This window comes from Halichoerus grypus, chromosome 14 (genome assembly GCF_964656455.1).
Source record: "Halichoerus grypus chromosome 14, mHalGry1.hap1.1, whole genome shotgun sequence".
NCBI lineage: Eukaryota > Metazoa > Chordata > Mammalia > Carnivora > Phocidae > Halichoerus > Halichoerus grypus.
Window position 1 is genome coordinate 40,839,769 of NC_135725.1, and position 144,179 is coordinate 40,983,947.

At 40.2% G+C, this 144,179-nt stretch overlaps 2 long non-coding RNA genes across 5 annotated transcripts in view; both read right to left on the reverse strand.

Annotated features, from left to right (window-relative positions):
- LOC118541934 (uncharacterized) overlaps positions 1–460 on the reverse strand; it is a 119,438-nt gene extending 118,978 nt beyond the window's left edge. For all 3 annotated transcript variants that reach the window (XR_004920335.2, XR_004920332.2, XR_013444009.1), the window contains exon 1: positions 280–460. This is a non-coding gene — a long non-coding RNA (uncharacterized LOC118541934). The remainder of the gene's footprint in view (positions 1–279) is intronic.
- Positions 461–30,493: 30,033 nt separating this feature from the next.
- Positions 30,494–88,407, reverse strand: LOC144380103 (uncharacterized). 2 transcript variants are annotated; one of them, XR_013443914.1, is made up of 3 exons: positions 88,240–88,407; positions 87,878–88,163; positions 30,494–30,709 (listed from the first exon to the last, which is right to left on the reverse strand). It is a non-coding gene; the product is annotated as an uncharacterized LOC144380103 (long non-coding RNA). The 2 variants fall into 2 exon arrangements; XR_013443915.1 differs by lacking the exon at positions 30,494–30,709 and adding an exon at positions 80,303–80,423.
- Positions 88,408–144,179: the final 55,772 nt, after the last annotated feature.

Here is a 144,179-nt window from a genome sequence, read left to right on the forward strand (position 1 = left end):
GTTGGTTCCATTTTATCAGTGGGCAAGTTGAGACCCAGGAAAGCTAAAGGAGTTATCCAAGATCACCCAGCTGACAGTGGAGGGTCCCACTTTAGTTTTCTGATCTCACCATCAAAATGTTTCTTTTCCAATCCATAAGGACAATTTTGATTTGAAACAGTTCTGAATTTGTCCATGCCTTTTCTCACTCACCTCTCCACCCCACATCCGTTCTCATGATGCTTCACATAACTAGTTAATGATCTCAACATTTAAGGCTGGAGGAAGCCATCCACTCACCTGAATCCCAGAAGCACTAACACTGCATTAGAATCGTCTGCAGAAACGGCCAGCCCTGTGGACTGGCTGAGACCTCCCCTCCCTCTGTGTGGGTGTGAAACTCCAGGCGAGGGGACCTCTACATTTCTGCCATCACCAGCACCAAGCCCCACCCTCTGACTCCATTATACAAAAAGCAAACACAGCGCTGACCTCCTTTAATGTGAAATCCCCACTCCAACCAGCTCTGACAGCAAGTGGCCTTCGGGTGCCCTGCCTGAAATAAATGGGACTGGATCAACACACTGGCCTTTCCTGGCACCCCAGAAACCAGAGACATTCCTCCCCCAGGAATTCGTGTGCAGCACTGAGAGCATGAATCTTGGATGCCTTTTCAGAAGGAACCACGAGCCATTTATTCTTAGTCTAAAATTGGCAGCCTTTACGTTTCGGGGAATTTTTAATAGGACTAGCAGAGAAACCAACATTAGGGATTATTTTCTCAGTATGGGGTTAGATGTGTAATGCATATGTTTGCCCTGAGGACCCTAAACCACATACTATAAAACTTTGTTAAAATGCCTTTCTCCTCCTCAACTATTAACATTTTCCTGTGCATATTGTTCATTTGTAACAGTCCCAGCCAAAAGGTTATAAAGCTACGTTCCCCCACAGACCATTATTTTTGTGCTAATTAATTAGTGAAACCAATATCTCAGATATGAAATTCCCAGCTCCAGTTACTCAGTTTGGCTAAAAATCTGCTTTTCTAATTATTGACTACTTTCTGCTACTTTAGGTCCACCACCTAAGTTCTTGGACAGAGCTAGCTCCTGGGAGCTGGGGAGATCTCCAATGGCAACAGAGTTCCACATTCAAGGGGGGAGTGGGAGGAAGGGACTGCAGCTGTCAGAGTCACTGAGGATTTGGGAGGAAGTAAGTAAGAGGAAGAGAAAGAGGAGATTTGCAGGGCCGACTTAAAAAGGAAAAAGACCTTTTGACAAAATTTCAGGGAGGTGTAATCCCCTAAAATTACTAATACCCTTACACTCTTAGAGGCAACACAGTCTTCAAAAGGTGTAGATCAAGGGAATAACGATTCAGACTCCCCTGGAACAAAATCTGCATATATATTGTCGTGTTCTTATGCCCTTGATTGTTTGGTTTCGTTCTATTTCTGAAATCCTGGAGCTGCCTAAATTTTTGTGTCTCATTTGATAGGAATTTAGGCAGATTGTTTTCTCATTACTCTCAGTATTTATCACTTACGTTGCATGTCAGGGCTTTTGAATCAGACAAGAACTTTGTAGGGGTGTGAGGGGCAGCAAAGAAGGGGAGGGAAGGATTTGCAACGACGTGGATGGAACTGGAGGGTATTATGCTGAGCGAAATAAGTCAATCAGAGAAAGACATGTATCATATGACCTCACTCATATGAGGAATTCTTAATCTCAGGAACAAACTAAGGGTTGCTGGAGTGGTGGAGGGTGGGAGGGATGGGGTGGCTGGGTGATAGACACTGGGGAGGGTATGTGCTATGGTGAGCGCTGTGAATTGTGTAAGACTGTTGAATCACAGACCTGTACCTCTGAAACAAATAATACATTATATGTTAAAAAAACAAGTTAGTAGGAACAGAAAAATGAAGGGGGTGGGAATCAGAGGGGGAGACGAACCATGAGAGACGATGGACTCTGAAAAACAAACTGAGGGTTCTAGAGGGGAGGGGGGTGGAGGATGGGTTAGCCTGGTGATGGGTATTAAAGAGGGCATGATCTGCATGGAGCACTGGGTGTTATACACAAACAATGAATCATGGAACACTACATCAAAAACTAATGATGTAATGTATGGTGATTAACATAATAAAAAAAAATAAATAGAAATAAAAGTCATTACCAAAAAAAAAAAAAAGAAGGGGAGGGAAGGACAGAAATGACACGGTCTGAGCAAGAACAGTCAGAGACAAAAGCCATGGAATTGTTTCGCTAAGGGCTTTTCCTCCAGAATCCATCGGACTCGTCAATGTTTGGTGGCCTCCCTGCACACATCTAACTCACCACTTGCCAGACAGGGCCCTTCAGCTCCAGAAACTTCGTAAACTCACACTACGACTTATGACAACCAGTTCTCCAATACTCTGATAAATGAATCCATTAGCGGTAATAGCTAGCAATCAGTTAAAGGTAAACTCCTCCTCTCCCTCACTCCCAGCCGGTGTCTCTGCTTTCAAGAGAACTTGGAGAGTTTCAGTCAAGGAAAATAACTCAGGTGTCATTTGAGGCATCGTGGGAGAAATTCTCTCATCATTTGCATTTTAAGTAGTTCCCCAATTTTTATTATTGTACCACCAGATGATTTTGTCCTATTCTATTACAGGCTCAGTATTTGTCTTTAATTCTTTCCACTGACCCTGATGTTTTACTGATGTGTATTTCATTGTGTGATAGCTAAGCGGTTTATTAAATGGTCTCAGCTAGGTGGGGTAAACACATGCTAGGGTTTTGTTTTTCACCGATCACTTTCTTCTCTGGTAAAAGAAAGAGGTGTGAGAAAGAGAAGTTGGATGGCAATGTTTTAATGTTTTCAAGACTAACGGACAAATTAAGTGTTAGACAAATGAAGCACTATAGTCCTTTCATCTTTTAATAATAGCTACTGCTTCTTTAATAGATCTATAGAGCAAGCACAGCTACGTACAGTATCTCACTGAATCCTCACAACAACTGTATGGGGTAGCGACCGTTATCATCCCTATTTTACAAATGAGGGAACCAAGGTGCAGGGAGGTTACATAACCTGCGGGAACATCCAAAGCTGATACACAGAAAAGCCAGCACGCATACCCAGGCACTCGGATTCAGAGCCCGTTTTCTTAATCTTCAGCATATAATGTCTCCCTATTAAAATATAACAGAAAAATTAATTTGGAAGCACCTGAAAGATCACAGGCTACTAGGTAAAATATTATTTGGTGAAGAAGATAAATGCATATCTTCTAATTTATTTCCTTCAGATGAATCTGTTTCTCTTCCACTGTATTCTGACATTTGCAGACGTAGCAGAATCAAAGATTACTGGGTATTTGTCTGTGGTAACATCAATTTTGAGATGCTGGACACTCTACCAGTAAGTGAACAGCATTTTACTTTTAATGATATACTAACTAACTGCATATTGCGCTGCTTAGAATGCACGTTATTGGTGAGAGGCCACCGGGCTATCAAACCGAGTTCTGCAGGGGCTGTTTCGCAGCCTGATACTTTCCATCATTGTTTTAAAAGTAATAATGTAAGGGCGCCTGTGTGGCTCAATCGGGTAAGTGTCTGACTATTTCAGCTCAGGTCATGATCACAGGGTTGTGAGATCGAGCCCCACGTCGGGCTCGGCGCTGGGCATGGAGCCTGCTTAAGACTCTTTCTCTCTCCCTCTGCCTCTCACCCCCAGCTCATTTGTTTTCTCTCTCTCTAAAAAAAAGAAAAGAAAGTAATGTAGAACATTCTCCTTATATTTCCAGTGACAATAAAGGGGATATAGAAATCATATTTGAGTCTTAAAATGACAACTATGAAAGAATGAACAATTATAAAGCAAAGGCTCAAGAACTGAGTTGTTGAAGTAAATGCAATTGCACATACGCGAATTGTTTTGTTCAGTATAGCCCATCTCAGAGGAGAGGGATACGGCAACAATTGCTGGAAGAATGTTTGCTAGTAATTCATAAGAAGAAACACAGCCCTGGTGGTCGTTTCTCATCAGGGAGAGGGAGTTCACTTGAACAGGACATTGCTTTTCCCAACAAAGGAGCCACGTACCCATCTCCTTTCAATGCTAGAACATGGGGCAAGACTCTCCTTTGGCCAGAACCAAACAAGGAGAACAGAGCACTTGCATTGGAGAGAGACAGATAACTTCAGGCTTTGCAGATAGAAGAAGAAGCCATTTTACAGGGTGATACAGTTGGATAATAGCCAATATCATTCTAGAGAGGCGTCTCTGGCCATGCACAATTCTGAGGGCTTGAAACATACTAACCCCTTTAATCTTCTCAATAATAGGAGGTATTAGGGAGAATTTCTATCCCCATTTTGCAAAAAAGTTAAGTAAATGGCCCCCAGTCACAGAACCAAGATTTGGATCTGGAAAATCTATGCTCCTAGCCACAATATTATGCAGCTTGTCAGGGAAAAAAAAAAAAAGGTTCTATTTTAAGTGAAATTTTGAACTAAATATGAAAGCCCAGTGGACATAAGCAGAGAACATGAACCAGGTAAAGCATTTAGAAGATCAGCACATCCTAAAAGAAGAAGTGAGATCTGGATGAGAACGAACAAAGCTATCTTCTTACCTTGTGTAAAAGTTTTGAAAAACAATTCCTAGTTCAGAGGTGACAAAGTGGAAGTGAGGAGAGAAAGGGAGAAGTTGGCAGGGGGAGACATTAGAAATGAATATCAGAACTTCACAGAATAGAGTTTGCAATATGCTGGGCAGAATTATATTTCAGGAAACCATATTTCGTGTCATCCATAATTCTGTTCTCGATAAGTCCCTTTGTTTTCTGAATAAAATGCTGAGATATGATTCCATTATTTCAGGAGATAGATATTCAGGCTGGGAAGACCCATGTGACTCTTGGTGGTCATAACTGGAGAGCTCAAGCATTCAGCAGTACCCATTAGGGAATGTGGCCTCAACAGGACAGTTTCTCTCTGGTTGTGCTCTGCATTTTAGAAAGTGACTCAAAGATCTCCTGTCATAATAGCTAAAGCTTAAAACACGCCAACAACCAAAGCCCAGGGGTTGGGGCAGGAAAATCATTTTGTTCCTTGTAAGGCTAGATGGGATAATTAAGTTATAAAGAACTCAGAGGTGCCGGCGGGAACTATCAAAATCATAAACAATGATTAAACAGAGCCTAAAAAGAAGCAAAAACCATCAGGCTTTCTAAACAGAACAGTAGGCTACAGAGAAGCAGTCTTCACATGCGAGAGCAAACATGAGGCTTTAACTGGGGAAATTCAACTTCAGGGTGAATTCCGGACTCCAGATTTTATAAAACACTGAAAGACATTTCAAAAACAGGTAACGGAATTTCCAAGTCTGTGACTTTTTAGTTTTGATCTTTGGAAGTAAAGAATACACTGGCCTGGGGTGGTTTTAATGCAGTCTTTCTTGGCAACTGGGACTTGCTTGGCTGGTGTTTCGGGGTTTCAGGGTCCCACGAAGGAGGACCACGAGGGGCCCTAACTCCCGCAGTGAGTGTGGGCTCACCCCCTGGAAGCTCCTGGAGCCATCATCGGAACCCCAACCAGTGCCAAGAGCAGATTTTTATTTTCTGTAGCTGTCAGTAGAGTCCTGTGTTCCATACATGTAAACGAGGCTTAATTAGGACTTTTATTTGGAAAAGAAAAAAAAATTGGTTCTTCGGGGAAAAGATTTCTAAGGACCTCCTTCAATACTGTATAGCACAAACACAGAACATGCCATATGAACCCCACTTGGGAAATTCAAATAAGGAGCTTTAGAAACATAACGTGATTTGGCAAGAGCGTGATTTGAATGTGGTTGTGAGGTCCCACTAGCAACATATGCTTTTACTAAGCTGCGCTATTCCTTTCTTTCACAGCCGGAGCTTTTAAAACGTTACTTTATATTTTCTACGATTATCATTCGGAACCCAAAGTAGTTAACTCTGAATAAAACTATCCTATTATGAAATTAGAGCCTGTCCTGAAAGAGAGGGGGGGAAAGATATTTGAATTTGACCCCTTTCTCTTCTCTCCACCCCCTCCAAATACACTCACAAACACTGAAGCAGTGTTGGGCGGGGGGGAGAGGGGGGAACCGAGGGGGAGAAGTCTGCTTATGATTATAAGTTGAACTTTGAACTGTTCCTATTGTTCCTGCCAAGGAGTTTTGAATGCTAATGTAAAAAGATATATATAAAGTTAGATCTGCTAAGGTATTTTAAGAGTCTACTGTAATGCACCAACCTTTTTTTCCTTGCTTCATTGTTAAAGATAATATGCCCATCTAACAAAAATGCTTTCAAGATGTAACCATATTTTGAAATGAGTATCATAATACATCCTTTGCAAGCCTGGAATTTGGAAACAAAGCACTTGCTTTAATCTGTTTTTCTTCCTACCTGATGAGCAGAACGACAATGCTGCTGGAGAAGGTTTAGACATGTCCCCAGTCTCCTTTGCTTTTTTTCCTCTTTCTTCATCATGTGGAACCTGACAACCTTTCTTTCTGAAGCTACATAAATTAGACAGGGTGAAGACTATCAGCTCTCATCCTAGCTCCCAGACAAGCCAAGACAAGAAAGGATATGCCGGCTGACAGACAGACTTCCAGTTTTTCTGCTAACCCGGTAGAGTGGTAAACTCCCCGTGCTCTCCTCGCCACTGAAATCACAACAGAGGCTAGATCCCAGGCTTTCTTTCCTTTGTCTCCCTTCCACGTAGTTGAGAGGATATTTCATGTTATGTAAAAAAGGACGAATGAGCCAAATGTATCGTCTCCCTTGTGAATCCCCACCCCATTTCACAAAGGCTCCTAGGAGGATCACCTCCCGCGTCAAGCTTACCTGAGAAATCTCAGCACGATTGAAGTGACAAGCCCTGACTGAAGTGACTTCGCTGGTTGAAATGGTTTTCAAACTGAAATGGGCTGATTTTTCCCTGCTGAGGTCTGGGTCAGCAAAAATCATTTGTGCTTTTTCAAAGAGGTCGAAAAACAGGGACAACCAAAGAAGAAGTAGGTCTCAGTTTTGCAAAGGGAATGACACATCAGTCTAACCATCGGATAAGGGGAGATAATCAGTGATGTTTCCATGATAGGAAAAGCCCCTCAGGACTCAGCGAGTAAGAAGGCTCCCGATATATTTTAACTGATTCTGGATCTCAGATCTGTCTTTGAGAGCGAGGTTTCCGTGCGGGCCTTAAGAAAACCTTAATTTTCCTAAAAGAGGTTTTGGGTAAGATTTCAGGCCTTCGGAGGACAACTTAAGGATCTAGTTTATTCATAGAAAGCATTAGTCACCCTGAAAAACTTTCCATTGTCAACACCCTCAGGCCTCTAGAAAGAAGATCAATGTTATGAATTGCAAAGCCTACCAATCTTCTCCAATACTGTACAACATTCCATTAGGGGAAACCTGATCTCAAACAGAATAAATCTCTATTATTTCCAACAGACGTAGAGACACACAGATGGGGAATTTCTAAACAATTATTTTGGGGTCTTGGTGTTTCTCTTCTGCGTTCTGCCCCATTAATGGTGGTATCTAGATTCCAACAAAAGCCCCCTCCATGGGAAGCCTAGGGTCCCTCTCCTTCTAGGCAGATTCAAAATGCTGGCAAAATTATTCCAACCTTCTGGAATTTAGCAAAACCACTGCATTACTAGACAGTTATGTATGCAACAGCGTCTAATTGGCTAACTGTGGGAATAATAGATGGACAATTGTTATAGTTACATTCTGATGAAATCTGGATCGATGTGGCTTAAATCAAACAATATGGTGACCCTAAAGTTAATGTTTAAAAACAAATAAGAAAAAAAAAAAAAAGGAAAACTAGTACTTACATACTTTTATCCCCCCCCCTTCTTTTCTGTGTACATTAAAAACGAAACAACCAAAAACCACTCAGGGGCGCCTGGGTGGCTCAGTTGGTTAAGAGTTGGAGTCTTAATTTCGGTTCAGCTCATGATCTCAGGATCCTGGGATCGAGCCCCGCATTGGGCTCTGAGCTCAGTGTGGAGCCTGCTTGAGATTCTCTCTCTCCCTCTCCCCTCTGCCCCTCCCCCTACTCTCTCTCTCTAAAATAAATGAAATCTTAAAAAAAAAAAAAATTTCAGTTTTTCACTCATCTGAAATGGTATAGGTTAGAGAAGATTTTGGAGATTTTGAATTTGAGACAAAAATACAGTTAACATATATTAAATATATTAACTAATTTACATATATTACCAAACTTCGTTATCAATACAAGTGCAAATAGTATCCCTATTCTACACATGAAGACACTGAAGCTTAGAAGTTTAAATGAATTAGTCAACGACATACAACCAGGCAGTGAGAGAGCGATATCTGAATCTAAGGTATCTTTATGCCTACTTAGACTCTTAAACAGAGTGACCTGGAAATTGTGCAGAGAATGAAGAGATTGAGAGAAGAGATTGAGAGAAATGTTCTTGCCCCTCTTTGCTTTTATTACTATCTATAAAACATGAAGTCTTGGAGAGATTAGAACCCTGGACTTGTGGACTACCCCCTAAGTGATATTGTGTTATAATTTATAATTTATAATAGCATTTTCCATAGCACCTTTGTGGCAGAACTGAACCCAGAAGAGGCAGAAACCTCTTCCTAGGAGAGTGGCGTGGGGCGGGGCGGGGTGGGGGGGGACCAGCAGAGTCAAGGACACAGTATATTGCTCTGGTCTTCCCTCCTTAGCATTCCCCAAGATCCCACTATTAATGTCACATTCCCCAGGGTGGAAGAGAAATGAGTTTTCTGTCCTTTCCATCAAAATATCATCACTTTCTCCACAGAAATCAACCTTTAGTAGACACTTGCTCACCATTCTGGCCAAATGTAATGAGAAAAAAAAAAAATCGGTGGTAACAAAATAAAATTAGAATGTGTCAAGAGTCAAGAAAGTGTCTGGCTTAAATTTCTGACTCCTATTTTTCCCTTAGCAGAATGTTGTGTGTTCAAAGTTCCTGAGAGCCTTGTGTTGAACGTCCAACAGAAGTCACTCTTCATATGTCACTACATCCGAAACTGGTAGGGAAAGCTGAAAGAGGGAGGTTGAAAAAGAAGAAGGAGGAGATGACGCAGGCATAAGCATCATCCTGATGAGTTTATTGAGATCCTACCAAGACATAGCACCGTACAGAAGAAGAAAAATGGGTTTGAGAGCACTAGATGCAAGTCCCAGTGTGAGGGTCTAGTAGACATGTGCCATGGGGCACATTACTTCACCTTTGAACATCAGTTTCTAACTTCAAAAACAGCGAATGACAGAGGCTAATTTGAAGAATTGTCCGAATGGAACCAACTTGCCCTTTCCCTGTGTGGGGAAGACTGTCATTGTCACTGATATCCATTGTTTCCATAGTAACTGATTTGGATTGTAACTACTCACCTGGAAACTAAATTTCCCACTGACCCTTTGCAGGGAGGTGTGGCCACGTCAGTGCCTTCTTGCCAGTGGAACGTGCGTGAAAACGATGCGTGCTTCTTCCCAGCTTGATCCAAAAATTTGCCTGCACACCCCACCACCACCACCCCTTCATCCTCCCTCTAGTTGCCACTGCAATGTACAAAGTAACCCTGAGGATGACAAAGTTGCCATTAGCCTAGCTCCCTGAATAAGAGCCTCGGGAGGAGGGTTGATACTTTCCAAGAACTCTTTTGAGGCTAAATAAATAAGGGAGGGGGCATTTTCCCTTAAGAAACTAAATTTTCACTGAGTCTGTCTTACAGCAGCTTATCTTAACTAATGTACTCAGGCAATTCAAGGATTACAAATAGTAGCGTCTAAAGCCTAACTCCTATTTTTAGGAGTTTGCAATCTAGTTGAGCATTTAAGATAGACAACACAGGTATCCGTAACCCAAGGTAAGTTTGTGGACAAAGGTTAGCTAAGGGTATAGAAAAGATAATGCTATGTGTTCAACAAAGGATTCCATTTTTCCTTTGACCGACAAGGAATTCTAGATTTCCTAGCTCTCTTTGTATCTACATAGGAAAATGTGACAAGTTACAGCCAATAGAATGTAATGCCAGTTCCAAGCCTGGCTCTTCAAACACACAGTAAAGTCCTCACATTGTCACTTCTTGCTATCCCAACTGTAAAAAGTCCCCCAGAGGCTCTGAGGTGAAGGGGTTGCCTTGGTGGAAGGCCCCTACCACCTCCTCATGGAGCAGCACACCCAACAGAGCCACCTGACCATGAGGGTTGGGGCTGGCTCATGCCTAAAGGATAAATTATCTTCACAATGTGATAAGCCACCAAGATTTGGGGCTCTTACAACCATCAGCCTGACTAATACAGTGATGTAAACAAGTGATCAGAAAAAAAGAAGAAAGTCCTTTGTGCTTAGGAATGATGGGAGGTTTCTTCAGGAGTTAGCGTTTGAACTCATGCAGTTAAGCAGAAATGAGGGAAGAGGATGGAAGGTGAATGTATAGTTATCGAGTTCAGGTTTTATTTGTGGTAATTTTCCCAACTTCTTCAGACCAAATGCTTAGTAGGTAAAGTACTTTTCCTTGAGTCTCAGATGTTTTCAAGCCAAGAAATCTTTTTTTTTTTTTTTTTCAAATGAAATCTCACATAAAATCCTGATATTTAAACAGATAGTGGTGGAGTTACTCTTACTGAAGTAAGGACAGGGCTCTGGTAGCTCTGGAAGGTAGACACGTTCCTGGAATCTTTCATAGTGCCCACATATCCCCAGATCGCTCCTGTGGAACCTTCAAATGCCAAGGAACAGAGTCTGAACACCACTCTATCAGACTACACTCAGATGTAATCTGATAGCCTTGTTCTAACTCTTCTTGGGGGATCACAGTATGCAATGAATTATAAAAGGTGCAGCAGCAAACTTTGGCATTTATCCAAGTACCTAGAAGACAACACCCTAAAACAATTCCATCATCAGAAGTAATCTATTTGGGATACCCAATCTATTTCTCTACTCTGTGCTTTCTGCTTTCTAAGGATAAAATTTTTTTTTTTTTTTTTTTTTTAAGATTTTACTTACTTATTTGACAGAGAGATACACAGCGAGAGTAGGAACACAGGCAGGGGGAGTGGGAGAGAGAAAAGCAGACTTCCTGCCGAGCAGGGAGCCTGATGTGGGGCTCGATCCCAGGACCCTGGGATCATGACCCGAGCCGAAGGCAGATGCTTAATGACTGATCCACCCAGGCGCCCCAACTAAGGACAAAATTCTGCATGATTCTTTTCTATGAAAATGATCACTGCAAAAGGACATTGAAGTCCTCTCAAAATCAGCTGGTCTGTTATAAAATAAATAAGTCATGAGTCATGAGCATGGCAACTATAGTTCATAACCCTGCATCGGCATACTTGAAAGTTGCTAAGAGAGTCAATCTTAAAAATTCTCATCACAGGTGAAAAATTTTATAACTATGTATGGTGAAGGATGATAACTACACTTACCATGGTGATCATTTTGCAACATCTACAAATATTGAATCATTATGTTGTACACCTGAAACCAATATACTGTTGTATGTCAATTATACCTCAAAAAACCCCCACTGGTCTGGAATATAATATATATGAACAGAGTAGGGAGAAGAATTGTTTGATTTATGCTTGCTTCTTGTCCTCTCTTCTGAATTTTCTGAAAACTTTGTTGCTATATATCTCCTAAATATGTATAGACTATTTCGTTTAACCAAGTGGATTTTCATTTACTGGTTAAACTGAACCCATGAATTATGTAAAACAGAGGAAGAAACCAAGGTGAAGTCAGTAAATGTTGCGGGTAGAACTTGAACCCAGGGCTCTCTGTATTTATTCAACTCAGTGGTCCTCAACCCCCCACCCCCTCACCCCCAGCCAAAAAGGCTCATTCTATTGGCATTTACCCATCTCCACGATGATGTTTCTCTTGCTCATCTCACTTTTCTGGGAACCAAACAGTCTGGAAGCAAGTATTCTTATCTATAGTAGAATATAATAATACATCATTGATGGTCTCAAGAATGACACTGACTATGGGAAAAGATAAAATACATTATGCCTGTATTCTCAAGGAAGGGAAAGTTATATGAAACACATTTTAGAAAGTAGCTAAAAATTTAGCATTTCAGAAGAAAAGCTTCTGTTCCTTGAAATTCACTTATATGAACTTTATGAACCTCTTTATTGCCTAATGGCATGTAAATGAATTATATCCTTTTTTCATAGTAACAATAATAATAGTTGTCATTTATTACTTGCCTACTATTCATGAAGCTAGACATTAACCACCAAGCTTTACGACAACTCCAGAATTAAGTATTAATATCCCTGATTTACAGGTAGAGTGACTGAGGTTTGGCGAGAATGTGTCTTTTCCAACTCCACCCAGCTGCTAAGCAGTGATGTTGGTATTCAAACCCAACTCTTTCTTATTCCCAAAGTTATACACCTTCCAACAAACCACAGTTGCTATAGTTTTTTTCCACTCAGGCAGAAATAGGTTTTACAGGTGCTCATGCAGCTCTTTTGCAAAACACACAGTAATATTTAAAACAAGCCTGATGCAGACCTGTGTGGCATCTGTGACAACTGTCTGAGTGAAATAAGCTCTCTCATCTGTCAACGTCAAGAGTGGTGACCAGAGGCCCAAATGTGAAAGCTGAGAAACACAAAAGTTATTCCTATCATCATTTGCTGATGTGCTATTGCCATAAGTCTCCCATCCCACCTCTAATAGTTTTTAATATCCTGAAGTTATTCAAGAGTGTATTGCATTTTTAAAGTAAGAGTTCTTGGCTACGCCTCCAAAAGTGACTCCACAGAGCGAGTAACCCACAGATGTCCTCCCCAAGTTGATACCAGCTGTTTGTCTCATCATTCCACAAGGCGCATTTGGTTTGTTCCAATCCCAACATTTCCTTTTCACCAATACTGGGTTTCTTTCTCCTATAGACCTTACTCAAAACCCTGCCCCATCTTACATCTAATTTACACCAAACCCTCCCAATGGGTTCTAGGATTTAATATTTACCTACAGGCCATATTTCAAAAAAATATGTATGTCGATAGGATAATTCAGTAGTTTCCCACTCCTGAAATCTAAAGCTGAACAGTTGAGATAGACTCTCGCTGACAGTGGTTCTTTGTATGGCGTTGGAATTGGGGGCTTCTATTTGTCCACACCCTCAAGTGAAAGCTTTGGATACTTCAAAAGTGACCTTTTAAAAGTAGTTTGGCCTTCTGAGACTCTGATAAAAACTATGATTCCTTTCCCCAGGAAAAAAGATACACAGGCACCCAAATTTTTGGCAACACTTTCCGGGGACTCCCAGAACCATGGAAGTTTCTAATCCTAGGTTAAGATCTCTTGCTTTGAAAGGGAAGCTAAGACAAAACAACTCCCATTATCCTTGTTATGTTGACATCAAGCCAGGGAATTAGATTTTTTTTTTTAAAGGAGTGACCTATCAATGAGAAGTTTATGTGGTATGATGCTACACAGACCAGTTATCACAAGAGCCCCCCGGAGGACTGGGTATGTACCCTTCTCGGCTGGAAGCCTTCCATACCAGTTCAGATGGCAATGGTCTCTGCCCCCTGGGAGGCTACCTGGCATGTTTGAAAGACCATTCATTCATTCATTCACTTCACAGATCAACTAACGTTTCCTAGGCACAAATCCACCAGGTGTAGGCAATATATTGCGGAGGAAAAGACGAATAAGACAGCCCCTGAATAAACTCTGTTACCAGCTCTCTTCTGCTGAACCTGTTTGCCCAGCCTTACACCCACCCCCACTACAATTTTCAAACCAAGAAATATATCAAATTTCAGTCACATGAAATAAGGGCAATCTTGAAGGTTAAAATTCTTTTGTCACATATGGATCAAGTCAAAGAAGGCTTATTCATTTCCCTGCGACCTACTGCACCTAGGAAGGTGCCATGAAGAGAGCTGGGAAACGGGGTTGCGTCAGACCTATGAAGTCAGTGGTGGGTATGGAAGTCAGGGAGAACAATAGCTCCCATAAGCCTCAGTGCTTTGATGAGATCGAGGCAATTGACCTAACTATTCACATCTAGATATGGATCTGGTTATATTAGGCAATTATATAGGGTAGCTTATTCTTCTTCAATAACAGTAGCAATAACTGTTCTGTAATTTATGGGACACTTCCTATATGGACGGCACTGTGCTAAGTAAGTGCTTTCCATGAATCATCTAATTTATTGTCTACAACAACCCTAAGGAGACACCAATTTTTTTTTTATTTTTCTGAATTTGCAGACAAAGAAACTGTGGCTTAGAGAATTTAAACAGGTTTGCCACGGTCATAAGGATGCAAGTATTAGAAGGGACTCAAACCCAGAGCAGTCTGACCCAAAGTCAGTACTCTCATCTACACCGCTACAGTAATCTTCAACCCTCAGCAGAGCCCAGAGGGAATACAACAGCAAGCAGGTAAATTTTTAAATGATCAGTTGAGCATAGAGGAGGAAAGCCTAGATATAAGAGTTACCTATTCAGTGTATGAATATCCATATGTACAGAGACATGTGTAAGCAGGATGGAGTGAGGGGGAGATTCTGGAGATCTGAACGCCAATACCACACAAGCTGTTAACATCTGGAAGTGAGTACAGCCACAGAGATGAGGTGACAAAAAAGGACACAGGGATGATCCTTGCACACACACATATGCGCGCGCACACACACACACATGCAAACTTCATCCATCTCACAGTTGTGCCAAATGATATGCCCTTCAAAGGATAAAAGTTATGGGCATCTTAACATCATCCATGAGAAAGGTCATTTTGAGATGTGTCTGCGGTATTTGGTCACCTGTAAGATCAAGGCCCCTCCATCCATACTGTCAAACTGTAGCAGACATAGCATGACTCTCTGCATCTGAAAGACACGACTTCTAAATGAAAGTGTTCTCCAAATGTCATCTAAAAACACAAATACACAGTTGCCCCTCACCATTGGATAGAAACCAATCCTTCCTGTATATACTTTAGGAAAGGATCAGTAAATAATATTTCAGAAAACAGACTGCACTGTTAGGAAATAATCTAGAAACCCCAAAATATTAGAGAACAGTGTTTATAACTAAATTTGAGAGAACAAAGAAGGCACCAAACTGCGGTATGTCTTTTTTTTTAAGAGAGAGAGCACATGCGCATGTACTAGCATGGAGAGGGGGAGAGGGAGAGAGAGAATCTCAAGCAGATGCGAGGGACTCAATCTCAGGACCCTGAGATCACAGCCTGAGCCAAAATCAAGAATCAGATGCTTAACTGACTAAGCCACCCAGGCTCCTCAAACTTAACTGAGACTAATAGTGGGTTCGGATGCACCAAATAGAAAATTGTCTTGAGCACATTTTGCTCTTTCTCACTCCAGCTCCCATCTCTGGGTCCCTGTAAACTCTCGGAAAGGGCTTAATTCCATTCACACTATTTTAACTTCACAACATACTCCTTATGTCCACAGCCTAAAACTGAGATCATAAACTACAACTGTGTCTCTTCAAGTCTCTCCCCTTCTCAGTAGCACTGTGCAGATCACATTACTGTGAAAACTAAGGAATACAGAGAATTTGGGGGGGAATACTCATTCTAATGCCAGAATCAAAACAAAGCAACTTATCCCTGGTAAACCACCCTCAGTAGTGACAATGGAAATGAAGCTGATTCCTTGGTGAATTCCTCAGGAAAGATCAAGTCACAAAAATTAAAATGGTAGCCTTAGGTACTCTCTGCAAACTGAGGCACCTCTGTTAAATGTAGGGCTTCTCATTTGTCAGTTGGCAAAAGGCTCTAGTCAAAGACCTCAGTTTTTTCTTTCCATTTCCTAAAATAAAATACAATACATAACACTTAATTAACATTCTTTGTCAATGTCTTTCCTCCATCCTAAGGGTAAAGCTATAATCTTCTCAACTCCCCTAAGCGCTGTTAAGGCTGCATGTACCAAGTTGGAAAGGAACTCTTTGTTTGGATGTAATAAGTGAGTTATTGCATGTTAAATAATGATCAAAATGCTTATTAAAACCTGCTTAAGGAATACAAGTCATATCAATTGCACAGCTTTTAACCCTCAGTAATTATGTCATTTGTAATCAATTGCCTTTTTCATTAGTCATATTATTATATTCTGTAGCTGGTTTCTATTACATAATTGTTTATCCTCAATAAATATGTTTTAATAAGCAGTTGTATTTATACTCCATGAAATAACAGTCTTAATTAATCTAAGTTGAATACTCATTTGGGAACTTAAATTGGAAGTCTTGCCAAAATTCTGTAAGCATGATTCATGTCAAGTTGAATAACAAAAGGTGTGCAATGTGCTTAAAAAGTACATATTACAGTGACTGCATTTCACAGGAAGGTGGTGGAGTGGTTATTTTTTATCTTTAAATCTTGTAACTTTTCAAAGAAGTAAGATTCATTTTTTTAAGACCTCAGGAGAACATCCCTGGAAGTTCCCTGTATGCTCCTCAAAAGGGATGTATCAATAAAACAAGAACCTTTTTGCTTAGTTTTGGTTTCCCTATGACCAAACTAGACAAAGCTACTTTATAACAGACAAAAAGAGAATGGCGTTTACCACATGCTAGTTTTGGACAGCATCATTTTAGCAGAGTTAGAGGTAAAATATCAAATTTCATTTGACGGAGAAATGTTAAGCAAAGGCAAAAGTACATGGTTCATTTTCCAGATTCTCAAAACTGTTAGACTGAGTTGTCTAACTGGCCAAAGAGATTAATCAGAAAGCACTTTTTCCGGTAACTACACTGACTTTTCTCAGACAATCCTAGGAAATTAGAAACTAAACTCTAAAAGAGTAAAAGATGTTTAAAGAAGGAAAACAGAAAAGAAACAAAAGACACAGTATCTAATTTTCATTTTTCATCAGATAATCAACCCCTTTTCTCCTGCACTCTGAAGAAGTTCAGGACATTATGAGATGAGGAATGTTCTAGAATTACTGAACCAAAAAAAAAAAAAGTCAGAGATATTCCCATGGGGAACACAACGTTAAGTTCATTTGATACGTATCATACATACATTGACTTAGACCAATTACATGCAGCTGATAGCAAATTCAGCCCATGGGAGACCTTGAAAGAGTGGACCAAATGACCAAGGAACATGACCTGACTACAGAAAGGTTTGCCCAGGTGTGCAAACAGGCTAGGTTGTGGGAACACAAAGGTCTGGGCAGAGCAGAAGTTCTTGGGCAGATCCTTCAGCTCTTGGAAACTCATTTTTAATAGATGGCATTTCTCAAACCCCTTAGTGCATGGGATTATTGCTTTTCAACACATATTTTGAAAATCTCTAGAACCATCAAATAACTTTCAGTGATTTTTTTGTAAGGTCATGTTAAGGTTAGCATAAAAAGAGGACCACCCACATAGCCAAACTGGCATGTCTCTTCAGTTTTCATTGTCAAAAGGACAAAGGAACTGTTTTAATGAAGTGTTTTTCAGTTGTCTTTTGTTTCATATTTTACACAGGAAAAAGGAAAATGTTTCCTCAGTTCAGGGCATCTGAATCATATTTCCAAGGGGACAGGCATTTTCAGGACAGTAAGTACTAAATTATAAATAACTTTCAATAAATTAACTGTAGTCTGGCTTTTTTTTTTCTTCCTTGGAAACATTTAGCCTTCAGAAGACTTAATTGTTCTTCAAGATAAAACGACAGTTGCTTCTAAAGTATATAAGGCAATTGGGCATATGTCAGTTACAAAGCAGTGACGAGATAATGTGGTACAACATACTTCGGCAAGAAACTCCACTGAACCAATGAATGCAAATGTATTCTAGCTTTCTGCCTCTTGTCAACTAATCCAACTTGCAAAACTGGACGAGCTCTCTATTAGTGGTTTGAAGACCATAACAGTTCTTGTTATAATCCAGTGCCATCTCCCCACAAGTAGAGTGAAAGACAAATGAGGCAGTTATGCTGATAATCAGAGGTCAGAAAATCAACTGGGACACAGCTGTCTAGAGATTCCAGGTAAACAAATTTAGGTTCTGTTGTCTTCACTTAAGTGTTCCTTTTTCTGTTTACTTTTCATCACAGATAGGACCCAAAACATTCCACAAAAAGAAACAAAATGAATCCAATGGTCTGTACTTTCCTAGTTATACATAGTCAAATGGTTGGAGTTAGGGTCTATTTACACACACACACACACACACACAACCATAACTCCAATTTGCCCATCTTCCTCAATTCTGGGGAAAAGTGATTTTAGGAGCACTTCATCAGGAGTTGGAGATTTCTCTTATAATCCTGCCCAGAGCAGGAACATTTTCCAAAACATAGGCCCAACGACAGCAGTAATTAAGACAGAGAATTAAACTGCTTATCTTGAGATTTCAGGAATCAAAGGGAGAAATATTTTTGGACTGGAGACTTTGTCTTACTCTTCAAATCCTCTCAACTATAAAAAAGAGGTAAATAGAGGCCCACCTATAAATTAGTCACGATTGGAAGCCTCTAGAAGTAGAGAATGGAGGGAGAAATTAAACTTAGTCTTCCCTTCCCTTGTAGAAGGGAAGACTTCTGTGTTATTGTTTCGAAATATGTTTACAACTGGCTTTTTCCCAACTGTACCCTCATTTCCCTTTCATGCCTATAAGTCAACCCAATCATTTTTTTATACTGAAATTTTAAAATGTTTCCAGATACGGGCAAAGCTCTTACTTAGGAAGGAGAGATGGAAGGACCCCTTAGGAAGGGGTGGGGCAAATTAATTCCTAACAGAATGCAGAAACACACAGAAATAGAAACAGGAGGAATATAGGAAAAGGCAGGGTCTTGGGCATTTCATAGAGGGACTCCACTCCCTAGATCCTTCCAGGACTTTCTTACCAGGGTGACTAGAACCGGGAGTCTTGTTTCATTCATCCTCTTGCCTCCACCAGCAGCTAAGATCTAAGTCTAGACACTTAATGAATATCTGGTGAATAAATGGACACAAGAGTGAATAGAATGGCAAATCCCATAAAAGAAGGTGGAGGAGAATTAGAACTGGAAAGGAGAAAGAGAAGAAGACAAAAGTCCACCTTGCTCCCACCAAAAGCAGGAGATCTGAGAATAGAAATGGATTCTCTTGGCACCAGGCCATAACACAGAGTTTCTACAGCCTAAAGATCAGCACTGCACCCTCTTGTTTCTTCTCCCACTGCCCTTCCCTTCTTTCCAAACTCAGGAAGTTTGTAAAAGTATGTTACTGCACAGACCACCAGGCAAACGGCCAACTGTCCTCTGGGGAAAGCCAAGCCTAAATCTCATTTTAAAAGGATACTGATTTTATTATGGCCCTAGGTTACCATAAGCGGAGAATATACATTGAACTTGCATGTTCTCAAACATGTGCAAAATTTGTACAATGATGGAATATGGATCTTTTCAACCTGAAATTTTCAAGTCATTATGATTCTATGAGTCCTATTGTCAAAATAATGAGATTACAGAGACATATACCATAGGGCCCTTATCTGCAAAGTCCTCTCTGACTTTTTTTAGCTAGATTACAATCACTTCCATCCTCTGAATTCCAGCCACACTTCATCTATAGGTTCATATAGCCTTGCCACTTTCTGCTGGGTATTATTGTTTTTAGCTCATGTCTAATCTCAATTAGAGGCATGTTACTTGAGAACATTATGCCCCACAAAATCTTTATGTGCCTTATTCAGTCCTTGCTCCTTAGACTCTCAAAATTTTTTGTTTGGTTATATCAAGTGAGTAAATCTACTCTGATCATAGTTCAGTTAAACTATTGGTCAAAAGTACCCCCACAAAGCTTTTACATCCCAAGATGTTTAGGATTAATTGTAATAGTTATCTCCTCTCAAGTATTCTTTTTATATTCTGCATTACACTATACACCTTATTTGGCATTTTCTCCATTCTAACCCCCACTAGAACCCTATCACAGGTAGTATTATCCTTTTTACAATTGAAGAAGCTGAGGCAGAAAGCATGGATTAATTCTCCCCATTTACCCTGCTAGGGAATTGGGAAAACTGGGTTTAAACCCAGGTCAAGGGGTTCCAAGTTCCATGCTCAAGGCCATTGTAGATTCTTACATCCTAGTCAGCAAGTAAGGCCTTCCCGATCTTTATTTCAAGAATCATTTTTTTAGAAAGAACCCAGGCACAGTTTATACACAAACTGGCCAGCAGCTATGGTCTGAAAAAGCAAGATTCTCCCTCACAAAAAGAAATAAGTTCTTTAAATTCCCTGAAAGCTCCTCCTCAAAAGAAGTGCCAGGACCTTTGAAGGGAGAGTGACAGTAAGTCAGATTTAAACCCAGAATGACCTGGAAGCCCAGATTGACTACAGGCTCCTGTGATACCCAAAAGCCTATTGTGCTGTTAATTTATCGTCTGGGAAGTTGAGTTTTTGTTCTTGAACAGGAAAAGGACTTCAAAGTTTCTGCTCCTACTGGAATAGATCTTTCATAACTCAATTTACCCAGATTTATTTTTCATGAGGTATGAACTTTTTCTTCCAGGGAGATTATTTTTCAACATTTCCTTATAAGTAATTTTCTTAAAGAAAAAATGCAATTAAATATTCAAGACCTTGACTGTTGTGTAAGAGGAATGTATGCTTAAGTGAGGGTAGTCTACATTTAGGCTCACGATTAACATTGAAACACAACAGGTATGAATTATTACCTAATCATTCATGCTCTAACGTGTCTTCCTGCTTAATTAGAGCAGTAAGTCCTAGGATTCACTGGGGTTTTTTCCTGACTGACATCACCCTTCATTCTTGAAGCAAGATACTTACAAAGAAATCCTCAAAACAACAATGGAATATTCATTCATGTGCACCAGCTCATCCCCAGGTGTTACTTAGGAAATTTGCAGCCCTGGGAATCTTCTTTGTCCTGAAAATGCCCCGTGGGCTGCCATTACTTTCCTGTCCTGCATTCATAGCTTAGGGTGACTTAAAGAACAGAGGGGCAGAGATGTTGGTGGAATTTCAAGGAGGTTTCCTTGGGATGTGGTAATTTTTTCCACCTTCTTCTCTCCTTCTGCCTTTGCACTCAGTCCCAGGAATTACCTAGACCCTCTGGCTTTTTCCATCAAAAATTGTTTTTCTTTCTTTTTTTTTTTTTTAAGTCCTTTTTGGACTCAGATCAGAGTCTGGAGGGTTGCTTCTTTTGCATTTGAGGAGTGAGAGGTTATGTTGACATTGGGGGCACTGGTGAACACATGAAGTGTTTGGGGTTTGGGGTTCCTTGGGAGATTCTCTGAAAGAACATCACCCAGGCAGCAACACAGGTAGCTTGGAGGAAAGAGGAGGCTATGAAGAACGGCATGAACACCATCAAAGGAAAACTGATCTCATAATAACTAGAATAATATAATTTTTGAGTGTTTACTATGCGCCAATCACTGTTCCGGGTTCTTTCTTCTCTTACCTCCTTTAATGTCAGTCATAACACCTTGAAGGAGGATGCTTGTTATTCTCCCCTTGCAAATGGGTTAAGTAATCTGCCAAGCTAGGATTCAAACACCAAAGTAGAGTAGGTGCTGTGTTAGAAGTATTATCTGTTTGATCCCTTTCATTTACTGTCTCACTGACTCAGGAGAGGAGGAAGGAAATAGATGAAGTATGACATGAAGCCATCTCAGTTACTTATTTCTCAATTTTTCTTTCTTTAAATTTAGAAACAGTCTCCTCCCTTCCCCCCTGCCATGGCCTCAAATGGCTAGGATAACTTTTATTGAAGAGACGTATGTTTTGCTTTCATGAAGACTAGAAATTGCCTAATAGCCAAGAAATAATAGATTATATGTTCATAAAGAATCCCTAGGATTCTTCCCTTGATGGGGTGCGAAATAATTGTCGGACAACGCTTAATGGCTCCCCTTAACGTCAGCATGAGACCTGAAGTTCTGAACAATGTTCTTCTGCCCATCTTGCTAGGAAGGATGATAAAAATTGAGGGCTAGAAAGGCACATTTTGAAAGGTCAGCCAACTAGTCAATCACTTAAAAAAAAAAAAAAAAGAATCAATCAAACAGCAAGTGCTTTAGAATCCTAGTAAAGTACAAAGGACAATTCTAGGCTTTAGGAAAGAGAAGGGGGAAAAAAACATTAAGAAAGGAAAGAAAGAAGGTAGAGAGATGGGAAGGAGAAAAGGAACAAAGGAATGGGAGATGAGAGAGAGGAGAGGAACACTTTAGCAGCCTCCTTAGGCAATTGAAATCCCTCTCCCGTCATCACTTCTTCCTTCACTGAAAATTACTTTTTTTAAGATTTATTTATTTGAGAGAGAGAGAGCAGGGGGAGGGGAAGAGGAGGAGGGAGAGAATCCTCAAGCAAACTCCAGGCTGAGCAGGTAGCCCGATGTGGGGCTGGTTCCCAGGACCCTGAGATCATGACCTGAGCAGAAACCAAGAGCCGAACACTCAACCCACTGAGCCATCCAGGCACCCCTCGCTGAAAATAATTCTAAAAAATCCTGCATTATCCTTATAAATTCTGTTGTGATATTATAGATGTTACATACTTCTTCGGCCTATTATCAACAAAGATAGCTAGAGAACAGAAGACAATAGATGCAATTAGCCTTTGATCTTCAAAGATCACTATAAGTTCTCTGGAACCCATGTTTCAGCTAAACAGCCCTAGGCTGCCTTGAAAATCCAGTTTACTAAGTTTTTATAAATCTTTCAGTTATGTTTTTTAGTCATCTCCCTAACATATAATGATTCTTTCCTTTTGTGGGCATGTTCAGTATTGACACAAATTAGATCCCCAGGAATCTCACTGAGGAGGAGTAAATGACAAGATATCTTCTATACTAAGGAGATAGACTGTGATTTGAAGTTCAATAATTATTTTGTGCACTATTGCCCTATGACAAAAAAAGTCAATATTTTTCTATTTATGTTCCTTTCCCAAAAATTTTTCTCTGAAGTTCAATTCAAATATCTGTTGAGGTGGTCTAAAAATGAGACGAAAATGGGAGAGCTCATACAGACTGTCCAATCTCATGAAACAAATTTTATCAAGAAGGACCCATGTTCCTATTTACTCAAGACAATCCCAGTTTATCTCTGTGCTCCTGATGGAATTTTTAATACGACCTCCTTTCACTCCCAAACATGTCCCAATTTGGATGATAACTTTCATGGTCACCTAGAACATATATCTAAATATATGCATAGAAGAAACACATTTTTTTACTGCAGCAGGAAAATATGAGTGCCTTAGACTCAGTACTTGTTATGTGATCTTACATAATTTATTACCTCTCTGAGCCTCAGTGTCCATGTTATAAACTGGGAGTTGTAATTATCCCCTTAAAGTGTTGTGTGAGGATCCAAAAAGACAAGGTCTATGAAAATGCTTGATAGATCGTAAAGCTCTCACAATTGCTGGCAATCATTGCTCTGATTTAGCGTTCTATAAATTAGGTGTAAGATAGAACCAAGAAACTACAAAAACTGAAGACCTGGGAAATAGGACTTCATAAGAAATAGTTGAATCTATCTGACTTCAGACTGGAACAAGAACAAAAGTCTTTATGTTCAATTTCTAGGTCACCAACCTGGCCATTTAGAGACTAACAAACATTAACACACACACACATACATACACACAATCTGTTGAATGTTCTACAGGCTACATATTTTATCTTATGTCATTTATAATATATTCAGCCCCATTTTACAGATCAGGAAACAAAGTTGAAGTCAAGAGATTTTCCCAAGATCACACCTGTAAAAAGAAAGTAGAGTTGTATCTTGATCCCCTTCAGAATGCATATCTGGAAAGAGTTCATTTGTTTAAACCCTGTTGCTGTGATGTGGTAACATTTAATTTCCTGATTGCCCTTGTATTCAGAGATCAAATTATTGGTACATTTAAATTAATCTGAAAGAATAAAGCGAAGGTGATCCTATTACTACCTTCTAGGTATTTGTACTAGGCCATATTTTGATAATAGATTTAATCAATGGTGTTGTTTAGGGTACTTTATAGAAGGATTTAATAACAGATTTCTATTTCTTCTCATCTGCCATGAAGCTTTTAATAATATGAGATGTTTTTGCCATTGGCCCTAAGAGTTGATTTCAATAAAGCCAATGAAATAAGCCCATCTACTTAACTTAGCATTAGGAAAGCTCAATGTGTTTTGTGTTTCTTTACCTGTTCAAACAGGTTAGCAGATAGGTGACTTATCCGTTTTTTTGAAGAGGTTGCTTATTTGTTGCAATCCAACAGTGCAAGTCATTGTGATCCTCTTTTATTCAATCGGTGCTGTCAGGAACTTCTGAGCAATAAGTGAACCAAAGCAACAAGGGTCCAACTTGCTTTATTTTGGTCAGCAGGCCAAATGTAAGCCAACTGTTAAATGTGTTTTAAAAATAAAAGGCAAACAAACAAAACAAAACGAAAAGATTTAAAGATCATGAAAACAGTCTCCTTTCCAAGCTTTTAAAATTATTTATTTTGAACTCTGAGGATTTTTTTTTATTTTATTTTGATTATGAATTCTTTCTGCTCAAGAACAGAGCAGTAAATTTGGCTCAATGTCCCAAAAAAGAGCAGAATTTTTGGCACTGAATCATTATAACAACATAATTTTCCAGCTCATGCCTACTCTTTATCTAGATTAGAGAAGCATTTATTTTTACAGCAAATCTAGGTTCTTTATAGTGAGAGGTGGTAATACTGCATGATAAAGAATCAGTCTGGGGATTAACCCACTAAGCACGTGGCTTACAGTGAGTAAACTGGCAACTTGGGAACACAGGAGAATCTTATGGTTTATACTTAGTGATTTTCTCCTGTCATTGTTGAGTTGACAGGACTCAAAAAGTGGAAAAGATACACAAATATAGGTTCCAGGGACTTAAACCAGAAGAGCTCCTGGAAATAATGCTAATAATTCTCCCTTTGCTTCTTCATATTCTACAGCCCTTCTACAAGTCCTGATGATTCTACCAAAGAAGAAGTGCTGTTTGAATCCATCCCTGTCTTTACCCTTCCTCCAGATACTCCTCACAGGCACTTAGAAATCACTGCCACACCTTCCACATGGTTTCCAAAACACTCATCTCTCTGACCTTTAGTCCCATGGTTTTCAAACTCTTTTAAGCTATAGAGATGATTCGTGAGTCTAAAATTATATGTGGATGCTCAATGTGGGGGGGGGGGGGTGGAGAAAAGAAAAGAAAAGAAAAAGAAGATGCTTTGCTTGAAGGAAATCCAGAACCTGGACCCAAGAGTGTTTGAAAACCAAAGTTCTAATTCAGTTCATTTTCTAATCCTAGTGTTGCATCAAGAATAATCTAAGAGGCATAAGATTAGGGCCTGCCTGTGGCCTGCCCCCCATGAGTCCATTCAGTAGGGTTGGGATAGGACTCGGGAACCTGCATTTTTAACCAACATCCCCAGGTGATTCTGATAGATCTTGTTCCAAGCCCATTTTTGAGAAATATTACCAGTTCTGTCTAATCTCTGCATCTTGATCTCATCACCACTGCTATACTTAGGGAATCCCACTGGCATCCCAAATATTAACTTCAGGCAGATAGGCTAGACAGTTCAAAATCTGACCTCCACCTGCCTCTAACACTCTCTGCACACACCTCCACTGGGCCAGATTTGTCATTCTTCCTTGAGCCCAGCTTGCCCTCTCATACCTTGGTTCCTTTTTTACTTACCTACTTGGAGTATTTTCTACTCCAGGGGTAGATTTTCTATTTTTAAGGCCCAGTGTAAATATTGCCCTCTCTAGAAACCCTTCTCTGATCTGGCCCCTTCCAGAGTTAATCTATCACTTCCTCTTCTGGCATATTCAATTTATAATAGCTCTTATCACTTTGTACAAAAAAAATTATGTTTTTCTCCTCGACTAGACCATGGGATCCTTGAAGCCAAAGATATCATCTCAATCATCTGCATTTCCAAGGCACAGCAAAAATTTTGGTATATGGTAGGAGATCAACAAATATTTGCCAAGTTAATTAAGCCATCATTTGTGTCATATGATAGGATAGTAGATAAAGAATTGGAAAGGTATTCAGAGGAGTTGGGTTCCTTTGCTCTTCTGCCCCTTCCTAACTTTGTACGTGCAAGAAAATGGCTTTATGCCAATAAATTTGACAACTGACATGAAATAAATAAGTGATTTCCTGGAAAATCACATTTCAAAAACTGACAATGAAGAAATAGGAAAAATATGTGTATATGAATAGCTATCTATCTATGAATGAATGAATAGACATATCTGTGAGGGAAGTTGAATTCATAATAATTTTGAAAAACATTCCCACAAAGAAAATTCCAAGTCAGGATGGGTTTTTCAGAGAATTATATCAAGGACCTGAGGAAGAATTAAAAAGAATGTTACACAAATTCTTTCATAAAATAGAGTTTTGAGGAACTCATTCAAATTCATTTTAATACCAAAACCTAAAAAGACAAAACTGAAGACAAATAGGATGAGATATACACAAAAATGTTTAACAAAATATTGACATTAATCCCAGGAATTTTTTTAAAAAGTGAATACATTATGTCCATGTAGTTTTGTCCCAGGAATGCAAGATTAATTAACACTCAAAAAACAAAACAAAAACAAAAATCTTTATACACAATATTTTTTGACTGAGGGAAAAAACTATGATTACTCAAAAGATGTCCAAAAAACACTTGACAAAATTCAACACCCATTCAAGATTTAAAACTCAGAAAACCAGGAATAGAATCTTTCTCTGATAAAAGACTAATAAAAACCTACAGTTAATAAAACTAATGATAAAAATTGAACAATTTCCTTCTAAAATTGAAAAAAAAAAGGCAAGAATGTCTTCTCTGACTGCTTCTATTCAACATTTTACAGGGTAAGAGAGAGGGGTTGGTAGGGACAAATAGAGGAATCAAGATCTGCAACATGTTTATAAATGCTAAAGCCAGATGACAACTGTTGATGACAGTGACCCATGTTATTCACCCTACTTTTATGTATGTATACAATTTTCCATAACTGGGGGAGGAAAGCTATTCTATAGAAAGAACCAGCTTTCTTCATTCTGTCTACTGCTCCAATGCCTTCACAAAGGCTTGAGTTGGGTTTTGAATGATGGAGAAGCCTACACAGAAAAAATTGAGGACAGAAAACGTTAGGAATAGAATAGAAACAAGAACAGACTCTCTATGCTGTAAAGGTAGATGCTGTTTTGAAGATGATATGAGCTGTGAAAGAGAGGGAGAGATGTAAAGTAAGTTTAGAAACATTGGGTTGAATTCAATCATTAAGGACCCTGAAAGCCTCACAAAGAACAATACAACTTCTTTTTCTGTATCCAGACTCCACCTTAATCCATTATGGAAGTATTTACTGAAGACCATCAAAGGCTCAAGGAACAATTTAGATCAAACACCATAACAGCAAATATCATTAGAACAAAAAACAAACACACAAACCTCTTCCCCAAAAGAGCCTTCAGTGTAGCAAAAACCAGATTTAGATCTCATCTGTTATCGGTAACTCTTCATTCAACAATATTTCAGTATAACCAAAACTTGAACTTCCTTTGGGGTTTACTGTTTCTGTGGCTTGTGTAAGATATAATAACGTCAAATCCTTGCAGATTCTAAACTGACCAGGATGTAGCAGGATTCATTTGGTGTCCCAGGAAGAAGTTTCAGGCCCGACAGCCTAGAAATGGAATTCCATGACTTTCTGCCATAAATTTAGACAGTTATTTAACTTCTCGTGTGTAAAATGGAAATGATAATGCCTCTCTCAAAGACCAGCATACTTAAATGAAGTAAAATATCATATGGAAAGTGAACATAAGGAACTCAGCACAGTGATTGGTCCATAGAAATGTTTCCATTTACTCTGACACAGTGTCTAGAATTCTGCTTCATTGTCACATCTGAGAAGCTGCCTGCCACCCAGCTGCCTCCCACAAGGAATAGTGGGACAGTTTGATGGCAATGCATCCATGGAACCCCACTTGTTTTTCCTTTTTTGGAATGTCCCCACACTGCTCACTTGCCCCCTGTAGCCAATCAAGAAAGGCCAAATTTACCTGAAGGCCAATTACGAAGTCTTCTCCACTTCCAAAATCCCATTCTAATAGAATGCTTGCCAGTCCCAAACCATCTCAGTATTTCTTCTTTTTATTCTTTAGAACTTACCCCCCCCCCTTTTTAATACCTTTGTACACCTGCTGAAAGTTGTGACTACAGATGAGTTCTCTTAATGCAAGTTTCTGAATAAATAACCTTCATTAATTTTGTCCCAGACGTAGTTTTGTCTTTATTTCTTCCTGGCTCTGAAAATCTGGCTATCACACTGAGCACCGGATCATGAAGTGAGCTCTCCAGGGCAATACCACTTCCACTGACAGAGGTTCTGAAGTCAAACAAGCGTCTGAAGTTTGTTTGACAATGAACCCTACATGTGTACCACATCATGGTGGTTATTAGTATATTGAAGGCCTGGAGTGAAAAACCCTTGTGTTTAAGCTGATAAGATCCAAGTTTCTTCCACACACCAGGGAATCCTTTCTTGTCTTCCTCATAATGCTATAGCAGAGAAGTCATCAACCTCCTCATGGTGTGGTCACTGTCACATGGCTTAGTAATGTACCCAGAGGCTGCCGACTAGCTAGTGAGAATAGCAGGGATGCACATAAAGGAGAAGACAAGTTCACAGAGAAGGAAAGGGAGAAGGGAGAGGGGAAAGACAGTGGAATGACAAACAGCTAAGGCATACGCAGGAAGAAATAATATTTTGGGAGAAATTATGTCTTTTCATTCAAAATCCTGTTAGGTTCAGGGGTGCTGCATTGGAATCATTGAAATGTCAGTTATTTTAGGCCAGCAGAAGTTGAGCCGCCTTCTCTAATCTTTCTTTTGAACTAGGTTTTGGTCATCCTTTTGGCCTATGTGAGGATACATTTCAAATTAGGGCTTAAAAGTTGTCTGGCTTTGAAGAGCACTTAAGCTTACAAAAGAAAGAAATCGGTACATTGCAGTGTCAAGCTAAATAGATGATTTATTGACATTTTTTCAGAACTACTCTAGGTTATTTTTTGTGGCATGTATCCAAATGGAATAGCACCAAGGTGTTTATATAGGCTCAATTTCTACACTACTCCAATATCTGCCGTGAAGTATTTTTATGGCATATAACCTTTCCCTCTAAATGAGGGTTTGGTCTTCCTTTAAGTTGTAAATTGATCAGTGTCTGAATATTTGAGGAATTATAGTTGTACCCAGCAACTTGCATGGCTGGAGGCAAACAGGCTGACAATTACTTTGCATTATTCTACTTGGGACCAATTTCGGAGGCCGACTAGCTGCCGCGTGTATAGGCAAGCGTAAGTGAGACTTTCACTAGGTTGCCTCAGGGCTTAAGGTCTTGCCCAACAGAAGTGTCCATGTGACTCCACTTAGGATCACTGTGTCCCTCTGTGCAAGGACTTCTCTGCACAAGTGTGCTAGAGTAGAGGGCAAGAGGTAGGTAAATCCATATCACCTTTTTGCCAAGGCATTTGTGCACAGGGCTGCATTTGCCCAAATTCATCAACTTTTCCAAATTTGCACTTGGGTGCCGTACCCATGAGCAGCAGCCTAGCTTCCTTTCATTCATTCATTTATTCATTCATTCACTCAGTCTTTTCTGAGCATCCCCTGAGGACAAGTCACGGTTCTAGATATTGCAGACGATAAAAAGATAAAACAATCCAGTCTAGAGAGATTAAGCATGTACACAAATATAAAGTAAAAAAGGATAAAAGGAGCGCAAATGAAATACCAGGGAGCAGGTTCCAGATTTGGGGTCCCACCTCTGGATTCCTCCAGGTGGGCGCCTTCATTTTCACTACTTCCTAATCTCTTTTACTTTCCTGCCTTGGACAGGAAAGTACTTTTACTTTTCTTGCCTTCTCCTTACTTATCATACCTCTGTCCTACAACAGAGAGGAATTATATACAGTGCCTTGTGACCCACACCAATGGCCTGCAAACTTCTGTAAATGGTCAGACAGGTAATATTTTAGGCCCTGTGGTTTACAACTATTTACCTCTGTGGTTATAGGCACAAGTAGCCACAGACGATACATAAACAGAGGAGCACTGCTGTGTTCCAATAAAACTTTATTTATGGACACTAAAATTCAAATTTCATATAACTTGTAATACTTGATGAAATATTATTCCTCTGGGTTTTTTTCCCCCAACCATTTAAAACGTTAAACCCATTCTTAGTTCATGGGCCGTACTACCACAGCCAGCAGGCTGGATTTGGCCCCTGGGCCCACATTCTGTTGACTCATAGCCTAGAGCATGTGTAGGGTAGGGAGTAGCCCCCGGAGCCGTTGATATGCAAGCAAGGTGGGTAGAGGCAAGAAGAACGGAAGGGTGGTGGATAAGACAGTCCAATATAGAAATCTGGGAAGTTAAATCTTACAGTACCTTGAGCAGGGCTTCTGGGATCTTTATGGATGCAGAACTGGTGCGGCAGAACAGGCTGACTTTATGTGAGCGCTGGTAACTTGTCATGAGATGGGTTCTAAGTTTGTACAGCAACGAGTGTCGGCTGTTCACCAAAATGTCTCCCTCTTCCTCATGGTCATGCAGATAGGCTACATTTCCCAGCCACACTTGGAGTTAGCTGTGGCTGTGTAACTAGGGCTAACTGTGGAATGTAAGCAGAGGGGAGGGAAGGGGAATTGTGCCTTAATATGAAAAGCAAGCACAGATTTTTTTTTTCTTTTACTTCAATGAAGCATTCAAAGAGCTTTACTTTGGGACACACATGAGTATTTCCCAACTAAACAGGCTGCAAGCACAGGAAGAAGGAAAGATCTATAATACATATAACTAAACTATCCAAAAAAAAAAAAAAACTAAATATCAGGTTTTCACTGTCTTTAAGTCCTTATGGTTCTGAAATTTATATTCTAATCTTAACTGTCCATTCTTCATTTTCATGGATGTGAAATCTTAGGTTCTCATAGGACTTGGATGTCATCACATCCAGCCTCTCACCTTTAGAGAAATACATGCTGCCATTATCGATAATAGAATCCTTTACACAAAGAATTCTGTACCCACAGTCTTCTCTTCACCAGGCTAAGTAGCCCCAATTCCTATAGGAATTTCTTGCAAATATACTTTAATCCGTTCATCTTTTTCATTTTTCCTCCAGTTGTTCACTCTTTCTCCGGTTACAGGGTTCAAAAAGGGACATGAGAGTCTATATAAAGACATAACCAACAAGGCCAGCCAGGCCTCTATATAGACAGAGTTGAAAACTGCCACCCTGGTTTGATTTGACATGCAGAAAAGCTCCTGGTTCTCCTCTTCTCCAGCCCCACTCGCCCAGCCAAAAATAGCTCCCCTATCTTGCCTGCCAAAGCTGATTTTCCCATCAGTGGAGAGCCTTTGGGAAAGTGCAGGGGAGAGGCAGCCTGATATTTCTTAAGAAAATGTATTTGGCTCTATGCTGGATACATTATATACATTATTTCATTTTTTTTAAGATTTTATTTATTCATTTGAGAAAGAGAAAGAAGAAGCATGAGCGGGGAGAGAGGCAGAGAGAGAGGGAGAAGCAGACTCCCCACTGAGCAGGGAGCCTGACGTGGGGCTCCATCCCAGGACCCTGGGATCATGACCTGAGCCAAAGGCAGATGCTCAACCGACTGAGCCACGCAGGCACCCCTACATTATTTCATTTAGATCTTACAAGTAAGTATCTTAAGAAGTTATTAGTGTATATAACATAAAGGAGACAATAAGTATTCACTAAAAGATAAGAATACAAACTCTCTGGTCTGACAGATCTGGGTTTGAATTCAGGCTCCAGCATTCCCCGTCCATCAGACCTTAGCTAATTTGTTTATCCTCAGCCTTTAAAGGCTCAGGTCCCACCTATATAGATTGAGACCCACTGCATAGCATGTTGTGATGAAAAACTGACCTAACATAAATGCGTAGCCCAGTTCCTACCTCCTGATAAAATATTCAGGATGCTTGAGCCACTATTATTATTAATCCCATTTTTACAGATAAAGAGATTGAGAATCAGCAAAGTTAAAAGAGTTGCCTCACGGCACAGAACTAGAAAGTGGTAGAGATAGAATCTGAACATAACTTTGCCTCCAAAACTTGTGTTCTTTCCACTACTGTTTCCAAAAGACTTCTCATAAGCTCATGTGAGTTGCCTAGGAGAAGTCCATAAGTTCTGCCACTATAATTTTAGACTATCCAACTTAAGAACCCAAGTATGTAGTCTTGAAATGACATAAGCAAGCAAGTAAGGAGGCAAGCCATCGGAGCTGGAGAGAATGAGTCAGAAGAGAAGGTTCCAAGAAAATGTGTTACGAAAGGGAGGAGGGAAAGAAAAGGGCTTTGAGGGAGCTAGACCATCCAGGGCCGCTGGTCAGGGACACTGAGAACATTCCCGAATTGAGCACCAAAGACTGGACAGGGTGGTGTTGAAAGCCGACTCACTCATATCACAACACGTCTGACAGTAACTTGAGAGGGAGATGGGGGAGTTCACGCTCTGACCAGCACCTGCCTCAGAAAGTGTCTCAATTTTTCAAATGGTAAGGGAGAAAATTCTTTAAGAAAGGGAGAGCGTTTGTCAAGGAGAAACAAGACTAAGGGAAGCCTGCAGGTGAGCTTACTTGATTCGGTTTCTTAGGGTTCTCAGTCAGGCTAGAGGTCACATTTCGAGTTGATGTGTGTTTTATGCCTCATAGTATACCTTCTATATTCATGTAAAAGATAGTGATGAAATTCGTGACTCCAAAGCTAGACATACAGGAGTCAAATCCTGGCTCCTTCACTTCTGGCTATGTGATTCTGGACAAGTAACTTCCCTGTCCTCCCCACGTTTCTCATCCACCAAATGAGGATAATAAGAGTACCTACCCCATAGGGTTGATTAAAAATATATGAGCACATGGCAGGGATGTCCACTATCACCACTGCTATTCAACATAGTACTAGAAGTCCTAGCCACAGCAATCAGACAACAAAAAGAAATAAAAGGCATCCAAATCGGCAAAGAAGAAGTCAAACTCTCACTCTTTGCAGGTGATATGATATGATATGATACGAAAACCCAAAAGACTCCACCCCAAAACTGCTAGAACTCATACAGGAATTCACTAAAATGGCAGGATATAAAATCAATGCACAGAAATCAGTGGCATTCCTATACACCAACAACACAGAAGAAAGAGAAATTAAGGAGTCAATCCCATTTACAATTGCACCCAAAACCATAAGATACCTAGGAATAAATCTAACCAAAGAGGCAAAGAATCTGTACTCAGAAAACTATAGAATACTCATGAAAGAAATTGAGGAAGACACAAAGAAATGCAAAAATGTTCCATGCTCATGGATTGGAAGAACAAATACTAATGAATATGTCTATGCTACCTAGAGCAATCTACACATTCAATGCAATCCCTATCAAAATACCATCAACTTTTTTCAAAGAAATGGAACAAATCATCCTAAAATTTGTATGGAACCAGAAAAGACCCTGAATAGCCAGAGGAATGTTGAAAAAGAAAAGAAAAGCTGGCGGCATCACAATTCCGGACTTCCAGCTCTATTACAAAGCTGTCATCATCAAGACAGTATGGTCCTGGCACAAAAACAGACACAGAGATCCATGGAACAGAATAGAGAGCCCAGAAATGGACCCTCAACTCTATGGTCAACTAATCTTCAACAAAGCAGGAAAGAATGTCCAATGGATAAAAGACAGTCTCTTCAACAAATGGTGTTGGGAAAATTGGACAGCCACATGCAGAAGAATGAAACTGGACCATTTCCTTACACCACACACAAAAATAGACTCCAAATGGTTGAAAGACCTCAATGTGAGACAGGAGTCCATCAAAATCCTAAAGGAGAACACAGGCAGCAACCTCTTTGACCTCAGCTGCAGCAATTTCTTCCTAGAAACATCGCCAAAGGCAAGGGAAGCAAGGGCAAAAAGGAACTATTGGGACTTCACCAAGATAAAAAGCTTTTGCACAGCAAAAGAAACAGTCAACAAAACCAAAAGACAACCGACAGAATGGGAGAAGATATTTGCAAATGACATATCAGATAAAGGGCTAGTATCCAAAATCTATAAAGAACTTATCAAACTCAACACCCAAAGAACAAATGATCCAATCAAGAAATGGGCAGAAGACATGAACAGACATTTTTCCAAAGAAGACATCCAAATGGCCAACAGACACATGAAAAAGTGCTCAACATCACTCAACATCAGGGAAATCCAAATCAAAACCTCAATGAGATATCACCTTACACCAGTCAGAATGGCTAAAATTAACAAGTCAGGAAACGACAGATGTTAGCAGGGATGCAGAGAAAGCGGAACCCTCCTACACTGTTGGTGGGAATGCAAAACGATGCAGCCATTCTGGAAAACAGTATGGAGGTTCCTCAAAAAGTTGAAAATAGAGCTACCGTACGATCCAACAATTGCACTACTGGGTATTTACCCCAAAGATATAAATGTAGGGATCTGAAGGGGTACGTGCACCCTGATGTTTATAGCAGCAATGTCCACAATAGCCAAACTGTGGAAAGAGTCAAGATGTCCATCGACAGATGAATGGATAAAGAAGAAGTGGTGTATATATACTTGGAATATTATGCAGCCATCAAAAGGAATGAAATCTTGCCATTTGCAACAACATGGATGGAACTGGAGGGTATTATGCTGAGCGAAATAAGTCAATCAGAGAAAGACATGTATCATATGACCTCACTGATATGAGGAATTCTTAATCTCAGGAAACAAACTGAGGGTGGGAGGGATGGGGTGGTTGGGTGATAGACACTGGGGAGGGTATGTGCTATGATGAGCGCTGTGAATTGTGTAAGACTGTTGAATCACAGACCTGTACCTCTGAAACAAATAATACATTATATGTTAAAAAAAAAAAAAAAGAAGAAGAAGAAGATAGCAGGAGGGGAAGAATGAAGGGGGGGAAATCGGAGGGGGAGACGAACCATGAGAGACTATGGACTCTGAGAAAAAAGCTGAGGGTTCTAGAGGGGAGGGGGTGGGGGGGATGGGTTAGCCTGGTGATGGGTATTAAAGAGGGCACATTCTGCATGGAGCACTGGGTGTTTTACGCAATGAATCATGGAACACTACATCAAAAACTAATGATGTAATGTACGGTCATTAACATAACATAATAATAAAAAAAGAAAAAAATATATATGAGCAGATTTAATTTATTTATTGTATTATATATTCATTATTTGATTTAATTTGTTAATATATTTATATATTATGTATATATTCATTATATATATATCTGCTCAACAGATCTTAGATATTATTATTATTTTCTCATTGAATCTCCACAATGAATCAAGAAACAGAGACTGATGATGGTTCAGTGGCTTGCCCAAGCTTTCCCCTGCTAGCAATAAGAGAGATCAGAACCCAAGGAGAGAACTGAGTAAGACTCCATGTCCAGTCGTCTTCTACCTTACCATGCTGCTTTTGTTCTATGGGATGATGTGATGTGTAGGGAAAAGCCTAGTGACCCATCAGATGGTGTTTTCCAAATAATCTGAAGTTTTCTTTTACTGCTAAACAGTCAAGACTGGGACTTAGGGACTTACCTGCACCCAACAGTTGAATGGCCATCTGCATGTGGCCAGAAACCCTCATTAGTGACAAAACGTCCAAACCTCAGCCTACTTGCTCGTAATACAGAGAAGAGCAGATGAAATAAAGAGGGAGGGCAAATGGGCTACGATGCATGGAACAAAATGTTTGTTGAACCATAACTGCGAACAGCCGTTACTCATACAGAATTAACGAGGACATTGCCATGGTCTGTTTTCATCCTCACCACCACACAGGATCTGGAGTGGTAGATAGGTTCTGTTGAAAATAAAAAATGGTTCCCTTCCAATGCATCCATTTCAAGTTTCTGGCTGGGTCATTCTGTAGCCAAGGGGATGGCTATGGAAGCGAGGAGATGAATCAAAGGAACTCGCACAGCTCTATGTAAAAATGTTAGGTACTAACTTCTTTGTGAAAGCAGCAGCCTTTCCAATTACGGGGCAATTTCTCTTGCTCCCTATTCCTGAATTAACATTTGCTCTCAAAATGTGTGTGTCTGTGTGTGTGATGGAACAGCTGGTGGCTGGACATAAATCAGTAAGCATGCAAGCATGTGTGCAGTTCGCACCAGTGGGGACACCTGGAGAAGATGCATGCTTGGAGAGGCCACGAGCATCTCAGCCCTTCGGGAAGACGTGGAGTGCCAGTGGCCATGGTGAACTGCTCTGGTGTAACATCTGGAGCACTACCCGGGACAGACCAGACGGACTAGATCAGAGGTCAGGGGGTATTAACTCTACAGACATGAAATTGCCATTTTCCCAGATCAAAACTTGCTGAATATTCGTCATTTCTCATGGTTCGATCACCTATATTGCTAGGATAATGAAGATGAATCCTAGGGTGATTTCAATCCCATTAAATAGGGAGCAGGATCTCCCAAATACATGCTAGTAACCAGGGGGGGAAAAAAAGGTGCTTCTGTTGCAGAGGAACATGGACTTGGACCTGTAGGATCTAGATTAGCTACTAGGGCACACCCATGACAGACTCTTCATGAAAGGATTTGATCACCAAAGGATTCCCTTGAATCACAGAAAAACTCATGCCTGATGTAATTTTGAATGTCTCGTTATACAACCAAACTCCGTTTTCTCCAGAACAATCATGATAGCCCCTGTATACCTCAAAATGTCTGTCTTTTGAGGCAATGTGGACGGATGTAACTTAGTTTCAAAAGTATAAGATCCCAGACTCTCCCAAACGTTCTAGGCTTATAATTCTTAATGGCAAGAAAAAATAAAGTCAGGTGAGTCAAAGCATTTCTTTACTGACCAAAATAAATGGGCAAATATTTTCTCTTCTGTTTTCTCTGGAACTTAACTGTTCCTATACGATCAGACAATTCCCTGATGATGCTTCGCTCCTCAGCCTCTATCTGGCTCTGGACTTTATCAAAAAGGGAGGAGAGATCACCAACAGGGCTAAAGATGGGGACAGAATCTCCTCAAGCCATCTTCTTGACACAATTTGAAGATGAGATCCAACTTGATTGTTCTTATCACTCAGCAAAATAAAGTGAATGTATTTCAGTCAAAATTCAGCCTCCTAGGTGAGGGAGCCAGCCATGACAGTTTCCGCCTATGTGCTGGTAAGTGGCTCCATTTTTTTTAAAAAGCCTGAGAGACATTTGTCTTAGAGAAAGTTCAGTTTTTCTTTGGTGCTGCTTTTCTCTGAAATGCAAAAGGTTAACCCAACCCATGGGTCAGTATATCTATAGAAACTCACCACTCCCCAGAAGACCCTCAAGAAGTACCAGCTCAGTGTGAGCCAGCGCAAGAAGAACAGGGATGCCAAGTGCAGGGGTAGCGGTCACCTGAACTAAATGGTGGCGAGAGAAGTGAGAGTTGTAGACAGCTGTAGACAGGCTAATGGGAGAAAGTGGGCATTTCCGGCTGCTTCCGTGATGGCCTCTGCAGTGACAGATCAGTCACCCAGAAAACAAGGCTAACCAATTTGGGGTTTGCCTGAGGGCCACAGAGCCAGAACTCCAGCCAATGTTAACATAAGGCTGGTAACTGTGACGGCCACAGGCATGAGCAGAAATAAGGACATCCACTGTCTAACAAGCACCCAGGACCACAGACCTAATGCCGAAACCCCGACATCTGTCTGGCTTTAGCTGAGCTTTTAAATAAATGATTTAAAAGATCATAAATCATCTTCCTCAGACTGGAGGTTGCACAGGGCAATTCTTAGATGAACCTATGAGTTGAGAATACTCTGGGGCATTTCACAAAAATATGTGGACAGAAATATGCTCTCATGACAACTTTTGTACACCATTTTTGGGCACACTGCTTTGTATTTACACATGCCTCTCTTTTCAAGTTGTCAAGAAGATTTTTAAGAACAAGAATAATGTCTTAGGGGGCGGAGCAAGATGGCGGAGGAGTAGGAGACCTGGATTTCGTCTCCTCTCAGGAATTCAGCTGGATAGGGATCAAACCATTCTGAACACCTACAAACTCAACAGGAGATCGAAGAAAAGAATAGCAACAACTCTCTGAACAGAAAAGCGACCACTTTCTGGAAGGTAGGACGTGCGGAGAAGTGAATCCAAGGCGTTATTCGGGAGGATAGATGGCGGGGGAGGGGCCTCCGTCGGCCGCTTCTGGCAAGTGATAGAGCCACGGAGCACAAAATCGGAATTTTTAGAAGTCGGCTCCGCTGAGGGACGTCACTCTGGTGGCGAAGTGGGGGGTGGAACCCTCGCGGGACAGTGTGGTCTCAGGACCCTCGGGGTCACAGAAAGACCGGGGGTGCCTGAGTGCGGCAGAGCTCCCAGGTATCGGAGCAGGGAAGCCGGCTGCAGAGACGGAGCCCAGGCGCGGGCTCTCAGCTGGGGGTTCCTATAAACCGTGATCCGCGGCACAGTCGGGCCACTGCTCCTCCAGCAGGGACCCAACAAGCGGCAGATCCGGGGAGACTCACCTTCTTCCCCCGGGAGGAGAGGTGCGGGAGCGCACCGCGGGGATCTGCTGGGTTTGGAGACTCCACCCGGGGTCGGGTGCCAGATAGAAAGGCGCGGTCACAGGCCGGGTGAGCGCGGAGTGTGGCCGGAGACCGGGGAGATGGGAGTGACTGACTGCTTTTCTCTGGGGGCTCGCTGAGGAGCGGGACCCCGAGTTCTCGGCTCCGCCGGGGCGGAGACTGGGAGGCCGCCATTTTCACTCTCCGCCTCCAAAGCTGTACGGAAAGCTTGCAGGGAACAAAAGCTCCGGAGAGCAAACCCGAGCAGATTACTTAGCCCGGACCGGCAAGGGCGGGGCAATTTTGCCTCCGGCAAAGACATTTGGGAACCACGGCAACAGGCCCCTCCCCCAGAAGATCAGCGAGAACAGCCAGCCAAGACCAAGTTTACCGATCAATGAGAATGGCAGAACTCCAGCGCTAGGGGAATACTGCACATAGATTTCATGGCTTTTTTACCATGATTCTTAAGTCTTTCAAAGTTAATTATTTTTTTTAACTGTCTTTTTTTCTTTTTTCCTTTTTTCTTTTTTTTTGAATTTTTCTTTTTCCCTTTTTCAACCAACATCTTATCAATCCCTTTTTTAAAAAAAAACATTTTTATTTTTCATTTTTAAAGTCATATTCTATCCCTTCATAGTAGTTACCCGTATTTTTGGCATATATATATATAAGTTGTTCTCTCTTTAAAATCTTGAGATAGTTTCTTCTAACAGATCAAAATATACTCTAAATCTCTAGTGTATGGTTTTTTTCTACTCCCCTGCCTGATCACATTCTCTCCCTTTTTGCTTTCTTTTTTTTTTTTTTAATCCTCTTCTTTCTTTTTTCAAACAACTTATCAAATCCTTTTTTAAAATTTTTTATAATTTCCATCTTTACAGTCATATTCCATCCCTTCATCATATCAACCCTTATTTTTGTACATATATAAGTTTTTCTTTCTTTAAAATTTTGGGAGGGACTTTCTTTTAACAGACCAAAATACACCCAAAATCTAGTGTGTGGCACTGATCTATAATCCAGCCTGATCATATTTGATCACATTCTGTTTTTGTTTTGTTTTGTTTTGTTCTGCTTTTGTTTGTTTTTATCTTTATCTTTTTCTTTTTTCTTTTTTTCTTTCCTTTTCTTTTTTCTCTCTTTCCCTTTCTTTTCCCACTGCTTCAGGTCTTTTCTGATTTGTTTAGAGTATATTTTCTGGGGACGTTGTTACACTGCTAGCATTTTGTTCTCTCATTAATCTATTCTCCTCTGCACAAAATGACAAGACGGAAAAAATCACCTCAACAAAAAGAACAAGAGGTAGTACCGACTGCCAGGGACCTACTCAATACGGACATTAGTATGATGTCAGATCTAGAGTTCAGAATCATCACTTTAAAGATACTAGCTGGGCTTGAAAAAAACATGGAAGTTATTAGAGAAACCCTTTCTGGAGAAGTAAAGGAACTAAAATCTAACCAAGTAGAAATCAAAAAGGCTATCAATGAGGTGCAATCAAATATGGGGGCGCTAACTGCTTCCATTTCTATTTTTTGGAACAGTTTCAGAAGGATAGGTATTAATTCTTCTTGAAATGTTTGGTAGAATTCCCCTGGGAAGCCATCTGGCCCTGGGCTTTTGTGTTTGGGGAGATTTTTGATGACTGCTTCTATTTCCTTAGTGGTTATAGGTCTGTTCAGGTTTTCTATTTCTTCCTGGTTCAGTTTTGGTAGTTGATACATCCATTACTTCCAGGTTATCTAATTTGCTGGCATAGAGTTGCTAGGATAAATGAGGCAGAAGAAAGAATCAGTGAGATAGAAGACCAAATGATGGAAAATAAAGAAGCTGAGAAAAAGAGAGATAAACAACTACTGGATCATGAGGGCAGAATTCGAGAGATAAACGATACCATAAGACGAAACAACATTAGAATAATTGGGATCCCAGAAGAAGAAGAAAGAGAGAGAGGGGCAGAAGGTATAATGGAGCAAATTATAGCAGAGAACTTCCCTAATTTGGGGAAGGAAACAGGCATCAAAATCCAGGAAGCACAGAGAACCCCTCTCAAAATCAATAAAAATAGGTCAACACCCCGACATCTAATAGTAAAACTTACGAGTCTCAGAGACAAAGAGAAAATCCTGAAAGCAGCTCGGGAGAAGAGATATGTAACCTACAATGGTAGAAACATTAGATTGGCAACAGACTTATCCACAGAGACCTGGCAGGCCAGAAAGGACTGGCAGGACATATTTAGAGCACTAAATGAGAAAAATATGCAGCCAAGAATACTATATCCAGCTAGGCTGTCATTGAAAATTGAAGGAGAGATAAAAAGCTTCCAGGACAAACAAAAACTAAAGGAATTTGCAAACACGAAACCAGCCCTACAACAAATATTGAAAGGGGTCCTCTAAGCAAAGAGAGAGCCTAAAAGCAACATAGACCAGAAAGGAACACAAACAATATACACTAACAGTCACTTTACAGGCAATACAATGGCACTGAATTCCTATCTTTCAATAGTTACCCTGAATGTAAATGGGCTAAATGCCCCAATCAAAAGACACAGGCTATCAGATTGGATTAAAAAACAAGACCCATCGATATGCTGTCTGCAAGAGACTCATTTTAGACCCAAAGACACCCCCAGATTGAAAGTGAGGGGGTGGAAAACCATTTACCATGCTAATGGACACCAAAAGAAAGCTGGGGTGGCAATCCTTATATCAGACAAATTAGATTTTAAACCAAAGACTGTAATAAGAGATGAGGAAGGACACTATATCCTACTTAAAGGGTCTATCCAACAAGAAGATCTAACAATTGTAAATATCTATGCCCCTAACATGGGAGCAGCCAATTATATAAGGCAATTAATAACAAAAGCAAAGAAACATATTGACAACAATACAATAATAGTGGGGGACTTTAACACCCCCCTCACTGAAATGGACAGATCGTCTAAGCAAAAGATCAACAAGGAAATAAAGACTTTAAATGACACACTGGACCAAATGGACTTCATAGACATATTCAGAACATTCCATCCCAAAGCAACGGAATACACATTCTTCTCTAGTGCCCATGGAACATTCTCCAGAATAGATCACATCCTAGGTCATAAATCAGGTCTCAACAGGTACCAGAAGATTGGGATCATCCCCTGCCTATTTTCAGACCACAATGCTTTGAAACTAGAACTCAATCACAAGAGGAAAGTCAGAAAGAACTCAAATACATGGAGGCTAAAGAGCATCCTACTGAAGAATGAATGGGTCAACCAGGAAATTAAAGAAGAATTAAAAAAATTCATGGAAACCAATTAAAATGAAAACACAACTATTCAAAATCTTTGGGATACAGCAAAGGCAGTCCTAAGAGGAAAGTATATAGCAATACAAGCCTTTCTCAAGAAACAAGAAAGGTCTCAAGTACACAACCTAACCCTACACCTAAAGGAGCTGGAGAAAGAACAGCAAATAAAGCCTAAACCCAGCAGGAGAAGAGGAATAATAAAGATCAGAGCAGAAATCAATGAAATAGAAACCAAAAGAACAGTAGAACAGATCAACGAAACTAGGAGCTGGTTCTTTGAAAGAATTAACAAGATTGATAAGCCCCTGGCCAGATTTATCAAAAAGAAAAGAGAAATGACCCAAATCAACAAAATCATGAATGAAAGAGGAGAGATCACAACCAACACCAAAGAAATACAAACAATTATAAGAACATATTATGAGCAACTCTATGCCAGCAAATTAGATAACCTGGAAGTAATGGATGTATCAACTACCAAAACTGAACCAGGAAGAAATAGAAAACCTGAACAGACCTATAACCACTAAGGAAATAGAAGCAGTCATCAAAAATCTCCCCAAACACAAAAGCCCAGGGCCAGATGGCTTCCCAGGGGAATTCTACCAAACATTTCAAGAAGAATTAATACCTATCCTTCTGAAACTGTTCCAAAAAATAGAAATGGAAGGAAAACTTCCAAACTCGTTTCATGAGGCCAGCATTACCTTGATCCCAAAACCAGACAAAGACCCCATCAAAAAGGAGAATTACAGACCAATATCCCTGATGAACATGGATGCAAAAATTCTCACCAAAATACTAGCCAATAGGATCCAACAGTACATTAAAAGGATTATTCACCACGACCAAGTCGGATTTATCCCTGGGCTGCAAGGTTGGTTCAACATCCGCAAATCAATCAACGTGATACAATACATTAACAAAAGAAAGAACAAGAATCATATGATCCTCTCAATAGATGCAGAAAAAGCATTTGACAAAGTACAGCATCCTTTCTTGATCAAAACTCTTCAGAGTATAGGCATAAAGGGTACATACCTCAATATCATAAAAGCCATCTATGAAAAACCTACAGCGAATATCATTCTCAATGGGGAAAAACTGAGAGCTTTCCCCCTAAGGTCAGGAACGCGGCAGGGATGTCCACTATCACCACTGTTATTCAACATAGTATTGGAAGTCCTAGCCACAGCAATCAGACAACAAAAAGAAATCAAAGGCATCCAAATTGGCAAAGAAGAAGTCAAACTCTCACTCTTTGCAGATGATATGATACTTTATGTGGAAAATCCCAAAGACTCCACCCCAAAACTGCTAGAATTCATACAGGAATTCAGTAAAGTGGCAGGATATAAAATCAATGCACAGAAATCAGTGGCATTCCTATACAGCAACAACAAGTCAGAAGAAAGAGAAATTAAGGAGTCGATCCCATTTACAATGGCACCCAAAACCATAAGATACCTAGGAATAAAGCTAACCAAAGAGGCAAAGGATCTGTACTCAGAAAACTATAAAATACTCATGAAAGAAATTGAGGAAGACACAAAGAAATGGAAAAATGTTCCATGCTCATGGATTGGAAGAACAAATATTGTGAAGATGTCAATCCTACCTAGAGCAATCTACACATTCAATGCAATCCCCATCAAAATACCATCCACTTTCTTCAAAGAAATGGAACAAATAATCCTAAAATTTGTATGGAACCAGAAAAGACCCCGAATAGCCAGAGGAATGTTGAAAAAGAAAAGCAAAGCTGGCGGCATCACAATTCCAGACTTCCAGCTCTAGTACAAAGCTGTCATCATCAAGACAGTATGGTCCTGGCACAAAAACAGACACATAGATCAATGGAACAGAATAGAGAGCCCAGAAATGGACCCTCAACTCTATGGTCAACTAATCTTTGACAAAGCAGGAAAGAATGTCCAATGGAAAAAAGACAGTCTCTTCAACAAATGGTGTTGGGAAAATTGGACAGCCACATGCAGAAGAATGAAACTGGACCATTTCCTTACACCACACACAAAAATAGACTCCAAATGGTTGAAAGACCTCAATGTGAGACAGGAGTCCATCAAAATCCTAAAGGAGAACACAGGCAGCAACCTCTTCGACCTCAGCCGCAGCAACTTCTTCCTAGAAACATCGCCAAAGGCAAGGGAAGCAAGGGCAAAAATGAACTATTGGGACTTCATCAAGATAAAAAGCTTTTGCAAAGCAAAGGAAACAGTCAACAAAACCAAAAGACAACTGACAGAATGGGAGAAGATATTTGCAAATGACATATCAGATAAAGGGCTAGTATCCAAAATCTATAAAGAACTCATCAAACTCAACACCAAAAGAACAAAGAATCCAATCAAGAAATGGGCAGAAGACATGAACAAACATTTTTCCAAAGAACACATCCAAATGGCCAACAGACACATGAAAAAGTGTTCGATATCACTCGGCATCAGGGAAATCCAAATCAAAACCTCAATGAGATACCACCTCACACCAGTCAGAATGGCTAAAATTAACAAGTCAGGAAATGACAGATGTTGGCGGGGATGCGGAGAAAGGGGAACCCTCCTACACTGTTGGTGGGAATGCAAGCTGGTGCAGCCACTCTGGAAAACAGTATGGAGGTTCCTCAAAAAGTTGAAAATAGAGCTACCATATGATCCAGCAATTGCACTACTGGGTTTTTACCCCAAAGATACAAAAGTAAGGACCCGAAAGGCTACGTGCACCCCGGTGTTTATAGCAGCAATGTCCACAATAGCCAAACTGTGGAAAGAGCCAAGATGTCCATCAACAGATGAATGGATAAAGAAGAGGTGGTATATATATACAATGGAATATTATGCAGCCATCAAAAGGAATAAGATCTTGCCATTTGCAACGACGTGGATGGAACTGGAGGGTATTATGCTGAGCGAAATAAGTCAAACAGAGAAAGACATGTATCATATGACCTCACTGATATGAGGAACTCTTAATCTCAGGAAACAAACTGAGGGTTGCTGGAGTGGGGGGTGGGGTGGGAGGGATGGGGTGACTGGGTGATGGACACTGGGGAGGGTATGTGTTCTGGTAAGCGCTGTGAATTGTGCAAGACTGTTGAATCTCAGATCTGTACCTCTGAAACAAATAATGCAATATATGTTAAGAAAGAAAAAAAAAAGAAGAAGAATGTAGCAGGAGGGGAAGAATGAAGGGGGCGAAATCGGAGGGGGAGAAGAACCATGAGAGACAATGGACTCTGAAAAACAAACTGAGGGTTCTAGAGGGGAGGAGGTTGGGAGGATGGGTTAGCCTGGTGATGGGTATTGAGGAGGGCACGTTCTGCATGGAGCACTGGGTGTTATGCACAAACAATGAATCATGGAACACTATATCTAAAACTAATGATGTAATGTATGGGGATTAACATAACAATAAAAAAATTAAAAAAAAAAAAAAGAATAATGTCTTAAATAACTCTCCATCACCATGGCTGTGACAGAGCCCAGTGCATCCTGGGAATCCAATATATGCCAATTGAATGGCTGGATGAATGCATGATCAAATTTATAACAGTGCTGAAAAGATGTCTTATCTTGATAGTAAATACTACACCTTACTTTCTTTTCCTTTAAAGATATGGAGGACCCGGACTCCAAATAAGAGTCATGATATGGACTTACTACCTCCCTGCCTAAGATCCACATTTGGTACTAACTATATTGACAGTGAAGAAAAATGCAAAAAAAAAAAAAAAAAAAAATACTCCTTGCCGAGACACACTATCTATGAATAAAGAATATCATCCCCTCTTGCTACAATAAATATTTCAGCTGTTCCTCTGAGTGCTCCTATACGGCTTTCCATTTGGGATAGAGAATAAATGATAGGAGGTGAAGCAAAGTCCTCAAGGAATTTAAAACAGCTCTGAGTAATACAAGCTTTAATAAGGTCTTCGGGAGCTTTGGAAAAGAGAAACATTCTCTTTTATTTTCTAAACAGCTCGTTTTTAGGGAGTCAGTACTTTGTTAATACAGTGAACACAGATAGGTGGTAAGAAGAAACACAAACATGTGACAAGAAGGTTAGAGAACAAGGTGTAAGGGACACTAGGGTTTGGACCCAAATAAAATGATAGAATAAGAATGTGTTGCCTTTGTTCAGAGCAGGTAAAATAGGTTTCATGATAAAATTAAAAAACAACATTAAAAACAAGAATTCCAGGAGAATGAATAAGCAGTTTGGAGATTCAGATTTTGCAGTTAAGAAAGTTCAGGAACGCTAGCCAAATGCAGAAAAGAGAATGCCAAGGAAAAGTAATATGCAGCAAAAAGAAAAAAGACAAAAAACAAAAAACTGGGTATTTTACTTCACCTTTCCCCATATCGAAGCTTTTGTAGAACTTCTTAGAGCATATTGGAGGGAAAAAATTATTTTTTTCTTTGTTTTATAAAGTTTGAAGAGTCCATAGTAGACATTTTGAAAGAAAGTCTTAAAATGGCTAGTAAGTTGGGCCATGGATACAGAAATAAAAAATCATTTTGGCTTTAAGAGCCGAAGTATTTATTGAACTACAATGATATCAACTGTGTCTATAATAGGAACCAAATGCGTTGACATGTTCACATCTCTGTAGTTGTTGACCCTTTCTGATCATTTTCCAAAAGGTATTATAAGGATAATCCTGGATTGCTTTCAGTTCTCCCTTAATATTTAATAGAGTCGACCAAACAGTCCATGGTTCCCACTTTCATGGGCATGTAATTATCTAGTTTTATGTGGGGTTGAATAAGTAGAGACAGATTGCTTCATTGTTCATATCAACAGTGTTAACTAAGCACGCTTCAGTGGCAGCCCTAAACAAAATCAAATTTCAGCACAGGCACACTAATCAAGCCTGACTATGTGAATTATACAAAATATAAAACTGAAACTTTTAAGTTACAAGATGAATATGCTCTGGGGGGGTCTAATCCACAACATGGTGATTCTAGTTAATAATACTCTTTTGTATACCTGAAACTTGCTAAGAGAGGAGATTATAAGTGTTCACACCACACACACACAAAAAGGTAACTGCAAGGCGATGGATGGGTTCATTTGATTGTGAGAATCACTTCACAATGTGTAGGTATATTAAATCCTCATGTTGTACACCTTTAAAAAATTATATTGTATAAATATACAGAATTGTTTTTCTTTTTCAATCATAACTCAATGAAGCTGTGGGGAAATCTAAAACTGAACAATACTTTTATATCAAATAACTGAAATTCATACTCTGGCTATTATCAGTAATATCAACAGAGTTATCTGCAAAATAAGATATTTAGTGCGATTTAAATCTTGGGAGAACCAAGAGAAATTTGCAACATGCTATCATAAAATAAATGCCAGCATCAGGGAAATCCAAATCAAAACCTCAACGAGATACCACCTCACACCAGTCAGAATGGCTAAAATTAACAAGTCAGGAAACGACAGATGTTGGCGGGGATGCGGAGAAAGGGGAACTCTCCTACACTGTTGGTAGAAATGCAAGCTGGTGCAGCCACTCTGGAAAACAGTATGGAGGTTCCTCAAAAAGTTGAAAATAGAGCTACCATATGATCCAGCAATTGCACTGCTGGGTATTTACCTCAAAGATACAAATGTAGGAATCCGAAGGGGTACGTGCACCCCGATGTTTATAGCAGCAATGTCCACAATAGCCAAACTGTGGAAAGAGCCAAGATGTCCATCGACAGATGAATGGATAAAGAAGAGGTGGTATATATATACAATGGAATATTATGCAGCCATCAAAAGGAATGAGATCTTGCCATTTGCAACAACGTGGATGGAACTGGAGGGTATTATGCTGAGCGAAATAAATCAAACAGAGAAAGACATGTATCATATGACCTCACTGATAGGAGGAATTCTTAATCTCAGGAAACAAACTGAGGGTTGCTGGAGTGGGGGGTGGGGTGGGAGGGATGGGGTGGCTGGGTGATAGACACTGGGGAGGGTATGTGCTATGGTGAGCGCTGTGAATTGTGCAAGACTGTTGAATCACAGATCTGTACCTCTGAAACAAATAATGCAATATATGTTAAGAAAAAAAAAAGAAGATAGCAGGAGGGGAAGAATGAAGGAGGGGAAATCAGAGGGGGAGACGAACCATGAGAGACGATGGACTCTGAAAAACAAACAGGGTTCTAGAGGGGCGGGGGGTAGGAGGATGGGTTAGCCTGGTGATGGGTATTAAAGAGGGCACGTTCTGCATGGAGCAGTGGGTGTTATGCACAAACAATGAATCATGGAACACTACATCTAAAACGAATGATGTAATGTATGGTGATTAACATAACAATAAAAAATTTTAAAAAGAAGAATTCCTCATATCAGTGAGGTCATATGATACGCAAATAAATAAATAAATAAATGCCAGCAATGTGTGGACAAATGAGACTAGGCCCAGTTTACCTGTAATCCTCCTTTATTATTAGCAAAAATTAATCCAGGCTAGATCTCTTAGATTAATAGTAGTAAAAGCTGGTAAAAACAGTAACACAAAAAAACAACAATAGAAAAGAATAAAAATGAGAACTAACCAAAAAATAAAAATAAAAAATAAAAAATCCCCATGGAGAATGAGATTTAAAAGGCTGACACTTTCTGGATAGCAAACTAGGTTACAGTGTTGACTGCTTGGTGGTGTTTTTAGCATCTTTTATTAGGATTTAAATTTATGCGTTCATACATTATTACTCTTGTGAGAAAACCATTTGTTGAATACTGCCATTCCTCTTTCATAATTGAAAAAACTTACATATGGAGATAGCTCTGAGGTCCAGGTCTGTAATTTAAAAAATTTAAAAATTAACCATAAACAGTGTCTCAGTCTTGAGACAGTTATTTTTTATTAGATGATTACAGAAATATGTTTGATTTACTTTTTTTATCGGTGCTCTCAGGCAAACACCCTGCATTTTATTTAAAATATTCTCCATCTAAGAACAAATCCAGATAGCATTTGAATCTAGTATTATTAGAGATACCCAGCATTCTTTCTGGGTTTCTGTGATTTCTTTTAGTATTGCTGAACAAACACTAGTAATGTCTATGTCTTGAGCAGACTGAATTTGAATGGAAAATTACTAGCTTTATTATAATCACTTACAGACTTTTAAATTAAGCTGTCAATATTTTCAATAATGTATTTCACTCTTATTTTAAATTTTTAGTTAGATAAGCACTTCCTTTCTCCACTTGCTCCAGCTATTGCTAATTCAATATAGTCATTGAATAGGGTATCATGCTTCCCCCAAATAAGCAAGAATTAAAGACACAATCCATAGGCAAAAGCTCATTACCACTGGCTTGTTTCACCCTTGAAATCGATCACATTTAAAGCAGTAATTTAACCTGATAACCCTCATCAACTTAATTATCTCAATCACTCATTCTAAAACTATTCTTATCCCCATACCACTTCAATTTCCCCCAAATCTTCTAGAACTCTGACCCTATGACCCAGCTTGTGTCTGTAGGCTGGCCCCACGGCAATTCCCAGGCAAAGAAAAGTCCATGGTCATCACTACATTTGTGCCTCCATGTTCCAGGACAAAATTTCCCATGATGCATCTTCATCAACATAATAGAGCTCATAAAGATTCACGCTGATGTTCTTTTCAGAGAAATTACACATATTTCGGCATGTGCTGGTACCAGCTACAGTTTTCCACTTTGATTTCTCCGCTCACACCTTTATAAAAAGAGGACATTGGCATTTCTATTGAACTGTACATTTTGAGTGTCATGTATTGATAGCATTAAGAGAAGAAAAGTGATGTCAGAATTCTTCTGAATTCAATTTATATATTTTTTGGCAGAAAAAAAAAACCAACTCTGGACTTAGTGTAGAGAGTCTTGAGTTTGAGCTCTTATCACTAGACCCATTCTGGGTCTCAATTTCTACATTTTTAAAATGAGTGAGTTGAACTAGCTATCTCTGAAGTCCCCTGTGAGTCCAACATCTTGAGATCATTTAAGACTTCTGAGGAGATGAAATGATTATTTTTCCAAAGCAGATGATAACGAACTGTTCTTTTGAGTCCCTGCTTTCAGAGTGTCTGTTCTCCTTATAGTTAAAAGCCACCATTTGTTGGGAGAACAAGGAGACAGTATATGGAGAACAACTGATAATCCAAAATGTGCTAATACCAGATTTGGAAAGGCGTTTGGACATAATTCTCACTTAAAGACTCAGGTTGTGAAACGAATTCTCTAATAGCCTTAATAAAGCTCCTTACAACTTAAACTTGTTCTTGTCTCTGGGTCTGCACTAATGATGTAGTCTGAGATTTAGCCAAGTACCTGGGCACATGAAAATAATAATTGTCGTGGGATGGATCCACTGTTTCCTCAAAATCTGGGGTTCACCTTACTTTCCTACCATCATAAATAATTTATTTTTGAGTTTGGCTGAAAAAACAGTAACTCAGTTTCCTAAAGTCAATGGTAAGTAGTAAGCTTTGGCTGAGAAAGAGGGAGGTGGGGAGGAAAAGGAGAAAAGGTAAGAAGAAAGGCAGAAAGCACAATTGAAATAACTATACCCTTGTGAATTGCTGACAGGAATGTAATGGTAGAGCCGTTATGGAAAACAATAGGACAGTTCCTCAAAAATTTAAGTCAGAATTACCATGTAATCCAGCAATTCCATGTCTGGGTATATGCCCAGAAGAACTGAAAGCAGGGACTCAAACAGATATATGGACACCAATGTTCATAGCAGCATTGTTCATGATAGTCAAAAGGTAGAAACAACCCAAGTGTCCATGAACAAATAAATGGATAAACAAAATGTGGTATATCCATTCAATGGAATATTATTCAGACTTTAAAAAATATAAAACTCTAACACATGCTAAGACATGGATGAACCTTGAAGACATTATAAAAGTGAAATAAGCCACTCACAAAAGGACAAGTACTATAGGATTTCACTTATGTAAAGGACCTAGAGTAGTCAAATTCATAAAGACAGAAAATAAAATGGTGGTTTCCAGGGATTGAGAGGAGGGACAGATAGGAAGTTATTGTTCAGTGGATGCAAAGTTTAGTTTGGGAAGATGAAAAAGTTCAGGAGATATATGGTGGTGATGATTACACAATAATGTGACTCTACTCATTGCCACAGAACCACACTCCTAAAAATGGTTAAAGTGGTAAATTTTATGTTATGTACACTTTACCACAGTAAAAAAAAATATTCACAGCAATGTCAAAGTCTTATTATTCATTATTATTCCCCTCATCTGGGAAAGCTGAACGCATGCTCTATGTCAATGTTGTCCCATGCCAGGAAATGCTCAGAAATAAAATTGACATTCCAAGCAATTCTCCAATGGTTTTAAAAAGGGATGGAGGACAAGAAACAGCTGGTTTAAAAGCAGTCATAGAATCCTCCATGAGTCCCATGAATGGACTCAGTGCACAAATTTAACATGCAATAAAAACAGGCACCAAACCCAGCCAACTTCACAATGGAATGGGCACATTCATTTTTAAGGTTGTTGCCAATTCTATAGGAGTTCATGGATTCAAAATACTGTTACATTCAAAAAGAAAGAAGACCTCAGACCAGGATTAGCAGTCAACAGAGCAGGAGGACAATGAGATAATGTGGAAATTGAAATTTGAAATTCTGCTGCAAAATGGTCTTGGCTAGAATTCAAACAATTATCCAGCTAAACCAAAAGAAAAAGAATTTCCACCATGCTATTAAGAATAAAGGCAATGTGGAGATAAATTATCCAGATTGCCTTTCATATTGATTAAATTGCCTTATTGAGTATGAAACTCTGCTCAATTTGCCCATTGCCAAAGACTAATAAAATCATAGGATGTCAGAGGAGAAGGAGACATACATATCATCTTATTCCATCACACCATTTTGGAGATAAGAGAGCTGGCAGTAAGAGTTTAAATGATTTGCTTAAAGATATAAAGCAGAGCCCAAATAGAACCCAAGTCTTTGACTCTCCCAGCTAGTTCATTCCACATTACACAACATTAGTTAAGTAATTGTGCAGAAGAAAGAAAAATTAATATTGGGAGAAAAATCATGTTCAAAAGCAAAAGAAGAATGTGGTTGCTTCGTTTATTTGATTAGTTACTTTGAAATCATAATGTTAAATAGATTTAACACAAAGTAGAGAGTTCTAGAAAATAGTATAATGCAGCAAAGCAGAAATGACATAATGCTGAGTATATATCTATAAATGATAACCTCTGAACACAGACTTTTTGAGGACTCCTTGTTTTTCAACATTGATATTTTATAACCTTTGTTTACAAATAAATTGGAAAGAAAGACATAATGAAATTCTGAATGTGTGAGATTCTGATTTTTACATTTAGTAACGTTTATTATAAATATACAATCAAAACAAAACATTTGCTTTAAACCCTATCTTTAGAGCAGCTATAAATTAGTAGACAAGCCAATGCACCCATTTCTAATTCATTCTAATGAAATTCTCCCAGTTTCCCTAAGGCATTTAAACAGAGTATGGAGAAAGGACAGGAGTGAACATTTGAGTGTGATGCTGTGTGTGTGTTACCTCTAAACTCTGCACAATGTATTTCAGATGCTTGATAATGTTGATTACAGTTATAAATTCACTTGAAAAATTAGACTACCTAGAGAATAACTGTTTTATCCCAAACACTGTTAAAAAAAAAAAAAAATAGAATGTCCTAGTTGATCAGGAGACAGCAAAGCAAGAGTAGTCTAGTTAGCTTACTCCCAATGTCAGCATGATTATCACTTTTGTCTGTGGATCCTCACTGAGGTGGAACAGACATGAGATCTTCCACTGTCAAATCTGAAAGGGTCTTCAACACAGTAGTCAACACCCTTACTTTAAAAAGGAGAGAACATTCCCCAACTTCACAGCCAATTAATAACAGCCCAAGGACTAAAATCGAGTCCTTCTGGCTCCCCAGACAGATTAGGGCTTTCCTTAACACATCTCTTGTTTTCATTTTCTTAAAAAAAAAAAAAAAATGGATCAAAAAGTCTTACGAACTAGATAATATTTTTTCCACTATAGGTAAATTCTTTTAAATTTCGATTTCATAGAAAACCTGACCAGAAAATCATATAAAAAAATGCTTTTCGTAAAATACATTTCATGCCATCGAAAAGGTTCACATTAAAAAATCTAATCTGATAAATGAGATCTGGCTCCATGTATCATGTTGAGACTGAAGGGCTACACCTTACGTGGAAAAGTTGGGTATTTAGAAAATGTGAATATTGAAATAAAATGCCTTTTAACCCTAAAATATCTATTGTTAACTAGAATGCAACAAGGACTAGCTTGAGTAGTTAAATTGGAAAATACTGACTGGGGGCATTAAAGCTTTCTTCTCTGAGAGGTTTCCATCTCTGTTCCTCTCCCTTGATTCTCTTCTTTGTTGCCTCTGATAATGGCCTCTGGCAATTCTAAGAGATTTCCTGTATCCTACAACTCTCCCACCTTTCCACCTCCTTTTCTTCCCATTCTGCTGTTCCAAACAAGCTTACAAAGAATCTCTTAATCTTCCAAAGGCCTTTCCAACAATGGAATTTTTCTCGTTTGTGGGGTTGCTGCCAAATCTCTACCAAATCTTGCATGCTGTTCATCCAGGTTCCTGCCTCATGCCACTGTTGTCCCCTCATAATTTCTTCCCTGGACACAAGCCACTGTTTCCCCTACAAACTGCCTTCAGCCAGGGCAAGCAACAACTGGACCAACAAACAAAGCAAACGTGTCTGTTTGTAAAGCTAAGATATCAGCCATGTCAGGAAATGCAGTGAGTCAGAAAACCCATCTAGGTTATTAACTTTCAGTGGGTGGCTGAAAGGAATGTTTTTGAGTGCCTAATAGGGACCAGGTACATAGTCTTGACAACAACTCTGCAAATAGTTATTTCTCTCCATTTCACCGTTGTGGAAACTGAGGCTCAGAAGTCTTAGAGTGTTTAATTTAGGCCAGTCTCTTTAAATGGCGTTTGCACACCCCTGAAAATTATAAAAGACTTGCATTTCAATTTCAGTTTGAGTAAGTTTCCCACAATGCACAGATCGTAAGAACCACCTCCTGCCATCCATGAGAATACCTTGTTCCTTCTCTCACCTTTTCCGATTCTTTGCCCCTCCCCCCACCTTTTCCTTCATTCTTCTACTCAGGATGTGCGCTAAAAGCGGCCTTGTCTGTTAACCTTTTCCGGCTAGACCATTTTAGACATTTTTTCCTAGGAAAGTGATACCATTGTTTATGTCCCACCTTTCAAAGATGTGCTAGCTAAGAAATCATGAAATGGGCCTACCTGTTAGCTAATACATATTGAACTGGAATTAAAACCCTTTGGGGCACCTGGGTGGCTCAGTCGGTTAAGCGGCTGCCTTCGGCTCAGGTCATGATCCCAGGGTCCTGGGATCGAGCCCCGCATAGGGCTCCCTGGTCGGCGGGAAGCCTGCTTCTCCCTCTCCCACTCCCCCTACTTGTGTTCCCTCTCTCCTGTCTCTCTCTCTCTCTCTCTGTCAGATAAATAAATAAAATCTTTAAAAACAAACAAACAAAAAAAACCCTTTGGGATTAATGGAATACACAAACTAACACCAAAACTCCATATACTTTCAACTACTCGATGCAATTGTTGTTTATATCAGTTCCTTTTTATATAACCATAAAAATTACCTTTTGGGGTTTTTTAAAAAAGAAACTGAAAACTGTTGAAATTACTAAGAATGAAAATAATCATAAACAGCTAACATTTTATGTGCTGAGTAGCAAGCACTGAGCTATGTGCTTTAGAAATACTTCATTTAATCCTCATAAAAATTGATAGGCACCATCATTATCTTCATATTTCAAATGAGTATTTTTTGCCTTAACTGTATTTTCTTACTTTAAATGCATGAATCCTGCAATCAAAGAAATGTAATTCTGAAGAAACATCTTTTTTTTTTTAAATCTTATTTATTCATGAAAGAGAGAGAAAGAAAGAAAGCATGAACAGGAGGAGGTGGAGGGGCAGACAGAGAAGCAGGCTCCCCACTGAGCAGGGAGCCCAACATGGGGCTCCATCCCAGGACCCTGAGACCATGACCCCAGCCAAAGCCAGACACTTAACCGACTGAGCCACCGAGTTGCCCCTGAAGAAATGTCTTTAAAAACCACATGTAGAATCTTAAAAAAAAAAAAAGTTTAATATACTTCTAGAATTTTAAATAACAGATTGTAGACATAAGAACAAAAGGTAAATGGAATTTGAGGCAAATCACTTAATCTGGGTGACAATTCTTCTGAACAATTAATTACATATAATACCCTTATTTTTTCCAATGCTACATAAAAAAAATTAAAACTACCATAAATGTCCATGTAAATTGACTAAAAAAGAAGTTTGTGTTCTGCATTTTTTATCAGATGAGTTCAATTTACATCTATCCTCCCCAAAATCTTGGTTATTCACTCTTCTATTTTAAAATAGAAGAGACCTTATAAAAACAAAATATTTGAACGGGCAGTAAAGACAGTGTTTATATTTATACATCCACAACTCACACTGACTTTAATATAGACTAGATTAAACTGAGGGCCCATCTTGCAGCTGTTTAAACATGGGCTGAGTGAAATGTGTTATTGTGGGTAAAGGGAATGGGTAGAGATTTCTATATTGATAAGCAAAACGTTGAGTGAGGCTGACATAGTCACCATATGAGGGAGAAAGTACAATTTTAACCTTACCGATGAAGAATATATTTTTCAATTACTGCAAATATAATTTGATGTGAAGATACATGCATGTTATGCTCCAATTCTAAAAGCATCGTACATCAGTATCGGGTTGAAGCACATAAAATTGTCGTTTTCAAGTTCAAAACTTGTTGAATACCATACTTCTATAAATATATTACTAAATAAACATAGTTATTTACTTGGTGGAGAAAAACCTTCTTACTGCCAATACAATGCCAATCGACAAAGATACGCCTGAGTGATGTGGTTGGAAAATCATCAATAGATGGATGAAAGTTCGATGAAGGCCAAAATATTTATATAGTTTCAAAGTATCTCTCCACAAATCTCTTAATTATAAAGGGTAAAATGATAACTTCTGAGTGGAGAAACTTAGTAGACACCAACTTAATCAATGATGAAAACCAATACTGAGCAAACTGACATCATATGCCTCCTGACGCACTGAAAATGACAAAGCATCTCTTCTATTTTTCTCATAAAAAGCTTAACCAGAATCTCATCATAAAGAAACATCAAACATACCCAAATTGAGACTCATTCTACAAAACAAGAACTGGCCTGAACTCTTAAAAAATGACAAGGTCAAGAGAGACAAAGAAAGGGAAAACAACCATTCCCAATTAAAGGTAACTACAGAGATATAAATGGAGTATGACTCTGGGTTGGATTCTGGGTCAGGAAAAAAAATATATTATAAAGGATATTATTGAGGCAATTGACAATATATGAATTTGGACTGTGAGTTAAATGATAGCATGTATCAATGTTAAATTTTCTGATGTTATAATGGTACGGTGATTATATAAGAGAATGTCCTGTTCTTAAGAAATACAAATGATAGTGTTTAGAGGTAAGAGGCCACACCTTGATCTGAAATAATTCAGAAAACATATTAATATATGTAAATAGAGAAAATGATAAAGTGGGACAGAACATAAACAATTCATGATTGTGTGTCAAAATAAACTTTTAAAAACATCTTCATAACTACCCACAATATCATATGGCTTAGTCTAATATGCGTGTGTTTATCAATATAATCAACTAGGAACCACAAGTTAGGAAGTAGAGACATATTAAATACAATTAAAAATATCAAGATCTCAGCATATGAACCTGGATGGAATTCAAATCAATATAGAAGCATGCTGAATATATTGTCAATAGTTGACATTCTTACAGCAGATATTGTGTTCTTGAAATTATATCCTTTCAATAGCTTTTTGGCGCAAGACACAACACAGGAAATTATCCGCTGGTTAAGTGGGACATCCCCAAATGAGCAGTGACGTCATTGCTGATACTGCATCTCACTTTCTACTTGAGTTCATGGCATGGAAAAGTAATTCATCTCCCTGAGTATGTTTCATAAGAAAAACAGAACTATTCAAATTCTCTTCCAAGTCATCCTGGGGCAATAGTAAATTCTGGAGCCAAAATCTGAAAGGAACTTTTTACAACTTGAAATCCCACCATCAAAGAACCCCCCGCCCGTGAATTATTTTCATAAAATTAAAAGGTAGAATAATGTAAAAACAAAACAAACACACAATTCTGGGCACAATCCTATACCAGTCAAGCAATACCAGACTGGACCCCCACTCACTGCACCACGTGGCACTGAAAATTCATAATGGAGATATTGCGACGTGATAATCTACTTTCTGAAATAATTCATTTTGAGGATTTAATGCTACACACATTCATAGAAAAATATTTGAGTCTAACCACAGTGGTAATGCATTCTTTTCTGACAAATTTCAGAAATTAAAAAAATAAGTGCAAAAATAAAAGTCACCTGTAATCTCATCCATAACCAAATAATACACATATACAGTTTGTACATTGCTTTTTTTCTAACTATATGCATTTTCTTATGGTTTTTACATATTTTTGTTGTGCCCACTCAAATGAAGGTGCTATGGAAGATGGAATATTATTCCCAGGACACAGAGAAACCATTAACCAATGGTGGAGATCTTTAAGGACATTTCTCAAGGTTTGTTCACCTATGGGAAAGTCCCAAATTGAATGTCAATGTTAAGACTACCTAGGAGCCATGACGGTCTTCTTCCTTCTTTTCCTCCGAGTAAGACTACCCCGAGGACTAGGGAATGCACCATAACTGCCTATGGGGACTTCCATTTTCTCTGCTCAGTCTCTCTTGGCTCAGAATCTCAACTCCCTGGCCAGGCTAGAGATACCCTCTTTCTTCCTTAGAAAGCTAGCTGACCTCTGTGAACATTCCTTCTACCCCATTAGCCCTGGTACCATTAGCATTTGCCACTAAACACTCTATCCACACAGCAATTGGCCTCAGCCTTCTTTCCAAGGTCATCAGCCTCCCATCTATCTCACACACCACTCTCACCCAGCCATATTAAAGTCATTCCTTGCTTCCAGAAAATCCTTTGATTTCTTCTCTGTAAGTTGAAATTAGATATTCTTCACTGTCTTCCCTCATCCTCCCAATCAGAATTATTTTTCCTTCCTCTGCTCTCCTAAAACACCGCATTTTTTCTTTTAAGCTGTTGTTACCAGTGTGTGTTTGTTTTCAGTATTTCACTCTCCATAGAGAGCAACCTTCCTGAGGGCATGGCTATGTTTCAGTCTTTGCTATTTCCATGGAATTTTTAAAGAGCACCCCCATCATATTACGTTTGTGCAATGAATGAACTAAGAAAATATTAAAAGGCTCTGGCCCAGGTAAACAAAGCAAACTGTGAAAAATCAGATGCACTATGTGCTAAGTTAATTATTCAGAGTACCAAAAATTGGCTGAGATAATTGTGCAACTTTAGGTAATAAGGGGAAGACAAGCCTCAGAATACATTTATTTTATTCAAAATTACAACTATTTCCAGAAATAGTTGGCCCAAGAGACATCAACCTCTTAAAAGTTTTGTGTTGGCTCCAACCAATCATTTATATTCTTTATTTTCCAATGGTCTTATTCAGGAATGGCCACATAATGACTGTGCAAAATGAAATCATGGAGCCCTTTGTTTAAGGTTATTAGGAGCTTCAGGATGGTAACAGCAAAGCATTAAACCAAGTGCAAGGTTCCTGTGAGCAAAGAACCCTATGTGATGACATAAATCACATGCCCAGGAAGCCCGTACTATCTGTAGTTTTTCATTCTTTCCATTGAGCTAAAAACCAAAGATTCTCATGCATAGCAAATACAGATTTGCTAATAAACCCTCAAAAAAAAAAAAAAAAAGGAACAAAAAGAAGGGCCCAGAATTTTAAAACTCTTCTCAGACCTATTCTCGAAGTTTCTTTCCCACCCTATGCACAAAATCTTTGGGTTAGATTTCTTTTTTAGATCTACTTGTAAATTATTTTTTTCCCCGGTTCCCAATCATGCAACAGAAATCTTGCAGACTTTTTCCAAAAGGAGAATGAGGGATGCTTTATTACATTCCAGTCTCAGCTGATAAATGTTTTAATTTTTGTTATGGACCCCATTTGTCTAAGTCTTCACCAAATTCGGGGACAAAAACACAATATGGGCCTTCTCAGACCATCTCAGGCTGCAACATAAGAGAATCCCTTTTGAAAAAAAATCAAATGCATAGAATGGACTCTGGCTTTCTAAGATCCATTATTTTTAAAGCATTTCATCTCCAAGTGTAGCCTGCAACCTGAGCCTTTCTGTGGGGTGGGGGATGAGGAGGGAAGTGGTGGGAGGGAGGAGGAGGGAAACCAAGACCAATAGGAGAGCCCACCAGAGGTATGCTGGGTTATAATTAATGGCATGAGGTTACAACTTGCAGCTGACATCGGTTACAGTAAAAGGTCAGCCTCCTGCTGCAATTTGCATCTACTGATTTGGAAAGGAGTTGGCTCTAGTCTTCCCTCCCCCCACCACTCCCCTCTCATCGGCCTGGCTGTTGAACTGATCCAGGTTGCATTCCTTTCCTTATTCCAGCAAAGATTCTTTTTCGCCCTTTACACAAACACACATCCACACCCAGACCCACACCCTAACCCTCACACACTCATTCCCACAGATGCATGTGGACTCAGAGACAGAGGACACTCCCATGGCTTGTATACTCAGGGGAACCACGGCTTTTGGATGTTGCCGCCAAAACCAAATACCTCCTTTTCCAAGGCCCCTCCCTCTACCAGCGGCATTGGGAAGGACAAAGGGGGGGGGAAGTTAGAATAAGCCTTAGTTCCAGCCATATTTCTTTCCTGTGGAGCAAAGGGCAATTTTGGTTTCGGTGGGTTTTATTATTCAATTTAGTTAAGCTAAAAAAATAAACAAAACAAAAACAATTCACCCATTTCTCCCCGCCCCCACCCTGCCTCTTGCAACCACCAATATGTTCTTTGTATTTATGAGCTTGTGGTTTGGGATTATTGTTGTTGTTTAGATTCCCCATATAAGAGAGATCATACAGTATTTGTCTTTCTCTGTTTGACTTATTTCACTTAGCAAAATGCCCTCGAGGTCTATCCACATTGTCACAAATGGCAAGTTTCATTCTTTTTTTTTTTTATGACTGAGTAGTATTCCTTTGTATGTAGATAACCACATCTTTATCCATTCGGCTGATGATGGACACTTAGGTTGATCCCATATCTTGGCTATTATAAATAATGCTGCAATAAATATAGGGGTGCATATATGTATATGTTTCTTTTATTCCTTTGGGTAAATACCCAGAAGTGGAATCACTAGATTGTATCATATTTCTGTATTTAATTTTTTGAGGAAACTCCATATATTTTTCCACAATGAATATACCAATTTACATTCCCACCAATAGTGCATGAGGGTTCCTTTTTCTCTACATCCTTGACAACACTGATCTTTTTCATACTAGGCATTCTAACTGGTGTGGGGTGATACCTCACTGTGGTTTTGATTTGCATTTCCTTGATGATTAATAATATTGAGCATCTTTTCATGTACCTATTGGCCATTTTGGGGCTTTTTTTTTTTTTAATGCCTATTCAGATCTTATGCCCATTTTTTGATCAGATGGGTTTCTTGTGATTGAGTTGTAGGAGTTTTTGGTAAATTTTGGAAACTAGCTCAAGATATGTGATTTGCAATTATTTTCTCTCATTCACTAGGTTACCTTTTCATTTTATTAGTTTTCTTTGCTGTCAGATGCATTTTAGTTTGATGTAGTCCCATTTGTATATTTGTTTGTTTTGTTTTAAGTGACTATATTAAGGAGTGGTTCATTACACAGCAATAGATACTGATATAGCTCCTCAAGGTCGCCTCAATCCGGTAATAAATGTTGATATCCGTAGAGGGTCAAGCTCTGAGTTCAGGAAGGGGATAATATCATGGGCCACTTCCTGATCGTTCTTATTTTCTGGGGGAAAAAAGAATTTGCACAATCTTGCTTCAGATGGGCCTATGCTCCAAGAGGACTGACTTCCAGGCTGCCCTGCCATTCCTCTCTGAGTGACCTTAGCCAAGTCCCTATCTCTCTGGGCCTTGGTCCTCTCATCTATGCACTTAAGACAATGAGTCTGATACCACTTTTATATTTTTACATTGGTTACTTTTGGTATCAGATTCAGAGAATCATTACCACGACCTGATCAAGGAGCTTACCATGCTTTCTTCCAGGACTTGTATGGTTTCAGGTCTTACATTCAAGTCTTTAGTCCATTTTGAGTTAATTTTTGTGTATGCTAGAAGATAGTGGTCCAATTTTCTGAACACCATTTACGGAAGAGTGTGCCCTTTCCCATTGTATATTCTTGGCTCCTTTGTCATAAATTAATTGACTGTATATGCACGGTTTATTTCTGGGCTATTCTGTTCCATTGCTCTATATGTCTTTTTATGTCAATATCATACTGTTTTCATTACTATAGCTTTGTAGTATAGTTTGAAATAAGTGTGATACCTCCAGCTTTGTTTCTCTTTCTCAAGATTATTTGGGGCATTTTCAGTCTTTTGTGGTGTTGTACAAGTTTTAGGATTATTTGTTCTATTTCTGTAAAAAAAAAAAAAGCCATTGGAATTTCAATAGGGATTGCAATGAATCTGCATATTGCTTTGTGGAGTATGGACATTTGAACAATATCCTTCCAATCCAAAAGCATGGAATATCTTTGTGTTTGTGTCTTTTTTTCTATAATGTCTTGCAGATTTCAACACGCAGGTCTTTCAACTCTTCAGTTAAATTTATTCCTAGGTAGTTTATTCTTTTTGATGCAATTATGAGATTTTATTTTCAGAGATGTATATGGGAATTTTTAAAAAGTTTTATTTGAATTCAAGTTACTTTACAGTGTAATATTAGTTTCAGGTGTACTATATAGTGATTGAACACTTCCATACATCAACCGGTGCTCATCACAAGTGAACTCCTAATCCCCATCACCTATTTAAGCCAACCCCCCACCCAACTCCCTTCTGGTAACCATCAGTTTGCTCTGAATAGTTAAGAGTCTGTTTCTTGCTTTACTCTCTCTCTCCCTTTTTCCCCTTTGCTCATTTGTTTTGTTTCTTAAATTCAGTGTGACTGAAATCACATGGTAGTCTTTCTTTACTTAATTCACTTAGCATAATACTTCTAGCTATATCCATGTCCTTGCGAATGGCAAGATTTTATTCTTTTTATGGCTGAATAATATTCCATTGTATATAGAAACCACATCTTCTTTATCTACTCATTGATTAGTGAACACTTGGGCTGGTTCCACAATATGGCTATTGTAAATAATGCTGCTATAAACATCAGGGTACATGTATCCCTTTGAATTAGTATTTTTATATTCTTTGGGTAAATACCTAGTAGTGTGATTGCTGGATCATAGGGTAGTTCTATTTTTAACTTTTTGAGGAAACTCCATACTGTTTTCCAGAGTGGCTGCAGCAGTTTGCAATTCCACCAACAGTGCAAGAGGGTTTCTTTTTCTCCATATCTTCGCCAACACCTGTTATTTCTTGTGTGGTTGATTTTGGCTATTTTGACAGGTGTGAGTTGATATCTCATTGTAGTTTTGATTTGCATTTCCCTGATAAGTGATGTTGAACATCTTCTCATGTGTCTGTTGGCCATTGATAATGTCTTCTTTGAGAAATGTCTATTCATGTCTTCTGCCCATTTTATAATTGGATTATTTGGATTTTGGGTGTTCAGTTTCATAAGTTCTTTAAATATTTTGGATACATATATATCAGATATGTCATTTACAGATATCTCCTCCATGCCACAGGTTGCTGTTTAGTTTTTATTGTCTCCTTCAGTATGCAAAAGCTTTTTATTTTGATGTAGTCCCAATAGATTTTGTTTTTGTTTTTAAAGATTTGAGAGAGAGCATGTGCATGAGTTGGGGGAGGGGCAGAAGGAGAGAATCTTCAAGCAGACTCCCCTCTGAGCATGGAGGCGACACAGGACTCAATCTCATTTCTGAGCTGAAACTAAGAGTCAGACACTTAATGAACTGAGCCCCCCAGATGCCCCTATTTTTGCTTTTGTTTAATCCATTTTGAGTTTATTTTTGTGCATGGTGAAAAAGAATGGCCAGTTTCATTCTTTTGCATGTAGCTGTCCAGTTTTCCCAACACCATTTGTTGAAGAGACTGTCTTTTTCCCACTGGATATTCTTTCCTGTTTTGTCAATTGTTAATTGACCATATAATTATGGGTTTATTTCTGGGTTTTCTATTCTGTTCTATTGATCTACGTGTCTATCTTGTGCCAGTACCGTACAGTTTTGATCACTACCATTTTGAAATATAACTTGATATCCAGAATTGTGATGTGTCCAGCTTTGTTTTTCTTTCCCAAAGTCGCTTTGGATTTTCAGGGTCTTTTGGGGTTCCATACAAATTTTAGGATTGTTTGTTCCAGTTCTGTGAAAAATGCTGGTAATATTTTGATAGGGATTGCATTAAATGTGTAGATTGTTTTGGGTAGTATAGACATTTTAACAATATTTGTTCTTCCAATCCATGAGCATGGAATGTCTTTCCATTTCTTGCTGTCATCTTCAGTTTCTTTTACAAGTGTTTTATAGTTTTCAGAATACAGGTCTTTCACCATTTTGGTTAGGTTTACTCCTAGGTATCTTATTATTTTTGGTGCAGTTGTAAATGGGATTGATTCCTTAATTGTCTTTCTGCCACTTCATTATATTAGTATATAGAAATGCAATAAGTTTCTGTACATTGATTTTTGTATCCTGCAACTTTACTGGATTAGTTTATCAGTTCCAGCAGTTTTGGGTGGAGTCTTTCAGGTTTTCTACATACAGTATCATGTCCTCTGCAAATAGTGAAAGTCTGACTTTCTTCCTTGCTGATTTGGATGCCTTTTCTTTCTTTTTATTGTCTGGTTGCTGTAGCTAGTACTTCCAGTACTGTGTTGAGTAAAAGTGGTGAGAGTGGAAATCTCTGTCTTATTCTTGACAGTAGAGAAAAAGTGCTCAGTTTTTCTCCATTTAGGATGATATTAGCTGTAGGTTTTTCATATATGGCTTTTCTTATACGGAGATATTTTCCCTCCAAGCCTACTTTTGTTGAGGGTTTTTATCATGAATGGATATTGTACTTTGTCAAATGCTTTTTCTGCATCTATTGAAATGATCGTGTGTTCTTAATGTGATGTATCATGTTGACTGATTTGTGAATACTGAACCATCCTTGCAACCCAGGAATGAAACCTACTTGATCATAGTGAATGATTTTTTTAATGTATTGTTGGATTCAGTTTACTACTATTTTGTTGAGGATTTTTGCAGCTATGTTTATCAGAGATATTGGCCTGCAGTGCTCTTTTTTTGTGGTGTCTTTATCTGGCTTTGATATCAGGGTAATGCAAGCCTCATAGAAGAAATTTGGATGTTTTCCTTTCTTTCCTATTTTTTGGAATAGTTTGAGAAGAACAGGTATTAACTCTTCTTTAAATGTTTGGTAGAATTCATCTGTGATGCTATCTGGTCCCGGACTTTTGTGTGATGGGAGTTCTTTGATTACCGATTCAATTTCTTTGCTAGTTATCAATCTGTTCAAATTTTCTATTTCTTCATGTTTCAGTTTTGGTAATTTGTTTCTAGAAAGTTATCCATTTCTTCTAGGTGTCCAATTTTTTGGCATATAGTTTTTCATAATATTCTCTTATAATTGTTTTTATTTCTGTGGCATTGTTACTCCTCCTCTCTCATTTGTGATTTTATTTATTTGGGTTCTTTTCTATTTTTTTTTTTTTTAATGTCTGGCTAGAGGTTTATCAATTTTATTAATTTTTTCAAAGAACCAGCTCCTGATTTCATTCATCTATTATTTTTTTAGTTTCTATCTCATTTATTTATGCTCTAATCTTTGTTATTTCCTTCCTTCTGCTGTTTTTAGGTCTTGTTTGCTGTAGCTTTTCTAGCATTATTAAGGTTAGATTGCTGGAGATTTTTCTTGCTTCTTGAGGTAGGCCTGTATTGCTATATAGTTCCCTCTTAGAACCGCTTTGCTACATCCCAAAGGTTTTGGACCACTGTGTTTTCATTTCCATTTTTTTCAGGTATTTTTTATTTCTTCTTTTATTTCCTGGCTGTCCCATTCATTCTTTAGTCACATATTATTTAACCTCCATGTATTTGTGATTTTTCCAGATTTTTTTTTTTTTTGTGGTTGACTTCTGGTTTCATAGCATTGTGGTCATAAAAGATGCATGGTACGACTTCCATCTTCTTGAGTTTGTTGAGGCCTGTTTTGCGGCCTACTATGTGATCTATTCTGGAGAATGTTCCATGTGCACTTGAAAAGAATGTGTATTCTACTGTTTTAGGATAGAATGTTCTGAACAGATCTGTTGAATCCATCTGTTCCAGTGTGTCATTCAAAACCACTGTTTTCTTGCCGATTTTCTGTTTAGATGATCTGTCCAGTAATGTAATTGGGGTGTTAAAGTCCCTACACTGATTGTATTGATTAGTTCCTTTATGTGTGCTATTGCTTTATGCCTTTGGATACTCCCATGTTGGGTACAAAAATATTTACAATTATTGTATTTTCTTGTTGGATTGGCCACTTTATTATATAGTGCCCTTGTCTCTTTTTACAGTCTTTGTTTTAAAGTCTAGTTTGTGCAATATAAGAATTGCTACTGCAGATTTCTTTTGACACCCATTTGCATGGTAGATGTTTTCCATCCCCTTTTAATCTGCAGGTGTCTTTAGATCTAAAATGAGTCTCTTATAGGTGGCATGTAAATGGGTCTTTTTTTTTTTAAGCCATTCTGACACCCTACGTCTTTTGATTGGAGTGTTTTGTCCATTTACATTCAAAGTAATTATTGATAGATATGTACTTATTGCCATTTTGTTACCTGTTTTGTGGTTGCCTCTGGAGATTTTGTCTGATCCTTTCTTATCTTTCTCTCTTTCATGGTTTGCTGATTTTCTTTAGTGATATGTTTGCATTTCTTTCTCTTTATTCTTTGCATATTAGATTTTGATTTGTGGTTACCATTAGGTTTGTATATAATATCTTCTGCATATAGCAGTCTACATTAAGTTGATGGTCATTTAAGTTTGAACCCAGTCTTTACTCCTGTCCTCCCCACGTTTTAGGTATATGTGGTCATATTTTACATTTATTTTGTGAGTTCCTTGGCTGATTTTTTTAAAAGAACTATTCATTTTTACTGATTTTGTGTTTCCTACCTTCATACTGTCACTTTTGGTCTTTCTTTTCCACTCAGTGTCCTCTTTAGTATTTCTTGTAGGGCTGGTTTAGTGGTCTTGAACTCCTTTAATTTGTGTTTGTCTGAAATTGTTTATTTCTCCTTCTCTTTTGAATGTAAGCCTTGCGGGATAGAATATTCTTGGCAGATTTTTCCCACTCAGCACTTTGAATATATCATGCCAGCCCTTTCCGACTTGGAGAGTTTCTGCTGAGATATCTGCTGATGGCCTTCTGGGTTTTCCCTTATAAGTAACTGTCTTCTTTTGTCTTGCTGCTTTTAAGACTTTTTCTGTATTATTATATTTGTCCAGTTTAATTACAATATGCCTTCGTGTGGATCTGCTTTTGTTGAGGGTTCTCTATGATTCCTGGATCTGGATCTGTCCTCCCCCGGATTAGAGGTGTTTTCAGCTATTATTTATTTAAATAAGTTTTCTGCCCCCCTTTCTCTCTCTTCTTCTTCTGGGACTCCTATAATACAAACGTTATTACATTTGATGGAGTCACTGAGTTCCCTAAGTCTATTCCTGTTTTGTATAATTTTTCTCTCATTTGGTCAGCTTCATTACTTTCCATTAGTCTTCTAGGTCATTAATTCATTCCTCTGCTTCTTCCAGCCTGCTATTCATTGCACCAAGTGTGTTTTTAATCTCATTTATTGCACTCTTCATCTCTGATCATTTAACTTTTTTTATCTCTGTGGTAAGGTTCTCAATGATGTCTTCCATTCTTTTCTCAAGTCCAGTGAGTATCCTTATGATCACTGCTTTAAATTCTCCATCAGGCATGTTACTTATATCTATTTCTCTTAGATCTCTGGCCATGGCCTTAAATTATTCTTTCATTTAGGATAAATTCCTCTGTCTTCTCATCTTGTCTAAGTCTCTACCTGCTTCTCTGTTTTAGAAAAGCCAGTTATGTCTCCTGCCTCTAAAAGTAATAGCCTTATGAAGAAGGGGACATGTAGTGACTAGGGCCTGTTGCCTCAGGGAGTGTCTCTGCTATGTGCTGCATGCACTCTGCTGTTGTGTCCTGGTTGCTCTGTCCTTCAGGCCAGTCATCTACAGAGGCTCTCCTTGCCTGCTGTGGCAGTGTTTGGTCCCTGGCCTGAATGTGGCTAGTTTTAAATAGGGTGCTCTGGTCTGCTTGTGAAATGAGACCTGTCACCACCTCCACTGTAACTGAGGCCCAACAAAACTCTGGTAGGGAGATGTGGGGTGGGCTGGAGTTTGTGCTGGTGTTCTGGCAGAGGGTCCCACTGTGCTGGGACTGAGGAGACTATGACAGAGAAGGGCAGTTCCACTGGAGCACAGGAGGGTGGGGCTTAGTGTAAGCAAGTTAGGCAGCCAGTATCCATGCTGTGCTGGTTCCCACAGATGACCCCTTGCTTATGCTGAGGGGCGGGGAAGGGAAATGGCCTCTCCATGAACACTGACTCTCAGGGACACACTCTGAAAGAGCAAATATCCCCACTGTGTGCCCCAGGCACTCTCCAGATCACTATTTCTACACTGTAGTCTCCAAGTTGTTGCCTGCCTTCTAAGAGCAGCCCAAATGCATCTGGACTCTCCCAGAGCCCAGCCTCCTGACACTTAAAACTTCAGGCTTTAAGCCCCTCTGGTTGTAAGAATGCACAAAATTCAGTCCCTCTTACTTTCCAAGCCAGTAGCTGTGGGGAAACATTCTCCTTGTGTGTTCCCCTGTGTGTTCTTCTCTCTCTCACCCTTGTCCATGACCATGGCTCCCTCATCTCCACAGCAGCCAGGATCCGTTTCTCCACTAAAGGACATCTCTGCATTTCCTACCTTCTCTGATGGGCCTCTGCTCTACTTTCAGTTGTGGAATTTGTTCTGCCAGTCTTTAGGTCGATTCTTGGGGTATTTAGGATGATTTGATAGTTATCTAGTTGTATTCATGGGACGAGGCAAACCTAGGGTCCTCCTACTCTGCCACCATCCCCCTCCCCATCAAGATTGTTTTCCTAATTTCTCCAATAGTTTGTTATTAATGTAAAGAAACCCAACAGATTGAGGGGGCGGAGCAAGATGGCAGAGGAGTAGGAGACCTGGATTTCATCTGGTCTCAGGAATTCAGCTGGATAGGGATCAAACCATTCTGAACACCTACAAACTCAACAGGAGATTGAAGAAAAGAATAGCAACAACTCTCTGAACAGAAAAGCGACCACTTTCTGGAAGGTAGGACGTGCGGAGAAGTGAATCTGAGGCCATATTCAGGAGGATAGACGGAGGGGGAGGGGGCCTCCGTCAGCCGCTTCTGGCAAGTGATAGAACCGCGGAGCACAAAATCGGAACTTACAGAAGTCAGCTCCGCTGAGGGACGTCGCTCCAGTGGCTAAGTGGGGGGTGCAACCCTCGCGGGACAGTGTAGTCTCAGAACCCTCAGTATCAGAGTGGGGAAGCCGGCTGCAGAGATGGAGCCAAGGCACGGGCTCTCAGCTCAGGGTTGCCATAAGCCATGATCCACGGCACAGTCGGCCCACTGCTCCTCCAGCAGGGACCCAACAAGCGGCAGATCCGGGGAGACTCTCCTTCCTCCCCCGGGAGGAGTGGCCCAGGAGCGCACCACAGGGATCTGCTGGGTTTGGAGACTCCACACCGAGTCGGGTGCCAGAGATAGAAACGCTGGGTAACAGGCTGGGTGAGCACGGAGTGCGGCCGGAGACTGGGGAGACGGGAGTGATTGACTGCTTTTCTCTGGGGGCATACTGAGGAGCGGGCCCCGAGTTCTCAGCTCCTCTGGGGCAGAGAGTGGGAGGCCACCATTTTCACTCTCATCCTCCAAAGCTGTACGGAAAGCATGCAGGGAAACAAAAGCTCCTGAGAGCAAACCTGAGCAGATTACTTAGCCTGGAGCAGGCAAGGGCGGGGCAATTCCGCCTCCGGCAAAGACATTTGGGAACCACGGCAACAGGCTCCTCCCCCAGAAGATCAACAAGAACAGCCAGCCAAGACCAAGTTTACCAATCAATGAGAACAGCAGAACGCCAGCACTAGGGGAATACAGCACATAGAATTCATGGCTTTTTTACCATGATTCCTTAGTCTTTCAAAGTTAATTTTTTTTAACTTTTTTCTTTTTTTTGAATTTTTCTTTTTCCCTTTTTCAACCAACATCTTATCAATCCCTTTTTTAAAAGACATTTTTATTTTTTATTTTTAGAGTCATATTCTATCCCTTCATAGTAGTTACCCTTATTTTTGGCATATATACATAAGTTGTTCTCTCTTTAAAATTTTGAGATACAGTTTCTTCTAACAGATCAAAATATACCCTAAATCTCTAGTGTATGGCTTTGTTTGAGTCTCCTGCCTGATCACATTCTCTCCCTTTTTTTTTTCTTTTTTTTTTTAAATCCTCTTCTTTTTTCAAACTTCTTATCAATTCCCTTTATAAAATTTTTTGAAATTTTCATCTATACAGTCATATTCCATCCCTTCATTGTATTAAGCCTTATTTTTGTACATATATAAGTTTTTCTTTCTTTAAAATTTTTGGAGGCAATTTCTTCTAACAGACCAAAATACGCCCAAAATCTAGTGTGTGGCACTGATCTATGCACCTGCCTTATCATATTTGATCATATTCTGATTTTTTTGTTTTGTTCTGTTTTTGTTTGTTTTTATCTTTTTCTTTTCCTTTTTTTTTTTCTTTTTTCTGTCTTTCCCTTTCTTTTCCCCTGGTTTCAGGTCTTTTCTGATTTGTTTAGAATATATTTTCTGGGGATGTTGTTACCCTGTTAGCATTTTGTTCTCTCATTCATCTATGCTCCTCTGGACAAAATAACAAGATGGAAAAAATCACCTCAACAAAAAGAACAAGAGGCAGTACCGACTGCCAGGGACCTACTCAATACGGACATTAGTATGATGTTGTAACTAGAGTTCAGAATGATGATTTTAAAGATACTAGCTGGGCTTGAAAAAAGCATGGAAGTTATTAGAGAAACACTTTCTGGAGAAATAAAAGAACTAAAATCTAACCAAGTCGAAATCAAAAAGGCTATTAATGAGATGCAATCAAAAATGGGAGCTCTAACTGCTAGGATAAATGAGGCAGAAGAGAGAATCAGCGATACAGAAGACCAAATGATGGAAAATAAAGAAGCTGAGAAAAAGAGAGATAAACAACTACTGGATCATGAGGGCAGAATTCGAGAGATAAGCGATACCATAAGAAGAAACAACATTAGAATAATTGGGATCCCAGAAGAAAAAGAAAGAGAGAGGGAGGCAGAAGGTATAGTGGAACAAATTATAGCAGAGAACTTCCCTAATTTGGGGAAGGAAACAGCCATCAAAATCCAGGAGGCACAGAGAACCCCTCTCAAAATCAATAAAAATAGGTCAACACCCTAACATCTAATAGTAAAACTTACAAGTCTCAGAGACAAAGAGAAAATCCTGAAAGCAGCTCAGGAGAAGAGATCTGTAACCTACAATGGTAGAAACATTCGATTGGCAACAGACTTATCCACAGAGACCTGGCAGGCCAGAAAGGCCTGGCAGGATATATTCAGAGCACTACATGAGAAAAATATGCAGCCAAGAATACTATATCCAGCTAGGCTGTCATTGAAAATAGAAGGAGAGATAAAAAGCTTCCAAGACAAACAAAAACTAAAGGAATTTGCAAACACAAAACCAGCCCTGCAAGAAATATTGAAAGGGGTCCTCTAAGCAAAGAGAGAGCCTAAAAGCAACATAGACCAGAAAGGAACAGAGACAATATGCAGTAACAGTCACCTTACAGGCAATACAATGGCACTAAATTCATATCTTTCAATAGTTACCCTGAATGTAAATGGGCTAAATGCCCCAGTCAAAAGACACAGGCTATCAGATTGGATAAAAAAAAACAAGACCCATCGATATGCTGTCTGCAAGAGACTCATTTTAGACCCAAAGACACCCCCAGATTGAAAGTGAAGGGGTGGAAAACAATTTACCATGCTAATGGACACCAAAAGAAAGCTGGGGTGGCAATCTTTATATCAGACAAATTAGATTTTAAACCAAAGACTGTAATAAGAGATGAGGAAGGACACTATATCCTACTTAAAGGGTCTATCCAACGAGAAGATCTAACAATTGTAAATATCTATGCCCCTAACATGGGAGTAGCCACTTATATAAGCCAATTAATAACAAAAGCAAAGAAACACATCGACAACAATACATTAATAGTGGGGGACTTTAACACACCCCTCACTGAAATGGACAGATCATCTAAGCAAAAGATCAACAAGGAAATAAAGACTTTAAATGACACACTGGACCCAATGGACTTCACAGATATATTCAGAACATTCCATCCCAAAGCAACGGAATACACATTCTTCTGTAGTGCCCATGGAACATTCTCCAGAATAGATCACATCCTAGGTCACAAATCAGGTCTCAACCAGTACCAAAAGATTGGGATCATTCCCTGCCTATTTCCAGACCACAATGCTTTGAAACTAGAACTCAGTCACAAGAGGAAAGTCGGAAAGAACTCAAATACATGGAGGCTAAAGAGCATCCTACTAAAGAATGAATGGGTCAACCAGGAAATTAAAGAAGAATTTTAAAAATTCATGGAAACCAATGAAAATGAAAACACAACTGTTCAAAATCTTTGGGATGCAGGAAAGGCAGTCCTATGAGGAAAGTATATAGCAATACAAGCCTTTCTCAAGAAACAAGAAAGGTCTCAAATATACAACCTAACCCTACACCTAAAGGAGCTGGAGAAAGAACAGCAAATAAAGCCTAAACCCAGCAGGAGAAGAGAAATAATAAAGAGCAGAGCAGAAATCAATGAAATAGAAACCAAAAGAACAGTAGAACAGATCAACAAAACTAGGAGCTGGTTCTTTGAAAGAATTAACAAGACTGATAACCCCTGGCCAGACTTATCAAAAAGAAAAGAGAAATGACCCAAATCAACAAAATCATGAATGAAAGAGGAGAGATCACAACCAACACCAAAGAAATACAAACAATTATAAGAACATATTATGAGCAACTCTATGCCAGCAAATTAGATAACCTGGAAGAAATGGATGCATTCTTAGAGATGTATCAACTACCAAAACTGAACCAGGAAGAAATAGAAAACCTGAACAGACCTATAACCACTAAGGAAATTGAAGCAGTCATCAAAAATCTCCCAAGAAAAGCCCAGAGCCAGATGGCTTCCCAGGGGAATTCTACCGAACATTTAAAGAAGAATTAATACCTATTTTTCTGAAACTGTTCCAAAAAATACAAATGGAAAGAAAACTTCCAAACTCGTTTTATGAGGCCACCATTACCTTGATCCCAAAACCAGACAAAGACTCAATAAAAAGGAGAATTACAGACCAATATCCTTGATGAACATGGATGCAAAAATTCTTACCAAAATACTAGCCAATAGGATCCAACAGTACATTAAAAGGATTATTCACCACGACCAAGTGGGATTTATCCCTGGGCTGCAAGGTTGGTTCAACATCTGCAAATCAATCAACGTGATACAATACATTAACAAAAGAAAGAACAAGAATCATATGATCCTCTCAATAGATGCAGAAAAAGCATTTGACAAAGTACAGCATCCTTTCTTGATCAAAACTCTTCAGACTATAGGCATAGAGGGTACGTATCTCAATATCATAAAAGCCATCTATGAAAAACCCACAGTGAATATCATTCTCAATGGGGAAAAACTGAGAGCTTTCCCCCTAAGGTCAGGAATGCGGCAGGGATGTCCACTATCACCACTGCTATTCAACATAGTATTAGAAGTCCTAGTCACAGCAATCAGACAACATAAAGAAATAAAAGGGATCCAAATCAGCAAAGAAGAAGTCAAACTCTCACTCTTTGCAGATGATATGATACTTTATGTGGAAAACCCAAAAGACTCTACCCCAAAACTGCTAGAACTCATACAGGAATTCAGTAAAGTGGCAGGATATAAAATCAATGCACAGAAATCAGTGGCATTCCTATACACCAACAACAAGACAGAAGAAAGAGAAATTAAGGAGTCAATCCCATTTACAATTGCACCCAAAACCATAAGATACCTAGGAATAAATCTAACCAAAGAGGCAAAGGATATGTACTCAGAAAACTATAAAATACTCATGAAAGAAATGGAGGAAGACACAAAGAAATGGAAAAACGTTCCATGCTCATGGATTCGAAGAACAAATATTGTGAAGATGTCAATGCTACCTAGAGCAATCTACACATTCAATGCAATCCCCATCAAAATACCATCCACTTTTTTCAAAGAAATGGAACAAATCATCCTAAAATTTGTATGGAACCAGAAAAGACCCCGAATAGCCAGAGGAATGTTGAAAAAGAAAAACAAAGCTGGCGGCATCACAATTCCGGACTTCCAGCTCTATTACAAAGCTGTCATCATCAAGACAGTATGGTACTGGCACAAAAACAGACACATAGATCCATGGAACAGAATAGAGAGCCCAGAAATGGACCCTCAACTCTATGGAAAACTAATCTTCAACAAAGCAGGAACGAATGTCCAATGGAAAAAAGACAGTCTCTTCAACAAATGGTGTTGGGAAAATTGGACAGCCACATGCAGAAGAATGAAACTAGACCATTTTCTTACACCACACACAAAAATAGACTCAAAATAGTTGAAAGACCTCAATGTGGAGACAGGAGTCCATCAAAATCCTAAAGGAGAACACAGGCAGCAACCTCTTCGACCTCAGCCGCAGCAACTTCTTCCTAGAAACATCGCCAAAGGCAAGGGAAGCCAGGGCAAAAATGAACTATTGGGACCTCATCAAGATAAAAAGCTTTTGCACAGCAAAAGAAACAGTCAACAAAACCAAAAGAAAACCAACAGAATGGGAGAAGATATTTGCAAATGACATATCAGATAAAGGCCTAGTATCCAAAATTTATAAAGAACTTATTAAACTCAACACCCAAAAAACAAAAGATCCAATCAAGAATTGGGCAGAAGACATGAACACACATTTTTCCAAAGAAGACATCCAAATGGCCAACAGATACATGAAAAAGTGCTCAACATCGCTTGGCATCAGGGAAATCCAAATCAAAACCTCAATGAGATACCACCTCACACCAGTCAGAATGGCTAAAATTAACAGGTCAGGAAACGACAGATGTTGGCGGGGATGCAGAGAAAGGGGAACCGTCCTACACTGTTGGTGGGAATGCAAGCTGGTGCAGCCACTCTGGAAAACAGTATGGAGGTTCCTCAAAAAGTTGAAAATAGAGCTACCCTATGACCCAGCAATTGCACTTTGGGTATTTACCCCAAAGATACAAAGGTCGGGATCCGAAGGGGTACGTGCACCCCAGTGTTTATAGCAGCAATGTCCACAATAGCCAAACTGTGGAAAGAGCCAAGATGTCCATCGACAGATGAATGGATAAAGAAGAAGTGATATAGATATACAATGGAATATTATGCAGCCATCAAAAGGAATGAGATCTTGCCATTTGCAATGACGTGGATGGAATGGGAGGGTGTTATGCTGAGTGAAATAAGTCAATCAGAGAAAGACATGTATCATATGACCTCACTGATATGAGGAATTCTTAATCTCAGGAAACAAACTGAGGGTTGCTGGAGTGGTGGGGGCTGGGAGGGATGGGGTGGCTGGGTGATAGACATTGGGGAGGGTATGTGCTATGGTGAGCACTGTGAAGTGTGCAAGACTGTTGAATCACAGACCTGTACCTCTGAAACAAATAGTACAATATATGTTAAAAAAAAAAAAAAAGAAGAAGAAGAAGATAGCAGGAGGGGAAGAATGAAGGGGGGCATATCGGAGGGGGAGACAAACCATGAGAGACGATGGACTCTGAAAAACAAACTGAGGGTTCTAGAGAGGAGGGGGGTGGGAGGATGGGTTAGCCTGATGATGGGTATTAAAGAGGGCACGTTCTGCATGGAGCACTGGGTGTTATAGACAAACAATGAATCATGGAACACTGCAACAAAAACTAATGATATAATGTATGGTGATTAACATAACAATAAAAAATTAAAAAAAAAAAAGAAACCCAACCGATTTTTGTGTGTTGATTTTGTATCCTACAACTTTACTGAATTTATTATTTCCAACAATTTTCTGATGGGGTCTTTAGGATTTTCTCTATATGTCATCTTAAAATATTGAGAGTTTTACTTCTTTTCAATTTAGATGACCTTTCTGTTGCCTAATTGCTCTGACTTCCAGTACTATGTTGAATAAAAGTGGCAAGAGTGGACATCGTTGTCTTGCTCCTTAAACACTTTCAGCTTTTCACTGTTGAATATGTTAGCTGTAGGCTTGTCATATATGACCTTGATTATTTTGAGGCACAGTCCCTCTGTACCTGCTTTGTTGAGCGTTATCATAAATGGTTGTTGAATTTTGTCAAATGCTTCTTCTACATCATTGAGATCATTTTTTCTTTAATTTTTGTATTTTGTATTGTTGATGTGGTGTATCACATTGACTGATTTGCAGATGTTGAACCATCCTTCCATCCCCAGAATAAACTCCACTTGATCATGGTGAATGATCATTTTAATGTATTTTTGAATTCAGTTTACTAATATTTTGTTGAGGATTTTTGGCATTTTTGTTCATCAGGGATAGTGACCTGATTTTTTTGTTTTGTGTTGGTCACATCTTGTCTGGTGTTGGTATCAGAGTAATGAGTAATGCTGGCCTCATTAAATGTGTTTGGAGAGCTTCACCTCTTTTATTTTTTGGAAGAATTTAAGGATTAGTATTAACACATCTTTGAATGTTTGGTAGAATTCACTAGTGAAGTTATCCCTGGACTTTTTTTTGTTGGGAGGTTTTTGATTATGGATTCAATCTCCTTGCTAGTAATTGGTCTGTTCAGATTTTGTATTTCATCATGATTCAGTCTTGGTAGGTCATATGCATCTAAGAGTTTATTCATTTCTTCTAGGTTGTCCAATTTGTTGCATGTAATTGCTCATAATAGGCTTATGGTCATTTGTATGTCTGTGATATCAGTTGTAATGTCTCTCTTTTCACACACAAAAAATAAAAACTAAAACAAAAAAAAACAGGTCTTGGTTTCCTTAACCTTTCAGTCTCTATTCTATTTACTTCTTCTCTAATTTTTGTTGTTTCCTTCCTTCTACTAGGCTTTGTTTACTTTGTTTACTCTTTTTCTAGTTCCTTGAGATATAAAGTTAGGTTGTTTGAGGTGAGCCTTCTCACTATAAACTACCACCTTAGAACCGCTTATGCTGCATCCCATAAATTTTGGTATGTTGTATTTCCATTTCTTTGAAAGTATTTTTATTTCTCTTTTGATTTCTTCTTTGACCCATTGGCTATTCAGTACCATATTGTTTAATCTCCACGTATTTGTGATTTTTCTAGTCTTCTTTGTGTAATTTCTAGTGTCATACCACTGTGGTTGGAAAAGATGCTTGATAGAATTTCAATTCTCTTATATTTATTAAGAATTGTTTTGGCCTATCATATGCTCTCTCTTGGAAAATGTTCCATGTGCACTTAAGAATGTGTATTCTGTTGCTTTTGGATGGAATTCTGTGTAAGTATCTGTTAAGTTCATCTGGTCTAACAGGTCAGTGAAGGTCAATGTTTCCTTATTGATTTTCTGACTGAATGATTTATCCATTGATGTAATTGGGGTATTAAAGTCCCCTAAAATTATAGTATTGCTGTCCATTTCTCTCTTTGGATCTGTTACTATTAGCTTTATGTATTTAGGTGCTCCCATGTTGGGTGCATAGGTTATAAATATTTGAATATTCACAAATGTTCTATCCTCTTGTTGGACTGACCCCTTTATCACTATATAATGACTTTGTCTCCAATCACAGTCTGTTTTAAAGTCTATTGTCTGATATAAATATAGCTACTTCAGCTTTCTTTTGGTTTCCATTTGCATGAAATATTTTTCCATCCCTTCACTTTTGGTCCGTATGCCCTTATATGTAAAGTGTGTCTCTTATAGCCAACATATAGATGGCTGTTTTTTAATCCATTCAGCCACTCTGTCTTTTGACTGAAGAATGTATTCCATTTACATTTAAAGTAATTGATAGATATGTGCTTCTTTCCATTTTGTTTTGTAGCGCCTTTTGTAGTTCCTCTCTGTTCTTCTCCTGCTTTCTTCCTTTGTGACTTAATGACTTTCTTCAGTTGTATGCTTATATTTCTTTTTGGGTTTTACTATAGGTTGCTTTGTGGTTACAGAACTTATTTCAAGTTGGCCTGTCAGTGTCCCAAAGGGGAGTGTGTCCCTCAGGATTCTGAGGCAACAGTTTTTAAAACATGCGAACATATACTGGGGCTGCAAGCATAAGCCCCACTGGCCACCAGAGCCAGGTGATCTGGAGGCACCTCCTTGGTGACAATCCCAAAAATCATGGCTCCAGACAAGTGTAGAAGCTCATTTCTGTGAAATATCAGCCAGCTGGAGCAACGTAGAGAGAAGTGCACCAAGAGGACATCCACATTCCTTGAGAGCAGCTCGGTAGGCCACTAAATTTGTGCCACACCTAAAGCCAGCCCCTCAGTCCAAAGCTTCAGGACAAGCAAAGTGGTGTCCTTTATAGAAAGACTGGGGGTGTTGCCTCAGTCTGCTATCTGTGCAGTGCCCTGAGGGTGGTAGCCTGCGAAAAACTAACTGATTACTACAGTCCTGTGGGACCCAGAAATGCAAGCCCCTTCAGCCACCAGAGCCAGACAATCAAGGGGCATCACCTGGGCATTAGCTACAAAAACTGGCCCCCAGATGCATGTAAAGCTCAGGAGCATGGCAGAGGATGAGCATGAAGATAGTACCCACCCTCCAAAGTGTCTGGAAAACATTACAGTCAGCTTCTAGAAGCATGTATAATTAGAAGTCTGTCCCTCAGGCCACCCATCATGATGGTTAGCTAAGAGGCTTCCTTCACAGAAGGCCAAGCTCCTGAATCTGTTGCCTCTTGTTGTACCCTGGGGGTGGTAGCTGTTTAAGAAGTCTTTCTCACTTGGTTACAGTCCTGTGGGATTCATTCCAAAGCCAGACTATGTATAGGTATCCCCTGGAAGCAGTCACAAAAATCAGGATTTCAGACAGAGATGAGCTCCTTTCTAGAGGAGACTAGTTATAGTCCCATGTGCCCAGGAACGTGTGTTTCCCTGGCCTCCAGAGCCAGGCAATCAAAAGGTATCTTCAAGGCAGCAACAACCAAAATTGGGCACCAGACATACGTAAAAGTTCTGGGAGATACTGGTGTTCTGGAACACAGCAAAGAGAGAGCACAAATATGGTACCTACCAGTCTCTGTCCCCAAAGAATATTCCAGCAGGCTCCTAGTTGTGTGGGCTAAATTAGATGCCACCCCTCAGGCCAATGCTTTAATATAAGCAGGTGAGCCTCCTTTACTTTAAGTCTGGGCATGATTGGCTACCTCTGAGTTGGGCCCTGGGGCAGTGGAGTCTGCACCTGAGCCCCTAAAGAGGGGTTGCTCAGATCACTACCATCTTGAGTGTCCCAGGACAAAGTTAAATGTTATAGGGCTCATCTCTCAGGTTTAGGTCCTAAAAGTTAAGGTGACCAATGTGAGGTTTGTGCAGGGGGTGGGATTTACAAGGAGATTGTGTCCCAACCTCTCTTACCCACTTCGATGTGGTTTTCTTCCCATTTGCTGGTTATGTAGTGGTCACTTAATTTTTAGGTTTTAAGGGAAATTGTTCTAGATGTAGCTATAGACTCAGTGTATCCATGGGAGGAGGTGAATTTGGGAACTCTCTATATTGCCATCTTGAACCATAACTTTTTTTTTTTTCCCCCAAATAATTCTATTTCTCAAAAGGGGTCCTACAGCTTTATAACCACAGTTCAGATGTGGCCCTGAAGAGACATGGTGAGGTCAGCCTGGCAGTCCCTTCACCATATCATCAACACTGAGCTCATGTTTGGCTGTGTCCTGTGCAGGCTATGGGCATCCCCGAACAGCGAGGCAGGCAGCAGATGTACTGGGGAGGAGTGGTACCGCTCTCTCAAGATTCACAGAACATGGCAAGGTCATCTGATTGAAATATCAGTAAATCATCCCGTACCATTTGGTTTCCTTTAAATATAGTTACAATACAGTAGGGTTCTGGTCCAGGAGCAGTCCAGGTGGTGCTACCACCACCACCATCCCCCCACCCCCTGCGCGCTAGGCCCTGGCAATTAGGCACACATAGCACAGGTAGATAAGAACCCAGAGGGGTGGTGTTACCAGAGCATCTGAGTTCGTGGACACGCTCCCTAATCCTGTTTGTGGGCATTCTCCAAACCAAGCTGAAATCTGCTCGAATCCCTCTGTCTCACCCCTGCCCCAAGACCCAGCCAGCAGCCAGATGGAGGCAGAGAAGATTGGCTAAGAGTATCCTGGTTCAAGATGGGTGGACAGGTCTTCCACCTGCAACAGAACAGTGACTGTGGGTAAGGGCCTCTGGGGCTCGTGCCAGGGGAGGCAGCAGCTGAGGTCAGCCGCTCTGCAGCCTGAACAGCCCGCGGGCCTGCAGGGGAGCCAGGGCGGACCTGCACGGGCAGCAGGTGCAGCTGGGGCTCAGCACAGGCGCCTGCAAGCGTGACCATGCGCTGCCCGCAAGAAATGAAGCCGCATTCACTTTGTCTGCTTTTCAATCTGCTCAAAGCAAGAGGGGCATTTTTAACAGTTTCCCTGAGTGGGTCTTTTGAGTGTCAAAAAAGGTTTGCTTTCCCAGTATAAAAGAGGAAAATTACACACATAGTAAAAATATTGGAGAGACTATTTCTTCATAGAAACCCTCAGGGACTGCTTTGGGGTGGGAGAGAGAGGAGGAGGATCTGAGGAGGTCATTTGCTGGGCAGTGGCCAGCTCACACCAATCTTCTCAGGCCCGGCCATGACTTGCCTGGCCTCTGGATGGGCCAATGGGCCAAATGCAGACCCTGTGTGGAAGCAAAGAGCAATTTGGTATCAAAATCCTATTATCTGAAGTACTCAAGGCTTTGACAGATTTCTACCTTTGGTGGAAATGAAAAGGGGGACCTGAGGGTGGAATGGAGACGTTAGGAAAAGAGCCAGCTAGAAAAATCCTAGGGCCCTATGCTGTCAGGGCTGGGGCAGACATATTGTCTTGGGAACTGTGTGTCTAGAATAGTGGGGATTTCTCTCAACACACCAGACTTTACCCCCCTCTGACATCAGTGCTAGTCCACAACAGGAGAACATGCTTATACACCGCAGTCTCCTATGGATGACTTTAGCCAAACTGTGCTGGCAGGTGGGGCTACCTTTCTGCTGCTCTTTCTTCCCACCCCACATCGTCCACAGGGTGCTCTACAGCCTACAGCTCTGCAGGGCTTCCGTCATACTAGCCCTTATTCAAAGCTTCCCATCTTCCATTCCAAGGTTTCCAAATATTCAATAATTTAGGTACCATCCTTCATGACTTTTAACATTTTCAGTTATCACTGATGCTGTTATATTCTGAATGTTTTCCTTTAACTGACTAGCTTTAACTTAAATACACGCATTTTTAATGGAAACCTTTCATCACTACTAAATGGAAACCAGTGTCACTTGCAAGCAATAGAAGAGAATAGGAAATACTGGAGTATAACAATAAAAAAGCATTCATTCAGGGCCCCCCTGCCAAAAGCCATCATGCTAACATCTACGATACTATATTACTCTTTGGGAAGTGTTCTTCCTGTCTGGGCTTACTTGAGCCAACTAGCTAATCTCATCAATTTATTTGAGGGGAGAGATATCCCTCAGTTTTATCTAGTATCCTTCCCAGATAACAGCAGCATATTCCTGGATACCTTCATGGTAATCCAGTGGAGAAAAGTAGAAAAGTGAAAATCCTCCGAATTGAAACACTTAGCCCCTGTGACTGCTAACCCTCTTCCTCTCTTCTCTAAGCTTTACCCTTGAAGACTGAGGAATGAGTGGGTGGGTGGGTGAGTGGGTGGGTGAGTGGGTGGGTGAGTGGGTGGGTGAGTGGGTGGGTGAGTGGGTGGGTGAGTGAATGAATAAGTGAATGAATAAGTGAATGAATAAGTGAATGAATAAGTGAATGAATAAGTGAATAGGTGAATGAATAAGTGAATAGGTGAATGAATAAGTGAATAGGTGAATGAATGAACATATCTTACTGAGCAGAGTCATTGGGAAATACATTTTTGGACTATATAAGTTTCTGTTAAGTCCATTTACAAGTAAGGACTCTGGCTATGCAACCCACCCATAAATATTGGGCTTTTCATTTCTTCTGCAAGTATTTACAGAATTCAAATGACGATTCAGGCCTGGTGCCCAAGATCTCACTAGAAATTCAAGAAGAACTCCTGGCTTAGCAGAGGAATAACCAGACTTAGGGAATTCCAAACAACCCCTTGAGTTTTGTCAAGCCTTATGACCTTCATAGGTGGAAATAAAAGACTATTCCAAGGTTCAATTAATGTGCAATCTTAAGATCTGAAATTCAAGTCTCCAGCCCAGAGCCTGGCTTCCTGCTACAACGGTAGTCAACACACGGATACCAAGAAGAGCCTGTCCCTGCTCTGAGCATCCAGACCCTGTCAGGGGCAGGGGTATCTGCCTGATGGATTGCTCACTGTCAGAAAAGGTGGCTGCACACATGGATGAGATACACAAGGTGGCTCGTAAAACTTATGAGCCATGTTCTGTGCTGTGACCTGGATGAGGGATGGTTCAGCTTCAGTGGAGGGATAATTAAAAACAATTAAGTGTTACTGGAGAGATGGCAGAATTCAGCTCTGACTTCAGGGGTGTGCAAACCTGCTCTGGGAGAGGGCCAGGAGCCTAAGGCCTACACCTCATTTATTTAAGAAAAACAAAACCACCAACGTCACCAAGAACAACAACAACAGACTGTTGAGCCGTGGCGACCCTGTATACTGGCCAGTTGATGTCACCCACAGGGCTTCGTCCAATGGGGTCTGAAAAGCACTGTTGCCCTCCTGTGCTTCCCAAGATGGTGGACGGTCTGCCTGTTAGATGCACACTGTGGGGTGCCTTCACTATGTTCCCAGACAATCCCTACACAAAAGCAGAAAGAGCCAGTCACACCCATCACCTCATTCCTTTGTCTATTTCTTGGCCCTCAGCTTAAGGAGAAGGGTCCAAGGAAAAGGCAGAAGAAAGTGGTCTGGAGAAGAAAGAGCAGGAGACAGTATTTAAGGACGGAGATAGGAACACGAGAAACATGGGGTTCTGGGGGAGAAGGTGGAACAGAGCCAGGAGAATCCTGCAAAAGCAAGGAGAGGTTTCTGCTTTCTTATCAGACCAAGAGGAACAATACATTGCCTTGGTTTCTTAGGAAACTGGGGCTACTGCTACTCAGAAGGTGGTTGCAGGTACCTAGTAGGTGGTCAATAAATGATAGTCATTCTAACAATCATTTATAATAACCATTTTGTTGCTCTTAATATTACAACCTACTTGATAGATTTGAGTCCCTCTGTTAACTATAGGCTTTTTCCTGAGAGGGGTGGGTAATAATAATTGTTATCATGCCAGAATGATATAAAGAAGTGGAAGGCCTGGATTAAAATTAAATAGACCAAAAATTTTGTAGAAAGCATGAAACTAGGGATTCCGGATATCTGGGCTCTTCACTGCTTGCATCCCCAAAGGAAAACAAGAACAAAGTTTTTATATAGGTGGTGTTAGTTATTTTCATCACCACCTGCTTAGAGTTTAAGGGGGGGTGTATATTACACGTTGTATTCCTTATGACTAAGGAAGGCAAAAATGTATCCAGCCCCACCCCAGACACTTAAAAGAACTTCAAAAAAAAACTGTCAACAGAGAATAGAAGCTTTGTCTTACAAGCACAAATGAATTTCTTTCTAAAATAAACAGGAGTAGTCTTACAAGGGGAAAGTACATACTATGAATCGTATATGAATCTGTGAGAATACCTATGGGGCCATATGTAAGGCAAAGGAAAGCCTGTGAGAGTAGATGGGTCTGTGTCTATAGACTGAAGGAAAAATCCAGAAATAAAGTCACTTCTATGAATTTCTTTTTAATCTTGAAGAAAAAAAAAAAAGCACAATACAATTGGATCAGGAATCCATTAACTACCAAGCCCTCCTAACTTCACCTAAATATTTCTCCTGTTCATCCATTTCTCTTTCTTCTTTTGCTGCCAACATGTTCCAAAAAGGTGCAATCAATTCTTTTACGTCCCACCATGAATCCTTCCTAACTGGTCTCTCAACATTCATTCTTATTTCCCTTTCAACCCATTTCCCACATGCCTGTTGGAGTCATAAAGTAAAACTTAAAACCCAGTCCTCACACACTTGATTAAAGTCCTTTTCAGACACATCATTCACAAGGCGCTGCAGGATCCAGGCTCCATCTACCTTATCAGCTTCGTCATCCCCCCTCTGCCCAACACCCACGGGGCTGGATCTGGATGCCGGACCTGCGTGAGACCACCCCACTGGACCTGGATCTCTCTCCATTTCCCTGTTCCCTTTCACCTAAACTCACTTCAGCAAGGAAGCCCTCCTGACCTTCCAGCCCTGGTCAGGTCCTTCTAAAGGCACCTTGTACTTCTCTATTCACAGCATGTATCCCAATTTAAAATAATTATAAAATTAATATTTTAATGTCTATTTTCTCCTGATAAGATAAAGGACCTATTAGGGCTGGAATGGTGTTTGTCTTATCACAATTTCCCCAGAGCCTAGAAAAGGGTCAGGTACATAGTAATAGTCACTATTTATTGAGTGCTTAGTATGTGCTAGAAATAGTTTTAAGAACTTATATGTATTAACTATAGTAACCCTCATAAAGCCCTATGGGTTAGATATCACTCTGATCCCTGTTTTATATTTGAAAAATACCTAAGCACAGGGATTATAAGAAATTGATCAAAGGTCATATAGCTTTGAGTGTTAGACCTGGAACTGAAACCCAAACAGATTGACTTAAAACCTCTCTTAATTATAATTCCACATTACCACAGAGTTGGCATTCCATAAGTATTTGTTAAATTGATTTGTCTGTTTGGCAAAAGATCTTTATCAAGCAAGTTTGCAATATTTTTAAAAGCTAAAAATTTATGAACCCTCTTTGCCAAAAAGTGGACCTATGGTTACAAACAGGAGCACATATGCCCTCACACAGATTCCATTTTGCCTTCAATTGCAGGGAGTATATAAACTTGAGGCAGATTTTTAGATAAAAAGGAGCTCAAAGTAAAAATTTCTGGTCTAGATTAATACATGGTGACAGCGTCTCTTAGACCAATGCTGGTCAAAATTTTATAGGAAAATTATTGACAGGTTGACTCAACAGATGAACTTGTTAAAAACACAGATTCGGATTCAGGAAGCTGGAGTTGGAGCCTGAGATTCAGCCCTTTTCTAACAAGCTCCTAAGTTCGGCCACTTCTACCGGCCCACAGACCACACGTTGAGTAGGGAGGTCAGAGACAATCTCTCAAATAACAATTTGAGACTTTTGAGAACATTGGGGAGTAGTTAATTTGAAATTGAGCTCCCTGGTGAGTACCTGTAATCCAAACTCTCAGTAACATTAATTGAAGAGATTCATTTGCTTTAGTCACTAGATTTTTCAGAAACACCAGAACATGACTGGGTTTCTTGCTGTATGGGAAGACCTCAGCAGCTTTGCATAGAAGTGGGCTTCGTGAGACTCTGCACACACAGCCAACATTGTCCATAAGAAGCATTTGGATTTGCTTGAATACTTGAGTACATAGTAGAGGCCCAAGTGTTTTCTGCCATTAAGATAGGGTTTTCAAACTATTCTTTGGCAGCTACAACCATTCTTCATATTCAATCATTGATGGATACCAAATCAATAAAATAAATTGAAAAGAACAAGGCAAGAATGTCCTCTCACCACTCCTTTTAAACACTGTACTCAAAGTCCTAGCTAACGCAATAAGACAAGAAAAGGAAGTAAACTGACAACACCAAATGCTGGTGAGGATGTGAAACTACAGAAACTCTCATTCATCACCGGTGAGAACGTGAAATGGTACAGCCTCCTTTTTTCTTTTTAAAACCACCTCCACCCATTTCACTCCCACCCCTTCCTTGTCTATGGCAACCACCAATCTGTTCTTGGAGTTCAAGGTTTCATTTTATTTTTTAAAGACAATATTAACTTTTCAAGTGACTGCTAGAAATTGCAGGGAACAGACAACTGCAGCTTCCTGGTAAAGCAAAGGAAAGGAGAAAGGAGGGGGGGAAGAAACCTCGGGAGACAGCTTGGAAATTTATTACAAAACTAAGCCATACAATCCAGCAAATTGTGTTCCTTGGTATTTACCCAAAGGGGTTGAAAACTCATGTCCACACAAAAACCTGCACACTGATATTCATAACACTTTTATGTATGATGGCCAAAACTTGGAAGCAATCAAGATGCCCTTCATTAGGTGAGTGGCTAAACTGCGGTATATGCAGACAGTGGAAGGTTATTCAGTGCCAAAAAGAAATGAGCTATCAACTCATGAAAAGACATGGAAGAGCCTTAAATTCATAGAACTAAGTGAAAGAAGCTAATCTGAAAAGGTAACATAATGTAGGATTCCAACTATAGGACATTGTGGAAAAAGCAAAACTACAGAGATAGTAAAAAGATCAGTGGTTTCCAGGGGTTCGGAGGGGTGGGGATGAGCAGGCAGACACAGGGTTTTAAGACCAAGAAAGTACTCTTTATACTATAATGGTGGATACAGGTCATCATATATTTGTTTAAACCCATAGAATGCACATCAAGAGTGAACCATTACGTAAACTATGGTTTTGAAGTGATTATGATGCGTCAATGCAGTTCACCAATTGCGATGAATGTACCACTCTGGTGGGGATGTGGATCATGGGGGGGGGGGGCTCTGTCTGTGTGGGGGCAGAGAATACATGGGAAATCTCTATACCTTCCCCTCAATTTTGCTATGAACCTAAAACAAATCTTACAAATAAATTGAAAAATAAAATCACTTTTAGGGAAGGGGATTAAGAGATACAAACTACAAATAAGTCATGGGGATGAAAAGTACAGCATAGGGAATATGGTCAATAATATTGTAATAATTTTGTATGGTGACAGATGGCAACTACACTTATCATGGTGAGCACTGTGTAATGTATTGAATTGTCAAATCCTAGGTTGTATACCTGAAACTAATATAATGTTGTAGGTCAACCATACTTCAATTAAAAAAAAAAAGACCTCCCCACTCAGCCACGTTGATAGCTCTGGGGTGCCTCTTGAAAAACTCTCTCAAGCGCACGTGAACTTCCTTGAAAAACACTGCTAAATCACATGGAATGAAGGATTGGAATTCTGCATTACCAGTAGGTCACTTCCATAGTTGGTTTCTAAATGTTTGGCTTGGGGTGCCAATGCATTCACTTCAGGAATCGAAGAGTTAAAGGACTCTAGCTGGAAAGGTCCTTCCTCCTCCAAGATTTACATCTGCTATTCTAGAAGTGTATGATCCTATTCTTTTCTAACTTAATTAGGGCCGGGAGTTTAAATACAGCATCAAACATTTTGATATTTGTCCATCCTTCCATCTCCCTGGGTAAAGAGGCTGTTTTGTTTAGGGGGCTCCCCTGTGCCACAAGTCACTGGTAATGAGTCTGATAATTATACTCTTGCTGCTAAGAACCTAGACCTGCCCATTCTTTCCCCCTCTTTCAATTCTGATGTGTGGTTTGGGGTTTTCACTTTTTTTGGTGGGGGTTTTTTTGAGACAATATTAACTTTTCACATAACTGCTAAGAATTGCAAGGAGCAGACAGCTGCAGCTCCAAGTTGTGAAACAAAGGAAAGGAGGCAAAAGAGGAGGAAAAAGCTCGACTGCTGAGGCTGGGTTTTTTGTTTTTTTTTTTTAAAGGAGGGAGAAAAAGATTTTGTATTTCATAACAGAGAGCATTACGATGATGTAGCCACACACAATGAAAACCTTGTGTTTTATTAAAATGAAAAAGCTTGCTCAAGGCCTCCATTACTCATTTCCGGATGGAATGGCAAAATTTCAAGTTTGAAAAGACTCAAGTAGCTACAATCAAACTTTCTCTGGTAGCAGCTGATAACACAGCACTTTCCAGAAATCCATTTTGTAGATTGTGCAGCTCAGCTCTTTTCAGGACCCGGAGGCTGAGCTCTGCACAAAAGGGGTGGCAGCAGAGAAAGCCTAGAAATACTTTGGGCTAGAAGAGTCTTCCCCGCTGTTGTAGGATGAGAACTAATTGGGGGGGGGGGGTGCTGGGTCAGTGCATATAGACGTAACTACCATAACGCAAAGGTCAGTGTTTCACTACCCCCACCCTCCACTCAAAAAAAAAAGGAGGGCAGAACCGCCCCAAAGCCTACTTACCCACCTCGTTTTCCCCATCAACCCAAGGGCCAGCGCTCAGAGATGCAGAGGAAGACGTCAGGTAGCAAACAGCAAACCTCATGCCAGTTCCTCCTTTAAGTTGGAGAACAGGCACCTGGTCTTCATTAACATTGCTGCTGTACTTAATGCGTTGCAGGTGTGAAAGTGTGTGGCTGAAATCTGACAAAACACCTGTCTTTTGTGGCACCATTAGATCTGCCTAGTGTGGGACACGACCCCCTCGGGTGTGCTTTCTCCTGCCTTGAAAGCCACAGTAAGCATTGTCCTGTAATTACAAAATCAGAGTCATCATTGCTGGGAAGAATTCCTTAACAAATTATACCTAATTAGTCTGAAATTACCTTTAATTCATGGTGAAACCATAGGCTTAACTGTGTTCTATAACACCTTCCTTTTTATCTTTATGCAAATATGATTATACACTATCAAACTGGCACCACCAGGCATAAAAAACAGCTGCAGCTAGTTCTTTGGTTACTAAATGGGAACTGGACGGGTGCCATTGATTATGTTTTCTGGAATGCTGCATCAAAAAAATAATAATAATATCAGCCAGTTCCTTCCCTGCGAACTCCAGTCTTCTTCCCCGCCCACGGGATCCTAATTGAAAGCTGTGAGATTGATGTCCCTTGCCCAACCCCCCACCTCCTCACCACATTTACTGCAGACACATGTGTACATCTTGCTGCCACCCAATCTTTTAGGATGTCATTAAGTGTCAAAACATGTCTCATTTTATTTCTGATCACGGCATCTTATCAGATGGCTTCTTCAGTTCTCATTCCCATATCGGAGCTTCAGGAACCTTTTGATTCAACACTCTTTGGTTCATGTTCTTTGGTTTCAAAGATGACTTGCATAGGAAGCATTTACCTAAGAGCTTTACATACACTCCTTGTTTAATCCTGGCTACAAACCTAGGCGCTAGAACTACTGTTATCCAAAGATTTTGCATAAGAGGAAACTGAGGCAGAAAGAGCCTTGCGTGAAGTCAGCCGGCCAGAAGAGACAAAGCCCAGATTCTGATTCAAGCCATCTGTCTCTGGTTTGCTCTTACCCACTCCAGTACGCACCCCCAGTGATGCCCATGGTCCCTCTGACCAACACTGATCACTTCCAATACTCCTATAACACTTCTGAACATACCATTGCAGGAATTTTTTTCCAGTTAGTTGGCATGTGATGGTGTAAAGTGTCATTCTTATCAGAAGAAGAAATCATGGCTAGCTCCTCACTTAGTTCCATACAATTAGTGTAATAATCATATTTCCTTCTCCACACCTGATGAAAACATTTTCAGAACCAAAGCCATGTTTTCAGTTTCTATCAAAACCAAAAAATGCTGGGTGTTATCACTGGTACTGGTGTGTGTGTGTGTGTGTGTGTGTGTGTGTGTGTCTTTTAACTGGATTACACGTGGGTAACTTTTGCTCTAGTATGAAGAATTTTTGAGATTCTTTCTCAAAAGAAGCCAGAGTTCAATTCCTCAGAAAGCAATCAAAAAAATACAAAATGCTTCTTTAGATGTTTAAGGTCTGCTTCTTCTTCCTCCATGTTCTGGATAATTCCTTGGAAAGTTAGCATTGGCTTTCAAACAGTCATTCCCATCCTGACAGACCATCGTATTCCTGACTTCAACCCGACCCCAGGTTCTCTGAAGATTGTTAACTTTAAAAAAAGAAACTCAGACCACATCTAGGTTATTTTCCAGCAAGCTATGCTCTTGCAAGTAAAAAAAAAAAAGAGAGAGAGATTAATTTCTTGAACAATTTCAGGCATGGTATGCAAAGCCAAACACATATCAGGTGCAGACATTGTACCAGGCAGCTCCATAGGAGGTCCTGACAGAGGCCTGGAATGCAGTGGTGAACTGGTTAAAAAAATAATTACAACAGGACTGGCAATAAGGTTTTGGCTGAATACTACTTTTGCTCAGTATCAATCAATTAAAATAAAAGCATTTTCTTGATGGTTGTTCATAACAGATATCCAGACCCATCTGTGGCTATTTTATTTATGGCATTGCTGTTCTTCGCCAACAACAAGTTGGCTAAAAATCAGCTTTTAGAATCTTAATCAGAATCAAAACATTGTCTTCTCGCTTGACGCCTCCATTCAAGTTCATGTTACTGCCATGTAGAAAATGGAATCTGCTTTCGGGAGGCCGACCCTCTCTCCTGCACCATGGTAATCTCCACAGCCGGCCCACAGCTGCGGGATGAGCTGTATTTCTTTACAGTATTTTTATTAGGCTGATTCCCACAAGTTTAAGAACGTTGTAATTGGAGACACTTCAGGGTCACATTAGATTGAGCCCAATAAAATAAGAGGAGGAAACTGAACTCTCCTAACCCCTTTCCGTGAAGTTTAGAATTTTCAACTCCTTTCAAAGCAGAGGATGTCCCTTTCCAAGTCTTTCAAGTTCTGTAAACACTGCAAGTGCTACCAGCTTCCTTTTAATCAGTAAGGGCCACCAGCTTACGTTTATTATTCCTAATTATTAGGCCCTCCGAAAGAGAACATTGCTGCTGACAATTTGTGTTAGTAATGACAGCCTGATTGGTCGGCGGAGCAATCCCCTCCGTTTCTCCTGCCTCTTAATGTTTATGATCATCTATAACCTTCACACTTTGGGGTGCCACGTCCCCCCCAAATAATTTTCTGTGACACTAGTTAACAATTTGGAATTACTATAACCATGGCTGGGTCTACTTGATGCCAAAACATCTCATTGGAAAGGGGGAAATTTGGTCTAACATCTGGATGTTTGAGCTGCATAAAGCCAAACATCTGGATGTTCCCAAATATTTTTTTTTTCCAAATATTTGGAAACATCCACAGATTTTCCCTCATGTAGACAAAACATCCACATGATAAACTGAATGTTTCTCTTTTCATCTGGATATTTGACCACTGAATTTTCTCTGAGTCTTCTAGGTAAGAATACCCATCTAGTTGGAGTTTTTTTTAAAGATTTTATTTGTAATTTGAGAGAGAGAGCGCGCATGCACTTGAGCGGGGGAGGGGTAGAGGAGGAGGGAGAGGAAGAGGGAAAGAATCCCAAGCAGACTCTGCACGGAGCACAGAGCCCAACTCAGGGCTCAATCCCATAACCCTGAGATTATGACCCCAGCAGAAACGAAGAGTCGGTCACTTAACGAACTGAGCCACCCAGGCACCCCAGCTGTTTTATAAGGCCATTATTATACCAAAATAAGGAGGGAAACACATCCTCTAGCTCTAAGTCACATCTTTACAGTTTTTCAGTAATTTTCAAAAGTTTTTCAATAATTTCACCATTCTGAAACATAAATCTTTCATTTTATAAAAAGGATTTATTTATTTATTTGAGAGAGAGAGAGCAGGGGGAGGGACAGAGGAAGAGGGAGAGACGATCTCAAGCAGACTCCCTGCTGAGCGCAGAGCCCAACGCAGGGCTCAATCCCATGACCCTGAGATTATGACCTGAGCTGAAACCAAGGAATCCAATGCTCAACTGACTGAGCCCCCCAGGCACCAAAATCTTTCATTTTTTTAAAGAAAAATCTCTTCACAACCTAGGCTATCCTTAAATCTAGGAAGAAAAGAGTTAAGTGTTGGATCTCAGAGAATGGAGTTTCTTATCCAGTTTTCACACCTTACAAAAATATTTTTGTTGCAGCTAAAAGTTATTTTTGCTGCTCCTGTCTCTATTTCTTTCCCAGGAATGCTCATTTGGTCTCCCCCAGTGGTCTTGCCTCCAGAGACTGACAGAGCTCCTCTAGCAGGTGGGTATATTAAAACATTCAACACTCTGGTTGGATACAATTCATTCAAACCTGTACCAATATGTAAACTAAAGACAATGCAAAAAAAATTTTTAAACGACAGCCTCTAACCCAGAAGTTGGTGGCCACACTAAAATATGTGAATTCCCTGAAATGGTTTATAGACATTTTTATAAATATGCGTTTTGTGGGGAGGAGAAAGAGTACCGAGAGATCCCCCTCTGTCTCTCAAGGAGTGGTTTTCAATGGGCACCTTCTCCTTACTTGGTATATTTTTTAAACTTCTAAAATTATTTGTGAGTTGGGAGAATAGATGCCACTCATTGTGCAAAGTTGTACATGATGACAAGTCCAGTATATTGTATTCCCTCAGTTGGACTGCATTCAAAGATAACATGAATTCAAAGACATCAGAGACACTTTGTATATAGCCACCCAATACATTTATTCCCTCCTAGCTGGGGGTTGGTCCATTGCAAGAACCTTTTCCACTCGAGCTTGTGACAGACCAGAAGCTGAGCTTAAGAAGTCAGAGGAATGTCTTGGATACAAATAGCAGGAAATAAAACTGGGCCCCACAAGTGATTAGAGCTAGGACCGGTGAAGCCCTGAGGTGTAAGGAAGCCACTCTCCTTCTCTGTCTCTCCAAGACCACGCGGCCACCTCTCCACACGCTGCCCATCTCCTCTCCCTCATGGAAGAGGAAAGGCACAGTATCTACCTTAAAGGTAGAGTGCGCAGAGAATGCCTGCCACGTAATGAACACACAGCAAATGGCACACATTGTGGTTGTGGTTGATTATCTCTTCGCAAATCAACTCTCCTTCTTGCTCTGCACAAATGACTTCTGAATGGCCACATTCAAATGACAGCCCTCAGCTCCCCGGGTTTGTCTGTTTGTATGACTCTCTTGTTCTCGGTTAACTGGTGATTCCAAACCTCAATTTGAAATCCTCAGGGGAGCAAGCAGATCTAATGAGCCCAGCTTGGGGCAGGTGTGTTTCTCTGGCCCCATCAGCTGTCACCTGCCCAGGGATGCCATGGTGCCCCCTCACTCAGTAACGAGTGGGCAAAGTCCTAGGGAAAGGAGAGTGGGACGGGGAGAAAACAGACGACATTCCCAATGCGGGTATCCCATTTTTAAACTTTTTCATCATATGTCTTTATAGTCTAAAATTAGAGCATAGGGCTGGGCACCAAGAAAAAAATTTAAATCTCCAATTTCTACTCAAAAAGCATAGATTTCTAATATTTTTATATTTTTTCATACATTTCATACATGTATTTGTGCTTTTTACAAATATAAAATTATACTCTGCATTTTGTCTGTGCTCACTTTTTTCCACTTAATAGCATACTGTGAGCATTTTTCATGTTCAATATTTTTCTCTTTTTTATAAAGGAGTTAGCCTGTGCTTTATTTTTTTATGTTATTTTTTTTAAAGATTTTATTTATTTATTTGAGAGAGAGAGAGACAGATAGTGACAGAGAGAGCAAGAGAGAGCCCAAGTGGGGAGGAGAGGCAGAAGCAGGCTCCCCGCTGAGCAAGGAGCCCAATGGGGGGCTCGATCCCAGGACCCTGGGATCATGACCTGAGCCGGAGGCAGACGCTTAACCGACCAAGCCACCCAGGCGCCCTCTGCAATATTTTTCTTAATGGCAGGATACGATTTGATTAAATAAAAATAGAATATGTAATACAATAACATGTTACTGAACAGTTAGATTATTTTAATTTTATAACTTATAATGGGTACTCTAACACAGCTTCTTTTGCATAAATCATTGTACATGTCATTTTTCTTTATTTTTAATTAAACAAGAAGTAAATGTATGTATGATCATTTTATTTTCTGTTTTAATTGGATTATCTAGAAGTTTGTCTATTTTCTTTTTTTTCTTTTCAAAGAAACACCTCTTGGATGCATTTATCATCTGTCATTTAAACAGGTTTCAATGGGGGTCAAGCTAAATGAGTGAAAGATAAAATTCAAGGACATAGTAAGATTCCAGGATCTGATGAGGATGTTTGTTGACTATATTACCAGTATTATTATTTCAGTGAAATTAATAGTCTGTTCTTCTGGCCACATCAAACTTTCTGAAGCTCTGCAAACCTACTCTGCTCTCCATAATGGCTATGTCATCTACCCACTTACAGAGTAGGAAGTTTCATATCTGACCAATAAATCAATATTGTCAATTATGTTACTTGGACCCTCATCTATTTATTTTGCCTGATCCATGTGTCAAGTAGAGAGGAGAGGCCTAATAGAATCTTACTAGTATTGGACCTGACAATTTCTCCTTGTTTCCTGACATTTTCTGCATTATCTATTGCAATGATATACTCAGAACCTGTTATAAATTCATTGCAGATCAAAATTTCAAATACCTTCATTGACTTCCTTTGTCCTATTCATTATTACTTGACATAAATTCTACTCCGGCATATACTGATATTGCTAACCCTATTTTTTGTGTCTGAACTTGCCCAAGTGATTGCTACCCAAACTTCTGTTTTATTTTATTTTATTTACCTTTTTGGGTTCCTTTAATACAGCAAAAACTATGAGGCTGCTTTTTAATTTTGTTCAATATCTTTGTGTTTCTTCTACTCAGGATTTAACCTATTTATACGAATCAGAACTGATTCATTTTACTAAAGAGAAATTTCCAAAAAATTCTATCATGGCTCTCATACAAATATAGAAATGAGCACGTTACAGATGTGATTTAACTCATGAGGAACGGGACAGATGTCATGACCAGTTCAAGAGAGAATCTGGGGGCTCCTGGGTGACTCAGTTGGTTAAGTGTCTGCCTTCAGCTCAGGTCATGATCCCAGGGTCCTGGGATTGAGCCCCGCATCGGGCTCCCTGCCCCGCGGGAAGCCTGCTTCTCCCTCTCCCACTCCCCCTGCTTGTGTTCCCTCTCTCACTGTGTCTCTCTCTGTCAAATAAATAAAATCTTTAAAAAAGAAAGAAAGAAAGAAAGAAAGAAATTAGCCTCCTGCTTGTTACATTTTTCAACTGTGTATAAAAATTATTTTCCTCTAATTATTAACTTTAGATAGAAACAGATTCCTTAGATGAGAAAATGACAGCTTTTATTTCTTCCTACCAGTTTTTGTAATATAGTCCAGGATCTGAAGTCTAGTTACTTGCTTTCAAATCATCATTCTTACTTTAATATATATATATATTAGAATTATTAGCATTTTATTATTTCTTTAATTTACCATTAAAATTTATGTTTTTATGATAATAACCCTCATCTCTCTGAATTTCATTACTTCCCTTTTCTTTTTTTAAAAAAGATTTATTTATTTATTTTAGGGAGAGAGAGAGCATCAATGGGAGGGGCAGAGGGAGAGGGAAAGAGAGAATCTCAAACAGACTCCATGCTGACCACAGAGCCTGATGCAGGACTTGATCCCACAACCCTGAGATCGTGACCTGAGCTGAAACCAAGAGTCAGGACTTACTTGGTTGCACCACCCAGGCACCCCTCATTATTTCCCTTTTCTTGAGGGTGTGTATATGTGTGTGTGTGTGTGTGTGTGTGTTCATCTCATAGTTGTGACAAAATTTTGTGTCTGTTTTTATTTTTTTTTAAGATTTTATTTATTTATTTATTTGAAAGAGAGAGAGAGAAACAGCATGAGAGGGGAGAGGGTCAGAGGGAGAAGCAGACTCCCCGCTGAGCCGGGAGCCTGATGCGGGACTTGATCCCAGGACTCCGGGATCTTGACCTGAGCCGAAGACAGTCACTTAACCAATTGAGCCACCCAGGTGCCCCTTTGTGTCTATTTTTAAAAGACAGCACTTTATGCTTTGTGGGCTTTTGCGTCCCCAGTAAAGTGTTTCTGTTATTTTTGAGTGTGAATAAAACCTAGCTATAGTATAGATATCTTCAGTTACAATCTTTTCTTTCCCCTTTAAAACTCTTAGGAAATCACTTCACTGGTGCTTCTTAGTACAGAGGAAATATCTGAGCTGAATGTTTGGGTCGTTTTTTTTTTTTTTTTCTTTTGTAGATGACCAGTCTTTTCTGCCTAGATGCATGTCAGCTTGATTTTTCTTTTCATCTTGAAGTTTAAGACTTTCATTAGAATACATCCATTTGTTGAATTATTTTTATTAATATTTCCTGGGGTTTGTTGAGCTCATTCAGTTTGCAAAACCAGAACTTTGTCCACTAGCCCAGCCAAGTGTTATTTATTTTTTTCAAATATTGCTTCCCTTTTATTTATTCTGACATCCTATTCAGTAACACTCATTCTCTCTAAGCCAGATCGCAGTAATATAGCCTCCAAATTACTACCTCGTCTAATTGTCCTAGTTCGTTGTCATTTACCTCTACATTCTGGGAGATTTTTACTTTAGCATATATTGTATATACCCTTGATTTGATTTACTATGGTGTTATTTCTACTCTAATTGCATCTTTAAACCCTGTTCTTAAATGTTTACTTTAAAATAGTTTTTTTCTTGTAATTTATTTTAATTTTCTGCTTACCTCAACTCAGTTCCAATTTCAAATCTGTTTATTATAATATCATCTCATCTCACAAGTTTTATTTTATAAAACTTGTGTTTTTCCAATATCTGCAAAACCACAAAATAGTTTATAAAATATATTTCTGTTTCCTTCAATTCAATAACTTTTTCAAATATGTTTTTCTGTATGAATAGTACGATCCCAATTGTGTGTGTGCGTGCATGTGCATGCACATGGGATGCATGTGTTTGTGTGAGTGTATTTGTATGTGTTTGAAAAGCTGAAACCTAAAACTGGTAGAAAAGAACAAAAGGAATGAGCAAGATAATTTGTAGCACATAACCCTAGAAAGCTTCATACATTGATTCTTCTAGGTACTTCTAAAAATAGAACTGCAAGAAAAAAAAAAAACTGTGCAAGGTAAGGTTAAAAACAGAAATGTTGAAAATTTTTATAAGAATTTCATCTGACACTCCATTTACCCAGCCAAGAAACTTATCCTACCCTAAAGGACATTTCCTGGGGAGATTATGTCTCTGGAGAGACAAAACCAGTGAAAATCCAGATTCAGGGTCCTCTGACCGAGCTGAGGATAAAAGTGAGATATTATTCTGAAAATGGGATTGGGAGGGCAGGCAAACAACACTTGCTGAGCTAGGTGACCCCCACCCCCAAGCATCTACACAACAGATTGGAGGCTTCCTCTCTAAAAATGGCCCTCCAAAAGACCATCAGATAATGACACTCCAAGGTCACCAGCTGACAAGGCCTGCCCAAGAGAGAGAATTTTAATCTTCATTTTACATATGAACATATGGTCAAAGTTCACCACACATTTGAGAAAAGCCTCTAACAGGAAAGACCGACCAAAATAAACAAACAAAATACACTAGGAGGAAACAAGGACAATGCAGCCAGCAGAAAAAAAAAGTTTAGAAAAAATTCTAAATAGTATTAATAGTCTCAAAGTAATCAGAGGTTTTTGCATCATGAAATAATAACATGCTGGCATTTTTTAAAGGAACTTTCAGAGAACAATTAAATTTTAAAAATGTTTTAAAAGAAGGGAAGATAACAGGAAATCTCCAGAAAGTGAAACGACACAAGAAAAGATGGAAAATAGGAGGGAAAAAATTTTAATAAAATCAGAGAAGGAGTCCCAGAGGTCCAACATCGAAATAACAGGAATTCCAGAAGAAAGAAAATTAAAAAATAAAGACGAGAAGAACAAGAAATTATTAAAGAGATAATACAATAAAGTTGCCATCTCCAAAGAAAATGAGTTTCCAGATTATGAAAGTCCAAGTGCCCAGCATAATGAATAGACCAACTACAGGGCATGTCTTTGTGAAATTTCAGAGTACTAGGGATAATGAGAATCCCCCCAAAAAACTAGTAAGTCACTTTAGAAAAATGAAGAAAGTGTCATTTGACTTAGCAACATCAAGCAGCTAAATGACAAAGGGGCAAGATTTTCCAAATTCTGTCAGCAATTATTTCTAAGTCGGAACCCCAAATTCCAGCCAAATTATATATCAAATATCAAAGCCAACTAAGAATAATTTCAGATTTTCAAGGTCTCAGAAAATGTTTCTCCTATTTCTCCAAATTCCTCTCCCAGGAAGCCATTTGTGGATGCATTCCATCAAAACAAAGGAGTAAACCACAAAAGAGGAAAACAGAAGTCTGGGAACAGGAGGTCCCATCCAGTTAGAGACTAAGAGAAATGTAGAAAATGGTAAAGGGATATCCCAGGATGGCAACCATGTAGGAAGCTTAGAGGGAGACAGGAGAATAGAGTGCCCAGGAGTTATATGCCAAAACTGTTTGACTGTAATAAGGAGATTTACTTTTAATTTGGAGAAATTAGTGATAAATTAGTTATAGGTACAGAGAAACTAAGCAAATAAACAGAAAGAAAGCAACTGTCAACTCCAGACAAAACAAAAAGTTGTATAAGAAAGAAAATGATACAAATGATACAAAGGATATGATACATAAGTGGCTCACCTGTGAACATTATTTACATAATTATACTAATGTAAATACTAGTTAATAAAGTGTTAATATGATTATAATGAGAAATGTGGGAGAAAGAACCTATCTCCTATAGTAAGAAATGATATCTAAAAAATTAATGACATAATGTGTAAGTTAAATTTGGAGGTAGCTACTAAATGATTGCCTTAGAGGAAAGAGATTTGGCAACAAAGAAAAGGAGACTGGCATAAGTCTTTTTAAACTACTACAAAATATATTATTTTGATAAAAATTTAAGTTTAAATTTACAATAAGGGAAAACTAAAAGGAACACACTCAAAATATATTTTTCCTTCAGATTATTTAAACTATATGTTCATTTCTTTATGATTCAGAATTATTTACAGGATCCATTTTTTTTCCTAGTTTCTCATATTAAAATAGTAAAAAGCCTATTCAGGACTGGTATTTCCCTCAGAAACAGGGTGGGAGATTCATCTTGGCTTGTGGTTTGACGACACCTTTCAGATTTTCACAGTGATGGGCTTGAAGAACATAAGACAGAGATGAGGTCTGGCAATTCTGGCAGGGTTGGGGGACAGGGTTTCAACACAAGGATTTTTTCCACATTCCTAGTAAAGCTGCTATTCCAAGGTTGGACCAGCTGTGGGGCAGCTTCCTTCCAGGAGCAGAGGAATGATCTTCCTGACTGTTCAAGAGAGTTCGTTTACCTTCTTTGTCATCCCTCTGCTTCCAGTGCCCTGAAGTTCCCAGGCCCAGTTCTCCAAGCAGCATCTTATCTCAACAGGGGAGAAATGTGCCTTCTCAGGAAGTCGTTCTTCCATAACGAATGCCACTGCAGAAGCTAGCATTTTAATGTGACTGCCCACATCCATGAATCTGCAGGTCAGATTTCTTCACGAAGCTCCCTGCTGCATCACTTAAGGTCATTTCAGCCTAAGAAAATGACTTTTCCAGAGCTGCTGCCTCCAGTGCTTCTAGAGGCTTCTGCTCAGGTCATCCAGCCTCCCAAAACTCTCACCCCAATTCTCCTGACAGTGGGTGGGAAAGGGGCTCCAAATGCTGCTTTCTCCATCTCTGTCTGCAGTCCAGCCTCTCTAAGTTCTCAAGTTGCCCATAAGAACCAAGATTTCTTCCTCTTGCTTCTCACAAAGTCACAAAATTCCCTTGCGAATTAAATAGTATTCCACCTTGAGGGGTCCTTTGTTTGGAACTTGGTTAAATCTAGTAGGAATTTCTCATAGCTTCTGACATTTGAAGAGCTCTCTTTCCCAGCTGTCGATGCTGAGGAACATTTTTTTCATGAATTTTAAATTTTTCTACATCTTTTCCATAGAGGGATATCTAACTATTAATGTCAGCATAAGTTAGGAGATCGTATCTGTTTGAATTAGGTTCAGATGCAAAACAAGAAAATGAAAAACAAGATAAACATTTATTCCTCCCTCATATGAAGAAGTCAGGAAGTAGGCATCCTTAACCCATTCTGATAATTCTTTGCATCTCATTGTTCTGCCATCCCTAGGAAGTGGTGCGTCAACTCATGAACCAAAATGGCTGCTAAGATTCCACACATCAAATATGTGTTCCCAGCAGGAGAATGGAGGAAGGAGCAAGAAACTGGGTGAACATTCCCTTTAAAGGACACTTTCTAAGGTTGCACCCCATTCGGCTTACATCTCATTGGCCTGAGGTTAGCCTTGCAGCTTCACTGAGCTTCCAGGGAAACTGAGAACATTGGAGTCATCAAAATTTTTTAGACATAAAGTAAAAACTGGTGTTTCTGAGGAAGCTAAATGTATTCTATAATAAGTTTTTTTAAAAAGGAGAAAAGGGGGAAAAAAAGTATGTGACCTCCAGGATTCACAGGCTTTGATCTATCATGAGATTGAACCACAGAAGAAAATCAGATAATATAAAGAAAAGCATAAAGGACAAGGCATGGAAAATGTGCTGTGTCCACAAGAAAACTAAGCTTCCATTCTCTGGGTGGGTCTCTCCATAAATTGAGGTGGGGTATATTCACATAAAACCAAAATGGTAACCCTTAAATAAGTGTAACATCTAAACAAGCAATCATAATTTGGTTAATATATATTTAAATTAGTATATTTCATGATTTCTGTGAAACCCAACTCTCAATATTGAAATAACTTCTTACAGTTTAATTCCTCCTAGACTTGTGGGGCACCTGGGTGGCTCAGTGGGTTAAGCAACCGACTTGGTTTCAGCTCAGGTCCTGATCTCATGGGTCATGGGATCGAGCCCCATATTGGCTCTGTGCTCAGCGGGGAATCTGCTTGAAAACTCTCTCCCTCTGCCCCTCCCCAACTCACGTGTGCAGGTGCTCTCTCTCTTTCCCAAAACAAATAAATAAATCTAAAAAAAAAAACCCTCCTAGACCTGAGTAAAAATCCTGCTAAAAGTAGAAACCTCATAAATTTATATTAAATGAATAGTTGAGTAAATGGAAATTTCAAATTTATGTGTGTATAATTATATATTATATAATAAATTTAGATATATATTTATAAATCATATCTGTTGACATCATGACTTTAATAAAACATATTGCCATAAGCTAGTTATGAAGTATTTATGAAGCATCCTTTCTATGCACAATGTAATAACACATGTAAAACATTTAAAAATAGAATACTTGGTTTATGCTATCCTAGATCTTAAAACTTGATCATCTGTGGAGTACTTTAAAACCACTATCAGAAGGCAGGGTGCCTGGGTGGCTCAGTTGATTAAGCATCTGGCTCGATTTCAGCTCAGGTCATGCTCTCAGGGTCGTGAGATGGAGCCCCGACTCCAACTCTGCGCTCAGCACGGAGTCTGGCTGGGATTCTTTCCCCCTTTCCTTCCCTGCCCCTCTGCTCCTACGTCCACTAGCGCTCCCTCTCTCTCTCTCCCTCTCTAAAACAAACAAACAAACAAACAAACAAAACAATGTCAGGAGGCAAATATTGTCAGCAGCCTTATCTTCTACCACCAAATCTCTGAGATGAGTGCCATTAGCCAGTGGTAAACCAATATATTATATAGATGAAAATGGAGAAGGTACAAGAAATGTAAAGTCTAGTCTCTGGTCATTTTTGGCCCAAATGCATAGATTCTGATAAACTTGAATATCAAAGCATAACCTACCTGCAACGGCATTTTTATGCTGCGTACTGCTGTAAGGACTTTTTTCACCATGCTTATGCTGTTAGCATCATAAGATGTTTACAGTGGTTCCCAATGAGAGCAGATGACAAAGCTTCACAACACAGGTAAAATTTATCCCTAAATAAACTGTTCTCCTTTTCTTGATTTACGCTTCCTTGCACTCTTGTCATAGTATCTAATTCTTCACTGATCCAGACAACCTTCCGGAGAGCTCAGGGCTTGAGCTTCACATTTGAACACTGTCACCTCAGCTCTGTCATGGATCTCATAGACTCACAGTCTCCTTCTGCCAGTCTAAAGAGCTGGAGGACAATGTTGGGAACTGAGACATCAAGCGAGCAAGAGAGCCTGAGTCAGCACCATGTTCACACGTGGCTCCAATGAGTAGCACCCTTGTATGACCCATATAGTAACCCAAGTGCAACATATGGGTCAACCACACTCGAGAAATGGCTTCAGCCACTCCTGCAGCCTGATACTTTGATTGCATTGTGGTTGCTCTAAAAGCCCTAATGCAGAGCTCTGTGGATTCTTCTCTTTACTATGTGGTTTGAAGCTGGGCAGAGGGGAGGAGACACTGGAAAGAAAAATTGCCCAGTGCACCATGACAGCTGGATAATTAGGCAGAGCAGGTCAGTGCTTACCGCATTTGTCATCCAGCTATTGTTCACCCTCCAGGTTCTCTAACCAGGTGCACTGAACAATGAGGTGATAATAATGTCTTCATGTGACCTGAGCCCAGAGAACGCTAGAGCTCGAAGAGGCCAGGCGGGAATCCCTGGTGGAATAAAATGAGGACTACATTATTTTCTAAGTGGTCTCTGGTCTCTTTGCCATAAAAATTAAGGAACTTAAACATGACTAAAAAATGTATTCAATGAAAGGAGAGTTCTAGGAGAAATGTGTGAATTTTGGTCTCCGAAAATTTGAGAGTCAAGGTGTGTGACTTTATTTGTAAAAAGAGGGATTTAATGCCAACTAATCAGTGGTGGGCTGGAGAGAGGGGTCTGTGTAAGAGTTTATGAGACTTGTCTTAGCTTCTTCTGGCTTCTGTTTACCTGGGCAAAAGAGACTATTTCCCATTTTTTTAAGAGATTAAGTACTGTAACTTCTGGCTATTTTGTTAAATTGTTAAACACTATCAGGGCACCTCAGTGGCTCATTTGGTTAAGTGACCAACTCTTGGTTTCATCTCAGGTCATGATCTCAGGGTCATGGGATTGAGCCCCACGTCAGGCTCCACACTGGACGTGGAGCCTGCTTAGGATTCTCTCTCTCGCTCTCCTTCTGCCCCTCCCCACCACCACTCCTGTGCACTCTCTCGCTAAAAAAATTTTTTTTAATTGTTAAATACTATGAAAAAATGTTTCTCTACCCCCAACCTGTGCTTACTTCTTCCCGCATACACAGAGGTGATAAGAAAGGCCATCACAAGGCTTTAACACTCCTCCCTCTACCTCCCCCTCCCCCCGCTCTGGATTCTTCCCTTTCGAGCCATTATCTCCTAGGGCACTAAGTATACACCCTGTTTCTCATGGTTAAAATTCAGTTAATTCAAGTCTGCATCTCAGTCCCTTTTTGCCCTGAATTATATTGCTTTACGGACTTATTTTCAATGTGTTTCCTTTCACCACACTCCATCTTGGCACGGCCTGCCAGTAGGAATAAGGTTATTTTCTTTCTTGTTGCCTTCTTTTACTTTCAGGATCCCTCATGGTACATTCATGCTCTGAACTACAGGGGATATCTTGTGGCATGGATAATTTAATATCTGCAGACCAAATACACTGTTAACTATTTAGGATTTCAGTATTCTTACCTGCACTTGACCCCTATTTTGAAAATGAACCTAGCTCACCCTCTGCTCTAAAAACTGTCCCGTCTGCACCATCAGTGGTCAGCTCACACAGCCTTTGTTATTACTATGTGAAGCCCCCCCCAATCGTCCCCCACTCCCCATGGCTGATGGGCATGGGATCCAAGGCCTTCAATCAGATTCCCTCACCAGGACATTTGGAAAAGTGCTGAGGATGCTTTAAAACCTGAGCTGGTGTCCGTAGCTAGCTATGTGAATTTGGAAGCCATGGGGCAGCCATGTGCATAAAGAAGCAGAAATAGCATGTCTACTGAGAGAAAGGAGGAAGTGGGAATAGAGAATATGGTACAAGAAGCATGTGGGCTCAGACAAAACAAGAAAAGACCAGAAAACAGCTGACTTGGCTGCATTCCTATTCCCCATCCAGTCCTTCTGAAGCCAACCCCTCTTCCTACCTACACAGATGATCTGGGAGACTCCCCTCCAATCCAATCATGATTCCTGAGGTTTTATTAATTCTACTTAAGTTCATTTGAACCATTGCTTCTTTTGATGTGGAGGTGAAAGTTTTATTTGAAAATTTCTAAAGAGGAAATTGTCTTTGTTTTGAAAAAGACCTTGATGGACGAAAGGCTCAGATTAGAAGGTGAAGTCGGAGGACTTGGCAGGTGTTAAGGCAACAAAGGAGAGCACTTAATTCTTCTGCATGAGCAAGATTTCTTTCTCTTCTGAAATAGAGGGAATAAAGAGGAGAAACAGGCAAAGGAAAAAATAAAAACAGCCATTAAGATGGCTCCAGTCTAAAAGACTTCACAGAGTCCATTGAAAATTCGCTGGTGGTGGAGTTAGGCCATTTTAAACATGGTGACGTCCAATGTTCAATTTGAAATTCTTTGTTACTGCAGGGATAACACTCCCCTTGTCTACATTCCACCCTCCTATCTTCTATACCTACATATGCTTTGTTTGTGTGTGAATTTTTATAGAGACTGAACAGTGGGCTGAGTCTCACATGTTTACTATGATAAAGAATTAACTATAAGGGATCAGGAACCCAGACATGGAGGTGAGCATGATCTCTTGGTCTAACCTTTCAATTTCTACATAGTGTGAAATAGGGATTAAAGACCATCTTATTAGAACCCACTGAACCCTGCCTCATGTGTACAACCCATGAGAATTGAGAACATTGATTCATATATAGCCCCTCATCTGCCTGCAAATTCATTTGATTTGCAAACTTAGTATGCATCTCTGGTTTGATTCAAGTCTTTGTGGATGTGTAAATCTCACTTGAATCTAAAAGCAACACTTCAAACACATTATTTGCAAAGGCTTTGGAGGTCTTCAGGTGCAATGTGCTGGAGAAGTAAACAAAATGAGGACCACAGTTGAAATAAATTTACTGAATGGCTTCATGAACTTGGAGCCAAGATTTACATTAGAATTGAGATTTCATTTTTAAAATAGATTTATTTATTTTTTTTTGCTTTCCAAAAAGATTTACCCTAGCTTTCCTTTAAATAGCAAACTCATCTAATGCATTTAAAATATGATTTCGTTTTGCAAAATTGATTTACAAGTAACTTTTCGGGAACCCCTCTATTAACTAAGGAGAGGTATATTTGTTATGCAAAGCACCATACTTAAGTATGTAAAGGAATAATCCCAGTCCATTATTTCTTAGCATATCTAGTGGGTATTTGTGTTTGTTTTATAGCTTTTTTCCCCCTTTGATTTACATTTACGAGACAATCGAGGAGAGATGATGTGAAATGGTTTTTATTTTTATGAGCCAAAGGAACCACACCAACCACAAGTAGCAGAGCAGAGCCACAACTGAATTATGTAGGTCTCTCTCGGTGGAGTGAAAATTAAAAGAGTATATTGTCCCTCCTTTCGCTTCTTATGGTGAAGTCATGCCCTAAGGATGTCCACTGGACAGTTCCATTATAAATATGAAGTTGTGGTTGCACCTACAGTTGCTCATGTTACCAACATAATCTGAAACCAATTTAAATGTATTAAACTTCAGTTAAGTTTTGGGGGCTTCATTTGTGGTTATATGCCAACCACCAATATGACCCCAGTTAGTCAGCCAAAATATTGAAGAATGGACGAATTCACTTCTTTCATGACTCCATGATAACATATCATAAGAGTGTTGAGTTAACATTTAGACGTGCCCACTCTTCCTAAAATAACATGAAGATCAAGACCATGTCATATTTGCCTTAGGTTACCTAAACCTATGCACAAATGTATTGAATTGACTCGGTAAATATAGTCCCTTCACTACTTGCTTATTATACACACACATACATACACACACACACACACACACACCCCAACCTGCATGTCTCAGATGGTACAAACTGGCAGGACATGAGCTAACCCCAGCCCACAAATGAGGCTTGTTTGGTTCGTATGTTAGAGATCACAGCGTTATAAGAGCGTTTGAATTCATATCTGAAAATTAGGAGATGTCACACAGAAATTCACATTGCTAGCTCATCTTTAAAAAAATCTGACAACACTTGGCAGGAATTCCACATGGCAGCCATCGGCTGGAGCTGAGATGCAAAATCCCCCAGGGGCCCTCTGGGCTTTGCCAGAGTCCCCACCATACTTCATTACATTGTCCGCGTCTCACGTTTGGCTTCCCTGCTTCTATGGACATCTGGGTTTGCAACTTGTGTCCCCTAGTGTTTCCCTCCTCTGTGTCTTCTGAAAAAGCCCCTTCTCTCTGAACTTACTAAAAGCTAAGCTGCTTCAATCAGAAAACCTCAGGAAATCCGAATCCCATTTTGACTTTTATCCTTCTAAAAATTCAAAACGGCATCCCTATGTATAACTGGAAGCCTTAAAACACAGGTGCGTGCCACTTTAAAAACACAGATTTAAATCATAAACATATTTAGGCATTTTTGCTGCAATACAAGTCTTCATCTACCTAATTGATTTTAATCCAATTGATTAACAAAGTAACATAATTGTTTAAAATTATTCTCTTTTGGAAACTCACACTGTGGTAGAAAAAGGAAACATTGCACAGATAGCTTACCATCTAGTTTGAAGAGCAGTGTGCCTTTTAGTGTGAAACAGAAGGTTAAAAAGTTGATTGGAAGTATGTAAGAGAAAGCCGATATTAACAATAGTGCTGGCTACGTTTGGGAAATGAAGGCTATTATTTGTAGGAAAAACTCAATGTAATCAAACGCTGGGTACAGCCAGGGATGCGAAGGTGTTACAGCCATATGCTGGTAGCTATAAAACACCTTGACTATTGAAATTCCTGAACCAAAAATAATAACTTTGTTATTGTGCCTCTGAAATATATAATCCCCAGTCTCTTCTTTTCCCATTGAAGCAATTGTTCAATGTGGCCTGCTTTCCAGAGAGTTCTCCTATTGCTCCTTGGCAAAATGTTACTGTATCGGAGAATATGGTTTGCATCACAAAAATGTTATTTTCACTACAGTTCGGGGTTGTAATATTTTTATATTGAGATTTCCTTGGTATATTCAAAGTATACCTCATCGAGGAAAATTTATTTTTACGTAACTTTTCAGGTTGTTATGTACATAGTAAAGTACAGCGGAATGACATAGGGCTTTCTGAGGAGTTCCAAGTCCCCTGGAATACATCTCCTTTGTTCTCACCAGATATACGATGAAATGCACCATTATTATCCTATTTCAAATGAGAGAAGTAAGATTCTAAGTCATTTGCTGAGTTTCATATGGCAAATTAGCAAAAGAAACGTTCTCTGGATCGAAGGCAAATAGTACATCTAGTTCTCAATCTTGATTCAGATCTAAAATGTTTTGTTAAACCATTTTAACATTAACGTGTCTGCACAGAAGGGCTACAGTTGTTGACCCCATAGACTAGTGGTAAAAACACAGGCTTCAAAGGTGGATTTGCCTAGAAGGGAATCCAGCTATGTGATTTAGATCTCCTTAAATCTCAGTATTCTCATCTATAGAGTGGGTGTGATGATCCTTCCTCATTAGTTTTGGCAGGATCTAAATAAGAAGATACACTGGTTAAATCTCTTTGTTACAGCAGACTAATCTTACCCTAAGTCAGTAGAGTAGTTAGGTAGCTATTTATTCAGTACATAGTTACCCTAACTAATTCACTAGTTCACAAATGTGAGCATGCATCAGAACCACCCGAAGGACTCATTAAAATGCAGATTACTAGGACCCATCCCCAGAGTTTCTGATTCAGGAGCCCTGAAATGGGGACTGAGAATCTGAATTTCTAACAAGTTCCCAGGTAATGCTGATGCATCCAGGGCACATTTTGAGAAGTACTGCTTTAATACTGTAGCTAAGTCACTAAACAATGCCTGGCACACCGGGCTCTCAAAAAAAAATCATAATTATTTCATTATTTATTGAAATCCTATGGGCAAACACAAAATTACTTACAGGTTTTCAGAAGGAATTCTAATAAAAATAAGGATAAAATAGCAATATCTGATGTACTTTAATTCCTAGCTTATTCAGTAGAACATCGATTTGGCAAAGTAGTAAGTTATTACCTGTTCAAAGCAACATGCTGACTTCACCATTGTTTTCTATTTCTGTTTCTATAGGTAATTCTGGGCTTTCTCAATTCTGGCAATTCAAAGGAACTCCTAAAGGATAGGTCCACCTGCTTTACTAAATAGAATCCCTTGATATAGATGACACTTGATTGCTTTTATATTATATGAGTGCGCGAATACCTCTGGCACTCAGAAATGATAATATTCTCCCTTTCCACTCAAATCAGGAAGCGGGTGCATTAAAAAGCGTTTAAAAAACCTGCATGTCTAAAGTTAAAGCATGACTAATGCATTGGAGAAATTGTTCAACAACAGTTCATCCTGGTAAAAATATTACTTCTGTAGCTATGCCAAGGTTAGCGTTGGGTTAGGTTATCTGCAATTCAAGGGCCAGATACGTGTGCACGTGTGGGTGCGTGCGTGTGGGCATGCGCACGCGGACGTGCGCTACCCCCTAGAGAGTTACCGACACTCCCAGGCATGACTTTACCGAAAGTTTCCCTAACAGAGAGCTATGTTGAGCTCTCTGGGTAATTTGGGGTAATTTTGTGCCCTCCGCATTCTCTCCCTATCTTCTCCCGACTCTCTTTGTCGCGCTAGCTACTGTTTTTCTCCAACCCGCTAGGTTTTCAATAAGTTTCCTGTTGTGCGTTGGGATAGCAGTGTTCATGGAAAATTGCTTTGCCTAGGTGATCTGAGCCAGCTCCCTCCCACCTTTTCTTTTCTTTTCTTTTTAATAATTTAGAGACAAGTAACGAAGTGCTTACAGTGCAAGAATTTACTCCAGAAGACTCCAGACCATGCCCTGACATTGTGCAGTTTAATCCCAGCCTCAATTTCGTAACTGGTGCTCAAAGCAGAAGGGCACAGAGGTGTGGGCTTGAAAAGACATTTAGAGCCTTTCCTTTTAAGATTTCAAAAACATTAACCAACAGAGTCAAAATGCCCTAAAATTCATACGGACAACTAGTACAGTACGCTCTTCAAAGCACTTGGAGAAGTACAGCCAAGACTGGTTCAATAAGTACTTGTGAAGGTAACAAAGATTAAAATCAGAATTTTTACAGGAGCCTATTATTTGTAAGAAAACCTTGAGAGTTCAACTAGTTCCTTCCCCAGCCTCCACTCTATCAAAAAGTATCACTTTTGAAAAATAGCTGCTTTGACCTCTGTGTCAAATTATGTGACCGATGGCACGTAAGCAAAACGACAAGAATCTTAGCACATATGCACTATTTTAAGAGCTTGTGTTAATTCTATAAAATCTCATAACAAACCTGTGACTTGAGTTCTATTATCATCCCCACTTTCCACCTAAGAAAGCAGAGACTCAGAAAGGTTGAGTAACTTGCCCAAGGTCACACAGCATGTGAGTGGCAGAACCAAGATATGAACACAGGTGTTGTAGGCTGAGACTCTCACAGTGGAAGCTTCTGAAGACAGAAGGGAAAGAACCCCCCCCCCAAAAAAATTCCCGCCAAACTGCATCCTGGGAAAAAATAATGAAATACATTTAAAATAAGCATAAAGTCCTAGCCACAGCTCTTTTAACTTAATTGGTGATCAAATTCCTTTCTAGTCTCCTGAGGAGGTTCCTGAGAAGCAGCTGACAGGGATAATACCAACCACGCAGAATCAGCTGTGCTTCTTCCAGGTGACTGGTCAGCCATTTTACCTCATCATCTTAGGGCCTAAATTGGGGCAAGGACTAGAGGCCACCATGCCTTGTGGCCACTGCCCTCACTCCCCTACCCTCTGGGTCTCACAGCTCCCGAGGTCCAGGAAGACAGAAAGCCAGCAGGAAGGGAAAAACTTCGAACCTTGTGTTCCTCCAACCAAAACTCCATCCCCCTAGTATGGTAGCTTCATTGTATGACCTGAAAATTCCATGCAGACCTTTTCAAATACCAGAACCTTCCTTCCTGACTTTAGAATAATGAGGAAGGTGTTGTGTCGGGAACACAAGGAAAGAAAGAGCGGTGCCAAGGTCCATCATTCATGTCCCCTGAAATCATTGGAGTAGCTCAGGGTACGCAACGAGCTCAGGCCCCACCTTTGACACATGTGATCATTACTGAACTCCCTTTTACCCATTCACTTATCCCACACATATTGACTGAGGGCCCAGGCCTGTCGTCCATGAGGAGTTAGGAAGCTAGACTTCTCTGTGCCTTGTTTTCTCCCGGCCAGAAACAAGAATTACCCGCCACTCCTTCCCAAGGGTGCCACGCAAATTTCTGAGATATGAAAAATGTGGGAAAGAAAGTTTCTGCAAAGCCCCGAGCCTTAGAAAAGCAAACTTCGCCGCCACAGGATACACACTCCAGCATCGGGGGCTGCCAAGTAGCCGGCCAAGACACGGACTCAGCAGGAGCGCTGGTGTCTCCGACTAATGGCCCGCTTTCATTCCTCTCTTCCCTGAACACTTTTAAACTTTTTTTCTGGAGTCAACCCAAGCTCGGCAGAATTTCCAGATCCGTGGAAGTGCAGCATGCAAGCAGCCCATTTCCTGACAATGCTGCAAAGCTTCAGGGAACACATTTTGTTATTTCCACATTTATGAGTCGAGCCGGAGCCCTGAGCCTGACTCCTGACCAGGCCGTCCCCGACCTGGGAGTCCCGCAGGGCTGAGGCGGAGCGGGGAAGGGCGGGGACGATGCTAAACAAAAGAAGGAGCATGCGCAGACCAGTTAATAAAAATAAAGGTTCCAAGGCTGCCTGGACAGCAACACTGGCATCCAAGGGGGTCTCTAAAAGGGACTGAGGTGTGAAGATCATTTTCTGAGCCCTATTCAAGACTCTTCCCATGATAACGTCCTGGCGTTGGTGCAAAGAAAGCAAAGTTTTGAGAAATGTGGTTCAAACTAAATGGCACGTTCTCTAAATGAACTCTTTCTTTCTTAAAGCGACCTGAAAAATGAGGCGAAGAAAGGATACAGTATTTCACCAATAATAAAAATACTCAGCACTTATATACACATCATGCTAGGCACTGAGCATGGTACGAATGCAAATGTAATCGGGAACAAATTATTTTTGAACAAATACAAGGCGTCAGACATTGTGTTAGCTACCAGCAATGCAAAGACAGATAAGACAGGGCTCCGGCCCTTTGAGGAATGTTTAATCCGGTTTTAGAGAAATCAAAGAAAAAGGAAAGTTGGCCAGGTTGATGGATGGTATTTAAGAATCAGGAGTTCTTTGGTCTACTCTTGTTTTTGTTTTGTTTTTTCCTATTTTCTGGAGAACCATTGTTGATTGGTTGAAGTGGCTTGTCAGGGAACGAAAAATGTCTTTTTGTTGACAAGATATTTAGGAAGGAAGGAGCTCCCTCCATTTCTAAATTATAACTAAAAATCTTTGAATGGAGGGGAACAAATTTTAAAAGGTGAGTCAAAAACAAAACTGGAGCTGGTAGAGTACTCGTTCCTATTGAACTTCACCATGACAATATGGCCGGTGTTGTCAGTATGGCTGATGCTGCCATATACATGGAAACTGGTACTTATCATCCATACGTATCATGCTGTCAAGTAGGACTTTACCTGTTGCCCTGAGATTTCTGGGCACCTGGGAGTAAAATTCCGTACATTCTAGTTTCAAGGAATTATGGGCCATTTACTTCCTTATGACTTGCTGAGAAGCACCAGAGCAGAGCCAGCCCTACAGACAATACCTCTTTCTCCCTCCACTATAGTCCCTATAAAAAGAAAACTGAGAGGTGAGAGGCAGTGGCATCTGTGAGAGGGCAGCATTGAAGAACACAGATTAATTCCTCCCTTTTCTTGTAAAAGGGTGGTACAGCGCTTCTTCCTAGTGGGAGAGGGACTCCTTGCAGGAAGCTATTAAGGCAGGACATTGTTGGGGGCAAAAATCTGATATGATGCCGAGGAAGAGAAGCTGGAATCAGAGAACTGTGGAGTGGGAAGCTTCTATAGGTCCTCAAGAGCTCAACCCACCAGAGCAGGAACATTTGGATATCCGCAACACAGAGAGACCATTGATGGATGCCACAATCTACAGATCTCATCAAGAAGATGTCTGCCTCCCCATCCCACCTTCCCACTCTGACAACAGATGGTCAGGACAGAGAAGAGGAAGAGGTAGGGTGAGCTTATAATGTATTACGCAAGCCAAGACAATTTTGAGAATTAAGGGACTTGCTATTAATAACTACACCAAAACAACAGGTACAAACTGGAAATACCCCGAAACCGAGATGTATGATCACCATGGTGGGGGTAAGGGGTATATAAAGAGCAACTGTGGTGTCCCTCCATCTCCCACCATCCCCACTACAACTTCATTCACTTGACCAGAAGTAGGCTTCATCTATCCTGGGGGGAGAGGAGAGGAAGAATTTCAAGGAAGAAAAACAAATTTGGGACTGAAGTTTACCAGTGAACAGAACTGAGCCTCAGGTATTAGAATAAGATTTTGTTAATCACAAACGTGGCTGAAATTGATAGGATCTGTCCAAGATGGCGCTAAGGGAGCTACCACCCATGGGGAAAGGTGATTTTCAACACAAAACCATTGGAGAACTGGAAAAAAATACATCACTTTTAAGTTTACACTAAGAAGGTGGGACTTCAGTAAATCAGTTTCAAGTACATAGCAAAGCACAAAAAGTACTTACTGGCCAAAGAGGACAGTAAATGTAGTCTAAAGGAATATAAATGTACACTGATAAATATAAGGACGCCATTGAATGAGAAGCAAACAGCAACATGTGCAAATGCATTCCTTAAAAAATGAACAAGACAAAAACACACAAAACACAGTAAAAGTGCCCAAGCCAGCACATGCAGTTCAAACTCTGACCTTCTCTGTTTCTCACTGGGGATCATTCTGTGAGAGATTTAACCCCCTGAGTTTCTGTTTCCACATCTGTAAAATGAGAATCATATCATTGCCTCCAAGAGTTGTGAAGTTATATAAAAGCATTTAGAAAGACACTTGACAGCAAGGGTTAGTTGTGGTGTGTTCAACAAAGGCTAGTCTTTGGCTTCCTTTTCCTCTAATTTCCCATAATAATACCCCAAAGTTCTTTGGAGAGAGAGTGGAATAATGTGCTTTAAAGTACCTAACACAGCGCCCAGCACAACAACTATTGATTCCCTTCCTACCCAGATTGCTGAGCTACCATGCAGCTGGACTCTTGACAGCACCCAAACGGTGTGCCATTTAATGTCCATGTCATGTCCATTCCTACATGGTCTAATACCCTGAAACAAAACTCATGAACATGTGTGTGGACTTTGGAGTGGAGGGAAGAGAAAGTTGCAGGTCCACAGAAATTACTCCTCCATAATGTTCACACCCTGCCATCAACCCAAGAAAGAAAACCGGTGAAAAGGACTCACCCTAAGGAAAGAAAAGGATCAGCTCTATAGGACTCAAGGAAAAGGAAATTAATATATGCTTTCTTCTCCCAACAAAATCCCACACACATGCAAAACTGGTTCAATGAGAATCAGTTTGAGTATACAAAGGGAAAGTAAGATCAAACAGACAAGCAAGGGTACAACGTTCAACCAGAGAACTATGTGAAGAAGAGGTAAATCTTTCTTGGTATCGGAGATGGGTGTGGGGATATCGGATGAATGGTACATAAATGAGTCTGAACTCTTTCTTCTCTTTCATCTACTTGGGCATTCTTTGTACATTCCCCAGTAGAATATACTTGATATTGAATGATAATCATTCATCTAGTTATCAAATAACATTTACTGAGCAACTAGTGTGTCAGACACTGTGCCAGGTATTACACATACTTCGGCACATTCCAACACAGATATGCCTCTGTAGGGCAGAAGAGAGGAAAGGGCTGGTTCTATCAAGGTAGGACTCAAAGTAGAAGCAACTCCTAAAGGAAAGACCACTAAGTAATTACAACATTAAAAGGTGACAAAGCTTGGACTCATTTCTAAATATTTTATGAGAAAATGACACTGCCTGATTCACATGTTCATTTTTATTTTACGGATATTATGGGTATTACCTGGTTAAGGTATAGTACTGTATTAAACATTTGATGACCCAAAATGGGCAATATCATTTGCCTCTGCGTGTGTTTATGTATCTGTGGTAGGAGTGGGGAGTAGTGATGGGTCATCCTAAGATGCACTAGAGAATCCCACCTGGGTCTTCAGTCATTCTCATTCAGATAGGGAAATCAATAAAAGTAGAGAGGTCTTTTTGTCATGAAACTGAACTGGAGATCAGTGGAGCAGGATAGAGGGCCTAGAAATAAACCCACACTATGTAGCTCATTAATCTATGATATAAAGGAGGCCAGAATATACAATGACGAAGAAACAGTCTCTTCAATAAATGGTGCTGGGAAAACTGGACAGTTACATGCAAAAAAATGAAACGGACCACAAAAATACACAATGTACACCACACACAAAAATAAACCCAATTGGATTAAAGACCTAAATGTGAGACATGAAATCATAAAACTCCTAGAAGAGGGGCACCTGGGTGGCTCAGTTGGTTAAGCATCAGCCTTTGGTTCAGGTCTTGGGATCGAACCCTGCATCGGGCTCCCTGCTCGTTGGGGAATCTGCTTCTTCCTCTCCCTCTGCTCCTACCTCCACTCATGCTCTCTCTCTCTCTCTCTCAAATAAATAAATAAAATCTTAAGAAAAAATAACTCCTAGAAGAAAACAGGCAGTAATCTCTTGGACATTGACCTTAGCAACATATTTATGGAAATGTCACCTGAGGCAAGGAAAACAAAAGCAAAAATAAACTATTGAGACCACATCAAAATAAAAAGGAAATCATCAACAAAACAAAAAGGCAACTTAATGAATGGGAGAAGATATTTGCAAGTGATATATCCAATAAATGTTAATATCCAAAGTATATAAAGAACTTAAACAACTCAATACCAAAAACAAAAAACATATAATCCAATTAAAAAATGGAGCAGGTGCCCTGAATAGACATTTTTTCAAAGAGGATATATAGATGGTCAGTAGACTTATGAAAAGATGCTCAACATCACTAATCATCAAGGAAATGCAAACCAAAAACACAATGATATAACATCTCACGCCTATCAGAATGAGTAGTATCAAAAAGAGAAGAAATAACAAGTATTGGTGTGGATGTGGAGAAAGAAGAATCTTAGTGCACTCTTGGTAGAAATATAAATTGCTACGACCACTGTGGAAAACAATATGGAGTTTCCTCAAAAAATTAAAAATGGAAATACCATATGATCCATTTCTAGGTATTTACCCAAAGAAAATGAAAACATTAATTTGAAAAGATATGTGCACCCCTGTATTCATTATTTAGAATAGCCAACATATGAAAGCAACTTAAGGGTCCATCGATAGATGAATCCACGAAGATGTCTTCTTGTCTTTCTCTGACTTATTTCACTTGGCATAATATCCTCTAGGTCCATCCATGTTGTTGTGAATAGCAAGATCTCACTCTTTTTTATGGCTGAGTAGTATTCCATTGTGTTTATACCACATATATATGTGTATATATGTATATGTAGTGTATATATAGTAATAATATACACATACCATATATATATATACACTACATATACATATATAAATATATACATATATGCATATATGGTATATGGTAAATATGTTGTATTTGTCATGAATAGCAAAATCTCGTCTTTTTATGGCTAAGTAATATTCCATTTTGTGTGTCTGTGTGTGTGTATATCACATATGTATGTGTGTATATATATTTATATATGCATACATAGTGTATATATGTGGCATGTGGTGTAATATATACTATTATATATAGTATATATAGTCATAATAATATATAGTATATAATATATATAGTAGTAATAATAACATATTATTAATAATATATATGGTAAAATATATGTAAATCTATACACATATATGTGTATATGGCATGTAGTATATGGATATATATGGGGTATGTGCGTGTGTGTGTGTACACAATGGACTATTACTTGGCCATGAGAGAGAATGAGAATTTGGCATTCAGGACAACAGGGATAGGCCTAGAAGGCATTATGCTAGGTGAAGTAAGTCAGGCAGAGAAAGACAAATGCCATATGTTTTCACTTACATATGGAATCTAAGAAACAAAACGAATGAGCAAACAAGCAAAAAACAGAAACAGACTTATAAATACAGAGAACAAACCAGTGATTGCCAGAGGACAGTGGGGTGGGGGACTGGGTAAAATAGATGAAGAGGATTAAGAAGTACAAACTTCCAGTTATAAGACAAATAAGTCAGGGGAATGAAAAGTACAGCATAAGGGGCACACCTGGGTGGCTCAGTCGGTTAAGCGGCTACCTTTGGCTCAGGTCATGATCCCAGGGTTGTGGGATGGAGCCCCACGTTGGGCTTCCTGCTCAGTGGGAAGTCCGCTTCTCCCTCTCCCTCCGCCCCTCCCCCCCACTTGTACACTCTCTCTCTCAAATAAATAAATAAAATCTTTTAAAAAAAGAAAAGTAAGCAAAGAGAATATAATCAATAATATTTTAAAAACTTTGTGTGGTGACAGACGGCAACTACACTTAGAGTGGTGAGCATTATGTAATGTGTAGAATTGTCAAATCATTATGTTGTGCACCTGAAACTCATATAACATTGTATATCAAATATATTTTAATAATAAAAATTTTTTAAATGGAACTTTGGGTTACTACTGGCATTTAGCAGGCCAGGGCCAAGAAGGTTAAAAGTCATGCGATTCACAGACCTGTCTCAACAAAAGGAGGGTTGGGGGAGAAAAAGAAGACCTCTTAAATACTTGTTTACCAGCTATTTACCAGATGCTGCAGTTGGAACTTAACGTATATAATCTAATTTAATCTTTAAAACAAGCTATGAACTCTTCCATCAGATATAGCGATAGCCCCCCACCACTGAAAGATTCTTCGGAGTGTAAACCAGTGTCCATCACCAGATTCTTTCCAATGGAGTAGGCGTGTCTCTCAAATTGGTGCCTGAGATTGACTGAGAAAGGATTTCACAGACCATTTAGATTTTATTTTTATGTAAGGGGAGTCATCTGCTTTCACCATCATTTCATAAAACAAGAAACACTGAAACATCAAACAAACAAGAACATAATCTCGGACTAAACAATGATCAGTATTGGATGGGTTTAGTGTTATGAAAAGCTCACTGGATTATTCGTTTTTCTCACTCCAACCCAAAGCACTGACAGCCTCATCATGGTCCATGTTCCATCTGCGCACCAGCATTCGGTGACCGCTGACCTAAACATCTTGGGCAATTTGATCTTGGCAAGACTACTTATTAAAGAATGAGGTAAAAAGTCAAAGACTAATTCATAGTTCAGGGAATGCAGAAAGGTCCCAAAGCAGTGACCCTGAGGGAGTTGGGTGGGAATGACAAAAGGCAAAAAGCAAGTAGACATCTTTGAAAAAAAGGGTATCTAAGGTTCCCTGGAGCTTTCGTCTACTTTTTAATAGGATTATTAGAATTAGAAACCTATCCTCTGGAAAATTCACTCCTTAGGAGTACTGTTTTCTTCTTTCTACACTTTGTCAAAAGCTTAAAGGCTTTTCTCTGACTCCCAGTCTTTTGTGATTTCCATTTGGCTTTCCTTCTTTCTTTCCGCTCTTTTGTTCTCCTCTCCTCCCCTCTACATAATAGCAACGTTTTCCTGGTCATCTTGTAGTAGTCTTCTGGCACACCAGTAGCTTCTTAGAACTAACTGAAGTTTAGTGAAAACAATCAGTCAAGGCTACTGGCAGGAGTGGTAGAATCTACTAGCAGCAGAACAAAGAGTCCGTGGGTTTCAGAATAAGAGGGGAAATCCTGGTTTTGAATCCCAGCTAGAGTACTTCGTGGTGGCCGTTACCTAACCTCTTTGAGCCTCAGCTTCCTTATCTGTAAGCTGTGTTTAGCATTATCCAACTCACTGGGTTGAAGAAGAAATAATTGTGTATATCTAGCATAAGTTGCTTTCAAGAAATACTAGTTTCTTCTTCATCTCCCTTTTCCCTCCCTTCGGGATTTGTGAGTATTCTGCCATTTGCCTATCTGGGAGGTCTTTCCGAGGCTTTTAATTTTTTCATCTCCTGTCACTATATGCTCTCTGTGACAGAAGATAGGCAGGCTACAGTCCAGGCAATCAACCAAGACCTACTGGTTTGCATAAATAATTTTCAAACACAGCTAACAACTCACAGTCTGCTTCTTCTTACCTTTCAGATATGTTCCCAGATGAAAGAACCTCAGCTTCAGTTCAGCATCCTACATGAACAATTTTTAAGGGCTCATCTAACTGGAAAAAGAATCAAACTGGGGAGAATTCAATATGATTTTATCTGGATTGATATAATTTGGGATTTTTCTTTTTGTTGGGGTTGGGTGTTGCTCTTGTTTTTTTGGGTTGGTTTTTTATTTTTGGATATTGCATAAAAGCTCATTTAAAAGAAGTACTCATTAATTCAATGTAAAGGAACTAACTCTTTTCTTTCTGCCTGTATTTTTCCTAATGAGGAACGGTAAATCGATACCCACTTCTTATGGGGAAGCAGTAAATTTTGGCAGTAAGCCAAGACTGTTTGGGTTTAAATGACAGCTCTGCTACTTACTATGTGACTATTCAATTGCTCTGTGCCTAGATTTTCTCACCTGTATAATAGGATAATAATATTTACCTAGGAAGTCACTGTCAGGAATCAAAAGTCAATCCAAGGGAAGTATTTAGGAAGTTGTTAGGCACGTGGTATGCACTCAGAGATTATGCCTATTATTAGTCAGTAGCTTCTCAACAATTAGGGAGCACCTACTCAGGGGTAGGCACAGCCTTAGAGGCTATGAAAGATTAAAAAAATGGATTGCCCTCTCTGCTTTCAGAGATACCATTTTTAAGGAATAAGGGAACTGTTGGAGACTGTTTATTAGCTTACAAAACACTTCCCACAGGCAAGTGATAGAATTATTATCCTCGTTATTTTGCTCATGAATAAGGGAGGCTTAACATTAAGCGTCTTGCCCAATGTTGCTTAACTAGAGAGCATCAAACCAACATTCCTTTAAGATCTGAGACTTCAAAAATTCATGCTCTTCCACTTCCAGCATATTATGGTTCACAAAATGTCTCAGAGAATATCTCACTTTCCTTTACCTTTTTGAGAATTTAGTTGGTGCCTAATAATCCAAGTGAAGCCATAACAGTTATGCTGAGAGGATCTTTATCCCTAGTTGTATGGGGCTCAATACCCCAGGGCATTCTTCCACTTCAGGCAGGAGCACCTGGCAACAGAGACATTGCCTTGTCTGGAACCACTGCCAAAAGCCTTCCTTGCCCACATGAGTCTGAAACTGCAATCAACTGTCTAAAGGAGCATTAAAAGCTTTAGATCGATATTGAGATTGAATAATTGAGCCTTTAAATGGTTCCTGTCTATGGGAACAAATGTATTTATTGATGATAGCAGAAGAAAACACCATGATTAAAGAGGCAAGATTCATGTGCTGTTTCTTTTGGTATCCAACTAACGCTTTCGCCATCACAACAACCCCAGTGTCTAGCACAGTGCCTGGTACATAGTAGGTGCTCAACAAATAGTTGTTGGATGAATGAATGACTCTGTCCTATACAAACTATTGAAAAAGTCTGGAAAGTCAGTTTTTGACATTTATTACAATGAGAAACATGGTCAGCTTCTAAGAATACTTTGTAGAATTGGGGTGCCTGGGTGGCGCAGTTGGTTGAGCAGCCGACTCTTGGTTTGGGCTCAGGTCATGATGTCAGGATCCTGGGATCGAGCCCCATGTCAGGCTTCCTGCTCAGAGAAGAGTCTGCTTGAGACTCTTTCTCCCTTTCGTTCTGCCCCCCTGCCCTACTTGCACACGCACGCATGCGCTCTCTCTCTCTCTCAAATAAAATAAAATAAATAAAATCTTAAAAAAACAAGAATACTTTGTAGAATTGCAATGGTTCATCCTAATCTTCTTTCCTTTTTTTTTTTTCATTGTGAAGAGGGAAGTAGCCTGGCACAACTTAAAGCCCTGGAGGAGGTCTCCGCAAGGCTGGGTTTCAGTCCAAGCCATATGACTGGGTTGTTTTATGACGTGGAATGTGTTAACACATCCTCTTCAGGTCTCGGTTTTGTATTTTGTCAAGTGCAAGAGCTGGCCTAGGTTAGTTCAGCTCTCACTGTCTGTGCATTCAAGTATAATTTTTATATTTACATGACCTAAAAAGTAGGATGAAAAAAATGTCCGATCAAAGTGAGATAGGCAGACATTGCCCTGTGCACCTCTACCCTTCATGGGCGGCCTCTCACAGAGCTTGCTCTGTCCTGACTAAGGTCCTTGCCCATTAAAACCTGCCCTCAAGAAAGGTGTTAGTTTTGGGGCACCTGGGTGGCTCAGTCAGTTAAGCAACCAACTTTTGATTTCGGCTCAGGTCATGATCTCAGCATCCTGGGATCGAGGCCCGCGTCGGGCTCCATGCTCAGTGCAGAGTCTGCTTGTCCCTTTCCCTCTGCTGCTCCCCTGTTTGAGCTCTCTCTTTCTCTCTCAAATAAATAAATAATAAACTCTTTGAAACAGTTTTAGTTTTATATTAGTTATCAATAGCTGCATAATAAATTACCCCAAAAGTTAATGGCTAAAAATAACAAATACTTAGCATTCTCACAGTTTCTGTGGATGTAGAATCTGGGCATTAACTTAGCTGAGTGCCTCTGGCTCAGGGTCTCTCATGAGGTTGCCGTCAAGCTGTTGGCTAGGGAGGCAGTCATGTCAAGCTCAACTGAGGCTGAAGAATCTGCTTCCAAGCTCACTCATTTGGCGGTTCCCAGGCCTCACCTTCTTGCTCTGTGGACCTCTGCGTGGGCTAAGTGTCCTCATGACATAGCAGGTGGTGGTCCAAGAAGGCAGAGCTAGAGACTGCCCAAGACAGAAGCCATGGTCATTTGATAACTATCCTTGAAAATGACATGCCATCACTTCTGCCATATAAGTGTTAGAATCAGGTCAACAAATCCAGCTCGCACTCCAGGGTTGGGGATTACACAAGAGTGTGAATACCAGGAGGCAGGACCATAGGTGGCCATCTTAGAGACTGCCTAACACAGCTATCATTTACATACTCCCATGGGCTTTAGATATTTGTGTTCATCAGGGCGTCGTAGTCTGTTCAGGCTGCTATAACAAAATACCACAGACTGGGTAACCCATAAACAGCGGAAATTTATTTCTCATGGTTCTGGAGGCTAGACGTTCAAGATCAGGGTGCCAGCATTGTTAGGTGAGTGCCCCTGGGTTACAGACTTCCCATTGCATGAAGGGCACAAGGGCAAGAAAGCTCTCTCAGGCCTCTTTTATAAGGGTATTATTCTCATTCATCAATCACCTCCCAAAAGGCCCCACCTCCTACTACCATCACCCTGGTATTAGGATTTCGATATATGAATTTAGGGGGAACACAAATATTCAGACTATAGCACAGGTAATATTTTAATTGTGGGATGCCAGGTTCTGTCTACTCCACAAAGAATTTAAGCATATTCCTTGAACACAGGGCAGAAGTTAGGTGATAAGCTAGGGATAATGTGGAAATGGGGACAGAGAGGCTATGGCTCCCATTAAAACTGAAACTATAGCCATATTGATGAGTCCTACCATATGCTAATCACCTTGGTGGGCACCAAGCAGATATGGTTATATAAAATTTAGTGGCCTTCCCCAAGGTAAAATGTATTTGCTCTTGGCTGCCTCCCACAAACCTCCACAACCCCACAAAGAGAATTAACTGAAAAAAATTTCTCACCCTATTTGACGACTAGAGGTAGAATATTATAGTGAATGGAACACAGATCTCTTGCACCATCCCAGTCGTGAGTACATCATTTAAACTCTCTAAGATTCCTCATCTGAAGAAAAATGGTGATACCATCCAACCGATCTATTTCACAGATGTATGATATATAGTTATTTCTGAGAAAGGGCTTTAAAAATTAAAGCACCAGGGGCACCTGGCTGGCTCAGTCAGTGGACCATGTGGCTCTTGATCTCGGGGTTGTGAGTTCAGGCCCCCCATTCGGTGTAGAGATTACTTAAAAATAAAATCTTTTTAAAAATTTAAAGCACCTCTCAAATTTACAAATACATTATAATTACACAATTTTTCTTGGGCACAGTGAGAGAAGCAACTCTTGACTTCTCCCCATTTTTCAAGAGATGTGTGCAAACTTTGTCATTGGACATCTACAGAAACATGCCATTCTTACTGAAATGTGTGAGCCCATCGACAGGGCTCCGCTAGTCAGGATCACCTAAATTGTGCTGTGGTAACAAACAACCCCCGAATCTGTATGGCTTAAAGCCAGAAAGCATTATTTTTCTCTCACACTCTATGTTCCTACCCGGCTGACTGACGCTCTGCTCTGCATCATATCAATTGGATGAGTCCTGGACTAATGAAGAACAGAAACACACACTGGCTCTTAAGTGACCCAGAAGTGACACATACCATTTCCCCTTTCACTATATTGTCCAAGACGAGTCCTATGATGGTCAAGACTAGCTTCAGAGGGTAGAGAGTCGATCTTCCCCTGTACCCAGGAAGGGAGGTTCATTGTGGGCATCAGGAAGCAGCACTAACATCTTCCATACTGCCTTCTGAGAAAACAGAGAGCTTGTATTTTCAAGCTTCAAGAGACAATGAACTTGTGACAGAGTTCTAATGTGTAGGCAAGGCCGTCTTATTTATGAATCATCTAAAATGACTTTTTCTGCAAAATGAGAGATTATACCAAACTATTTTTTACTTTAAAAAAAAACAGCGTTTATTAGGCAATCTTACCATCATTACCACTTCCTACAGTACATCTCGAACTCCTGTTTTCACAGAGGAGTGGTCCTCTGTGCGCATGTGTGCATTTTCTTAGGACGTGAGTATTTTCTTGGGATTCTGGGAAATGGAAAGACATGATTGGCTTAAGGTCAAGTTTAGTCAATGCTTGTAAGTTTCCATTTGCAAGGTTAATGAGGTAGCACCTTTTAATTCAGCAGCACTGAAACTTGTTATAAATTTGTTAGTTCAGTTGCATCTGGTTTAGATCGGCCTTCAAATCACAGACTACTCACACTCCCACCCTGGGCTTCCTCTCCTTTGAATTTCTACCACCATGCTAATCCACACGAACACTGAGCGGAGCCTCCATTCGTTCTGGCTTCTTGTCCCAGTTCTGCTATTAACGGACTGCACTGCTTGGGGAAATCTGTTCTACCTCTCCAGGGCTTATCTCTAAAATGAGGGAGCTGGCTGGCAGAATTCTTTCCAGCTACAACTGCTTATGGTTCTAAGTCAGCTATGCAGCTAGAGAGAGAGCCTCTGTATGATTCCTCCTTTTCCCGAGTTGATCAGCAACCAAAGGAACTCTCTCAGCAAATGCAGGGCCCCCTAACGTACAACAGAAATGCCTTTGAAGATGACTCATGTTTCAGCACCTCTCAATCTATTATTTCCTGGGCTCCTTCCTTGTCAGCCTTGGGGTCCAGAACCTCGACAGCCAAGTGTAATTTACATGCATGGTCCTTTTAATTCCCTGCTCCTGACTTAAAACAAAGAAGAAAATACACAGAAGTTGAAAACTATTCCCCCCGATTATACCAGTGACAGTCTTCAGAGGTTTTGCTGTGATGGTGATGTTGCTGATCTTAAGAAAGTCACTGTTACGACTTTTAATTGTTGATTCTTCTAAACACTTTTTCCAGCCACATATGTCATATTGATGGATTCAAACATGTTGGAGCACTTGTCTAGAAGAATACAGTCATACATATATATGGTTTTGTTGATGTGAGGTCACGGGAGAAATTATTTTTGTAGAAGAAAAATGTTTTTGGGGTGCCCAAAGATAAATAGCTTTCTAAAAAGTGGCTTCAGGGACAAGTTAATGTTTTGCTTGGAAATGTCTTCAACACCTTGAAAATGGTTGCTCTCAGATGCACAGTCTTTCCTGAATTTTCTGGGTAACTTGGCAAGTCTAAATATTTTGGAGTCCCGTCCATTTTGAGTCAAGCCGTAGTGACTGAGTAACCTTGAGCAAGTTACATTGACTCTCTGAGCCTCAGTTTCTTTGTCAACAAAATGGAAAGAATACCTCCTTAGCAAATTTTCACAAATAGTAAAGAAATGAACATAAGTAAAGCCCAGAGTATAGAGATTACACATGACAGATGACCAACATCTTCATTCACACAGAACTGTCAGGATAAGATGTGTAGCATGAGATGAGGTTTGCAGTGTTACACGTGCAGCCCCTTCTAAGCATGAATCAAAATATTAGGTCAGACATTGAAAGAGCAGGGAAGGAAAAAGGATGCCTTGATTTAGGCAACTATATCTTATGAGTTAAGACAAACCATGTCTTTGGATTTTGTCACAATTTAACTAGATGGTTTGAGCTCCCTACCAATCACAGTGTGAGTAATACTCATTTCTGTTTTACTTTATTATCTGACTTATTGGTTCCATAGTGTACACAGAGCTATAGTATATGGCTAGACCAGAGAGGGAAGGGATATGAGGCATCTATGTTTTCAATGTACCCCGACCTTAGGCTGGCCAGCATAAAAAAGAATGCATACAAAACTCTTTTTATAAATTTTATAAACAAAGAGCAAACATTTCACACCATCATTCAAGTGATAACTCCGAGAAATGTCCTTCCAGTAGATCTGAATTAGGCCATACGTCATCATGTACTTTTAGTGTTTTTATTTTTTTATGTTTTTTAAAGATTTTATTTATTTATTTGACAGAGAGAGAGAACAAGCGGGGGGGGGAGGGGCAGAGGAGAGGGAGAAGCAGGCTCCCCACTGAGCAGGGAGCCCGATGCGGGGTCCAATCCCAGGACCCTGGAATCATGACCTGAGCCGAAGGCAGACTCCTAACCAACTGAGCCACCCAGGTGCCCCTTTTCAGTGTTTTTAAATAGAAATCCAGAGAAGGCATTGAACAAAATAAAATTTCACACTAGCAAAGTTCTGTCTATACTTCAGTTTAGGATCCAAAAGATATTCTTTCCTAATCTCCACTGGTCAAGTTTGGAATTCATTTTTATTTTTATTCCACATCTTTAGGTCTTTCCTTCCATACTTTCATAACTTCTTCCACCATTTTCTGGGGCAAGGAACCAACCTACCTCTCCTGATTTTATGTCTTTTGAAAAAGCTCAACCCAGAGCTTTATTTCTGGTTCTCTCTTCATTCTCATATACTAAGATTTCTTGCTTCAATAGAGTCATCCCTCCTGCTTGCCTTTTTTGTTGTTGTTGTTCCTCTCCCCAGATTCATTTTTGTTTCCTCAGGCCCCTGCTACAGAATCTTTTTGCTGAAAGAGATCTCACATATTTTATAGCCTTCTTTCTATGCATGGGTAAACCAATGCCCTGAGAAATGACATGAACTATACTTTCAAGTTCCCCATCCTTCTTAGTAGGAACCAAGCCCCACCCCTCTTCTTTCTGGCAAAATGGAAAAAGCCCGAAAAAAAAATCACTTGCTTTAATGAGAGCAGGTAATTTTGATTCTTTAAATTCTTTCCTCATGCATGAAATGTGGGTGTTTGAGTGGATGGACAGTATGGAGGGGAATCGGGGAAAATTGGGTACATGGCAGATAAATTCGTTTGCAAGTTAAAAATCCATGGTTTGCATCTAATGTAGTCATTTAATCTATCTAACAGGAAGGGGAGGTATCTGACAGGCTTCTTTCTTTTTGCCCAAGTGCCACCTTCCAGCTGTGGTCTTGTGGTAATATGTCTAGTACAATTAGAAACCAAAATTAGAAACCAAGCAACCACAAGAGGAAAAGCCGCTGGAGCAACTCTAGGCCCTGACCCAGAATTTCTAGCCAAGGACACTGAGGGAGCCCGTGCTTTGCTGTACATATGGTCTCCAGCCTGCAACTAACTCTCCGAACAGTGGGCAATCTCTGCATACCTCACGTGCATACCTGGAAACCTTCATGCTCATTTAACTGAGACTTTTCAACAAATCTCAGAGAGAAAGAAAACTAGATAACCAGTTACTTAACTAAGGGCCATAACTCAACTCACCTTTGGGTGTCATCGACAATTCTCCAACCTGATACGTGTCTTTCATCAGAACCACTGATACGAGCTTCCCTGACTTGAGCTAGGGGCTGTAGTGTTATTTTAAAGAAAAATTATTGTCAAACACATGAATTTTGAAACATCTGTTTTCATTCTGAATTCGTTTTTCCCAACGAAGTTTCATCAGTCAGAAGTACCATTGAAGACCCAGGAACTTGAAAATATTCACAAACCCCTACCCCAAAAATAAACGAGTTGTCAAAGTCACAGATTTGGGCAGTGGGGGGGTGAAGGAAAGGAAGTTGCAAACCAGTCCCACTGGTGATCTGGCCTTAGGAGAGCCAAAGGTGCAAAAGGACCCACCGAATTTTTCTCCTTCTACCCGGTTGTGCAGTGACATATGGATAAATTCCAAGATTCACCACCAGTTTAAAATTGTTTCATTATGACTCTGGGTTGTCTGAGATATACATCAGTATCATCTCCCAGGGGGCCACGGTGAATCAGAGAAACACTTCTGAACCCTGGAGTCCTGAACTCCAGCCCCTCACCCACCAATGACACTCAGCTGGGTCAATAATACTTACCTTCTAAAAAAACATGGGAATGCGATATTACTCCTTCATTAAAACAGCCTTGTGAGCTGCTCTGTTTATGTGAATTAAAAAAAAAAATTATGTTGGTGAATTATGTGACAATTTGTGAAATTTCAGGAAGGAAAGCACGCAGGAATCATATTTTATGGCCATGCTGCACCCGGGATATTATTGTTAGTGTCTGATTTATCCACAATCTGTTAGAGAGATGATATTCGCCTTCTGTATTTTTAGGAGAGTTGGGGGGAAGACTAAAACAGTTATTATATGGCCAGAGATGGATTTATATTTTTATTATATTGCTTCCCAGGGCAGTCACATAATCGTGAGTAAAAAGGGGGAACAGGGTAATAATAACACTACAACCTCACCATAAGACATAGAGCCTTCTCTTTCTTTTTTTCTTCCTTTTTTTTAATTATTATGTTATGTTAATCACCATACATTACATCATTAGCTTTTGATGTAGTGTTCCATGATTCATTGTTTGCGTATAACACCCAGTGTTCCATGCAGAACGTGCCCTCTTTAATACCCATCACCAGGCTAACCCATCCCCCTGCCCCCCTCCCCTCTAGAACCCTCAGTTTGTTTCTCAGAGTCCATAGTCTTTCATGGTTCGTCTCCCCCACTGATTTTCCCCCTTCATTCCTCCCCTCCTGCTATCTTCTTCTTTTTTTTTTTAACATATAATGTATTATTTGTTTCAGAGGTACAGATCTGTGATTCAACAGTCTTCCACACTTCACAGCACTCACCATAGCACATACCCAGTGTCTATCACCCAGCCACCCCATCCCTCCCACCCCCCACCACTACAGCAACCCTCAGTTTGTTTCCTGAGATTAAGAATTCCTCATATCAGTGAGGTCATATGATACATGTCTTTCTCTGATTGACTTATTTCGCTCAGCATAACACTCTCCAGTTCCAACCACGTCGTTGCAAATGGCGAGATTTCATTCCTTTTGATGAGAGCCTTCTCTTTATGCAGAGCTTCTCAATGTTGAGTTCCACGGGGCATTTGATATTGTGACTGGACTTTCAAGTCAGCTGAAATTGCAGTTGTCATGTAATTACCAAAGGTACATCTTGTGCATTGCAAACCACAACATGATGATGGAGAACAGAAGACCAAAGATACCTGGGGGACGGAGACACATGAAATTCTGTGTTTTGTTTTGTTTTGTTTTGTTTTGTTTTTTCATCGTAGCTAACAAGCAAAATAAGGACCAGCTCTGGCACCCATGGTTTTGACTCAAACGCTGGTAACACATGGGTTCGAAGGATACCACCAAAATCCAGCTCGGGCCTGTTGTTAATCATGTGTCTCTGATGGTGTGTCTGAGGCACCAAGCTCCATGACCAGGGACAAGCTTAATTAAAACGACGCTGTGGTTAGGAGGAACACGCCTGCCAGGATCCTAATGAACTTAGAGAAGCCAGGGCTGGGCTGACATAGTGTCATGGCTGAGATAGTGGTCTCCTTGCAAGGACAGGAGGCAAAGGCTATTTTAAGAACAATTTGGTTTTTGGTGATCTCTGTGAAGTTTATGAGTAGTCGGAGAAGAGAACATAAAACTGGTTCTACACATGTAATTAAAATACAGGGTAACTAAATTCATGTGTAAGTAATAGGAGAGCTGAGTGGAGCCAGCAGATCATAATAAGCATCCTGGTTGAAGTGAAAAGCAATTTGTGGTGGGGCTTTCAAATTCCTACTTTAGTGGACAGATTTGGAAAGCTCACCGATAGTCTTCCTGGCTGGGTAGGTTTACTTTCATAGCCCTTTCATTTCCAAAATGTCTCTAAAAATAGCAGCTGGGTTTGGTTTTGTTTTTTGTTTTTTGGTTTTCTTTCCTGCAGGAGAAATCACAGCTTTATAAATGAATCGGTTTCATGGGAGCAAACAGCAGAGTTCAACAGCGATCAGCGTTGCTCTCCTCCTGTCTGTGGTGGTGTGGGGAAGTTACTGGGCCCCAACTGCATTGTATCCCATACGACCACGGGGCCTATCAAGTTCCAAAGCCTATTCTAAATGTGGATTTGTGAAATGAAGACAATGGAATGGGGGAGGGGACTTTACAAAAAAACCAGATGTTACGATCCTGAAGTTTGCAGTTATGTGGACCAAACATCTGTATGATGAACTGAATCATTCCCTTTTTCCCGGGCCAGTGTGGTGTCAGGGACCCACCCATTCCTTCCATCCAGAGGCGGGCAGCTGGGCTGGCCCCATTGTCAGTGGTATGAGATGCTGCTGCAAAGTGGTGGGCCTCCTACGTGAGCAAGACTCCCGCCACGTAGAGGTGTTTGCCCGTTGTTTCTAAAAAGCCCTCTAGGGACACCTGGGTGGCTCAGTTGGTTAAGTGTCTCCCTCCAGCTCGGGTCACGATCCTGGGATCGGTCCTGGGATCGAGTCCCACATCGGTCTCCTTGCTCTGCGGGGAGACTGCTTCTCCCTCTGCCTGCAGCTCTCCCTGCTTGTGTGCATGCTCTCTCTCTCTCTGACAAATAAATAAATAAAATCTTTAAAAAAAAAAAAAAAAGAGCCCTCTAAAACAGACCCCAGATAACCACGGACCAAATTTATAAGTCGCTTCGGCATGGTGGGGATGGTAGGATGTGAACAGATTATGAAAGAACAAAAGATCCTCCACATGGTTTTATACTAGAAGTGATCTGTAAAAAGAAGAATCATGCAAAAAAAAAAAAAAAAAAAAATCCTAGTCATGGGCCATGGCCTCCGGAATCTCAATGTCTAAACCATACGTGCATATTCTGGGGAGAACAATCTCCCTTCTTCTGAAGTGAACCATTAGCTTAAACCATAAACTGACTGAATAGCAGAATGAAAGAGTGCAAAGGGTCTTAGACTTTATCCTGACTAATCGCATCATTTCCCCTCCTGGGGAAAAACATCCAAAGACGCAAAGCAGACAACTTTCAAAACTGCAGACCAATCCTCTGTGCTAGAAGCAGAGGATCATGGTGAGTTTAGGATCAGACAGATCTGGTGTCAGACCCCAGGTCTGTCCCTTCCTGACTGTCACTTCCCCTCTCAAAGTCTCCGTTTCCGTACCTGTCAAGTCAGGGTAACGAGATCGAGGTCAGCAAAGGCGGCTCAGCCGTAAGTGTGGCACCAGCCCCTGCCAAAGCAGCATTAATAATAAGAAACGTGTTTGAACTGGGTAAAATGAGAAGATTCAGGGGAAAAAAATAATAACTTCTAGTGGATTGGCAGAAAAGGGGGGAAAAATCAAATATGCCGCTGTTGTTTTCCCCCAGAGCCCTGGGGTTTCTCAAGCCCAGTCTTCCAAGACCACAGGGGCAAAGCGAAGTTGGGAGGGCAGGCTTCCAGGACCTCCCACCCCACACCTACTCCCTCCTCAGCCAGAGAGACTTTGCAGCTTTCCCTTTTCCATAATGGGTTTACTGGACTGGCTTATACCCTACTGGAGAAGATACGGAGAGATGTTAAGTACACATCATCCTCCCCCGTGATACTCCAGTTGCTTCTGGAAGGCACAGCACACACAGGACTGAATGTGCAAGGCTGGGCAGCCTCAGACAAGCCAAGTGCCATTGCAGCATCTCACCTCTGCAATGAAAGGCTTGGACCAACCACCCCCCCGCCCCAGGTCTCTCCGTCCCCTGAGGGCCATGAAGAAGGGGAGGGAGGGCGGGAACTTCAAAAGGAGCCAGGTGTTTCTCCTCGTTCTAACTCCCGCTAGGGCCCTGATATCGTCCTGGCAAGGAGGTAAGAAATGGGGCTCACTCTGCACGTGGGGGAGGCAAAGTGGCTTTGAGCAATCCCGAGGACGGTTGCCACGAAGCGCCGGCTGCCAGTGTTTGTTGAACTCGGAGACTTGAATAATATTGTGCACTTTATCTTTATAGCCTCTTTTATGCTAACAGGCCTAGGGGTAGCAAAAAAGGGCAATGCACTGTGGTCTGCTAAAAGCCTTGCCGTTTGATTGCTTCATAATTCCTCCATTCATCTAATTTGGAGTGCGCATTCGAGCAACAAACCTGTCCGTCACCCTTAACAAGCTCTTTGGGACAGACCGGAACAATCTCCCATAATGTAAACAGCCTTCTCCTTCGGCAGGGAAAGAAAGCACACCACATATTTTTAACACTTATAGATGTAATTGCTTTGGACTTTGTGCTCGTGATTTTGGATTCCTCAATTCCCCGGACTCCTCATCGACGGGCATCTTTTAAAACCTGCTTTCCCCACCCTCCTATACTGTTGGTGGGAATGCAACTGGTGCAGCCACTCTGGCAAACAGTGTGGAGGTTGCTCAAAAAGTTGAAAATAGAGCTGCCCTATGACCCAGCAATTGCACTACTGGGTATTTACCCCAAAGACACAAATGTAGGGATCCGAATGGATACATGTGCCCCGATGTTTATAGCAGCAATGTCCACAATAGCCAAACTATGGAAATAACCTAGATGTCTATCAACAGATGAATGGATAAAAAAGATGTGGTATACACACACACACACACACACACACACACACACACACACAAAATGGAATATTATGTAGCCATCAAAAAATGAAATCTTGCCATTTGCAACGATGTGGATGGAACCAGAAGGTATTATACTAAGCGAAATAAATCAAACAGAGAAAGACGAGTATCATATGATCTCACTGATATGAGGAATTCTTAATCTCAGGAAACAAACTGAGGGTTGCTGGAGTGGGGGGTGGGGTGGGAGGGATGGGGTGGCTGGGTGATAGACACGGGGGAGGGTATGTGCTATGGTGAGCACTGTGAATTGTGTAAGACTGAGGAATCACAGACCTGTACCCCTGAAACAAATAATACATTATATGTTAATTTAAAAAATAATAATAAAAAATAAATTAATTTAAAAAATAAAATAAAAATAAAACCTGCTTTCCCCTATTCTTTCTTCCAAGCCGCTTCATGCACATTTTCTTAACACCTTCCATGCACAAGCCACCACACCAGAGGAGGCAGGAGATGGGACCTTCTGTAAGATTTGGGCTTGGCTTCTTGGAAAAGGAGCCACTGTACTAAGGGGTAAGGTGACTGTGGTTTTGACTTCAGCTCTTGCCCTCAGTGGCTGTGCAACCTTGGCACGTGAACCATCCTCTTCCATCTAAGTTTTGTCATTTGTAAAGTGGGGTCCAAATATTATCTGCTACACACTGTGGAGCTCAAATAGGATATTTCTGCTCACCCACCCATCCACCCACCTCCACTCCTCTCTGACCAGCCATTCTTCATAAACATGCAAATACAGACGCACCGCAAGGGAAAGAGAGAGTGAGGGAGAGTGAGAGGGAGCAAGAGGAACTTCCCATCAAGTAAATATGGATTTTATTTCAGTTCTTCAACCGCTTCCCAGAAGGTCAAGACCCTCCCTCTGTTAACGGAATGTCCTAATTTGCACGATGTCATAGCTGACATTATTGAGTAGAGGAAGGATCCAGAGGAGACCATGCCCCATTTCAATCAATCTGGGTAAATCGTCAAACGTCTATAAGAACAGAAATGGCTTAAAACGAAGACAATTCTCAAAACAGAGATCTACCAAGTCACATGGGGCAAATTTAAGGAATACCAAAGCAGCCAACACTGCAAATTATGTCCTAAAGTTGAAAAGCCACCTGATCAATTGATTTCACTGCTTCGACAAGATTGACCATTTGTTTTGATGTCATAAAAAAAACAAATGCTATATTGCAAAAGTCATGAGAGTCATCAGACCATTTTTTGGCAGCCATCAAAAGTGGGTACATAAGGGATGTGCCTCCTTTTTGAATGAGTGAATGAAGAAGTTGACGACAGATGAACACTAAAAACATAGGATCCTGAATAGCTTCTTTACTTTATGGAAATGGTCAATGGTGGTGAAATAATGAGTGACATAATGAAATCTGAAATAGATAAATAACTGTAGAAGGATAGAGAATGACCAAAGGGTAGTTAGGAAACCTCATGCATTCTACTTAGCTGAGCCTGGAGCTAGGTATTTTAGGGAAGCTAAGAAGCTAATAGAGGTAAAAGGGTTGGTTTGTTCGGGTGCTTTGTTTTGTTCTGCTTTAGATCTGCTGGAGACCACAATTATAAAATTGTGTCTGTCACGCTTACCAAACCAAGATGACCTAGTGGGCTAGGATCTACTATTAGGGTCCCAGGGTCCAGAGCCAGGCGAGCTTACAGGAAGCCTTTAATAATGATGATGCCAAAGACTGTGATGACAGAAATAAGAAGAATAATAGTTATTGCAACTGAAATAACAGTATTTAATATTTATTCAGCTCTTACTATGTTCCAGACACATTTCTAAGAATTACATGTAATATATATGCTTCTACAAACACACACACAGACACGCACACGCACACACACACACACACACACACACACACAGAGTCACACACACTTGCATTTAATACTTACAGACTCCCTCAGTAGAGATAATACTAGTTTTCTGACATTTGCAGAATTTAATTTAATATCTGTTTTGTTCCTGAGAATACCCAATTCCTTGCCAGTCCATTCTTCCACTACCAAGGGCCATGGCTGTCTAACTGAGCTCATAACGAGTCTCCCATGGGAGAGAGAAAGGACGCTGGCAGCAAGAGGGAAACTGCCAGAAGGGATTAGAAGGCCAACCTTCTCTGCCCTGAAGACCGTAAAGCCAAAATCTTAATGGGGGCTATCTCTGAATGGAGGGATTGCGAGTCATTTCTATCTTTTTCTTTTGTGTGTGATAGTCTAACTATCAAACAATGAACGTGTATTACTTTTAAAAGATATCAAGAAAAACACTGAAGAACCGTTTTTTAAAGAAAGAAAGATGCTATAGCCCATGACACGAATTTGATTCAACAGTAAACTATAGGATGCCAGGACACATTACAATCAGTGTCGCATGGCAAGACAGGAAGTAATGTCATCACAAATGCTGGCCAGGACTTACTTGATTTTTCTGTCCAGCTTGAGGCCTGACTTCTCCAAGCCCTGAAAATGGTAATAAAAATGATTTTGGGGAAGAAAAACAGGACCTCTCTAGGAAGGTTAAGAAAGCTGGGATGAAGCAAAATAAGAGAGACAACTTAACTGAATTCAAGTGTATGAAAATTGTGATAAAAATGACATTGACCAGCTGTTCACCATCCCCATTTGGGACAACATAAGGAAATATGTCTCACATTGCAGTGAGAGTTGCTGTTCAACAAGATGACCTTCCTGAGGATAAATGCGACAGACCCTGAAAGTTCATGGCTCTCTGTCCCTGGAAATACTTAAAACTAATATAAACAGGCAACTCTTTTGGTCTGCATGTGATAGTTTTGCATGGAGTCTGACACGTTACAATCTTGCAATTCTAACCTAGCTCTGGTGGACTTAATCTACTGCATTTGCATTGGAGCTAGGGTGGGAGAGCTTCATGTGGTGTTGTAAGCAAAACAAAATTTCTCCCTGATGTGCTTAAGAGTGAACTCAATTGTAACCACATTAACATCTCACTTATGAAACAGTTCAACAAAACAATCTCCTCCAAAACGTTCCTTCTGAAAGAAACTTTGTAACAGAAACTATTCTAGAATAATATTGGATCTCTGCTCATGATTTCTCTCTTGCTGAACTGTATTAAAAACTGGAATTATAATTGGACATGGTGGAGTCATTTAACTGGAACCCATTAAATTGATGTTGCCAAAACCATGGTATTCTGGTTTCCTTTTTAGGGGTAAATTAAAAGAATATCCATGTTCCTGCACAAATAAACTCAATAGATCTAGTTTCCCATATTTCATACTTATTTAGTATTTAGTCAACGAATGTTCATTAGACATATTACAACAGGCCAAACATTTATGTGATATTTTACAATAAAGAATGTCCATATGTATAATCTTATCTGATCCCTACAACAATATTGCTAAGCAGACCCAGAATATTATCTTTTTAAAGATTCTGCGAAACTAAGTTTAGGAAAAGTTAAATGACTTACTCGTGTCTATCCTGCTCATAAGCATTTAAGACTAAAATTGAGGCCACAAGACTAATCTTTCACATCTTTTTGTATTTCACCATTCCATCCTACATTCTCCACCCTTTAGGGTTTTACAGAATACTTGGTGACATGCAGTCGAAAAGGTAAAGAGTATTAAAATTAACTCCATAAGGCAATGCAATGTCACAGGAATCCATACAATCAAATGGCTAAAGAGTGGCATAAATCACAAAGGCTGCTAGAATTTAGAAAGCCAAGAAATCATGGTGGCCTGAAGGGTCAAGCCTTGATGAAGGAAATGGGACTTGATATCCTGAAATATGGATACAGTTTTGTAGACTAAGAAATGAAGGGAAAATGTTTCAGGTAAAGAAAATGGCAGAAACACTCAGTGGGAATATCACTGGGGTTTCAGAGGACCATGAAGAGATTAGCAGGGGTGCAGTGTTCACATGGTCAGTGGGACCTGGAAGAATTTTGAATGGAGGCAGAATTAATATTGACTGAGGGTCTTACTTGAGGCACTTTATTTTTTTATTTTTTTAAGTAGGCTCCACTCCTGGTGCCGAGCCTAAGCCAGGGCCTGAACTCACGACCCTGAGATCAAACCCCTAAGATCAACACCTGAGCTGAGATCAACAGTTAGACACCTTGCCCGACTGAGGACCTCGGGGCCCCCGAGGCACTTTAAAAGCCTGACATCACTTACATCTCAAAGCACTCTAGAGGTGGTTATATTGCCTATTTTCCAAATGGGGAAACTGAGGTTTCAGCCAGGTTAAATGGTTTGTCAAAGATCACAGAGATGTTATGTTCAACTGCAAAAAAAAAGAAAAAAAAAGACCACAAATTCCTGCTGTCCTGGAAAGCATTCCCTATTTCATTATGTCTTTACCTCTCCTTCCAAAAAGAAATGCGGTCTATTTCTTCATCCCTTGAATCAGAACTGGATTTGTGATGGAAATGTGGCAAAGGTGACATTATATGACTCCCAAGGCTAGGTCTTAAGAGACCTTGCCACTTTAGTTTTTGTCCATTGAAATATTACCCTTGGGGCACCTGGGTGGCTCAGTCATTAAGTGTCTGCCTTCGGCTCAGGTCATGATCCCGGGGTCCTGGGATCGAGCCCCACATCGGGCTCCCTGCTCAGCGGGAAGCCTGCTTCTCCCTCTCCCGCTCCCTCTGCTTGTGTTCCCTCTCTCGCTGTGTCTCTCTCCATCAAATAAATAAATAAAATCTTAAAAAAAAAAAAAAAGAAACATTACCCTAAGACCACAATATAAGGCAGCCGGCCTAGCCTCCTGAAGGATGAGAAGCCATGTGGAGCAGAGCTGAGGCACCACAGCCAATAGCCAGCCTCTCTTCCCAGATATGAGTGGGGACATCTGGGACTGTCCAGTCCAGCCATCCCTCCAGCTGAATGCAACTGTGCAGGCGAGCCCAGGTGAAACCAGCAGAGGAACCACTCATCCACCACGCAGGACCATGAGAAGTAATAATCCATGGGTTTTGGGGGGTTTTGTAGTGGGGATGTTTTCTAAGCCAAATTCTTTCTACCATACAATGCCACTTCCTGAAATGTCAGGCTAGTGAGATTGGACTTCATCCAGTTATTAATTGAGAATTATTGAAGTATTTGAGCTATGGAATGAAATGAAGAGAGTACTCTCTAAAACAATTAGGTTGGCATTCTAAATTTCTGGAGAAGAAAGTAGAGGCGCTTCATAAGTGATTGTAATAATCCAAGGTCTCATTCATGAGTATTAAAGAGGTAGTTTAGACTGAGAATGCTAATTGCCTGCCTCATTTTCCGCTCTCCTTCTTTCTTAATAGAGACCCCCAAATTTTCTGATCATATGGCCATCCAGAATAAAAGCTACATTTCTAAACCTCCCTTGTTTATAGTTATGGCCATCAGACTATGTTCTGGCTCTTCAATTACAGCAGAAGTGTTATATGGGAGCTTCTTTTGCCCCTCTTCTCCTTGCTTTTTCATAGTACTGTCAGCCGAAAGCACAGATATGCAGACTCACACTCATCCACTGATCACGAAGACAAGGGCCACACATTTGATATAGTAGAGCTGACAGATAGCTGCATTGCTGACGTCCCCGTGGTGCCACCATCCCAACCCTCCCACCACAGCTTTATTCTTATGTCAGAAAAAGGTGAACTATTGGGGCGCCTGGGTGTCTCAGTCGGTTAAGCGGCTGCCTTTGGCTCAGGTCATGATCCCAGGGTCCTGGGATCGAGTCCCACATGGGGCTCACTGCTCAGCGGGGAGCCTGCTTCTCCCTCTCCCTCTGCCTGCCGCTCCCCCTGATTGTGCTCTCTCTCTCTCTCTGACAAATAAAATCTTTAAAAAAAGAAAAAGAAAAGAAAAAGAAAAGAAAAAGGTGAACTATTATCTCAATTAAACTACCATTACTTTGGAGTTTTGTCACATGCACGTCAGCAGCTACCCAGAGAAATGAGGGCAGGGAAGATGTAGGGAAGGAGGCACCAGAGAACCTTGGTGTCTACTGAGGTAGAGGAGACCAAGATGATGTCCACAAATTTAAAAAGTTTTGAATTTGGGTGATGAGAGGCACTATAGCATTTTCCCTCTTTTATCTACTCAGTTCCTACTCCACAACCAACACACCAGGGAGTTATTCAGTCATGGGCATGTGGGTAGTCGGCCTTCGCATTCTGTGCTCTGAACCCCACAAGGACAAGTGCAGAACAGTTGCCCATTCCCAAATGCAGCAAGGTAGAAAAAGTTCATGGTACGCATAAGATGGTCATAAGAGAAGGCCGGCCAAGGTCAACATTTCAGTTCCTCTCTTACCAGAAATAGAGTTGCTCTTATCTCAGATACACTATCAACCTATACCATTTCATTAAAAGAAAAAAAAATGTTATTGGGGTAGAAAGAAATGGGGCTGAAGGTGACTGGGACACATCAGTCAACAAAAGAAACAAAGACACCTTCCTTCACAGAGCTTACATTCTGGAAAAGAAAGGCCAGCAAAGAACAATACACATGATCAATAAAGTCTGGTATGTTAGTGATACATTCTCTGTAAAAGAGGGAGGAAAAAAGAGCACGTGGGACCAGCAGTGTCCTCGTGGGACTAGGCGGGGGGGAGCAATATTCATTCAGCAAGATCCATACTTTGCTAGATGGCACATTTGCTAGAGTATATGGAACTTTCTAGAAAAGTTTGCAAACATCCAAAAAAGTTATGTCTTTACTCTAGATTAATTTGCAAGAATAATGATAAAGGCATTTACTCTCTTTGGGTCAATGAGATTACCTGAGTGGTTGATCTAAACATGCGTAAGAACTTTCTACTTTAGAAAAATAAAAAGCCCAATAGAATTAAATTACCGAAGATACTGTTTAATAATTAAAATCATATAATAACTACAATCATTTTAATATAGCTCATGGTTTTTGAGCTCCTACTGTGCTAATTGCTTAGCAGAGATGAACTCTCAGAGGAGAGGGTCCTTGGGTAGCAGGACACCCTACTGAAGCACTTTTTAAGAACAGAATCAGAAATGTGTTCTTAATTTCCACAAAAATATGTGTGTGACTTTTCGCACGTGCGCGCGCACGCGTGTGTGTGTGTGTGTGTGCACCAACCCTGTAAATATTGGGGTATGCTTGCCTTGGGCACCTGAAGAGTTTGGTAAATATTTAGATGCCAGCTGGTTAAAATAGCATTAACTGGAAACTTTTTGAATACGCTGTGAAACAGGGGATGGGTTGTGGTATAAATTTATTGGCTGCTATTTAAATGAAAAGAATTACAATGCACCATAATGTTCATTCTAATCAAGTGATGCTCGAAGATTGAATTTCAGACTGTAAATGTGGTGTGCACATTTGTCTCTGAATGGGACCTTGCGTCCCAGCTGTTGAAACATTTGTGGGAAGGTGAAAGTTTTGTGGACTAATAGATTCCTGCGGCAGGGCATACGCTTCATGCAGCAAAGATGTTTTCACTGAAAAGACAAATCATCTCATTCTTCATAGACACACAGTCATTCTGGGTCTGCTTAAGCAAAACTTATTCTCCCTAGAAGGGTGTTGGACAGTGGAGAAGATCTATCTAGGAAGGAAAAGCAGTTTCTCCTTCTGAAACAGAGGTAATTTAGAAAAGTAGAATTTTGGACAACCTTCAAGATATTAGCTGAGAGTACCTCAAGTGTTTTTAAGCAATTGTTTAGTGATCCTGAGATATTATTTTTATTCATGGCAGGAGTAAGTAAAAATAGACAAATGAGGTCATTGACAAAGTAGTTACTTATCTCTTCAGAAATGATGCTGAGTTAACTCCACCCCAAATCTCTGTAGAATAAAGCCAAACCGGAAATTTTAAGTACCTCATCAAAAAGTCAATGAATTAAGTTACTGCTAGAATTAGGATTTGGGCCCAGGATTCTAAAGTTAGTGTGTTGGGCCAGCATCCTTATCAACACATACACACACAGAGGCTCACACACACACACACATGCACACGCACACACATACATTCACACAATACATACATACATTATGGAGCTGATTGACCAAATTACCATTTGTCCCCTTTAAATATCTAAGACTCCTGCAGTGGATACGTTTTGGACTGTTGTTTGGACAAGCAGCCTCTGTTCCCTCTTCCTCTAACAACAGTACCCAAATCTTTCTCTTAGAAACAGCCTTCTCCCAGATGAACTTCAGGCTGCCTTCTACTCCAGCTTCAAGAACATGATCACTTCAGTCTTGGCCAGAGACCCGCATTCCCCTGGCCACAGGGCTAGTTCGTGGTTGTGCATGTGAACTAATCTAAGCCAGACCTGGGGAGACATTTTCTGGGGCTACAGGGAGAAAGCCGGGTTCTCCTTCCTTGCCAACATGACATTGGAAGGGACTAATTCAGTCATCATGCCAACAGATGGAGTTTGAGAAAGAAGCCAGACTTAGAAAAAGCAGATATGGGTCAGAGATGGAAATGGACCAGCTCCTGAGGACTTTTGAGTCCCTCAATTCAGTCATGACCAAAGCCAGCCCTGCCCCCACACTTTGACATGAACTTATAAAACACCATTTTATGTAAGCCAATTTAGACTGTTTTCTGTTGCTTCCAACAGAGTAAGTCCCAAGGGATACCATTCTCCCTCCCAGGAAAGGCAGGACAGGAGAGAGACAGGCCCATGTAAGCAAGCAGAGCAGGGCTCAGAATCTTAAAGAGGGGTATAGAACAGAAAATGTGGGTTCAGGGGCTAAAAAAGCTGCAATAAGTCATTCCTGCACTTCAGCGCCCCTCTCCCCACTGTACCATAAGATGAGGACTCATTCCTCTCGGTCTCCATCTTTAGGTTCCTGGAGTTTCAGGAAACAGCAGGGAGCTCAAATATTCCTATTGAGAAGATAAGGAGCATAATCAAGGGGCAAAAGTTTTGTTTGGCTGTGCAGAGCTTTCTCTCTTTTCCCTCTTCTCCCTCCCTCCCTCTCTCTCTCTCTCTGTCTCTCTCACACGCACACATACACATGCACACACACACATCCATGCAACCTCCAGACCCCACCATAAAGGATCTTTGAGAGGAGACACCACGCCTTTTCCTGTTTCTCTCCTCTATCTCCAAACTGTACAGAGAAAAATATCCCAGCATCGTGACGGCTGTAACATAATCCAGGCTAAATGCAGAAATTGCAAAGCTGCGGCTGAAATCGACACCACATCCTTAACTCAATCTCTTTAAAACAAAATAAGAAAGGAAAGGACAAAGACAAATCATCCTGGGGAGAATGGTCGCCTAAGTAAACCGTCGAGCTTGGTCGGTCTGTCTTTTGTCAGTGCGGGCCCAGACTCTGCCTGCTCTGCCGATGTACTTTTGTGGAGAATTATCATTGGCTGCATAAACAAGGCATATCTTTCCATGGCAGCAATAACACCCCCCCACACACACACACACACACACACTACTGCTTTCTGGCCATTCTACTGCTCTGTCCCAGACTGTGACTGAAAGGTTTGGGGGGGTCTGACTGACTTAAAGGGGAAATGGTGTGTTTCCTAAGATGAGGGCATCCTGCTGCCTCTTCTCCTCCCTTTACCTCGAGCCTCCGAGGCTTTGAACACAAACCGAGGCAAACAAAAGCCAGGAAGCGGGGCAACCGCCCAGCAAGGGTTAAAGCCAGATCAAAATCAAATGGCACGCTTCACCACGTCTTCTGCATGACTGGTACTGCAATCGATCTGCAGCGGTTCATTTTCTCCCTGGAATCTCTGCCCACTGAGCAAAAACACAAACACAGGTGGAACCAATAGGAAGCGGACTAAGGGCTTTAAGAGTCCTGCACCAACCTGTGTCAGAGAGCTCTCACTTAGCAGATGGGGCAATTAATAAAAGAGTCAAGCAGTATGACTCTGTCAAGGTGCCTTTAAGTGCTAACAATCCTCTTTTGTCTCCCTACTGTAGGGTACAGATGGATTCTGGTTCAGAATAAGAACTGTATTGTGCCCCAGTTGATTCTGGTACAGTGTCCCAGGAATAACAGAGGGCCAGGTGTCCTACGCCTCCCATGTTCATGACAAGCATGATACTGATTCTTCCCCCCCCAGCCAGCATGTTAAGTGCTGGCGTGACCACTAATCTGGGGGACACTGAACTTTATAAGTAAAGTGGCCTTTCAAAAGCATCTGAGAAGAAACGACCTGCCCTCAAAGCCTTTGCCGGTTGGGCCACGCAGACCTTGCTGCCCGCTGATGCTAATCGCAAATGTATAATTCTTGCCCTTCAGACGACAGCGAGGGCTTATTAAAGTCAGTTAAGACTGAACGTCTAGCAGGTGGAGACACTGAAGTGTCAGGGTCACAAGCCGAAGGAGGAGGTCACGTGGTTCTTTTTGCCGACGTGAGTCCTGGTATTCTGGTGAATTTCCAGCTCTGCCTCAGTCCCTCACGCCTTTCATTGGCACCTGAAGCCACTGTCATGGTAGACGATAACCACTCTTCTTCCTTTGTGAACCAGGCCCGGAAGAGCAGAAGTGTGTCTGCCGCTCCCACGGCAGCTCCATGAAACTGAGAAGGTGCTCCGCTGCCCAAACTACATGCCAACCCAGGGATCTGGTTTGCTCCTGGCCGAAATGCCAATCTCTCATAACTCCTGCCATAGACACCAAAATACCACAAGGAAAAGAGCACAGTAGATGGTGCGTTGTGTACTCCTTATCTCGAAACCTTTGTGATGGATGAGATAGACTCCAGGTGGCCGTTGGCTGTCCACGGGCCTTCTCTTGGAACTTCTCCTTGGTTCATCATTCAGAGAAACGGGCATCTGGAATAGGCAGATAAGAAGAAAACTCGTCTCCTCAGACAGCTGAGTAGAGATCATAGACCACCCAGTAGGCTGTTGCTTGTGGTTGCTTCTTTTTTGATGTTAGGGGGGTAGGCTTCCCATGTGGGCTGAGGGTCAAGCAATGATTTACTTAGCTAAAATTAAAACCAAAAATTTAATTAAATTCAACCAACATTTCCTGAGCTCCAACCCTAACTGGTTCCTACCTTCAGTTTTAATGCCTACTCAAATTGAAGTACATTTCTAAACTGAAAGGAAATTTCCAGTTTACCGTGTCGAACAACCTAATTTAGAGGTGAATGCTAGAGAAGCCAAGCAATTTGGGAAAAATCGTAAATCTAGAGGCAGAGCCAGGGCAAAGCCAAGCTCAGACCTCTTGACTGGACCCAAAAGAGACTAGCGCTCTCTCTTCCACATTCCTTCATCTCCATCTCCATTCTACTTTTTTTTTTTTTTTAAATGCACTAAGTCTCACCCTTAGTGAGACTTACCCTCCCCCTGACCTTGTGCTTTGGAGGAATAGGAAGGAGGAAACTGCTCTGTTAATTCCTCTTTCAAAGAAAAGTTGAGAACAACTCATTCACAGTTGTTCTGACAGAGCAACATCCATTTTTACCTCAGGTGAAGAGTAAGTAGGGAACAGAAACATCAACTATGTTCAGACAAGAGATCACATCTGTTACTAAAGATACCATGACAAACAGCATTTCCACATGAAGATTAATACAGGTGTTTGGCTCACCTCACAATACAATTCTCCCTCACAAATTATTTGCTATCTGATTCCTACCATACTCGATGGCCCTCCACAGTTTTCAGAAGAAAGTTCTAACACCATACCTTAGCACTCTATTTATACATGAAATGATTTCTGCTTCCCACCCTCTCTTCCTTACCTATGCTGGAAGCATTGTGCCCAAAACCTGTTCTTTCTTTCTTCATAGAGCTGAGGCAAGGCATGTAAGTTAGAAACCTTACATTTCCCAGCGTCTTTGGTAGCTAGGTATGACCCATGATTAAGTCCTCCTAATGCAAGAAGAAAGGGTACGTGAAACCCAGGTCTGAGCTTTAAAGCAACACACATGTGTTTTCCCAAACTCCTTTTCCCCTTCCCATGGCCTGGAACATAGTGAGAAAACCGCTTCAACCAATTAAATGGGGCAACAGTCAAGGGAGGGATGAAACAATAAATAGAAGGAAACTGAGTCCTTGAATAATCACATAAAGCAGAGTTGCTTGCCAGCCGAGACCACCCAGACTCTAACACTGGAGAGAAATAACATTCTTTCTTACTGAAGCTATTTCATATTTAGCTCTCTTTGATAGAATAGCATAGCCTTTACCCTAATACATACCCATTTGTCATAGGTTGGGTTTCCTACGAATCAGATTCTGACCCATAAAAAATATATATATGCAGGAGGTTTATTGGGAAGGGTTCTCAATATTAAGAGGGAGAAGGGGCAGAGCGTTTGGCAGAGGAAGATTTGAACTACATGCAGTAGTAACAGAAGCCACGGGTAATTCTAGAGGAAACCCTGAATTTGAAATGATTTTTCTTGTTGAGGCAAGAAGACTAGATATTGAGACCTCCATATTGACCAGTCATTACATGCAGGTTGCTCTTGGGGAAGAGAGGGGAATATGAGTGAGCATCCTATCTTTGGCTAAGGAAAATACCTGGGTATGGGCTCAGTCAACAGTCTAGAGCCACCAACATGTCCAACAGTTGAGGATGAGCACCTTAGCCTTCAGAGGCAGATCTGGGTAACACCCCACAGCAGTAACCACTACAGTCTACGCCAGGCATCTCTCAGACTCTCTTGTTTCATACATAAGTTCTTAGAACAGCAAATCCTAGATTCTGGTTGGTCTCTTCCCTTGGGGAAACTTACCCAGAAAAGTACACAAACTTCAGATCCAACACTGGGTCTAATTCTTACCATCCCCTCTTCTGTCATCTTTTGGAAATCCCCTCACTCTCAGCTAACATCTCCACTGGTCCAGATAGCTTAACGATTCAGAACTGCATCCCTAAAAGAACTTCTGAATCTCTGGTTTCCAGGTTCTTCTCAGGCTTTTGCCATAACCTTTGTCCCTTGGGCAAGGGAGTACTATGAGACACTCCATGGATCACCTGGTACAAAACATACACTTCTCTGCATTCTTAATGTAGCAACATCCCTGCTTCCACCTGATAATCAGAGTCAACTACTCTGGCAGGATGGTGATTCCATTCTTTTGCCTGTCACTTGGCACAAGGAGCCCTAGTGATCAGATGATAACTATAGCCTATATTTTAATGGGACTTTTGCTGTGCCTCCTGGTGGAAGTGTTTCCCCCTTGAAAACCAGGAATCCTAAATACATGGATCCCAGTGTTGTGCAGAGAAAAAGTGCAAATTTCCCAAGTGGTTTGCTGGAAGTA